Here is a 144,179-nt window from a genome sequence, read left to right on the forward strand (position 1 = left end):
CATGGGTCATATAACTGCATTTCTTTCCATTTCTACTTATCAAAAGAAGCACAAATGGAGAATATCAATCACATCAAGATAGATGCTCATTCTCTACTTGAAATCTTACTATAGTATTGTTCTCCTTGGTTTAAGAGATCCTTGCTTTTCTGGCTAATTAGAAAAAGGAACAAATGATGAATTCCAAAAAGGACAAGGGATAGGGATTAAACTTGTGATTTCACTGATACAGGAAATTCTCAGATGAGGAAATTCCCTTTATGATACAGGATAATATTTCCTCTGAAAATTAAAGTCTTAAGAGACGTGCTTAGAGCATTTAGAAATTAAGTAAATTGCCCAGAGTTTAACATGTGTCTCATTTGAGAGATGGCGTTGGAACCAGAAAAATCAGGATTCAATTAAACCTCATGACACATGGTACAGTATCTGTAACATAGTAGATGCTTAATAAATGTGTGTGCTCTTCCCTTCCCTTCCCTTCCTCTGTCAACTGCCTAAGTAGTTCTCAAAGTGTGGTTCAAGACCTCCCATTTCCTCCCACCCCTCAGTCCCAAGGCAAAACAACATAGTAATAGATTGTTTACAGAAGCCAATAAGAGAATCCAACTGACTTTTATCAAAAGTTAGACACTAAAGAAATAACAAAATACACATGTAAATCAATGTCACTACTCCCCAAATTTTTGTTTTTGAAAATATAGTTACTTATCACCAAAAATATTTATGTTAACATTTAATGGATTTGCTATATTTTTAATTGAGTGGACAAATTACAAAGTGAATAGAATGCCAGGCTCCATGTCAGAAAAATTTAAGTTCAAATTAGACTTTATTTGGATATTTGCTAGCTGTGTGACTTTGGGCAAATCTCTGTTTGCCTCCCAATTTGCCTCATTTATAAAATGGGTAATAGCACAATGCCAGGAACATATGTAGGTGCCAAAAATGCCAGATATTATCACTGTTTTTAAAAATGATCAGTTTAAATTTAAATAGTAAATATCAATCAGTATAATCCATATTTAGATAAATATATGTCAAAAGATATAATCCTATTTAAAAAAACTCTTTGGGGAATCTTAAGTAATTTTTTAAATTGTAAAGATATATTGAGACCAAAAAATTTGAAAATCACTGTACAACAGCATGATGAAGTCTCTCAAAATTTTGATATTTGTTTTTTAAAATTTCTGTGGCTTAGGTGTGTAACTCATCAAGGCATGTACTATGCAAGTTTGCCTACCCTATCTCAACCATTACTTAAATGGATTCTTTCTTAATATTAGTTCTCTATCACCCATTCTAGGCTCCAGGGTAGTTTGGGTGTATCTGTGTAATTTCAGTAACTAAATTTGCCATGGGAGTCTCCTAATATTACAGATAAAATATTTTTACTTTCCTCTTATTAGGAATTTGCTTAGTTTTGTTTATATGTACTATTTAAAAGTGATCCATAGAAGCAGGTCAATATCTAAATGAATTTACTTCTGGAATGTCTGTTGGAGAATTCTGCACTCACACAAAAACTGACAATTTCAGATATAGTATGACTAGAGCAGTATTTATTTCCTAGAGGACTTGAAGGAACAAAGTTTCATTTAGTGACACACTGACATCTAGTGGAGATTTACTGTGTACTAAAGATACCTGTAGTATGTTAATAAAAAAAATACACTTTATTAGTGGCAGGACCTCAAAAGCAACAAAAATCATAATCTAATATCCACATAAAGAATGGGGGGGGAGGGGGAAGCAAAGGAAGGTAGGCATATATTCCTTGCATATTAAAGTTCTTCTAGTTTTAAAACATTATGCAGCTCACAAAAGAAAAATTAGACTGAGGGGGGGTAGGGGTCAAAATACCACTTTTAGGAAACAAAACAATTCACCAAAAGAAAAGTGAATCAACAACCTTCCCCAAGTTCCATTAATCAAAAAGCCCAACTATGAGTGTGTTATGAGAGTAGCTTTTTTTGTCATCTACATTTGGTAACAATATGTTAATCTTCAATAAAAATTATAATGTCTTTTCCATATCTATCCTTAGAAATCATTGCTGGGTCTTTACAGTGAGAATTTATTGGTTCCAAAGTTTCTGTAAGTAAATATGCATGGTACAATAACTTGGCACATTGGAAAGAACTGATTCAAACCTGTTCACTTAACACTCTACATTTACTTAAGGTTTCAAAATGTAAACCAAAACAAATGTTTCTCCCATTCTGAGCTTTTCAAGCTACTAAGTTCACAAAAATTAAATTCTGGCTTCTGTTTCCTTAAAGGGCTCAATTCCAAAAGACTGGAGGGATATACTGAAGTGGCCAAGACAGAATGCCAATTTTACTCCCAAAGTTAAACTTGAACATGTATGCATGTGTGGAAACTAGGATTAAATTAAATATTCAGTAGGAATTTGTTATAATATTTTTGTCTGTGATAGAACATAAGTAGCAAATCTATTTCATGATGTATGTGAAAAATAACAATAATAGCTGACACTGACATATTTTTGTTTAGCCAAATATTTTGCATATATCATGTGAATCCAAAAGTAAAGCTTCATACAAACACGGTCTATCTACTCAAATATAGCGTTCCCTGATAGAATTTGCCAGTTAGGTTTAATGAGATTCTATTAAATATATTAAGGTACTATATTAATACCAACTAAGAGGGTGATTTTTCCCCCACCATTATTTCTATTAATTATTTCTTTGCTGTACAATCCAGAAAAACTGATTAGTATTATTACAATTATACTTATTTCAAGGATCTAGGCCTCAGTTTCCTTGTTTGTCAAATGTAAATATAAGAAATTATAAGAGGTTCTTTCTAGGTCTTTATCAATATTACTATGAAAGGCCTATCACTCTATTTTAATCCTTTCCAGCCAAGCAAGATCTATTCAAACTTATAGTCTAATCATATAGGATACAAAATTCTAGGATTATTTCCATGCCACATGAAGTATTATCAGATAAAATTAATGTCCAGAAGAAATATGGTACAATCACTTGCCAAACAAAACAATGGTTAAAAAGTTTGGAATTGTCAAGCTGTTTTGGCTTCAATGTTCAAATTATCCACTAAAGACTCGAACCAGAAACAAAATTAGTGAACTTTTTTGGTACTTCTTTAGTATCCTGCCTCAGTCACAAGGCTATTTCTTTTGCTGGCCATTCAATGATCCAAAGATCCAAAGACTTAAATATGGCAAAAGAGTCAGAAATAAAGAATTACAATGTCCAGGTCACTATCTTCCAAGGCAAAGGGCCGAGATGCTTCAGATGAATTAATGAAAGAAAAAGTATTTATTAAGCATGTTACTTATATTAGAGATGCCTTTGCTCCTATGTACATGCTGCTGAATGTAGAGAAAATCATATACCGTTTACTAATCCACTACAAATTTGAGGATAGGCCCTTGCCACAGCAAGGCAATTCTTTTATATCTTCCAAATAGTTCACTATCCCAGTCTCACAGAGACTCTTCCAAAACTTCTCATGGCTCATCCTCTTCCATCTTCTCAGCCAAGAACCTTGTTTCCTATTATATTGAAAAAAGTGAGTCTATTTGCAAAGAACTCCTTTTCCGCTCTCCATCTTATATAACCCAGTGGCCTTCTGCTACTATATCCAAAGAGGCTAGCCCCTCTTATATGCACTAATAATTCTATTCCATTCCATCTTCTCCCGCATAGCGATTCATTTATCCTTGAATTCTCAACATCTACTGGTTGGTTTTCTGCTGCCTACAACCATGTCCATGTCCCCCTCCACTCTCAAAAACCCTCACTTGATTCAATCATTCCCATTATTATCCTCTCTTCTGCCTTTTGTAGCTAAATTCCTTGAGAAGACTGCTCCAATAGGATCTCTCATTTTTCCTCTCCTAGTCTTAAATCTCTACTTAGCTCTCTAAAAAAGCCTGGCTTCTAACTTCATCATTCAATTGAAGCTATTCCCTAAAGTTACAATCATTTCTTAATTGCCACAACTAATTGTCATTTTCTAGGAACCTCATCTTTTAGGACCTCTCTGAAGCTTTCACTATTGATCACCTCTTCTCTATGATCCTTTTTCTAGATTTTTTGTTAAACAACTCTTTTTTTAGTTCTTCTGGGTGCTAGGTGGCACATTGGATAGAAATCTGGGTGTGGACTCAGAAAATTCTGATTTCAAATGTAGCCTTGCTATTTGCTAGCTGTGTGTGTACCCAAGGGCAAGTTACTTAACCTTTGTCTGAGTTTCTTTGTAAAATGGGGAGGATAACAGGTCCTGCCTCTTAGGATTGTAGGGAAGGCCAAATCAAACATTCGATATTTATTAAGCATCTACTATGTGCCAAACACTGTGCTAAGTGCTGGGAATTTAAAAAGACAAGGCTCTGCTCTCAAGAAGCACACAAAGTAACTGAGACATGTAAACAAATATATACAAAGCAAATCATTTACATAATAAATAGGAAAGAATAGAATTAAAAGGGTTAGAAAAGGCTTCCAGTAAAAGAAGGGACTTTATTTGGAATTTAAAGACAGGAAAGCCAAAAAGTGAAGTTCAGGAGGGAGAGTATTTCAGATGGGCAACAAAGAACATGCAAGGAGCAGATATTAAGTGTTTTGCTTGTGGTATATGGAGGCGGCCAGCGTCATGGTAAGAGTGAAGATAGTAAGGAATCTTTCAATGTCAAATAGCATTTTGTATTTGATATTTGCAAATGAGATAATTGTAAAGAGCTAATCATAATTTATTAGACCTATGTTAAAATGGCAACTACTCATTGCTGAACAGAAAAGTAATTAATTGTACATGGGATTTTAAAGTGTGTACATCCAGCTACTTGGGTTTCCCTCCCATCCCCCACCCCCATTTTCTTTCTTCTAATTGTAAGAATAACATTAAAATTGTGTGTGACATACACACAATTGAAAAAATTGTCAGCAATATTTAAAAATGGGCCAAAAAAAGCTTAGCACAGTAAATAAATAACTTGTTCCTTCCCCTCCTCTCTCCTTTGTTACAAAGGCAGTCTCCTTTGCTGGATCTTCCATCCAGATCATATTGGCTAACTGGATTTATTCTGAAAGGCTCCATTCTATACGTTCTTCTTTAAGCTCTTGATATTACTGCATGTGGTATTCTTCTTTATAATTCTGATGATTCTTATGTCTATTTATGTAGTCCTAACTCTGCTGAGCCCAAATGTTGCTTCTCAATTTGCCTACTGGATATCTTAACTGGATGTCCTATTAGGATAAACATAACCAAAAGCAAACTCATTATCTGCCTCACTACAGGTAACTGGGTGGGACGGTGAATGATGCTTAATCAGGAATATCTGAGCTCAAAATCGGACTCACATACTCTCTAGGTGGCAGAGGACTGAGCACAGGGTTTGGAATCAAGAAGATGAGTCTTTCCCAATTCAAATCTGGCCTCAGGCACTTAGTAGCAGTGGTATCCTAGCTAAATCAGTTAATACTGTTTGCTTCAATTCCTCTTCAGTAAAATGAGATGCAGAAGGAAATGGCAAATCATTCTATTATCTCTGCCAAGAAAACCCCAACGGGGATCCCAGAGTTGGACAAGAGGACCACCACCACCACCACCACCACCTCCACTACTCGTGACACTGGGCAAGTCACTTTACTTGTCTGCTTTTTCCTCAACTGTAAATGGAGATATAAATAAAGTTACCTACCTTTCAGGGTTGTTCTGAGGGTGAAACAAGATTATCTGGAAAGCTCTTAACAGGGTTATTTCCCAGGGTTCCCAATCTAGGAGACATCCTCAATTCTTTCTCAATTTCACCAGTTTTTGCAGTTACAGGGAAACACCCACCCTGGAACAATGGCAGAGTTGACTAAAGTGAGGGAAGGGGTGCGGCAAAAGCACGCATATCTGCAGCAGTGAAGGGTTTGGCAAGGGCTTATTCTTTTACAGGAGGCAATCACTAATCAGGAGAGTAGGAATCTCATCATGGAAATTCACAGATTTAGATGTGCAGTAATCTAGTCCAACCATCTCATTTTACAGATGAAAAGACTGAGGCTGAGATAGGTTAAATGACTTGTGATAAGAGAGTAATCTGCAGAGGTAGGATCTGAACTAAGATCCAGTTGGCTGAACCATGCTGCTGACCGTGCCTTATGTTGTGTGATTCTTGTTCTGTAGGAACTGCCTTTTACAGTCTCCTGGTTTATTCCATCCTCTCAACATGTTGTTCCAATGGCCTGACTACTAACTACTAGAGAAACTTTTAATAAGGTTCAGTGCTATACTGGAAGAAACTGGGTTTTCCAGGATTATGGAAACCAAATGAGGGAAATGAAATTAATGTCAGTTAGTCAATAAGCATTTAATGAAATGTTTATTATGTTAAATGCCAGCCACTGTGTTGAGACTTCAGAATACAAAGAAAAGTGAAAACTGAGTTCTAGTCTTCAATGAATGAATGAGAAAAACTTAAGGGCTTACTATGTTCAAAATACTGTTCACCAAATGGCAGGGATACAAATAGAAAAAAAAGTGCCTGCTCTCAAGGAGCTCACATTCTAAAAGGGGAGAAAACATGTGGAAAATTTCAGCTGCAAGTCAGATGAAAAAGTCTCACGATCCTTAGAATGAAACAGACAGCAGTTGGCAATGCCTCTTTAATGTCATTCTGTTGATAAAAATCCTATCAGTTTTTGATGTTGAACTATTCAACAATGCCAAGGATTTTGGCAGGAAGAACTCCATTCTGACTCTTCAACAGATGTGGTTCTAGGCTCTGCAAGAGCAGTGGGCAAGCTGTATCTAGTTAGAAGATGCTTCCTAGGATTATGGCTGGACTGCAAGCACTATTTATTTCAAAGGTTATTGGGATCAGGGTCCTGAGCTCTCCAAATGGGTCTGAAAGTAAATGGCAGTCAAGGTGGTAGTCTAGGTTTGATTGTTCTGGTACAGGCTGCCACAAAAAGCTAACAGTACAATGGGGGATGCTGTAAGATATATACAGTGTAAATGGGAAGTCATCTCATTGGGGGAGGAGAGGAGAGAGAGACAGAGAGAGAAAGAGAGAGAGAGAGAAACCTGGAAATTCTAGAAAAAGTTAAGGAGGATAGAAAAGTCCAGGAATGGGAAATAGTGTTTGCAAAGACATGGAAAAACAGCAAAGAGGACCAATGTCCCTAGATTGTAGACTCACAGGGGTCCTCAAACTACTGTCCGTGGGCCAGATGCGGCAGCTGAGGAAGATTATCCCCCTCACCCAGAGCTATGAAGTTTCTTTATTTAAAGGTTCACAAAGAACGAATCCAACCATTTTGGAGAGTAGTTTGGAACTATGCTCAAAAAGTTATCAAACTGTGCATACCCTTTGATCCAGCAGTGTTACTACTGGGATTATATCCCAAAGAGATTATAAAGAAGGGAAAGGGACCTGTATGTGCACGAATGTTTGTGGCAGCCCTTTTTGTAGTGGCTAGAAACTGGAAACTGAATGGATGTCCATCAGTTGGAGAATGGCTGAATAAATTGTGGTATATGAAAATTATGGAATATTACTGTTCTGTAAGAAATGACCAACAGGATGATTTCAGAAAGGCCTGGAGAGACTTACACGAACTGATGCTAAGTGAAATGAGCAGGACCAGGAGATCATTATATACTTCAACAACAATACTAGACGATGACTAGTCCTGATGGATCAGGCCATCCTCAGCAACGAGATCAACCAAATCATTTCTAATGGAGCAGTAATGAACTGAACTAGCTATGCCCAGAAAAAGAACTCTGGGAGATGACTAAAAACCACTACATTGAATTCCCAGTCCCTATATTTATGCACACCTGCATCTTTGATTTCCTTCACAAGCTAATTGTACAATAATTCAGAGTCTGATTCTTTTTGTACAGCAAAATAATGTTGTGGTCATGTATACTTATTGTGTATCTAAGTTATATTTTAATATATTTAACATCTACTGGTCATCCTGCCATTTAGGGGAGGGGGTGGGGGGGTGGGGTAAGAGGTGATAAATTGGAACAAGAGGTTTGGCAATTGTTAATGCTGTAAAGTTACCCATGTATATATATCCTGTAAATTAAAGGCTATTAAATTAAAAAAAAAAAAAAAAAAAAAAAAATAAAGGTTCACAAAACAAAGTTTTGTTTTTACTATAGTCTGGCTCTCCAACAATCTGAGGGTCAGTGAACTGGCCCCCTATTTAAAAAGTTTGAGGACCCCTATAAATGTAGAGTATGTAAATGGGAGTAAAACATAAGATTGAAAAGTTAGAAAGAGGTCAGATAGTAAAGGCTAAAAACCAAAGAGAATTTACATTTGATATTGAACATAAGGGAGCCACTACAATTTATTGGGTAGAGGAGTGGCAAGGTCAGAGCTACACTTTAGGAAGGTCATTTTGGCGGCTGCAGAACAGAGACCAAGCAGAGGGTCCTGCAAAAGTCTGGGCAAGCTGTGATGAGAGTTTTTCCCAAGTTATTACAAGTGGAGAGGAAGGGCATGGAGAAAAAAATGTTAAGATCCAGCAAGAATGGATATGTGGAATGAATAAGGGAGTGAGAATTTGTGGAGGATACTTAAGACTCACAAGTTTTGTGAGTCTAAATGACTAGGATAGGGGGTTTCTAGGCAGTAAGGAAGTTTGGGTTATAAAGGAACTGTCTTAGGTTGGTGAGTTTGGGATGTCTATAGGTTTTTAAAATAAAAAGCTTCAGCTTAAGTCCCACTTTCTATAAGAAGACTTTTGTGTTATGCCTTAATGCAAGTCATCTTTCCCATAGATTTTCTCCAATTTATCTTGTATTTAGTTTGTTTGGATGCTGTCTCCTTTGTTAGAATAGAAGCTCCTTGACAGTAGGAACTCTCTTTGCTTTTTTTGTAGCTCCAGTGCTTAATACAGTGCCTGTCATTTAGTAGGCACTTAATAAAAACTAGCTTACTGACTTAAGAGTTTGTAGGTTTTGACATTCTATATCTATACACAAGCACATTTTCCATGCCTAGATAACCCTCCAGTTACATTGTTGCTGACAAATTCACCACATACATGAATAGGACAGTAATCCAAATTCTGGATTTGAAACCAGACACCCTTAGTCTGCATACTGGCTAACTAGCTATATGACCAGCAAATTATTTTATAAAAATAATAGCTAATATTTATATAGTTTTATTTATAATAACAAAGTAACTTAGGCAAATAATTTTATTATAATAGCTAATATTTATGCTTTAAAATTTTTTCAATGCTTTATGTGTTAGCTCATCTGATTTCACTTAACTTCCAGGGGCTCAATTTCATTTGTAAAATGAGATAAGGATATTAAGAAATTAGGGGTCATGATGATCTCTCAGTTCCATCCATATCCCTTTCATGTAAAGTCCAAAAAGAGAATGCATAGAGGTATAATTATATATAATAATGGAAAAAACACTGGATTTGGCATCAAGAACTGGACTGAATTTCCAACTATGTGATCAAAAAATTTTAAATGTACAGACCTCAAATTTCTTCATCTGGGAAAATAGGGCATGAAGCAACAGTGGCATTGGGACTTAGGAAATGGTTTTACCCAATGCTCTTCAGTTTCCAAAGGGCTCTCAGTTGCCTGGAGAATCGCATTTGTGGCTGAGAATGGGGGTACACATCTATATTCCTTGCTATTGGAAGGCTGAAGTTGGTGGATCCCTTGAGTTCTGAAAGACTGAAGTTCTGGGAAACAGTTGTGTTAACAGAATGCCTACATTAAATCCAGCGTCAATATGGTAAGTCCTCAGGAACACCACGTTTCCTAAAGAAGAGTGAACCAATCCATTGGTCAAAATTTCCCTCTGTATTAGTAGTAAGGATTGGATCTGGGTAGCTGGAAAAGATAAAGCAGACCTAGTCTGGGGAGGGAAAAGGGGGGGTGGCGCATGGAGATGAAGAAAAAAATCTTATTTGTGAACCACTGATGAAAAGAAACGAGTTATTCACAATCTCATAGCTTTAAGACAGTCAGCAATGAACAAAAGCAATACCATACATTATAAAGCATTGTGTTTCAAAAATTTCAATCAGAGTTTGGGATTCATGTCCTGAATTGCCCTGAAAAAAGAAGATATGAATCACCACCCTGAACGGTTCAACTTTATGATAAAATTCTGGTCACTAATCCTTATTTCTACTCCTTGTAGTAGAATGACCAAGAGATATGAAGCTAGCTCAATTTACCGAGGAAGTTGTTCCTTCTGTTTAACATCTTAAAAACCAACATACAGGGGCAGCTAGGTGGCGCAGTGTATAGAACACCAGCCCTGAAGTCAGGAAGAGCTGAGTTCAAATGTGATCTTAGACACATAACACTTCCTAGCTGTGTGATCTTGGACAAATCACTTAACCTCAATTGCCTCAGCAAAAAAAAAAAAAAAAAATCATACAAAAATTCTTACTACAAAATATGAAGGAAATTTATTTAATCAACTAAGTTCTAAAATTCTATACCAAGAAAATGTTTTATAATAAATATCTTAAATATTAAAATAACTTGATTTTTTCCCAAGATAGTTTCAGTCACATGTGTAATACAGGTAAATCAGTTAAGTTCTAAAATATTAAAGCCATTGTCTTGTTGGGGGAAAGAGGTATTTGTCATAAACTAAAGTCTCTTTCACCTCTAAATCTATTAACCTAAGATCATAGAAACATTGTCAAAGCTGCTAACTTAAACATGAGGGTAAAACTTCTTAGAGCATTTGATTATAAGTTGTTATTCTATATTATCAGCTATTTGAGAGCCAAGATTCTTTTTTGCCTTTCTTTGTACCCTTAGAGCTTATCAAAGTGCCTCATATAAACTTTATATTTAATAAATGCTAACTTGAGTTAAAATTTTATAAGTTTTATTAATAAACTTAATATATTGTCATCACACATGCATACACACACAAACAAAATACTTGCACAGAGTTCTAAGTGCCAAATTATGAGTCCAAAGTTCTGCATTACAATCCTAGTTCTTCTTCATAAATAATATCTCTGAGACCTTGATTTATTTCTGCTGACCTCAGTTTCCTCAAATGTCAAATGAGGATAAGAGGGTATTGGTAATTCTAGTCCATTCTGGGTCTTTTCCAGCTCTTGTAGTGCCAATATGTGAATGTCATTTCTAAGACACTTACATATAATTTCTAAGGTGAGACAAACACTGAAATACCAAAATCTTGCAAAAGATTGTACTAAATTGCCCACTTGCCACTGAGTTATTTTGGTTTGAACAGAAGGCTCTCAATTTTAGCACTGCCAAATGTTCCTAGGCACAGAAGCAATACACCATCTGTCCTGAAGTGGGAAGTATATCAATTCATAAAATACTTTGGTGATCCTAACCAAGTATCTTAAACAACCCAATTCTCTGTTGTTTGAAAATCTAACATGGCCATTTACAAAATTAAATGGATCACAACTTTGAAAAACTAGAAACATTCATGGAGGGTGACTGAAAAGCCTTGACTTATATTCTTGTCTCACTCATTACACTACCACTACTTCTCTGAGAAAATATTCACTAGTGATGAATTGGCCAGATGTCCTCAAGTCCTACAGAAATAAGGGCTCTTGTAGGAACCAATAACATATACCCAAATACAATGTTGCCAGGAAAGATCTTAAGTGAATTTTTTGTCACCGGGAGTATTCAAGCAGAAAGGACTGTATGATCACTCATAAGAGCATTTTAGAAGGAATTCATCATGAAATAAATGTCTTCTAAGCCCCTTTCCAATTCTGAACTGCTTTGAAAAGAGTATTGAATTGTTACTTCATTCATTTGCCAAATACTTCATCACCATGTGCAAGGTGAGCATTGTAGAAGGAATTCATCATGAAATAAATGTTTTCTAAGCCCCTTTCCAACTCTGAACTGCTCTGAAAAGAATATTTTGAACTGTTATTTCATTCATTCATTTATTTGCCAAACACTTCATCACTATGTGCAAGATATGATGCTCTAGGACTGTAGGGAAATAAAAAATGAGTAAGAAACAGCCTGTTCTCAAGAGATTTATAATTTACCAAAGCAGATAAAACTACACATAAATGACTGATACAATATAGAAAATGACCAGAATTGTAGCTGTTTGTTAATAAAAGTTATAAAGAAAGTCCTTCAGGGAAAATTGAGATATACCTTAGCAGAATTTGAAATACTACAAATTAAACAACTGAGGTGACTCAGGTGATTGCATTAGTTTTCACAGCTAAGTTTAAGATCACTTTTACCATTGGAAGAATTAGTAAAGTAGCCATCTATATTTCTTTAAACATTCCTTTATGAACATCAAAGCAATTCAAACAATATAGTTTTTGATATTTGTTTCTAGCTGTTACAAAAAATAAAATCAAGGTTCTGTACCCAGGACTAATAACTGAATTATGAAGCCAATTTAATTGTACTGACTTGTCATATAATGTAAGTCAAATTAGAACATATGTATATTGCCTTTCAGTGCTTGACTGCAATAGTTTTTAATAGTCCTAGAAATGCAGTAAATTTGCCAAAATTACACCAATGATAGTTGGACTCAACATAGTTTGAAATATGTAACTTAATTTTAAAAAATTAAGATTCATCCTCCTTAATTTCAGAGTCTTTCTTACATTGCACTACACTGGTATTTTAATTAAACTAGTAGCCTTCATATTAGGAATACAACCCCGTGGTAGCCTAAAAGACTTTTGCTGTCAAACTAAAGTGTAACACAATCATACCTATAATAATCCCTGTATTACCATTAATGTTCCAGAGTATGTCCATTAAGGAAATGATGGAAGCTCTAATAAGCATAGGTAATAAAACAAGAGAATTGTGTATAATATGGTTGCATGATTCCCTTCATTTCTATTAAGAATGGCTGTGCCTACTTGTAACTTTAAAGATTCCAGCATGTTTTTGCTTGCAAAATCACATCAGGAGGCTCTTCCAGGACTGCCAATACAAAACTGGTAAATCAGTCACTTATTCCAAAATGATTTTGAAAGAAATACTGGCTACTCAGCATTTGCATCTTATTAGTTGTTGGAAAGGAAAGGGTGAACTTGGAACAATGAAGGAGGCCATATAAGTGGGTAAAGGATTTACATAATAAAAGGGAGATAAACTGCTTTAAAAATCTGCAGGATTCATTCCAGATTCCTCTCACCCATGACAATAATGTCATGAATTATTTTTTACTTTAAGAAAACGCATTAACAAAATATCCAGTAATTTGTTTAGACATTAAGTAAATGGATTTGTTTACATAATCAATGCAACTATAAAAGCACTGCTAATTGAAAAATGATAATGCATGGTATAATTATCAAAGAATTATCATGTAATTTATTTTTTAATTTGCATTGGTGTAAAAAAAAAATCAATTCATGATGTTCCAGGTCATGTCATTAAAATTCTGTCCAGGGACACAACATAAGTATAGATTAAGTAAGTCTGTATTACATGCCAGCAGCATAATAATTTACTCAGAAATCTGTTAACAGTAGGACTTGTAGTCAAAATTTGTTGTTAAGGGTAGTTATTTTACATTATGATAAACAAGTCAAACATTGACAAAATTAAAATATTAACTCAAGGCCCTATAAATACTTTTAATAACAGAAAATAAATAAAACTTTAAAGTTCCTTATTATAAAGGACAACATATTTACATCTTATTGTAAATGTTAAACTAACATTTAACACACTGATGTATTTGGTAAATATCAGTGATGATATAACACCAGAATACCCTGAAAATCCTATGAAAGAAAATGGTGTTTTTGTTATTGAATATCTTAGTCCACAATACAAAGTCTGTGGATGGATATTTAGCAGTTGGATAAACAAATTAGTGTCATTTTTCAAATATTTATAACAATCTTTACTCAAACCAACATTAATTACCATATAAATTCCATTAAAAGGCACAAAGTTAAAAAAGATAAAAAATTATGGAAATTTATAGCTACATGAGAAATCCACTGAGCTCTCAAATAATTTGCCAAATTAAAAAAAATTTTTTTTAAAAACCTGATACCTGATAACCATGATGTATTTTTATGTAGTTTTCTGATTTTCACTGGAGAAAAGTAAAGATTCTTCATAGTCACTAGAAATAAGTGAGCTTATAATTTTTTAAAAGTTTCTTTTTGAGATATTAAAATAGAACATTAAAAACAAAATGGATTTATTAAAAGAAAAATTAATATACTATAAATTAAGTTTACAGAGAAAAGAGACATATTAGGAAGAAAATTTCAAAGAGCATGTTGGATAAAAATTAGTTGATGATGCTATAAAAACAACGAATATATGGTACTAATTATACCTTTTGCTTAATCCAACCTTAAGTGATGCTTATTAACTGAACAGCTTTATGCAGAGCTATCTGATGTTTGATACCTCTTTCAAAGTTTTACTAAAATGGAAATCTTATAAGCATGTAATATAGTAATAATGTGATTTCACTCATGTTTCACTTTCCTTATAACTAAGGAAATCACAGAATGTTAAGAATTAGAAGCAGTTTAAATACTGACTATTCAATATTCATTTTACAGAGGAAGAAACTGAGGAAGAAAGGGATTAAATTATCTGCCTAAAGTTAGTAGTGGTTTAACCAGGATTAGAATCTAAATCTTTCTTGCTACACCAAGCTACCATTTTAAGGGGACATGTAGACATGAGTGCAGATTCTTCTGTGGTATAATATGAACTCATCATGCTAAGACCATTTTGAGGGATTCTTGACAACTTATAAAAACATCTTTCAAATCTGTGTTTCTAGTTAGTGTGGATAAAATTTACATGATGATAAAACATGACCCAGTTTATCTCTGCCTATATTTGCTGAATGCTAATTTAGGGAGGGCAGAATATCCAAGGAAGAATATGAAATTTTAAAAAGCTAAAGTAGTTAACCAATTAAGTACCTATGTGTTATTTGTAATCTTATCTTGAAATCATTCCTTTCTCACTGAGGGGGATTAAATCCATTATGCTTAACAAGGCTTTAAGAAAAAAATATCAAAAAATCTTTCTAACCTCAAACTTACCTTTATGTCCCATTTTAGCTTGGAAAGTTGCATATGCCAAAGGCATACATAAAATCATGAAATTTTCTATTCTCATACTTCCTGGTAAGTGGGCACATGGATGCCAGTAGTACAGTAGAAAGCAGGAATAGTTAAACATCTAATACAGTTTGGTGAGTGGGGAAAAAAACCAAGTTTTTTTGCTCATAGTGAGCAAGACTTCAAAAGTCTATATTTACCCTGCAAACTACCTAAACTCAAGGATTTTCAGAACTAACTTTGATATACAAGTACAACACAAATTATTTCTTTTTTTAACCCATTTCCTTTAGTAGAGGATTTCCATGAAAGTTAACACAAAAGTATAATTTTATCTTTACACATATTCCTCTCTCAGACTTTTCTATTTTAACAAACTTATTTTACAAGTACAATCAGAGGCACTCAATGCCAGTGTACACAACTAAGGAGCAATTGTTTTCTGACCTTGCATCAATTTTCCCATTAAGAGTTACATAATATGAACTTTATTTATATCAGAGATTTCTAATTTAGAGGTTATATTTAGAAACTAGAAGAGACCTTTATAAAATTATTCTGGGATTCCAACTATGTTATCAAATAATAATACCTCAAAAGTTATCCCAGTCACAAAAAAAGAATTTAATTTCCAATCATGAAAGTTGGATGAAAAATAAAAGATCCCTGTTTACTAATAAATATAACCACAGGATGGGTAGGACTGTGACATTTAAGTACTGATGTGGATTTATTTTTTAAAAGCAGTATTATTATATGCTTCTGCACACTAAGTCTTCAAATCCATTCATAATCATTTTGGGGGGCTTAATTTTGTCATAGGAGTTATTTCTGCTGAAATTAATATTAATAATGTGAATAAATGCACTCTATGAAAACTGGAGTTCAGCAGCAGAATTGAAATTAAAAGGAAGAAAAAGACCCATTCACAACAAACTATATTATTTACCTGAATTGACCAAGGCTGGACAGACATCAACCCAAAAGCAAAAAATCCAAAAGGCAGCAACTTATAGTGGAAAGAGCTCTGGGTTAGGACTTAGAATAAATAAGAAATACTGAATTCTAGCCCTGACTCTGCCACTAACTACTTGTTACAACCTAAGGGTGTCACTTAGAACTTTTGGAACCTCAGTTTCCTCATCTATAAAATGTTTGGACTAGATCATAGATTTCTGCCACACACTGATTTCATTGAGAAGCCTACAACATCCCAAGTAAGCCCTGAATAAGATTAAGATATAATTGGAAAATTTTAATTAAATTGAATAAAAATACAATAAAATCATCAAAAATGTTAATTTCTGGTTTTCTAAGTCAATCTGCAGCCCATGGGGATCCATATGTACAACTGAGTGGTCTGCTTTTCTATTTTGAGCTTGATATCACTGGATGAAATGCTCCCTAATATCCCTTCCAGCTCTGAAATAATGTAATTTATATTACAAGTAACCTGAGTTATCTAAAATGTTTCATTTTTTTTTTTTAGCCTTGCATTCGGGCTTTTTACATGGTCCAGGAGTGTCCAAAGAATCTCCAATAATTATAACTTAAGGTCATTATAACTCAGGGGAGCAAGTTTAAATTTTCAATTAGGTTTACTAAAAATTAAATATTTAAGGTTCTGTAATTAGCACTTAATAGTGTGCCCAGCATTTTAATCTTATCCATAAATATACCAGATATATCTACTGTTGATATATAAATCCCTTCAAACATTAACTTAGAACAGTACGACAAGGAAACTACACCTCCGGGAACATGTTTATTGTGTTCGAGATGATACATTAGGTGCTCGCTCTCTGAGCTACAAAGGGTAAAAGGAAATCCTTTCATTACAAACTGACAAAGGTAAAAGGTAAAACATTTTCCACAACAGCATGTACCACATAATTGGAAATAGATCTGGGTTTAATACAAATGACATAATTTCTAGTCATCTACAAGCTACTTTAATAACTTCATACAGATTATGAATTAGGCTAAAATGCACTATAATATTTGGTAGACTTCAGGAACAGTATCCTTAGTACATCACAAAATACATTTTGATATCCCAAAGAAGCAAGACTTGCAAGTAGGCATTTTAAACATAACTAATCTACAGCTACAAAGTTCTACTCGTGATAGCATTTACCTTTTTGGGCAGTCTCCCAGTCTTCAAAGGATAAAAGCAGAGAGTAGAATCAGTATAACATATACACAGAAGTCCGTATTGTAAAGGCTATAAAGATTTGCTGCACAGTGTAAAGAGGCCTCCTGCTTCTTCACACTGTGCCAAAAAAAAGATGCCATTTATGTTGCATATCTCTTGGTCCACTGTCTGGCTATCCTGTCATGTTCTGCTCTGTTGGTCAAATACTGAGTGGCTATGCTTCCAACCAGAGGATCAGCTGTAAAAAGGGAAGAAAAAGAGATTAGAAAACATATCATCAGGTCTTTAGTGACCAGTATATCATTTTCTCACAGAAAAGGTTATATTTTGCTACAGCTACTTGACAGAATGGCAAGACTTCCCCCCCCCCCAAGACTTATATGTAAAAAAAATAATTGAAATTGCTATATGATTGGCTGATTATTCCCCATAATCCATCCTACCCTCAGCAAGAAAGGGAAAATAACCAACCAACCAACCCAAACCAAAACAACAAAACAAAACAAAATAAAAACAAACAAACAAAAAACCCTCATTAAAAGGTTTCAGGGAGGAGGTATCATTAACATGTCTTTTTTTGTTTCTTAAAAGACTAATGCTCTGATATATATTATTAATAATTATGAGAACAGTAAACATTATTTTGTTATTGGACTTTATATTCACCTTCTAAAATAAATGATTATCAGGCATTTCCATCCTCTGAGATGACATTTATTTTTTGCAATTTTGTTTCAAGGGCCCTACATAGAACATAAGGTTATGTCCTACAGTTCATTAGGTTACCAATTTCAATCAGCTTTGACAATTATGATGCAACAAATTAAATGGCAATTAGCACAACTGAAACAAATGCTGTCTCAATAGACATATAACAATGTTTAAAAAACAACAACCAGGTGTGATAGTCAGGTACATTTATGTATGGATAAACTTTCAATCTTAACAGTGTTATCCAGAAACTCTTGATATATATAATGTGGTCTGTATTGGAATAACCAAATCATAGATTTTAGAGCATCAAAGGGCCTTACCTTAGAAACTGTTTAGTCCAATTACCTTGCTAGCAGCAATTATTTGTATGTGCTGATTCAGAATAATGTACAATTGACTATTTCTACCAAAAAAGAAATAAGAAACTTCTCCATTCATCTATAAATGGTTAATTTAAAGGAAATGAGGATAGGAGAAGAGAGACACTATTTTAGCCCTCTCACAAGAGAGGAGAATGACAGGCAATGAAGACCAAGAAATTATGGGAAAGCAGAACATTCCAGGATATCAATGGAATCGATTTTTTTAAAATGCTGGCAAACTAATAAATGAAATAAAAATGAAATTTATACTAATGTCTTCTCATTATTTCTTCTGTTCATCAGCAGCTGCTTACTTTTCATTCCACATTTAAGATGACTAGGGAAAGACACTGAGTTTGGTTGTTTGAGAGTATTACTTTATGGTTGTTAGGATTTACTTACCAGGGTTGCAATCTGTCAAGAGGGAACAAATAGACAGCAAAACCTTTGAAATAGTCAGAGCAGGGCTCCAGTTGTCTTTAAGGATATCCAGACAGATGACTCCCTGACTGTTGATGTTGCAGTGATAAATTCTGGTACGGAAAGTAACCTAAAGGTAGTTAACAGTAAAATGGAATTAAAATTCATCCTTTATAATAGAAACCTCAAACTGTAGCTTATTAGCAATAATAAAGAAAAGCATTATCACAAAGATTTCACAGAGATGTCTACAAACAGGAGAAAATTCACCTGGAGATTCCCTTCTTGATATAAAGCAATTGGTCTACATTATACTAGAAACACAGTTTCTAAATTTGGTAAATTTAGTCATAATATAAGTTGTCCCTTGTAGGGAACACTGAAACAAATAACAGAGAAAGAGGCAGAGAATTGAAACAATTTTTGTAAAGAAACACTGTTTAATGTGTCTATCCCTAACTGCCTCCTTTTAAATTTCCTCATTTTATATGAAAATCATAATGAAGAGTGCTAGAAAGGCAAAAAAATTTCCTTAATTAACAGAACCTGTCTTACCTAAGAAGTCTATTGTTAGGTTAAGTCTTTCAGTAGTAAAAAAAAAAAAAAAAGCACCATCAACTAAGGCAATTCTTGCCACAATGAAGAAACTACCATTGTGGGGTTGGGAGGAATGACTCCAGAAATGGCCACTTCTGCCTACTCCTCCACTTCCACTTCTACTTCCCCATCTACATTCTCTCAGATGACTCCCTCCCATATTAGACTGGAGAGACAGTGAAAAGTAAAGGCAGCTGCAAAAATGGGACAAAGGCAGTCTCTATAAGATGAAGTGGTATCCTTTATAAATAAAGGTGAGGAAAGAAGTGAGAGGGAGATTGCAGAGAATAAGGATTGCCCATGTGCAGAATATGAAAAGTCAACTACAAACAATGACATAAAAGGAAATAATCATTAATCTTGGTTTAAGTAAGATACTGATATACCTGATAATTTATCAATCATTCTAGCAACCAATATTCATTTAATAACTATTGACGAATGTTCTCCAGACATCCAGATGACTCAATGTTGAATGTGGAGTTAGGGAAAACCTCAGATATGGATCACTATTTATCTTAATCCACCAGAGAAGGAAATAATAGTAAACCAGTCTCATATTTTTAGCAAGAAAAACCAATGGAAAATATGCTCTATGGAATCATAAAGAGCTGGACATAACTGAATTACTAAACAACAAAAGTGTTTCTGAATGATAAAAGGGAATGATATTCATAGTTTTGAGGAAATTCCAATACCTTGCTTGAACCGAGATATGTATGGGAAATTCAGTAATGGAGAAAAATGATGTTATCAAATATACAAGAGGAATGGGAGAGTAGCAAGAATTACATTAAATTTTCATCTGCCAGATCAAACTGTTAGAAACACTCAAAATAATGAGGAATTTTACCAAGAGGATTACAGTGACTTAGTAAAAGTTTGAGGGGGAAAATATGACTGTTCTCTAAACAACAAAAAAAAGAGAGACCTTAATAAAGAGTAATAATTAGTGATGATAAGTGTAGTAGAACCAATATAAAATGCACAAAGGAAAGGACTGAAGAATTTAGAACTGGAAAGGTCCAAAGAGATTATGTTGTCCAATCTCCTCATTTCACAGATGGGGAAAATGAAGCCCAGTTACTAGCTTGTTACTAGCTACTAGCTTGTCAAAAGTTATATTGGGTAATATCAGTCAGCATTCTTTCTGCTATATAACACTGCTACCCTTATAGTCCCTTGATGTGGTACTATAATTTTTTTTTTTGGGGGGGGAGGCGAGGGGAAGGAAGTGAGAAATAATAAAGCATTTTTCAAATTCTGATTGCAAGAGTCATTCCTTTCAACAAGGTATTTTTCTTTTTCACTTGTAGGATTTTGTTTAGCAAGAAACTGTTTATTGACCTTTTAACATCAATAACTCAATTTCTACTTGAAGAAACTGAACATGTAGAAATAAATGTCAATAATCCAGTATACTCATAGCCTTATTTTCTTAAGGTCTGGCCTTTTTTATACAGTATAGTACATTTATATTGTACTAGTTTTGAAGGCTAATGGGCAGAAGAATGAAAGCAGTTACCATTTGGGGCTTTCAGTCAATTAGAGATTTTATCCTTGGTAAGACTAGGCTTACTCTCTAAGGTTCAATCTTCCAGGCACATTGTGATAGGGGCTTGTTAGGACCCCAGGAACCTTGTGAGCCGTTTTAGTACTGTTAATTGTATTTTTAAATAGCAAAGACCTATTTCTCCTCCTATACTAACTAAATCAGAGGCAAAAATAAACTTTTTTTTGAAAAATGAAGAACACATACTCTCTATACAGATGTTAAATAGGACAGAAGCAGGGTAAGGAATAAATATCTTAAAGAAATAAATGTCAAGGTAACTGCCTTTATACTATCTCTTAACAATGCTACTGACTTTAAATCATAGATCTAAACCTGGAAGAGACTATTCTCTAATCTTCCCATTCTTTGAAGGCTTGGACATTATTCACATTTAGGCATCACTCAGGAAGCTTTACGCTCTGGCTTACCTGTTTTTGAATCTGGTCTCTCTTCGTACTTTGTACATTGGTTAGATACCAACTAAACTCCATATGCTTTTCCTTTTATGTGAAAAGGGTTCAAAGTTATTCTCTAGTCTTTGTCTACTCTACTCCTAAAATTCAGATGGATATTGATTTTATAGACAACAAGGAAACATGGTTGCTTTTTCCATGAAAATATTTTGCTTAAATAAGATGGAAAACATGCTTATGACTCCACATATATATTTGTTCTGACTTTTCTCATTATGTGCTCTATTAGATTATAAAATTTTAGAAGGCAGGAAACATGTCTCATTTATCTTTGTATCTTTCTCAGTATCAGGCAGAATGACTTGATCCTAGTTTGCTAGATGGATGAATAATGAATGAAGAATGAGTGGTTTGCCAACCCCTTTGTTTCTGTCAGTCACGTCTGCTTCTTTCCTTCAATCCAACCTCAATTTCTATATTGCTCCCTTAAAATATCATTATATAAAACTCAAAATAATCAAATTATTCCATCTATGCTATTTTGAAATAACTTTTTTAAAGAGAAGTGGGCAAATACTTAAAAGACGCTTACCTTTGGTGGTTTAAATGGATAATCTGATGAAAATGTGATATCCAGGAAAAACACACCACCTTCATATACAGAACCTGGTGGTCCAAGTATAGTTGATCTCCATTCATAAATGTTATCACCTTTAGGCCCAGCACTATCAAGAGAGGGAAAAAAAAAATATCAGTACAGTGTACTTCTTAAAAGTACTCACACATTTTGGGTAAATTGGCATTTTGAAGGGTTAAAAAAACCTAGATTACTTTAAAGGAAATAAATTTGTTATCCTCTGATGCCTGTCTTCTTCAACAAATATATTTCTATTCAAAATGAATGTAACTCAGTACACAAAAAATCCAATCATATTTTTATATTGTTCACGATGCTTTAGAGATGAATACAGATTGCTAAAGAATGCTGGAGTTAATATAACTGATACTATTGACTGATATATCACCCACCCATATTTCCTAGGGATCTTTAAATCACTCATTATTTTGACTTTCTGAGTATGGCTGCATCTATGTGCATTCAGGACTTTGGAATCACAGATAACTTAAAAGCTGAAGAGATTTTAGAGACAAGCTTGTCCAACTTCTTCTCTTTCAGAAACAGGAAAACTGAGGTCGAGAAAGGTAAAGCAATTTATCTAAGTTTTAAATATATATGTTCGTATGTATGCATGCATACATGTATAGTGCTAAACACACAAACACATACACACATGATTTTAAAATAAGTGATAAATAGTTATAGTATTAAGCCATATTAATAACTACTGTCCCAAAGGCAAAATATCTGAAAAATTAGATCAATGTTAAAATCACTTGGATATATCTTGACTGATTTTTAATAAAAATGTAAAATGTAAATTATATGTAGTGGATTTATGGGAGAAAGGTGATGCTAATATTAAAATGAGATGAGCAAAGAAGGGTGCCGAATATTTTATGGCAAGTATATATATGCACACTCATGAATGAGTAACTGAATATAGGTCAGCTTGAATTATAAATATTTAAGAAAAAAGTTTTGTTTTTTTAATCTCAATGTTTACAGTAACTACTATCAACTACAAATTCTTAGCCAACTAGCACATTATAAGTTAGGTAGTAGTTCTGCATAAGCTTTCCAGATAACTGAAACTTACCCATTTAAGGTTCAAGATTTTTCTTAAAAAATCAAATCAAAAAAACTCACACTTCTATGCCTTCTTAAAAAGAGTAGCATGAACACAAATTACTTTTTTTCCCCCTTGAAAGTCTTCATAATGAACCCTAATGAATTTTTAAGCATTAAATTTATTGGAAGCAGCATTGATGAAATGGAAAGACTAACTTTTCTCATCAGAAGGCCTGGGTTTAAATCACAAGTCACTCAATAGCTACAGTTACAATATTCTGTGGCTCTATATAATTGCTTGCTATGGTTGGTATTGCTAACTTAATTGATTTTATAAAATTGTATGGTTAAGAACCCAAGTGTTGCTTCACCTTTCCTACAAAGTATTGCCTACAAGCTTTATCATTTTTGTTCACTTTTGAGTTCACAGTTGTGTTTGAATAATGAAAGTTACTTGTGGCTTGTTACAGAGTACAGCAAGCTGTTGACAAGCCTAAATTCTGCCAGGACTACTTTAATGAACAAATACCCCACATACAGATACACATACACACACAGACTTTTAATTTTAAAAAAATAATTTGCTCTCTTGGGCAATTAAACAAGTTTCCTTCAAGCTTGACTGCAATATTAATTTACTTGGTACGCTCATTCTTCAATGACAATGAAAAAACAAACTATATTAATTCAGAACATACGATAATATATATATATATATAATTTTTTTGAACTTCAAGGATCTCTAGTACATCTCTCTTTTCTCTATGTAAAGTGTTATGCCTAGGGTCTAACCTGTAATAATTAAGACTGGGATTTGAACTCGGATATGAATGAAATCCAGCAGAGCCTCCTATATACCACAATAGTGGAATGAACCCACTTTGCTTACAAAAATATCAACAGGGGCTAATGCCAACAGCAGGGAAAAATCAATGAGAAAAATTCATTAATTAGCATCCTCCTTATATTTTCATTATCTGAAATCAAGCTATTTTGTGAATGGAATCACTATTCTTTTATTTCTTTCTGCCAAATGTGTTATGGATCAATCTTAAAAGTTTTTTTGTTATTTAGTTCTTAAGCTCCTTTTAAATTCCATTCATATTTTCTACACTGATGTAACTAATAATAATAAATAAATAAATAACCATATGAGATAGGTAAATAAAGTTCAAAAACAATGACAAATTTGAACTTGGGAATTTTCAGTGAACAGCTGCTCCTACTGTTGAATAGTGACATTATTTGAAACACTAACAATAGCACAATGACTAATATCTTAGTGTAATCCATTTTCTCATTGCTTGAAAACTGATTGGGTATAATTACTCTTTGCCAGGGACCATAAACACTATTCATTTCTAACAGAGGCAACCATGGCAAAGAAATTTTAAGCATTAAATTTATTGAAAGCAGCAGTGATGAAATGGAAAAGACTAGTTTTTCTAATCAGAAAGTCTGGGTTTAAACCACAAGTCACTTACTAGCTATGGTTACAATATGGGGATAGGGTTGGTCTGATGATCAAATGAGATTAGAGCTACAAAATATTCTGTAAACCACCAAGCTATGTAAAAACTAGTTATTATTATTATTAATTTTTTCTACAAAGACACTTCATTTTCCTACCTTTAGACTTTCTATCTTACCAATTTTTTGGTCTGATGTTAAGCCAAAAACAATTTATCACTAGCAATTTTATTTTACTCCCCATGAAAAATAAACTGATTTTTTTTAAATGTGTAAATACACCTAATATGCTATGCATGGTCTTCTGAATTGATGTAGCCATTGTGCAAAGCATTTTGGGACTCTGCCCAGCATCACTAAACTTCATAACCATTTACCCAGTGTTCCACTACTAACCACATACTCCAAAATTACCAATTAGATAGACATGAAAACATATCAGTTCCTTTGTACCAGAAAAACAACTGGACACATAGGGAAACGCCCATATATTAAGAAATAGCTAAACATTATGTTATATGAATGTTATAAAATATTATTATACTATAAAAATGATGGAATAAATGATTTAGATGAAATGGATCTCGCGATAATCTAAATGAACTGATAACAATCAATGCAAGCACAATCAAGAGAACTTCTCACTGGTGTATAGTAACAACATTAAAAAACTCCCAAACTTTTGAAAAGCCTTGAAAACTCTGATCAGTACAGATAACAAATCCAGAGGATCAAAGATATCCTGAAAAAAGGTAATAGGACTCAATGTAGATGAAAGGTGCATTTTTGGACACAGTCCAATGAAAAAAGATCTTCTTTTGTTTGACTTGTTTTTGTTTAGCTGGGGATGAGGAATATAAAAAAAAAGAAAGAAAGAAAGAAAGAAAATGAAAATTCTTGCTAATTAAAATTTTAATGAGTTGGATTGAATTTTAGTAGAATGAATAAGAAAATCTTCAAATCAATAAATTCTCTCATATAATTCTTATTGATAAACGTCAGTGAATATTCCCATCTTCCTACTATACACAGGTAACATTTTGCAAACAAAAAGACATTACTATACTAATTTCATTCCACAAGGACAGTAAAAGCTTACTAACAGGAATAAACATATTACATTGACATAAATTCTTAGGTCTTACATACCTTAATTAGAATTTAATTTTAAACAGAGTTAATTTTAAAGATCAGCAACCATTGAAATAAAGACAATTTTCTCTTTCTAATAGCCCAGTATGATCCCTATTTAATCTGGATTATTCATTTTTCTCCTCCTACTTACTGAAGGTTAGTTATCCTCCCAAAACTCCTAATTCAGTATTTTCTATGCCCTTTCCTTTTCTGAAATCAAATTTTCAAATATTCGAAACTCTAGTCCCTTGTAACAGCTTCCAATTCATAGAGAATACATTATAGAACAAGTAAATGTTTCTAAAGTAAAGAAAAATCAGAGTTTTTGAAATAAAGTCAATTTACAACTAAAAATTAAGTATGTCACAAAAGTATATTTATAAGTCAAGTTCCTGCTCCCAACAGCAACAGTCTGCCCCCAAATCATAAATATGGTGAAAGATTTGAGTCATAGCTATAAATATTTACTCAACTATGAATGGAAAGAAGGAAAGTACCTTGGAATGGAGAAACACAAAGAAAGAATGAGCTAAAAACATGAAAACTGGCCAAGAGAGAATGGGATGGAGATTCTTTTGAACTTCTAGAGGAGTTAGAAGTGCTGCCCTAATATTTAAGGAAATAAAACCATGGTATGGTTTGGAAATTAGAAAAACTGGGTTCTATTTCCTTCTTTACCATTAACTTGAACAAGTCCTTTCTACTCCAGATTTTGATTAAAAAAAAAAAAAAAGGATAGACTGGACTTCCAACTCCAACTCTTGAGAAATTTCTTTAAAATGGCTTGCCATCCAGAAAGTCAAATCAAGTAGAGTTAGGAGAGGGGAGGAAAAGAGGAAGAAAGAGAGGAGAGGAGTTGAGAGAGACAAAGAGGGAGAAAGAAAGAAGATAGAAAAGCACTCCCAGAGGTAATACTAATTAAAAAGAAGGAAGGAAGAGAGGAAGAGAGAATGGATGGATGGATGGATGGAAGGAAGGAAGGAAGGAAGGAAGGAAGGAAAGAAGGAAGGAAGGAAGGAAGGAAGGGAGGGAGGGAGGGAGGGAGGGAGGGAGGAAGGGAGGAAGGAGCAAGTCCTAAGGAACGTATATAAATTAGACATTTTTATGTCTGGGAAAGTTACAATTGTCATCTTTTTGTGTTTAATGAATCCTGCCTATTCTCTAAAGAAGCTTCCATCTTTTGTTCCCTTCACTAAGACTAGGTTTTTTCCATGTCTATTAATAAATAGAGTCCTAGGTGGTATACAGAGTATAAGTGGAAGGAAGGAAAAAAGGAGGAAGAGAGGGAAAGAAGAACAATGTGGAGGAGAGGGGAGGGGAGGAAGAGAGAGACAGAGACAGAGAGACTCTGGAAAGAGAGAGACAGAGAATATATAGAGTATATGGAGTACATTAGTATACATTTAAAACTAGAAAGGATTTGAAAAGTCATTCAGGCCACTTGGGATCCAGGGTTGAAGTGATTGCCCAAAATCCCAGAAACAGTATATAGTAGAAATGGGAATTAGACTAGGTACTCTGATACCATGTTTGGCCCACTTTCCTCTATACTACCATACACTTGTCCCGTTGTTGTCCTTTCTACTACTATTTCCAAACTCTTTTTCCACCACCACTTTTGAAGAAATGGTTCCTTAAATTTAGAATAAGCAATACTAAGAAGTCCAGATTATTTGTTGCTTGAACCTGGCTAGAATTTTTCTGCTATTTCCATACTCCCTTCCTGGAAGGTTAGAAAAGGTGAAACTATTTTACTCCCCCCCCCCCCCCCCCCCAAATGTGGTAATTTCAACAAAGGAAATTCAATAACTAGAAAGATAGCTGACACAAGGGAGAAGAAAAAAAAAAACTACTTATTTAAAATACAGCATAATTGCTGTGATACTATTTAGGAGGATAAATAATCCCAGGATATTTTAGTACCCTGTCAATCTCTGGGAAGAAATGTATTTAAGAACAAAAGCAGTTGGATAAACAAGAAAAGTAAAAATCCACACCAAGCTCTGAAATACTTTAAATTCTTAACAAAGATTCTTTTTTTTTTTTTTTTTTAATTTAATAGCCTTTTATTTACAGGTTATATGCATGGGTAACCCTCTTGTTCCAATTTTTCACCTCTTACCCCCCATCCCCTCCCTCAGATGGCAGGATGACCAGTAGATGTTAAGTACATTAAAATATAAATTAGATACACAATAAGTATACATGACCAAACCGTTATTTTGCTGTACAAAAAGAATCAGACTCTGAAATATTGTACAATTAGCTTGTGAAGGAAATCAAAAATGCAGGTGTGCATAAATATAGGGATTGGGAATTCAATGTAATGGTTTTTAGTCATCACCCAGAGTTCTTTCTCTGGGCGTAGCTGGTTCAGTTCATTACTGCTCCATTGGAAATGATTTAGTTGATCTCATTGCTGAGGATGGCCTGGTCCATCAGAACTGGTCATCATATAATATTCCATAATATTAATATACCACACATATACCACATATACCACAATTTATTCAGCCATCCTCCAAGTAATGGGCATCCACTCAGTTTCCAGTTTCTAGCCACTACAAAAAGGGCTGCCACAAACATTCGTGCACATACAGGGTCCCTTTCCCTTCTTTATAATCTCTTTGGGATATAATCCCAGTAGTAACACTGCTGGATCAAAGGGTATGCACAGTTTGATAACTTTTTGAGCATAGTTCCAAACTTCTCTCCAGAATGGTTGGATTCGTTCACAACTCCACCAACAATGCATCAATGTCCCAGTTTTCCAGCATCCCCTCCAACAATCATCATTATTTTTTCCTGTCATTTTAGCCAATCTGACAGGTGTGTAGTGGTATCTTAGAGTTGTCTTAATTTGCATTTCTCTGATTAATAATGACTTGGAGCATCTTTTCATATAACTAGAAATAGTTTCAATTTCTTCATCTGAGAATCGTCTGTTCATATCCTTTGACCATTTTTTCAATTGGAGAATGGCTTGATTTTTTATGAATTAGAGTTAATTCTCTATATATTTTGGAAATGAAGCTTAACAAAGATTCTAACTAGTATTATACTGCAACCCAAATTTCTACATAGCAATTCAATTTCAGAATTACTTATATTAATGTTATTTTATTGTGTAAGCACTACATTTTTTTTTACTTCAATGTGGTTATATCAACTCTTTTCCTAAATATGTGAATGAGATTCAATCTGACTAATGAACCAACTAACTAAAACAAGTTTTTTTTCAGTACTATGAATCAGTCACAATTAAATCAGATTACATGATTTTGTCTTTGCCAAACTACAAAGAAACCCTTCAGTGACCCAGAAGACAAGAGTACTGATTAAAATAAATATAGTGAGTAGATAGTCTCTATTAAAAATGATTTTTATTCACATTAATAATACATTTTCAGCATTGACAATGATAGAGTAGCAAAAAATAAAAATTTAATTTAACTAAAATATTTTTTACAATTAAAATTTATCTGTAAACAAGACACTGGAGAAGATAACCAAAATTATTTTACAACTCATAATGCTTAACTGGGTAAAAATTAAACATAGGTCCACAATGTACTTATCTCTTATCATCCTGGATTACTGACACCTCCCTCAAGGAAGAGAATTGTTGAGAGGGAGAAAGGAGTGTGAAAGAAACAGTTTGTAAGTGAAAAAAAAAATGGATGCCTGAGCTTGAGATATATCTTATTCTGATTCAGTTTAAGATTTCTGCATTCCAAACCATTAACTTTTTGACAAGTTTATCAGTATGGGTACTCTTTAAGGAATTGAAATAAATGTCACATTCATTTTTTTTTTTCACATAACTAAACAAGCTACAAAAACAGAATTAGTCTCATGTTTGAAAAATTCAAGCAAATAAAAAAAAAATCTTAATTTAGGCACCTAAAAACTTCCCACAAAAACAGCTAAAATAAGCAACTTTGGTCAGCACTGATAGAATGTTATCAAGACCGACTTTATGAAATAGTAAAAATTCTGCTGTATTTGATTTCTCTAGAAATTGCTATTTATATATCTAACTCTTACTAGTAATTAAATTCGCTTTATCAAAAAGGTAACACAACTACAATTTTTAATGTAAATGCTTTAAAATTTTAAAAATTAAGAAAACTTACTCCAACGAGAATGATTTTTTTTAAAATTGGTTATTGAAACATCATCAACATTGTATCTCAGATTATCTAGAAATAGTTACCATGTAATTTCTTTTTAAGCTTAGAAAAGAAATTGTGCTACTTCCTGGGCACCAGTTAAACAGAAAATTATTACTATGGCAAGAAACTGGAAACTGAAAGATGCCCATAAATCGGAGAATGGCTCAATAAATTATGGTTATGGAATATTATTGTTCTGTAAGAAACGACCAGGATGATTTTAGAGAGGCCTGGAAAGACTTACATAAACTTAGGCTAAGTGAAATGAGCAGAACCAGGAGATCATTATACACACCAACAACAAGACTATACAATATCAATTCTGATGGACATGGCTCTCTTCAACAATGAGATGATTCAAACCAGTTCCACTTATTCAGTGATAAAGAAAACCAGCTACATTCATAGAGGACCATGGGAACTGAGTGTGGACCACAATATAGCATGCTCACTCTTTATGTTATTGTTTGCTTGCATTTTGTTTTCTTTCTCGGTTTTTTTTTTTTCCCAACTTGATCCAATTTTTCTTGTGTAGCAAGATAACTATAAATATGTATATATGTATATTGGATTTAACATATATTTTAACATATTTAACATGTATTGGACTACCTACCGGGTAGGGGGGAGGAGGGGAGAGAGGATAATTTGCAACAGAAGGTTTTGCAAGGGTCAAAGTTGAAAAATTACCCATGCACATGTTTTGTAAATAAAAAGCTTTAATTTAAAAAAAAAGAGTAACTACTTATATCTTTCTGTTTAGCAATGGAAAAAACGTCTGAATACTCCCACAGAGAGAGCAAAATGTTTTGGGGGGGTTGTTTTTTTTTTTTTTTTTAATATGAAAACTTCATTTACAGCAAACTTACTTTTCAAAAAACATTTTACTTCCTCAACTCAAAAGAAAATTTTAAAGTTTCACATCAAAACTTTTTTTTCCCCCTGAGGCAATTGGGGTTAAGTGACTTGCCCAGGATCTGTTAAGGAAGTTTTAAGTGTCTGAAGCCAAATTTAAACTCAGGTCTTCCTGACTTCAAGGCTAGTGCTCTAACCATTGCACCACTTAGCTGCCTCAAAACATATTTTTCTATTAACCTGAAAAGGGATTATCGCTGAAAGACCAAAGGTCAAGAAATATAAAGAAGCAAAGCAGTATTATTAACTGTGATTTCATTGGTGAAGATAATCCCCAAGGTGGAAACCACCCCAATGCCCATCCTATTAACAATTTACCAGCAAATTAAATGAGGTTAAGTGATATGTTATGCTCACTATCAAATGATGCCATTCTGCTCTTTTGTAATTTGTTTTTAATATTGCACAAACTATAGTGCTAACAAAATATTAACAGATTCCCTTGGGAAAAAAAAAAATCTTGTTTGATGTCATTCAGAAATCCTATCAGTTGATCTACAAAATCTTCTAATTTTTCTATAAAATGCTTAGTAGTCTTTTGTGATTTAATAGTTATTTTACAGATCATTGTCCCAAGAGACATGTCGACTGACTAATTCATATAGTTAGTTGTCTATTTAAATTTTTTCCCTATCCAAATATGCATTATTTTTAATGCATCCTTGATCCAGGAATCAGTCTTTAAAATAATTACTATATAACTTGTGTTTTGTCTATCTTAAGGCATGTTATGACATTTGCTGAAATGTAGCTAAGATAAGACTACTGTATAAATTCATAAGACAGTAACAGCAAATGCTTAATTGCAAACTGCAGTTTTGTAAATACAGGTGGAAAATTTTTGTAATAACATTATCTGACACCAGCTGACATGATAAACAGGATCAAGTTCAAGAATACTCACAATTTTTTTGAGTTTTAACATTCAAAGCTGTAGGCACAATTCAATCAGACTGTTTTTAGGACTGAAGTTGCAGTGTCTTGTTATTTATGGATACATCCATATACAGTACTCAAACTAAAATACTCAACCACTTCAACTTAAATACAGTCTTTACAAAAATCTGTCTCAACGAATAAAGATTTATCTTTCATAAGAGCAATGGAGGTATTCCCTTAACTTAGCTCTTACCCACAGATATTTATCCTGGTCTGAAATTCTCTTCCCTAGTACAGCAGGGGATGCTTGCTGGGTTGGCAAGGTGGGAAGGATGCATTCAGAAATGCAGGTGGTGAAAAGCAAAAGATACTAATAAAAATTGACTCAAATATTTAAAAGGAAAAAAAAAGGGCACAAATAGTGGAGCTGAATGGGATAAACATAGGGAAGACTTCTCATGGGAATGTGGCCTTGAACTATGACTTGAGATTTTGCAAAAAACAAGTTGAGCTACAGCTAAAAAGGTGCAGGTATTCGAGTGTCTTGGATGAACACTTCCCCTTCTGTTTTTCCCCCACCTCTTAATTAGCATTTAAGTACTTATAAAGGTGATGATGATGGTTTAGGGAATTAAGGTAACAGAATTCTCTCATCCAAGAACATCTGCTTGTATAGCAGTTCTCTAGAGAAATTTGAATTAAGAGTTTGTTATTTATTCTTTTGTTTCTGGATTACCGCAAACAATAAAAGAAAAGGTGGAAGCGAGGGGAAGAGCTTTTGCATTTAGGATCTATTTAATCTTTTATTTTGCAGTTTGTGCTTTGTACTCCCCTCCTCTACTGACACCTTGTCTGTTGGAAGTTGCCCTTTCTAGAAAGAAGGTTTCTATATGGAAAATGTGCTGAGTGTTAATTTGCCAACTTAAAAAACAAAAACCAAAAAACTTTGGAATGCAAACTATTTATTTGCATTAAAAAAATTCCAAAGTACAATTTATACAAAAACTGCAATTTATGCAAAAACTAATGCAATGTTGATTGTGTTTTTTACAACTAAATTTTTGCCACTTTAGTAAGTTCTCTTAACTCTCTTCTAGATATGTTCTTTGAGGTTCTAGAACTCCTGAATATTGTTTTGCAGGCTTCAAGACTATAACCTCTGGTACAATCAATGTTAGAGTAGAATGCAAAGGCATACTAGGAATATGTACATTCTCTTTAGGGAGCTCCTCATAGAACAGAGAAACTAACATTCGAATTCTAATAAGAAATTAAAATTATTATTATAAATCAGGAGAATGAGGAAAGAAAATTATATACTTCCTAAGCTGTTAATTTCAAATGACCAAAAGGATTTTCTCACTTAACTGTTATTAACAGTCCTACAAGAAAATAAGCAGGGGAGCACATATACATCCACTACAAAGTGAGCTCCTGGGGGGAGGGAGAAGAGAGAGAGAGGCTGCCTTTGAATTCCCAGCACCAACTACATAATAAGGGCTTTAAAAAATGCTTGCAGATAGACTCAGAAGCCATAGCTAGTCAGTGAGGAAAAAATAGATTTAAGACCAGATTTCAAGTCCAGCTATGTGACCTATCATTTAACCTTCCCTCAGTTTCCAGGCACCTCCCTAGCCACAGTAAACCAAAGAACAAAATGAAGAGTAAATCTGCACTGTGAAGAGATTTCATCAAACTCTCCAACACAGACAGAAAAAAACCAAATTGTTTTAAGACATCATTCACCAAAGGATTACTATGCATCTCCCTAGGTTTAAGGTACAGTCTTTCAAAATAAGAAATAACGAGACAAATCAATTAACTGGTGGACCTACCCTCAGATAACATTAATTGCTACTATAGCTCTTCCATACTATACACATTACAGGCTCCTCAAATGATTTTTCCTATAATTTGAAAACTAAGAAGTAGAAGGTAGAAAAGGTTATTAGGACCCAATGAAAAAATTCTGGTTATATCCAGCATGGACTGCCAACGAAAAATGAATGAATGAAACAGCATTTATATCAAGAACTTAGTTTGTGTCAGAAGAACTATAATACCTTAATTTATATACATGGAATGTTTCTGGAAAGTGTATAAAATGAATTTTTCAATTTGATTCATTTTAAATGCCTTAATAGGATTGAAAAAAAAATTAAGAATCCTTTTGCAAAATGTACAAATAACTAGTAATGCTTTATAAATTCAGATATTCATATCCTGGACTTTTTCCCCCCTGGCGAAAAGAGAAGGGATAGGCATATTTCTAGCAAATTCCCTCAACACATGCACACCATTTCTTCAAATAGATTTTCAAAAAGCAAATATCTATAGTGATAACTTGAGTATTTGATCCTTAATTTGGTTTCTAATTCCCTCCCCTTTCCTATCCGTTCTATCAGAAGTCTCTTGCTGGATCCCAATTTAACATTTTATTCCACTATGACACTATCAGACCCTGTAAGATAAATATTAAAGATGCTTATTTTACAGATGGAAAATATTATAGTCAGCAAATAAAGATATTCTTAAGCACCTATTATGTGCTGAGCACTAGGTATACTCATACAAAAAAAGCAAAAAGTGACATTCCCATTTTCACACAATTAGTTAGTAAAGGTTCCCCCCCAAAAAAGGCATCTAAACTCAAATCTTCCTGACTCTGAGTCAAACACTAGAGCTCCCAAAGTGTTTATTGGATTTAATTAATTCGGAAATTCTGTGGCACATGACAGAAAAGAAAATTCTCTTGTTGCTGACAGGTCAAGGATTAATGAGCGTTTTTAGGAACTCTAGAATAGGACCAGGACATTTACTTTGGTTAATCTTGTTTCCCTGCTATTCTTCTATCATGGTTAAATTACATTTTTGTTTAAAATTCAAGAGATACGCAATACATGAACTTAAAATCCTTTTTTGACAAGGTCACTAAATTGGTTAACCAGGGAATTGTCATAAAAATATTTAAACATGGATTTCAGCAAAGTTTCTGATAAAACATCTCTTGATATCATTGTGGACAAGATGGAGATACAAGAGTTAGATGGCAGTAAAGATATATGCATTAAGAACTGGTTGAATGCCTCCAAAGAGCAGTCACTAATGGATTTATGTCAAATTTGGAGGAAATATAATTTAGTGCCCCAGGGATCTGTCCATGGCCCTATTTTTGTATAACTTACTTAGATGAAGAAATAGATGGCATATTCTTACCTTAACAGATGATAAAACTGAAATGAATCTCTAATTCAATATCAAATTCAGCACAACTACCTTGTACAGGCAGAACCAAATTAAAATGTAATTTTTTAACAAAATAATAAAAACAAAGTAAAAGATAACGTCAATTTGTGTTTTTCTGCACCAATATAGACAGAAATCTGTTTCTATTTCAGCCTGACACCAGAGAGCTAGCCTATTTCATAAAAGAATCAAGATTCTTTGATCCAGTCGTGTCCCCAAAGAGATCGAGACGCGTATGTGCAAAAATGTTTTTAGCAGCCCTTTTTGTAGTGGCTAGAAACTGGAAATTGAATGGATGCCCATCAATTAGAGAATGGTTAAATAAATTGTGGTATATGAATGTTGTGGAATATTATTGTTATGTAAGACATGACCAGCAGGATGATTTCAGAAAGGCCTGAAGAAATTTACATGAACTGATGGTAAGTGTGAAATGAGCAGAACCAGAAGATCATCTTACACTTCAACAACATTATATGAGGATCAATTCTGATGGAAGTGGCTATCTTCAACAATGAGATGATCCAAACCAGGTTCAATTCAGTTCAGTAATGAAGAGAATCCAGGAAGAGAACTATGGGAAAAGAGTGTGGACCACAACATAGCATTTCTGCTCTTTCTGTTATTATATGCTTGCATTTTTGTTTTCCTTCTCAGGTTTTTTTAACCTTCTTTCTAGATCCAATCTTTCCTGAGCAGCAAGGTAATTGTATAAATATGTATACATATATTGTATTTAACATATACGTTAACATATTTAACATGTATTAGACTATCTGTTATCTAGGTGAGGGGGTGGGGGAAAGGAGGGGAAAAGTTGGAACAGAAGGTTTTGCAAGAGTGAATGTTGAAAAACTACCCATGTATGTTTTGTAAATAAAAAGCTATAATAAAATAAATAAAAGAATCAAGATTCTAAAAGTAAATTTATACCTTCGTGCGCCCTCTCCCCCCCAAAAAAGTCACTACATGAAGGACTTCCATAAACTCCTTGGTCATTGGCCATTTGACATCCAAAACAAACACCTACCTCCCTCTCTACACACATAGACACATACATACTCTACCTGAATGCTACCATCTTTTGCTCTCTTGTTACCCTGTATTTCATGCCCTTCTCAATCTATCAGGCTCTTCAAGCACGGTGTCAATGAGGCAATTGGGAAAACTCATTGTACTTTAGGCTCACTATATTAAAGTGTAAAACTGTATGAGGAACTTGGACTCTTCCCTCCTATTTCAAAGTACCTTCTGGAGACCATAATACTCATTTTGTCTTCCTGGTATAAATTTTATTAACTTTTATAACCAAAAAGGGATATCCTACACTCTCTCACTCACTCACATACATGCACAAGAACTCATACAAATATTTTTATGTGTGTGCACAGTTCTGACATGGAAATAAGTCAAAATTTCAAACAAACACAAACAAAATAAAACTCACAGCTTCATAGACTCCTAATTTACTCAAATTCTCACATTTTTAAATAAAAAAAACTGGCCCAGAGGGATGAACTGGCTTAATTATCCTTAATACCAAAGGATACCAAAATAGAAAGTAGCAGATGATGGATTCATTCCCAAATTCAGCTTTTTCCACATCAAGATTATTGGACACACTACATAATAAATTTATTATTATGATATTATCATTTTACATAGAATTCCAATCAATTGCTACCACTTTCATACAACTTCTTATAAAGGCTTAGCACAGAGCTAGACACTTGGTAACTTGTTGACTGACAAGCCAAGATGCATTTGTTATAGTACTTATGTATCACAGGCCCATTGACCTTGCACATTAATGTTTCTGTTTTCTAGTATGGTCATAGAACTATAGAGTTACATCACTAACTGAATGATAAATGAGTTTCCTCTGCCACAAAATGGAACAGCATTCCCAACTCTAAAATCCTCTGTCTGCTGAGTGAAATATACACTTTACTTAGAAAGCTATGATTTAAAAATTTTTCAATTTATATAATATTAACCTGCCTCTTTAAATCAATAATTTTAAAAATAAAGACTTGAAATGGAAAACCACTGATGAGGGAAGAGCTGGAAATTAGCACCCAGTGGGATGAGGGAAGACATAGGAAGTGACAGACCATATAACTGAGGGATTGGTATTCTTACTCTTATTTTACATTGATTGTTTCTGAGACTGACTGACTTGCTGGCTCTGTAGGAAGCAGAACTGGACTAAGAATGGCAATCTTCTGCCTTACCATCCAATGCTCTTCCAAACAGCTCCTTCCTAAAGCAGATTATGACTTAGAACAGATAACAAGTAAAGGCATTAGCTAGAGGTGTGAGTGTTTGACAAAACCTTATTTGGATTCCCACTAATGGGAATCCTTGTTCCATACAGTTACCATAGAGACAAGTAAGGTTAGGGTTAGGCAGGTTGTTACAATCACCTTTTCTGACACTTTCAAGTCCTTTCTAAGCATCAGTGTTGAGTTATATTGATCATCTATGAAAAATTTCAGTTCTAAGGCTTAAACTATTGTGCTCCTTATGTGGATAAATAAAGGACTCAAGCTCAAGTACAGTCTGTTTGACACTCTTTATGAGCCCTAAATCTACTTTAAAAAGAAAAGAAGCCAGCTGAAATCTCTGAAGCATGACTTTTTTCTACAGAGAAAAGGAAATATGCTGAAGCTTGGGCAGGGAGAGGGAGAGTTACTACCTTAAAAAAACATCCAAGCTCTTTATTTTCCTAAGGCAGAAAGAAGGTATTTCTTTTACCACTTGGTTCAAATCTTTTTACTCAATTTTATAATATGAAAGTAAAGAAGAGGAACTGAATGAAGCAGGATTGTTATAATTACTGTTTTGAGATGGTCCTTTCTAGATCATATACTATGATCCTACCATCCTAGGTCATATCACTTGAGAAAATTTAAGAAAAATCTTTAGTCTAAAAAGGAACTCGCTAACATATTTCCAAAAGAAAAATATTTGTATTATATATTAGCTTTTAAAATATTTTCTAAAATATCCCAATTTTTAAATTTTCAGTGATTTCAGAAATGTTTGGTTGGTAAGTTCATAAAAACAAAGTTAATGAATATTAATGCAAAATAATTCAATACTTTAAGGATCTATAACTTCACTACTATTAAAATTTTTATTTACCAACCCATCTAAAAGTTAATAGTAAAATCTCAAAGAGTGATCAAATGCTCAAAGATTCCTCAATGGTCATATAGTATCAGAGACTCAAATATGAACTCAGCTCTTCCACATATTGAATCCAGTGCTTTATTCAATATTTCATTGTTCCTCTAGAGATCTAATGATAAGTGAATTAAGTTTGTACTCTGAAAAGTATGCTTAAGCACACTGCACTTCTTAAATGTCTTTAAAATCTAAAATGAGTTCTATTCAAAGTAAAAAGTTTCATATTCTAATGATCAAAAAAGGCAATATTTGTACCACTGAATTTCTGGACATTTTCTCCACTTCACAGATGGAAAGGAAAATCTGAAAACAGTTTTTTTTTCCTTATATAAAAAAGGTGAAATTAAATTCACCTTAAAAATGTCGATTCCTGTTCAAAGGAAGTGAATGATTAATTTACAGAAACATATACAATCAACTTTACTATACTTTTCTACTATGCAACTTCAAAAGTTCACTCCTAACAATGGACTAGTTCTCACACTAGAAGTATCCTCACACCACATGGCCTCACCTTTTGAATAACTGATTCCTTCCAAAACCTCCTATTTAGGGAAACTCAAGTTTCTCTTCATCTCCAAACAGCACTGTCTATTAATCTCTATAAGACTTTCTATCTCTAGCATCCCTTCTCTCTTTTCTACTCCCCACTTTTTTTTAAGGCTCTCTTTTAAATGTAATCTCTCCCTATTAGAATGTGAACTCCTTATAAAGGCTTAGCAAAGAGCTAGACACTTAACAATTTGGTGAGAGCAAATGCTTGATTGATAAGCCAACATGCATTTGTTATGAGTACTTATTATATTGTGTATCACTGGTGCAGTGACCTTGCACATTAATACTTCAGGTTTTCTAGAAAGAGGTCAAAGAGGAAAGTCATCATAGAATCACCGGAGTATAGATTTAGAGGTGAATGGAATCACAAAGGTTAACTCCTGAAACTTTAAAATAAATAAAAGGATCATCCAAGGTCAGAAATCAGGTAGTGAGTGGCAGGGCCAGAAATTAAATACAGATCCCAGTACCTGTGTCCAAACTGAGAGTTCTCTGAGGAACCAGTTAGGCTTCCAATTTGTGAATTTTCTTGAAATTGGAGGCATACTTGCCCCATTAAGGGGCAAGTTAAAATATTTAACAAGTTTAATCCTTCTAAATATACCATACATTTTTCTGTGATCCAAAAGAGCTAATAAGGAATATGATTTTGATAATTATGTTGGACCATAGCATGGGAATGTCCTTAGAAACTGCCATGGTGCATAGAGCTGTTTTTCCCCTATGCTAATAAATCCAAGCGGCTGTATTTTCAAATTTTTATCTATCTTTAAATTAAAAAAAAAAAAAAAGTTTTTTTGATTTCTCCCTGTTAGTAGGCAGGACTGATTTCTAATTACTCCCTCATTCATCCTCTAATTTGTGCTTTTAATTTATAAGGAATGAGGAAACTAGATAAATAAGTTTGTTAGAATATCCAAAAGGTAATAAAATGAGGGTGGACTTGAAGGGGTCTCCTGCAATAAAATCTAAGATGAGCTTTGGTACTGAGACCAGAAGCTTTCTCTTTCTATTTCTCAGGTCTTTATAACTTATTCTTATAAGTTATAGAACTTATGTAACATAATTAAGCTCTGAAAGAAAGATAATGAAAGAGCAAGAAGAGATATGTATACTAGGATATGCTTATTTGGGAATACAGCATTTAGAGGAATGCCTATATTTTTATATTTCCTATTAGTTGCTCTGTTTGGTTTCATTTCCATAAAATATCATGCCTGTGCAGGGGAACCTTATGACACTGTGCCTTTTTCATTTTCCTTTTGAGTATTATTTTAGATCATAAGTTCTTTGAGAGCAGGGACTGTATTATCCGGCTTACAGTGTTTAATAAACGTTTATTGACTACCAATAACCTTGTGATATATAACATAACAAAAATAATAATTAGCATACACATAGTACCTTAGAAGTTACAATGTACTTTACAAAAAATAGCTCATTTTATCTTCACAATAACTCCTGGGAGATTAAGTGCTATTATTACCCCCATTTTACAGATGAGGAAACTGAGGCACTCAGATCTATTCAAGGACTTGCCTGGAGTTACAGAGCTAATAAATTATGAAGTCACATTTGAACTCACTTAGATCTTCCTGATTCCAGGTCCAAGGCTCTATCCCTTGCACTTCATCTTAAATAAAAATAAAAATAACTTTTACAATAAACAACTATTGTTTCACTGTCAAAATAGCAGCAATCTGGAATCCAGGAAATTTGGGCCAGAGCAGTATTTAGCAAAGCCCATGGGAAATAGCATTAAAATTCACAAGTAGCTAACAATTAAAAAAAACAAACTTTAATATACACCAACAAATTCTGATTTATTTTTCTTGAAAACAGGCAAGTATGTATTATCCTATTCTAACTATGTAATATATGCAGAGTTATCTTATTTTCTGTTTTACTTGTTAAAAAACCTACGCATCTACCCCTTTATATTCTAAATGAGAAAAAGAAGGCAAGAGACTATAGTCCTCAGTCTCCTGAAAGACTGTTAGAAGAGACTAAGCTCCAAAGTCCATTTCTAAATATATTAGAACTAGAAATACACATTTTAAAGGAACAAATTTATATACGCTGATTAAATTCTCATCGTATCCTGGAGAAATCAATGTGTCAAAAGGGACAAGAGTGTCAGAGGGGGTTCCAGCTTGTAGTTTTCTCATGATCTAGGAGAGACTCCAGAAGTCAGTGTGGGAGGTGTAGTTGATTGGAGGGCTAAGAATGAGGTTTCTGGGGTCAGGGTGAAGAAACTATAGGAGGTGGGGCCTGGGCCAATATAACACCCAGACAAACCATCAGTCAGTTTCCCAGTAACTCCCTTTCTTTTCTCCTTGTGCCCCAGGGATTGAACTTGCCGGCCTATAACTATACTTTTACCTCCTGCAGCTTGCCAGTCTACAACTGCACTTTGAGTACCTGTAGAGTATGACCAGGGTTTTCCTCCTATTCGGCCCATTACAGAACAGAATACTGTATAGCCTCTCACCACTTTGGTCCTTGAACCAATTACCCTGCTCTTTTGACTTTTCTAAGGCATGTTCATTCATTTAAGGGCTAGCAAGGTCAATAATATCACACTCTTTCCCTTGCCCCTAAACTCATACACACTCTCCCTCTCCCCCCCCCCCCATACACATACACACATATGCATACACACACACACACACACATATATACACTTCAGCAATTGTTCCTCCCCCCCATATAACTCATTTCTTTCATTTATACATAGCTATATGGATAGCTGAGGTCCCCTTTTCCTATAGTAGCATCCTAGTGTATTTGAAAAGTTTTTCCTCACAAAAAAAAAAAAAAAAAATTCCACTTTCTCCAGAATCTAGGCTAACATTCATATGTAGAATCCAAAAGGAAAGCTCTAAGACCCTAGATCAAAGAACCTTTGTCCCCTCACACCAAAGGGTATCCTGAGGCCATTTTCCAGATAATAGCCAAACAATAACTTAAGAGTTAGAATTACCAGGGGATACTTAGGCCTATATTAATGATTATTCTGCACACCAATGTAATTTTAATTGCTTTCCACTTTTTTTTTTTTTTTGGCTCTTTCCCCCTAAAAATGCAAGAAAATACCCATTCAATTGATTTCAAAATCTGAACTTCATTAAAAAAGTATACACCCAAGACCCCAGAAAAGTATTTTGTAATCTCTTCGTGACAGACCATAATGCCTACCATAATGTAGGCATAAAGAGATGAGAATGAGAATAAGAAGTCTAATATACATAAATGTGTGTGTATATATGTACACACACATCATAATAATATATAATACAATAATATATTAATAATAATATAATATTAATATATTTTAAATCCCATTTATGGCCAATTAAAATCTTAAGGACCCTCAAATACAAATTTATGAGTAGAAACATCAAATATCTTGCTTCTCACCCTACAGCTCTCCCCACCTTGTTACAGAACCCTAGATACAATTACAAGGTGGGATTTTGTATATAAAAATAGAACCCAGGATATCATCTTTGGAACTACTGCTCTATTCTTTCTTCCCCCCTTCCCCAAACTCGGGGTGATCTGACTAAAACCTGGAGGTTTATACAATTTCTCCATCCCCACTACTAGCAGTAAAAAAAAAGAAAATCAAATATTTAATAAGAAAACATTTACTAAGGTGCTACATGCTAAACATTGATAATACAAAATCAAAAATGAAACAGTTTCCAACTTAAATACAACAGAGAAAACAATACACATACAAAATAAATACAAGTTAATTTTGGAGGCGAGTTGAGTCACCAGCTAAGGAAAGGCCCCAAGTAGAAGTTAGTCAATAGCATTGAGAATTAAGAATTTACAACATACCAGACACTATGCCAAGCAGAATTATCTGGGGGGGGGGGGGGGGGGGGAGAAGCAAGATCAGAAGATCACAAACCTACTGGAGGGATTGGGGTAAAGAGAGAGAAAATATGCATACAAATAAGCTAAAACTACAAGGAAATAACAAGAAGATGGACACTAGAATTAAGATAAACTGGGAAAGACTTCTTGTAAAAGCAGACTTCTATTGGCATCTTAAAAGAAATCAAAAAACACAAGAGGAGAGAGAAACAAGAGGAAGCCGCTGGAGTTTATTGAAGGGAAAGGAAGATGTGTGCGACATAATTGAATCTAAACGTTAGGAAAAAAAAATTAGTTACTGGCTTAATAGAGAATGGCTCGGATTGGGGAGAGATGGAGGCAGGCAGCTCCACCAGCAAGTTTTAGTAGTCACTGCAGCATTGAGAGCCTGTGTCTATGTGAGATATTGCAAAGTTGACATGGACAAACCCTGACAGCAAGGATGATATGGGGGGGATGAGATGCAGTGAGGAATCTGGGATCACTTCTAAGTTTTGAGCCTGAGGAATTGCTTCCCTCTACAAAAGGTCAAGTAGAATGGAAAGAGGACTTATGGGGAAAGATAATATCACTTAGGTAATTTTTGGAGGTAAGATTGGAAGAGGGAGAGAGGCTTTTCCATTAGCCTACATGAGAGGTGATAGAGATTTTAACTTGGTGACAGTTTAGTAGACTTAATGAAGCGTGACAAAGGCTGGATGTAGATGGATGGCAAAGAAAAAGTGAAGATTCAAGATTGAAAAGCTTGGGTAGCTGAGGATGGTGGTGAGGAACATCATCCGTACAGTTCTATTTTGTACTTTTTTTGAGCCACCTATTTTGAAATACCCAAGTTGAAATGCACTATCGGCAGCTGTGGATGCCTGTTTAGAAGGGAGATGATGGAATGTTATGTGTGGGGAGATGGCAGGGTATCATGTGTTAGGCTGAATCACAGAATTTGTAGGGGAGTGCAAGTAATATCCAATGAGTCTGAATATATAGGTCAGGGCCTGGCTGTTAAGAATGTAAAAGCTAAGCAGAGGAAGAAAGACTTCAATTTTTAGGCTCTTCTGAAGTCTTCTGAATAGAGGGATGGTCAGATTTGTTCTTAAGGTGAAATACTTTTGGCTTCAGTGTACAGGGATAGGGAAAGACTTAAAGAAGGGAAACCAATTAAGAGATTGTTGCAACAATAGAGATCAGAAGTAGTCCAGAAGAGAATGTAATTTAAAAAACATGGTGAAGATAGGAGCAACAAGATTTAGTAGCTTTTTAGAAAAAGAATGATGAGGGATTAGATAAAGAGAACATTGAGAGTTTGGTTTCATTAAAAACATGAAAAGGTTTCTGAAGGAGAGATCGGTCAATTGTGTCAAATGCTTATAGAGAGGTAAAGAAGCATGAGGAATAACTTTATTAGCTTACATTTTGTTCCTGGGTTCTATTCTTTTCCTAAAATACACATTGCTTTACCACTAAAAAAAAAAATAATAATAATTTGTTGATGCATTTGCTACTAAATATAGGAATATGAATAGGAGAGAATGATCCTCTACATTTTAAGAAAAAAAAAATCCTGTCAGGAATCAAACTGATTTAAATACTTTATATTATAACTTTATTGCTAATCTTATGTCACTGCCTTTACTGGATTCATATTTCTTCACCTTGTAGTGCTTATCACCTAGCGCAAAGCCCTACAGACAGTAAGTGCCTAATATTGATGCTGTATAAATTTTTATGTATATTTTTTAAAATATCCCCTTTTAGAATGACAGTTTCTTTCCAAAAAAGACTGTTTTATTCTTCCTATTTGCAAACCCCACTAACTAGTACAGTGTTGGGCATATAGTAGGAGTTAAATATATACTTGTTGATTAAATAACAAATGAACATTGCATTTACTGTATTATAACAGGAGGAATACAACAATGAATTAAAAGACTACTTCACACCCTTTGCCCTCTTCAACACCTTATATCAAGTTTTTTCACTTATGATCTAGCTGGGGAAAGTAAGTTGTATTCAAGTGCTAATGAACAGGCACATAAAGGATAGAAACAAGATACATGTGCATTTTAGAGGAAAATAAAACAAACCACAACTGTGAAACATTGTTGTGAAATTTTTGCCTCCACAGCAACAGTCACTCCTAGGGACACTTTAGACACTGCTATGAAACTAAAATAAGAATTAAGATGGAAGACAACTCAGTTAAAGTCAAATACCTAGAGTCTATAAGTTGTTAGTGTCTAACTCTTCCTGAGACTATTTAGGGTTTCCTTGGTATAGATACTGGAATGGTTTTGTCATTTCCTTCTCCAACTCATTTTACTGAGGAGGAAACTAAGGCAAAAGAGGGTGAAGAAAGTTGCTTAGGTTACAGTTAGAAAGTACATGAGGTCAAATTTCAAAAAAGTTTAGAAAACCTATTCAGATTCAACTCCTTCCCATAAAGCTAGTAAAGAAGAGATTGTGGAACCAGTCTGGAAAGACAACTATTATTAGCATCAGGTACATCTATAACAGAGTCCATCAGGCACATAAATGAATCAATAAATTCTTATTTATCTTTTCATTGGTACTATAGAACTTGCAGTCTTAACTACCTCGATTTAAATAGATCACTTGCTGAAAAAGTAGGTAGGTAAGAAATTAAGAACTTGGCACACACACAAAAATTTATTGGAAGTCTTCAATATCCTTTAAAGCATCTGAGATATGTGGTAAGGTGATGTACTCTATGAGCAAAGCAGAATTGCAGTAGCTCAAAAGAAAGGGGAGATGCACAAATTTAGAGACATCTGCCTTCCAACTATTCATATAGACTTATTTTGTTCCAATTTGTGGTAGAGTTTTCTGAGCTCATAATGGTCTAATCACTCAGTCGAACACACTCTTACCTTGATCCCAACATAATGATGTCATTTTGGTCCTCCTAAAGTATCATGGACAATAATCAACCAAAGCATGAGGGAGTCAATCAATGACTGAATGAAAATGGTTAATGTAACTATAATATTTAAACCTTTACTTAAATGCATACTGTATCTTAGCATTGTACAAGCCCTTAGACTACAAAGACAAAAAAAAAAAAAAAAAAAAAAGCAACCCCTATTAAAAGAAATATCTCAGAAAACCAGATTTAAAAGAGTGTATATATTAGTACAGTTATTATTGGATAATAGCTTTAATATTATGTGATCTGTTCTCCTGTGTATTTAATTTAGTAATTAGTGTCATTGATTTAGAAATAGTATGTCTCTTCTTTATAAATATTATTTCAAATTTATATTATGGTACATGTGGCTTCAGAGAATTCAATCTCAAAGTCAAAGTCAACAGGAATTTCTTAACAATTTAAATATCTTAGGTGGATCTCATTCAGCCTCTACTTGAAGACTGACAATGTAAAGTTGATTCTTCTAAAACAGTCCAATTCTGGATGGATCAATGAAAGGCAAAGCTTTCTTTAATTTCATCTTCGAGGGGTTGACTGCTCCAGACACAGGGACCAAAACCTCCATTACTCTCCTGGTGGACTTGGCAAAACTTCTAGTCAGAGGGAAAGACCAACAACTAATATTCAATGAATTCCTTGTGGAGGATACAAAAAAGGCTAGAGTATGATTTCAGATATCAAGAAGTCTGCAATTGTCTGAGACATTAAGTTAAAACCGGAATTAAGTTCTAGAAACAATAAGATTCATATTTTATTTTCAAAAATAAAAGTTTGTGGTGGTCACAAGTGACAAGCATCATCAAAATAATTTTTCAAAACACCTATTTTTTTTCCTAAAAGTTAGCTTTTTTTCAATTTATAAGTTTTGTTTTTAAATTTAAGTTTCAAATACATCTCCTTCTCCTTCCTCACCAAACAAGCCATCCCTAGGAACAATAAAAATTAAGTTTTTTTTTTTTTTTTTAAAGATCACTCAGCAAAACCAAAACAACCTCAACAAATCTGATAGAATCAATCTAGACTCTTTCTCTCATTAGATTGCAAATTTTTTAAGAATGGAAGGCTATTTTTGTTTTCCTCTGTATCCCCAATTCTTAGCACAGTGTCTGGCACAGAGGAGGAGCCTGAGGAATAGTTGTTGGCCTGATCCCCATCTTTGAAGTAAAGCAAAGGAAGTGAATTCCCTCATCTCTATTCCAGGTCCAAACTTTTTTTTTTTTTTTTTTTTTTTTTTTAATTTAATAGCCTTTTATTTACAGGATATACGCATGGGTAACATTACAGCATTAACAACTGCCAAACCTCTTGTTCCAATTTTTCACCTCTTACCCCCCCACCCCCTCCCCTAGATGGCAGGATGACCAGTAGATGTTAAATATATTAAAATATAAATTAGATACACAATAAGTATACATGCAGGTCCAAACTTGATGACACTGCACATAGTGTTGGCTTTGACTCAGGAGGACCCAGATTTGACACTCACTTCAAATGTTCTAGCTTGAGTAAGCCACTTAAACTCTGAACTGAAGTTTCTTCATTTATAAAATGGTGATAAAAATAGCACTACCATCCACCTCTCAGGGAGATTATGAGAAAAAAGTAAACAGCAAAAGTAGCATTATATACAAGCTAGCTGTTATAATTATGCAACATTTAGTTTCCTTTTTTGTTCATTTTCTTTATACTGTGGTCAGTGTGTAAACCTTCCCAAGAATCCATGAATTCTTCACGTGTAGTTTAAGGCACAATAACATTAATACAAATATAACCACAAAACACAATTTAGTTTACTATCCCCTAATCAATGGACACACCTATTTTGCTTCAAATTTTTTACTGCCATCTAAAATGTTGCTATGACTATATGCATATGACATGGACCTTCCTTCTATCTTTAATTCCTTGTAAATATGTGCTGATTAGTGAGATCTTTGGATCAAAAATGGAATTATAGTCACGTTGCAGTATTAATTCTTAATAGTTTTCCAGAACAAGTGAACCAAATGAAGGCTACACAACCAGTGCATTAGTGTATCTCTCTTTATGCAATCCTTCTATTATTGACTATTTCTGCATTTTTTTCATTTTTTGGCAATTTCCTAGCTTGAAAAAAAATCTTATTGTTATTAGGAACCCCTTCTCAGATTAATATAAATAGCAATTATTAGTAATTTGTCTTCAGGATTTCCCCAAGTCCTTATTCTAAATCTGGAGGGTTCAAGAAAATTATGATTGTCCTGAAGCAATTCTTTTTATTAAAGTGGTGATTTTTGAAATGTTTTAATTCATCAAATCTCCTTAAAAAAAGCATCCCTCAATAAAAATTTATTTTGTACTAACTTTAATATTCAACAAATTCATTTTGCCAGAATTTACCAAATTTCTACTATGTAAAATCAATATGCTAATAATAATAAGCACAAGAATACAGAAATGACTAAGACATGATATCTGCCCTTAGGTCTTTTTATACTGGTTTAGGAATTGACAAATATATGCAAAATAGCAATAAAACAAATCAGAATGTGATTCATGTATAAAGCTCCAAGTAGAAAAAGCTTCATGCAGGAGATTGTGGCTGAGTCAGGCCTTGAAGGAGAAAGATTTCAAGTGTGGGAGAGAAGTCCAGGAATGTGTGATACAGAGACTGGAAAGAGCAAGAAAAGTTCAAGGTCCAATATGACTGAGCCATGGAATGTATGAAGGCAAGTAATATGAGACAAACCTAGAAAGGAGGTTGACCAGATAGTGAAGGGTTTTTAATGCCAGACTGAGAAGGCTGGGGGATGGAAAGGGGGAGAAACATTTATATACCACCTACTATGTGTCAGACATTGTGCTAAGCACTTTAAAAATACTTCATTTGAACTTCACAAAGGTATTCATTATCCTCATTTTACAAGTGAGGAATATGAGGCTGACAAGATTGGTCCAGCATTACACAACTATTGCATGTGAGGTCAAACTGGAACTCTAGCCTCACCAATGAACCACCAATTGCTTACAAAGCAAGTGAGAAGTCTTTAACAGATTTTTTTTTTTTTTTGAGTAAGGGAAAATTAGAAGACAGCTATATCACCCGTGATGTATAGGATGATAAAATGGAGAAAGATAAGAAGAATATCAGGGAGACTGAGAGGAAGCTAGTCCAACAGCATTTGAACTAATGGGTAAAGAGAATGGAGTAAAGAAATAAATGAATGGACTCCTTACTAGGTAGGAAATGTCAGGATTCAAATAAGCATTGAAGAAGATTGAAGGAAAAAACAGAAGTTATTTTTTTTTAAGGATACTATGGTACTTATTTAAGCACTTTTCCTTCATATTCCATACCAACTATTTTAGACCTAGAATGGAAATATTCTCTTAAAGGTTTTTATGAGTTCATTTAATTATAAAAACAAAACAAAACCCACAAACAACTCTGATCCTAAAAAACTGTGCATTTGTGGCAGTTTGTTACCATCAATATTGTAAATTACCAAGCCTTCACAACTAATATTCCTTCCAATTGAGAGCTAAAATCATAATTATCCAAAAATAACCCTAAAACATTGTTAATTCCACCAAACCCATTCTTTTCATTGATACTTTAGATTCTCTTAAAATATTTATTGGGCATAAGTAAGCTTCTCTACAAGCGAAAATACTGAAGAATAGACAGCATCAATTTTAAACATACAAATGACAAGATGAAATTGTTCAAAATGGATTAGGAATGAACCTAAAATCTGGCAAATGTCAAGATTTGCAAGTTCATTTTAGCACTAGGCAAAAGGAATTTTGATTGTTAAACTTTCAGAATACAGAAATCATAAATAAGTATGCTCACTGATTCACTGAGTAGGAAACAGTCACAGACCTAAAGGATTTAAGGTACTGTTATTAATATTACAAAATGCTAAACTGTTATTAGGTATGTCTCCATAATTCAATAACCTTCCCACTTTACTTTGGCAAGATCTAACATTTATTGTGATATAAACTGGGTAAATAAGGTGGTAGAGTTTTTGTGGTGATCTTTTCTCCTATAAAGTCATATTATCCCCTGCCCCCATCCTCTCAGATAAAGATTTCTCCTTACCCTTCAATTAAGAAGCAGAACCTGTTCTCCATAAGTTCCTTCTCCCCAATTTTCCATCTCAAAACATCATGATTCACCATTTTCTCTTCTTTAATATCTGAAGAGATAGTTACCTTCCCTTCTTAAACCTATGCAATCTGGTTTCCAACCTCAGTTAAAACTACTTTAGCCTAATAAAGATGACAATACTCCCTAAACTAATCTATTTATTTAGTGCTATACCAATCAGACTTCCAAGAAAATATTTTAATGACCTAGAAAAAATAACAACAAAATTCATATGGAATAATAAAAAGTCGAGAATCTCAAAAGAATTAATGAAAAAAAATCAAATAAAGGTGGCCTAGCTGTACCTGATCTAAAACTATATTATAAAACAGCAGTCACCAAAACCATTTGGTATTGGCTAAGAAATAGATTAGATGATCAGTGGAACAGGTTAGGTTCACAAGACAGAACAGTCAACTATAGTAATCTAGTGTTTGACAAACCCAAAGATCCTAACTTTTGGGATAAGACTTCATTATTTGACAAAAACTGCTGGGATAACTGGAAATTAGTATGGCAGAAATTAGGCATAGACCCACACTTAACACCGTATACCAAGATAAGATGAAAATGGGTCCATGATTTAGACATAAAGAACGAGATTATAAATAAATTGGAGGAACATAGGATAGTTTATCTCTCAGACTTGTGGAGGAGGAAGAAATTTGTGACTAAAGACGAACTAGAGACCATTATTGATCACAAAATAGAAAATTTTGATTACATCAAATTAAAAAGCTTCTGTACAAACAAAACTAATGCAAACAAGATTAGAAGGGAAGCAACAAACTGGGAAAACATCTTCACAGTTAAGGTTCTGATAAAGGCCTCATTTCCAAAATATACAGAGAACTGACTCTTAATTTATAAGAAACCAAGCCATTCTCCAATTGATAAATGGTCAAAGGATATGAACAGATAATTTTCAGATGATGAAATTGAAATTATTACCACTCATATGAAAGTGTTCCAAATCATTATTAATTAGAGAAATGCAAATTAAGACAACTCTGAGATACCACTACACACCTGTCAGATTGGCTAAGATGACAGTAAAAAATAATAATGATTGTTGGAGGGGATGCGGGAAAACTGGGACACTGATACATTGTTGGTGGAGTTGTGAACGAATCCAACCATTCTGGAGAGCAATCTGGAATTATGCCCAAAAAGTTATCAAACTGTTTATACCCTTTGATCCAGCAGTGTTTCTACTGGGCTTATATCCCAAAGAGATACTAAAGAAGGGAAAGGGACCTGTATGTGCCAAAATGTTTGTGGAAGCTCTGTTTGTAGTGGCTAGAAACTGGAAAATGAATGGATGCCCATCAATTGGAGAATGGCTGGGTAAATTGTGGTATATGAATGTTATGGAATATTATTGTTCTGTAAGAAATGACCACAGGATGAATACAGAAAGGCTTGGAGAGAATTACAAGAACTGATGCTAAGTGAAATGAGCAGAACCAAGAGATCATTATATACGTCAACAACAATACTGTATGAAGATGTAATCTGATGGAAGTGGATTTCTTTGACAAAGAGACCTAATTCAGTTTCAATTGATCAATGATTGAACAGAAGCAGCTACACCCAAAGAAAAAACACTGGGAAATGAATGTAAACTGTTTGCATTTTTGTTTTTCTTCCCAGGTTATTTTTACCTTCTGAAGCCAATTCTCCCTGTGCAACAAGAAAACTGTTTGGATCTGCACACATACATTGTATCTAGGATATACTACGACATATTCAACATATATAGGACTGCTTGCCATCTGGGGAGGGGGTAAAGGGTGGGAGGGAAAAATCGGAACAGAGTGAGTGCAAGGGATAATGTAAAAAAAATTACCCTGGCATGGGTTCTGTCAATAAAAAGTTATAATAATAATAATAATAAAAAAACTACTTTAGCCAAAGTTATCCATTTAATTACCAAATTTGATCGCTACTTCTCCTTCCTCTTCTTCCTCATCAGCTTCTGAGTTGAATGATCATCTCTATGCCCAACACTCCTGTATTTGTATATCAAACCCTGGTCTGTCAGTCTCCCAAGATAAATTAGGGCAGTAAGTAAGTATTCATGTGCTAGACACTGTGCTAATCACTGAAGATACCAATGCAAGCAAGCAAAACTGACCTTGTCCTTAAGGAACTTACATTCTAATAGGGGAATCCAAAACAAACTGGGGATAGAAGAAAAGCATCAGCAGTGTTACTTGGCTGGGAAGTGAAATGTAAGCCTGGATCCAAGCAAAACAAAAGCTCAGCAATCACAACCTAAGTTACCAATCCAAGATGAAAATTCAAGGTTCTGGTCATATATATTACCAACTGCCTACTGAGACATCTCAGATTTGATGAATGAATTATAAAGCATTTAAATGTTATGTGTCACACAGTATGGATACAAATGGAATAGAAAACAAGACTATTTAGAAGCTAGACAATCTCTGCTCTCCAAGAGCAAACATTTTTAAAAGAGAAAGAATTCCTCAGCAGAATCTAAAAGGTACTAAAAGGTCTGGTGGCAGATCTAGGAATTTGAAGGGATTAAGAAAATTGAATGTTGCTTTTTCTCCCACATGGAAGCGGAGGGATGGCAGGGAGATTGCAGTGTTCCAAAGGTTTTTCAAGCTCAGCATACTCAAAACAGAACTGATTCTTTATTCCCTAATACACCACAACTAAATCTCTTAATTTTTCTGATCAAAGGTCATCATGTTTCTAGTCATGCAGTCTCAATTTTCTACTATTCCTCAATCCACATAGAAAATCAGTTGCTAAATCTTGTCACTTCTACCTCCAAACTCCATCCAGTTAAAAATAGGTTAGAGCCTCATCACTTCTCTCACCTTCTTAATCTCAGCCTTGAATTCTCCACTTCTCACCTTCTTAATTTCAGCCTTAAACTCTCCCCTTTCTAATCTACCATATTCTATACATATTCCTAAAGAACAGGTCTAACATTACTTCTTGCTCAAACATCTTCAGTGGCTCATCATTACCAACACTCTCTATATTTAGCAAACAATCCTTTACAAATTAAAAAAAAAGTTTAAAAAAGTCAACATTAACCAATATGTTACAACCATGTATCTCAAAAAGCCTTGGTTGTCCATCAAGGGTTTTTGTAATCATATTGAACCTTTAGCACTATCTGTGTGACTCTGGGCAAAATTATTTAATTCATCTGGCACTCAATGTCTTCAACTATAAATGAATTAAAGAGATTGGATTAAATACCTCTGAGCTCTTGATTTCTGACACTTAATTAGCTGTATGATCTTTCAAAGGTTACTAAACCTCAGTTTGTCTCAGTTTCCTCAACCACAAAATAGGGTCAAGAGCATCTACCTTCCAGGGTTCTTAAGAAAACCAAGTAAGATAATTTTTGTAAAACATTTAACAGCACCTGGCATAGGGAGATAGACACTTCTTAATTTAAAAAATAATAATGTTCCTTGCTATGAGCAACAGAGTCAAATAGTGTATGTAACGTTTCATAACTATCTTTTTCCATCTCTGAAAGTAAAGGAAAAAGGTACATATTTGCATTTTCCCCCCTCCAGAGATAAACCTGGTCATTACAGTAACAACACAGTCCACTGCTGCTCCAAGAACCCCATTATTCTACTACTGCCTTCATTCCCAGCCATAGTTTTCCAAAGGGATATATGTGTATGTATAAACCTCCCCTCCTGGATCCATAGAGTCCCCATCTGTGTAACAGAGGTCTGTTTCTTCAGTCCAGTTTTCATTCTTTCTTTCCTTACAGTCTTCTTTTTAAAGGCTAAACCTAAAGATACATAGTGCAGGTATTTGAACAGCTTTGTCTTTATTATAGGGATGTTAGTCACTTTAATTAACAACTCACTGCTACTTTAGTTCATCTGGGGTATTAGGCCACAATCACACATTCATTTTCAAAGAGGTGATACTGTATAGAGATAATTTCATAGGCCAAGCTTTTCATCTCATTACAGGTCGTACTAGGCTCCTCCAGGAGTTAAATTCATTTTAGAAAAGAATTCTGTAATCTATAAAGCTTTCCTTTTTTTTACATTTGTCCCATATTTATACTCAGTTTTTATATCACTGGTACCAGAATTTGGTACTTAGAGGTACTCCAACTTCACCATTTTTTTGGAGATTTGAGATACAAATTGATTAAATAGTATTGAGACTAGGGGGTTAAAATAGCTAAAGCCTAAGGGTGACAGAGTATGGGCAAGAAGTTTCTCATGGTTACAAAGTATACAAAGTATAAAGTATAATAATACACCGGGGAAGCTTTAACTGGGAGGTGGGAACCCAGGAAGAAGGATCTTTTATTTCTTCCTAAATCCTTGTGGGCAGGGTATATATTTATACCTCAAAGACTGATTGATGATTGGCTGAAAGAAAAAATAAGGGGAAAGGTAATCAGAATTATACCTACTATAAGAGAAAAAGCTCAACATCATCTTGACAATAAGGTCCCTTGCTGGAATTAACTGTGGCCCAGAGACAGGGACAGGAGCTATACAGCTACATTTTAATGACTAAACAACGGGACTAAAGATTAAGTAGCATTTGGAGAACACAGTTAAGAGATGGGTTTAACAAATATCTATTTTGATGCTTAAGAGGGTAGGGGAATTAACATGTTCAAACAGGGCTATTCCTCACAGCCTCTGGCTTGAGTTATGTAGGCCGAGAAAAATAGTTAAATTATTACAGATTTCCTTTAGTTTAGATCATCTTGCAACTCTGGAGGTCACAAGAGAGGGAAATAGTGTGGGAGCAAAAATATTAACTGTATAGGATGGTGGGCCTGCCAGGTAACACCAAGTTCATATATGGGTCAAATCATATAATTTATCTTCCTCAGTTTCTTCAAATCTAAAATGGAGATCATAATAGCTGTTAAGATCAAATAAGATAATATTTGTTAAATGATTAGAACAGTATCTGGCACATAATTTATTTCTTCCTCTTTTCTCTACTAATAAGTTGAAAGTTGGTGGAGAATACATGAAAGAAAGTGGATACACAGATAGCAATAATGCTATCACTTACCTAACCATGTGGACAAGAAAATGCACTCAGTATTCTGACTATGCTAATTTTTTACATACACTCATATACAAGTTTAGGTCAAGGTTTTTGTAAATGTAACTGGGTATGAGTAATTAATTCTTTAAAGATGCTCATCATAGGCCTTTTACTTCTGGTATACTTCTGAATTAGTTAAAATAGAGCAGGGACAGACCCTTTGATAAGTATCCATTTCATAAATGAGGTGCTAGGTATAGTTTAGATTTTGAGAAATAAATGACTTCTAAATACTCCTTGTACAATCTGCCTCCTTTCTTCTACTTAAGTCAAATTTCTCAAATCTGTACAAAACATAAGCTTCCAAGATTCTACCTCTCCCACTCCTGAAAACAGCTCTTCTGATCACTTGTAACCTCCTATCAAGCTCTATGGCTTTTGCTCACCCCTTATTCCCTTCATTCTCTGTAAAGATATTACTGATCATTCTCCTCTTATATCTCCCAAGGGTTCTTTTTCTGTTTCATTCAATACCTCTTCTTTTTTCACTTCAAAATGCTAGTCATTCCCTGTGGTTTTGTGTTTAGCTCTCTTTATGCTCTTTCCCCTGGAAATCTCATCTATTCCCATCTTTAAATGTTACACAGAAATGCAAACAAATCACTTATATTTCTAATCTTGGCTTTGCTCCCAAGCAACATGTCTACTGAATATTTCTACCTATATTTTTACACTGTATCACCAAAACAGTATGTCTAAAATATAATCATTATCATCCTTAAGAATTAGGTCTTTTTATTGGCTTCCCTATTTCTATTAATGATACTACCATTCTCTAAGTGCCTCAGACTAACACACTTGAGAGTTACCTTTGACTCTCCTTCCTAACTTTCCTAAATCCAGCCAATATTTTTAAGACAATTCTTCTTTCATAACTTCTCTTCCATCTGTCCCCTTTCACCCTCACAGCCACTGGGCCCTATTAATATCCAAAGTACTTCTGACCATGAATGAATTCTTTGAGAATTTAGTCTCTCCAATTTAATCTTCCTGAATTTTCACTGGGTCATTCCCCAGCTTAAAATAATTAGTTTACTAAATAAAGACCAAATCCTGCACACACACACAAAAAAAAAAAAAAGGCAAAGGAAGGGAGGAAGGAAGGGAAGGGGAAAAGGAGAAAGGCCACAGGGAGGAAAGAGTGGGAGGTAGGAAGTACTAATCACTCATTGATTTCTCTTCAGTATTAGTACTGTATTAACATGTTCATCTCCCCCACCTCCTATACACCTTGACTTTTCCATATCCATAGCTTCATTTAGCTCTTTTTTCTACAACATAACTATATTCCACCTCTTCCTACCCAATGTGCTACGTAATTGTGAATGACATATCCCTAAGGATCATTTCAAAGGCCATTTCCCCAACAAACATTTCCTCATTATCCTGGGTGAAAACGGCCTTTCCTTTCTCTGATATTATGTAGAAGTTATGATAACATAGTATATTAACTTGTAGTGCAGTTTTGTGTACAAGCCATTTCTTCACTCGATCAAAAGGTACTTATATACTAGGCACTGGAGATACAAAGATAAAAATCAATCAGTCCATAAGGATGTATTAAGTACTTAGTATATGTCAAACACCAGAGAAAGGCAAAAGACAGTCCTTACACAATTTAATACACATTTTCCACTCTTCAAAGATGATATTCCATTGGAAAAGACAATCTATCTGCACATGAGAATACACAAAATAAATGCAATGTAATTTTTGGAGGGACATGTGCCTGCGTGAAGAGTCGGGTAAGACTGTGCACAGTAAACTATTTTAGCTGAATTTCAAAGGAAACCAGAGGTTCTAAAAATGAAGAGGAAGTGGATGTATATTCTAGGCAAGGGAAATAGATAGCTAGGGCAAAGGCATGAATATCGAAGAATAGAGTACTGGTGTGAGAAACAACCAGAAAATCAATTTGGCTCCACCATAAAATTCAAGTAAAGAATAATATACAATAAGACTGGAAGGATAAAATTAGGACAAGGTTATGAAGGGCTTTTAAATGGTCATTGGAGTTTACAGATTTAGGTAATAATATGATCTAAGCATAAAGAAAATCATATTGGTTGATATTGGAGGATGAATTAGACAGAATTAGGGAGGAGAGGACACTCAAAACAAATTGAGGGATTTGACTAGATAACTCGATAAATTTTCCAAATTTGCCATAGGAGTACAAAGCACAAAAATGGCTAAAAACTCTTGAACTAAAATATTCTCACCAGCTTTCTTTTATCACTGCCAATTTTAATCTTTCACCCAATAAACAATCAAGATTTATGGTTATCCTTAGATAAATACTGCTTCTTACAACAAACTATTTTTTGCATGAGTAAGTTGTCATATTATCCTTTAATCAAGGCTCAACCAAGTGCTTCCACATTGATCTGAGAAAACCTAAGACATAAAACCTAAGCGTCCTCATCTCACTCTTCCTCCATAGCAAATCTTCTGCCAACTCCTATTGATTTTACTTTTGTAAAATTTCTCCCACGCACCTCATTTCTCTGCTCTAAAACTGACTTTGCCCTAGTATGTGCTAGCCATCAAAGAAAGGCAAAAGACAGTCCTTATACAACCTAATACACATTTCCCGCTCTTCAAAAGACTACATACATGAACATACACAAAATAAATGCAAGGTGATTTCTGAATGAAGAGATATGTACTTGTGTGAAGAATTGGGCATGATTATACACAGTAAACTTTTTAGTTGAGTTTTGAAGGAAACTAGAAGTTCTAAAAAGTGAAGAGGAGTTGGGTATATATTCCAGGCAAGGGAAATAGATAGCCTTCATCACCACTTATCTACACTCCTGCAAAAGTCTGCTGGTTAGTCTGATGCCACAAGTCTCTCTCTCCATTTCAGTCCATTCTATACCACTCAGCTGCCAAATTCATCCATTTAGATCCCCAGGTTTCTCTTTGCATCTTATTTTGATATATCAGTGTTATATCATTAACTTTCTAATATTATGCATAATGGGTGTTTATAACAATTAGGTTACATATATTACTTGTGTATTTTGAACAATCCTTCTCCAAACCCATCCTTGAATTTTTTCTAAATTCTCTGGTAGGTGTAAAACCATCTATTTGATTTATTCACATTCTGCTAATTTGGCTTAGAATTGATTCAATATTTTTCAGCCAGTTTATTTCAGATACTCTACAAAGTACGCAAGAAGAAAATTAGAATGGAGAGCAAAAGGCTTCATGCTAACTTGAATTAGCTTGTCCAAGCTTATATTGACGTATTTAGGGAGAACTGTCTAATTAGTAGCTGAAGCAACACATGTTCTCTGGATTATTGCCACTAAAAATTATAGTAAGTAAATGACATATTTGTTTCATGATTGATGCAGAATATATACAGTGACTAGGTAAACAAAAGAACAAAATAGCTAGTCAACTAAAAAGATTAATGTTCTATGAGTCTAGGCTAAGATAACATACACCAGTAATTATTCTTCAAATGTTGAGTTAAAGAATAACACACACTGTATTTTTATGGAACATTAAGAATATTGTAGAAAATAACTAGTACAGTACGCATTGTAAGAAGCATGATAAAAGATTCAATACAATTTTGGTTTAATGAGCGGCATTCTTTTACTGTATAAAAGCAATATGCTTACTTACTGATGTAACTCTTCCACTAAAACACATTACTCCCCAAAAAAATCTACTTAGAAAAATAAGCAAGTTGGCAATTCTGTCAAGAAGGTATCCAAAGCCAAGTATCTTAGCAAAATGGAGTGGTTTTTCAAATATCAGTTAAATAAGTTATGTAATTAAAACTTTAATTTCTATTTACCAATTCACAGAAGTTACCTATTTTATAATGTAGAATAGATTTATGTTACGAAAAACAAAATCCAACACTTCATTTAGTATTTGTCATTCCAGAAGACACAACATATCAAATAATATATTTTCACATCACCTATCAAAGTAGTAGAAGCTCATCATTATGTCCTGGTTAATTGTCTCCATTGAAACATTTAAAAATATATGCTACTCAGCTTCATACAAAAAGGTGATAAGCAAAAGTGCAGATTGAAGCATAAATTACACAATATGTGCATGAATGTAGGTGTCTACACATACATAGGATATGGCCAATATGGGGATTTGTTTTATTTTACTTGGTTATACAGGTTTGCAATTTTTTTTCCCTTTTGCTTTCGTTAGAGGAATGAGATAAGAAAAGAAATTGCAAATCTGAAAATAAAATGGAATTTTTTTCCTTAAAAATAGAAAACACCCTGCCTGATTCTAGAATTAAGTCTGAATCACTGTATATATTTCTGCATCTTTGAAGTCTTTTCTGATCCAATCCCCACTCAATTGTAATGCCTTCTCTGTTAATTATTCCCCAATTTATCTTGTCAGCTCATTTTACAGATGAGGAATTTGAGGCAAAGGGGGTAAATGACTTGACCAGGGTCACACAGCTATTTAAGTGTCAGATTTGAACTCACAAGGAAGAATCTTTCATGACTCCAGGTTTGGCATTCTATTCACTGTATTGCATAGATGCTATTTTGCCTAGCACATAGAAAATGCTTAGTTTAATACCTGCTGATCTGAACAAACCTTTTTTAATGAGGAAAAAAGGATGTAAAGTGAAAAATTACATAAATGTGTATACACAGACACAGATACACAATCTAACCTACATTCAGGACCTGCAGCTCTTTCCTGCATTAATGCTCTCCAACTGTACAATCATCCTCTTTAACCAATCAAAAGCTTTTTTACAGCTACATAAGAATTTGGAGAGGTAGCTCTTCAATGAAGTGGAAATTTTTAAAATAGACATTTTAAAAGGAAGAGATCAACAATAAGTTAGCATTTTATGACTTCTGCCATTCATAAAGATCTCAACTGATAAAAATAGAAGTGAGATCACTTCAACCAGAAGATGGCATGCTTGTCCAGTCAAAAAAATGAAAGAAAACAAAAAATTATTCTTCACAGCTCCCTCTAATACTTGACGTTCCAAATGACCTTACTCGGACTTCTCAATGGAATACAAATAATGGATATGATAGCACTGTAGCAGCAGTTTTTCCTCCCTCCCCTATATCCTCTTAGCAATGGCGCCCAAACCTGGCAAAGAGCATTCCTAAGAGGTGGCATCAGGAAGAGGAAAGAGCTCTCGATTTGGAAGAGAGACCTAGATTCAAATCAAAACTCAACAACTAAAAAGATTCTGGGAAACAGGGAAACAATCTCTCAAAGTATTAGTTTCCTTATCCACAAAAATAAGGGTAATCATATTTGTACTATCACAAAGCTGCAAGAAAAGCACTTTAATTATTAAGATATAACATAACTACTACAGAAATAGTACCTAAAATTCTGGCATTTCAAAAATATCTTCTTTTACTCATATTTTGTTCTCAAAGCTTTTTGAAGTTCAAAAAATGATAGTCTTTTAGTATACACTAAAAAGAATAAATTTAAGAGCATGGCAGGATTTTATTTGTTATTTATATAATTCACTGAACTAGAGCCTAAATAGTCTTCCACCCTCCATAACATAAAATTGTGGATAAAATAAATCTTTAATTCCTTCCACCAAAAAAAAAAAAATTTGCTAAGGCCATCATAGTGAAACTCTAGCATATTTATAAAACAATTCAACAAAATGATCACTTTAAATCTTTCACAAAGGAAAAAAAAGACTCAGAAATGATACTTTCCCTTAAGGAAAAGAATTGCAATCTTGGTATATTCCAAAATTGTTAAGTATAAAGCTATAATGGACATTTTTGATACCTCGATGGTTACTTTGCTTAAATAAAAATATTACTGATTCTTAAATACAAAGTACAGAAAACACAGAAACAAAGTATTTTTCTGATGAAAGATTTTTTAAAAGTAGCCTCAAGTCAAATCATCACTCCTGAATGACAAAAAGAGGATATACATTATTTCCAAACAAATGTCTGTAAATCTGTCATTAAAAGAATTAAGTCAGAAAAAAATCCTATAGACATTTTTAATGAAAATGTACCTCAATTTATACATCTATGGAGGCTCTCCCAAGTACTTCTCTCCTGGAATAACTTTCCCATGGGGAAATAAACTTCAAAAATAAGTTGATGGCGACTATCAACATTGTTGCTTGTCCCAACCCACTATCAGTATATAAAATTCAGAAATATTCATATCATTAAGAAATGTTTATAATTTGAAAATGTTTTTGCTAAACACAATCTAATAACCATTGAGAGGAACATTTCACCATTCTCAATACATCTTTGAAACCATAAAATAAATTAGAATGTACACTATATGCTGGCTTTTCAGAGTGATGTGGAACAATACATTATATAAAAGTATCTTTGGTTAAAATAGTGTTCAATAGTCCTAACATCTAATTGGAATGTCTTCTAGAGACAAGACTGAAGGATTATTAAAATCAGCATTCCTGAATTAGAACAGAATAAAGTGACAACTGTGAAATCTAATTCTTAAAAACTTTGTTTATTTTCTTTGCACATGGTAATAATGATCATGTTACCTTAAAGAATTTCTCCTCAATCTTCTTAGATAATTTCATAGATTAGGAAAGTTTCTTTTATCACAGGGGTTCCCCCCCCAAGACAAGCTTCCTGAAATAACTGAGCAATTCTGAGGGACATACTGAAATACTCCTTTGGAAAAGAAGTCAGAAGAGAGAATGACCACTTTTTGGGAGGGTTTATTATTTGGTTTTGCAGTAGCAAAGTTTCCTATTTCAGGAAATCATCCTTTAACAAGAATTAGCATTTCTAACAATTAGGCATTAATTTCATTGCTGAGAGAAGCCAGGATTACTTCTAGTAGTCCCTTTTGGTAATGTACAATATAATCCATTTTTTAAAAAGCTGCTACTTTTAAAAGAAAATTCTCCTTTGAACTGGCCACAGTCAAATCAAGTCTATCTTGGACAATGCCAAGTATCTGACCTTCTCTGGGTCTACCTGATTCACTCTCTTGTCTTTGTCTCTGTCTCTTCTTATTAATTAGGTGGTTTCTTCTATCCAAGTTATTTTATGAAAATGGCTCTAGTTCTGAGGAGATGGCCCAAATACAGTGGTTGCAAATCAGTCTAGGCTAATGAGAGCAGGCATATTGACATATAGTAGTAATAGGGCTCCTTTTTTTCCTTTGGTGGGAGAAGGGGGGAAGAGAGGAAATAAATTCTTTGAGCTAATGCAGGAATAATATATACTCTTTTCAGGGTAGGAAAACAACTGATCTGAAAGATGAAGAGTAGGACACCAGAAAAATGATCAATCAATGTGACCAAAAAATTAAATTTGGCTTGAGTATTCTCATCAGCAAATCCCAAGAGTGCAACCTGTGAAGAGTGATGAACTAGTGAGCTCTAAGTTATAGATAATAAAAAGATGAAAGAATTAGCCTAAGACAACATTCTGCTTGTCCAATTAGACATTTTTCCTAACATTCTCTCCAAAGAAAGATCTTGAAAAATCAGGAAAGAATTTTTTTGGGGGGAGGGAGGAGGAGTGTAGGTGTCATATCTGGGGAATGAGATTACAAGTAATGGTTCAGAGAGAGTAAAACTCGATGGAAATTAAAGCATTAAAGGAAAGAAGCAAATTTTGGCGTTGGATATTGAAGAAAAAACTTTAAAAGAGGTAGTAAGAGTAGTAAATGTCTTTCTACACTTTTGCTTTCACAAAAAAGAGCTATTATAAACTTAAAAGAGGATGAAAAATTCTCTATATATCTCCTATCCCACTACCAAGAACTTATAAATAATAATAATAATAAAACTCAACTTTCAAAGTTGTTTTAAAGTTATGTTTTTGCATTTAGGAATTTCTGGCAAAATCTTTCCATTTAATTCAAATAATTTAATTCAAATTTCCAAATAATTCTCCCACAAGAGCACCTTCAAATTTAATAGGAGTTTTGGTTCCCATTAACCATTCCTCTTACTTCAAATGAAACATTCAGTTTACCACAAAGCAGTAACTAAATTCCATATAGAAAATCAAGGAAGGATTTTTGTAACAGATTTTGCTGTATGGGGGGTAGGGGGGAAAGAAGGAAGAATCCACATAGCATTTTACCTAATTCTAATTTGAATTCAATTTTATTTCTCTCAAATTATATTAAATGTTTAAAATTCTTTATAGGATATATGTATATAAATGTACTTATTACAATAATAAAATATTAATTAAAATTTACATGTTATAAAAGGGAACAATTCAAAAAAGATCTAAGTTCAGAGTTTTTATTGGGCCTTGAATAAAGTTTTAAATAAAAATATTAAGAATTATATTTTCAAACCAAGATAAGGATGAGAAAAACTCATAATACCATGTCTAGAGTCTATGTTTATTGGTTATTTTCAATGACAGCTCCTCATTTCTCTCACTTTCATTTGTAGTTCAGTTGTTTCAGGAATGTCCAACTCTTCATGATCCTATTTGGAGTTTTCTCAGCAAATATATTGAAGTAGTTTGCCATTTTCTTCTGCAGCTCATTTTACAGATGGAAAAACTGAGATAAAGACAATTAAGTGATTTGCTCAGGGTCATCACCCAGATAGTAAATGTTTGAGGCCATATTTGAACTCAGGTCTTCTTGACTGCAGGTCTGGTATTCTATCTACTATACCACCTATCAGCATTGGTTATTTTAATTACCAATTAAATAATTGGACCTTTAGATATTAGATATCTTTGATTAATTAGGAAACTTCCAATCAACCAATTTCCTGAAAGTAGCATTCACTGCATGTAATAAATTTTCTCTTTTAAATTTTAGATCAATCATGTTTGCATGAATTATACAACTCTATTTAGCAGTTCTTCAAAATACTTAATTCAAAGCTCTATCTGATGTCAAATTACTAAAAGTTTACTACACATACAAGCAATATCATTCATATATCTTTTAGGAAAAATCATAATCTCAAGTAAAACTAACATTTCACACAAGTACTCTAAAACTAGATGATACTATCTGAAAATTAAACAACTTGTGACTGGCCAAAAGAAGATTTAAAGGCACCATAAGAATCATTGCCCAGAGTCATACTACTAGACACACAAATATGCCAAGTTCAGATAGCCACCTTCACTTAGTTTTAGTTTGTTGAAGGTACTGCTGGTTCAATAGATATGCCTTTTTTCTTGACACCACCCTCCCAAAAAAACCTACAACCTTCCACTACCTTTCCCTTTTTGAATTAGTTTTGCTGTCATTAATAATGGTTGAAATAATCGATGTCTTAAGGCAATATCAGTCACAAACTCAAATACAACAGAGACCACTAAACCAAACATAAGGATCCCCACAGGCTACATATTGACTTAGAAACCATATATTAACATGGTCATATTAGCATGTAATATCTAGATTTTGTTGTATTTTTATTTTTTTTTGTTAAATATTTCTCAATTACATTTTAGCCTGATTCATACCTGGGAGTATTGGCTCATTACCTGTCTTGAGATAAAAGTTTGGATATGAGAAACAAGTAAACTAGTTGTGTGAATAAGTCAATTAATACCACAGTGCTCATTTCATACCAATTTCATTAAGATCAAATGATACATAACATACAGCATTCTGAAAATTTTGTGCTGTATACTGGAAAGGGTTAAAATATACAAGCATCTTTGGCCTTGCTACATTGCTTTTGGATAGAAAGGTTATACAGAACAGAGAATGAGTGGTGATTTTTATAATTTCTTCAAAAAAATTACTATGGAATTTAGAGATAGGGCACTGAACCTGTAGTCAGAAAGACAAGATCAAATTCAACACAGATTCTTAATAGCTTTGTGACCCTAGAGAATTTACTTAACTACTTTGTTTTCTCATTGAAAATGAGGATAATAATATTACCTACATCCTAGTGTTGTTAAGGATCCAATGAAATAATATTTGTAAAACTTTTAAAACTAAAAGTACTATGTAAAAGCTAGCTATTATTATTCAAACTTTATCGATTATAAGACTCCCTGTTTACACTCAAAAATTACTCTGAATTTATAAAAATTAAACTTTCAGCAGTAATAAGGATCTTAAAATATTTAACCCAAATCTTCCAAAAGCTGACTCACTTAATTTTTCTTGCTGCCTAAAATTAAATCCAATGAAAACATTTCAGTTCATTTTTGACACACTTGATCCTCAATTAAAATTCTTTTTTACTTTTCTTAGTGTCAGTTTATTCTTATTTGTGTGAAGAAAAAGCTGAAACTCCTTTGGTGCTATTTAAATTAAATCTTAGCATCATTTTTTGAAGAACTGTTCAAGGCAATACCATTCATATACCTTTTAGGAAAAACCATAATCCCAGGTAAAACTAACACTTTGCAAAAGCATCTTCCTGTGATCTTCTGAAAATTACCTGAATATCAATTTTATCAGTCCTGGGAGACTATCACTTACTTTTTGAAATCATAAATAAAACTTGCATATCAGAATTGATCCCAAAAAAAAAGCTAAGAAGTCAAATACTGTTTCTTACCTAATGAAATCCAATAAAATCTCACTAAAATGATTCATTATTGCTCATAAATTTAGGATTGTTTCAGCCAGATTATTAATAGGCAATAATGTGATTCAAATACAGTTTTAATTTAGTATAATGACCTCATATTTCAACCATCCCAATGACAAGTTCAATAACACAGAACAGCAGCAACTTAACTCGTGAACAAAAAGACATCTCATTTTAACAAGTGGGATTTGGAGTTAAAGGTTTAAGAGACCATCTTTTTGAAAAGGTTTGCATTCAACTGCTCCTGATTTCATAAGAAATGCTTCATAAAAATTCCACCAAGTGTGGATTATAAAACCAAATTCATATATTAAGACACTTAAATCACTTCTCAAAAGAAAAAAAAAACCTACTAATGATATTTAAGTGATATTTACCACAAAATTGATCATAATACTAAAAAAACATTTCAGGAAAAACAAAAACTACAAGATGATTTTTAAAGAGGTAGGGTAGTTCTGGTTTTCCATAATCAAGAAACCTTATGGAAATCAGGATGAGTTCTGAGAAAATATCTGAAAGACTTTAATTCCAATTGGCTTGGTACAGTGCTAGATATGCAGGTGCACTCTATGGAGTAGTCCTGAAAGGCACTTAACCAATCTGACCAAATAAAGCTACACTACAGGTAAATCTCTGCATTAGCCTTGAGAAGAACTTATCTTCTAGGCTATAGAAAGAGAATATATTCATTTCATGCCATGTGTCATTGATTTTCTCTCACTGGACTGATTAAACTTAAGAAACAATCAATTTTCCCTAGATCCTCCCCAACCAGTTACTACCCCCCATCTCTCTTCTCTCTGACATCACAATTCAATGTTCTAAAGAAGTTTTCTATAATAAATGCCTTCATTTCCTCAATACTTTTCATGACTACAATTCCTAGAAATTTAGTTCTGTCCCCAGAACACTGATACTTGTTGTCTTATGGGTAATCACTATCATCATTAGTACCACCATCGGGTTATATGTTCTGGACACTGAGTTCCAAAAACTGAGGTCCAAATTCCTACTCTGGAATCTACTAATCACACTCAAACCTTAACCTTCAAGCCTCAGTTCCATCATCTGCAAAATGGTAGAACCATCCCAGAAATTCCTACTTCATATAGTTACTATGAGGTTCAAGTGAGATGAAATATGTAAAATGTTTTGTAAAACTGAAAGTACTATATAAATATCAATTATACTTCAAGTGAAGAATATGAAAGACAAAACCAAAATCACTCTTATCCCTAAGAAGTTGAGTCCAGCACAGTAAATGATCAGTAAATGTTTTCTCTGTCTTGAAGAAAGGTAAGAAATCTGAAATGAGGAAGTATATTTCAGAGGATAGATTTAATGTTGAGTTCAAAAACATCTGCCACTACAGCCTAGCTAAGATACAGAGTGAATAAAGGGGAACAGTACAAAATAAATGCTGCAAAAAAAAAAATAGACGAGAGTCAGTCTGTGAAGGTTCTTGAATTTGATGTCAAGCTAGGGAGGAGTGTGTGTTTTATCTAATAAGTTTTAAGGAGCTACTCTAAAGAATTTTGATCAGGGGCATTAACACAAATGATTATAAGTTCTTTTCCTCTGGCAGTCATACAGAGAACTGATTAGAGAAGGAAGGAGCAGTCAAATTAGGTAGTTGTGTAAGTGGAAAGGAGTGGATCTGAATTACTGAAGCACATGTATGATGTAGTTGTTTAGAATTGACAAGACATGACAACTGACTAGATATAGGGGTGAAGTAGAGATAAGAGTATTGTATAACACTAGGAACAATGATACCTCCACAAAAATGGAGAAGCTTGAAGCAGGGGAAAGATAAGCAGAGTTCCCATGACTTGGAAGACCAGCTCTAAGCAAAAGACTTCCAAAATAACATATTAATTCTGGACTCAGGGTCTAGCTCTACAGCTGCGTACGGAATAATTCAAGCAGGATACCTCAGCAGCACCTTAAACTCAACATGTCCAAAAATGAACGCACTATAAAAAACTATACACTGCTGCCCTTCCTAAAATAAAACAGTCTTTGAGTGGTCCAAAGCTGTCCTTGGTCACCCAGATAAAAAATCCTGGCTCAGAAGTCAGAGCGGTCTCTGGTATCTAACCAAAAATACTATCATGGCAAAAGCAAAAGCAGAGTAGCAATACCCAAATGAATCAATAATTGTTGTCATGTAAATCTCTTATGGGATATTACCTTATTCCCTGAAACACTTTTTCCTTCTGTCTGTAGCAGTACCCTTTATTATGCTTTCTACATCTGAAACTTTTGTATTTGATTTTTTTTTCTTTTGCTACCTAACCCCTCCCATCAAGTCATCAAGTCTTGTAGATTTTATTTCTATGATACATCTTACATCAGCCCCCTCCTCTTTAGTTCTACTGCCACCTTCCTGTATCATAGGCAGCCCCTACTGGACTACTGAAAAAGGCTCCTACCTCTATCTTCACAGAATTTCCAAAACAATCATTTCTGACATTTAAGGCAGAACACAGTTTGGTGCCTTATTCACTTTGTAGTCTCATATCTTGCTTTCCCCTCTATACACTTCCTGCTTCAGGCAAACTGGTCTTGACTTTGCTTTCTGAACATGTCCCATGTTTCTGACTCATACTTGTGACATATACCTTGTACTGGGAATGTATTCCTTTTTCCTCATCACCTTTTGATTTCACTATCGATTTCCTATTCATCCTTTAAAGTTCAATCTGAATGTCACTTATTTGATGAAGTCTTCTGTGATCTCCTTTTTTGCTTCAAACCCCCTTCAGAACTCACATAAAACTTTTGCTTTGTATCCCTCTCTTCAAGATATCTATAATAATTTGATTTATTACAACTAGCCATGTTATATCTTATTCCAAGCTAAATTGTAAGCTTCATGAAGGTTAAAGACTATGATTTATCTAAACTTTCCATTTCCTACAGTGGAATGCACATAGCAAGTACTTAAATATTAATTTAAAATTGCTGCTCTCGTATTTGTTTTATTAATAGGATTTTTAATTGAGAATTCTATATCTACTAACAACTGTTTATAGATTATTAATGTTAAATGCAACTCCTTTTAGAACCTACATTATCTAATTTGCATATGCTACCAGATCAGAATGAAATTAAAGAGGTTTATTTTATTTTTATCAAAAGCTGAGGTTACATTTCTTATTTCTTACATCTGGGTTCACATTTGTAAAACTTTTAAACAAATCACTTTCACAAAAGTAAATCTCATAGACTGATTCATCTTTGTAGCAGAATATCACTATCATTTTGTCTTTATAATATCATCATATATATTACACAATCAATTTTACATTGAAATTCCAATACAATTTATATTCCTACAATTCTCTTTAGTTAGAGTAGCACTAAATGGCCAGAGAAGACACTAAATGATGTTTTTTGTCTTTGGATATGATAACAAGAAACATGAAAAAAAGAAAAGCATATAATACCTCAGTTCCTAGGATTCCCTCTCTACTCCTACAGTGGCAGTGAACAAAGAAAAGGAAACAGAAGATGCCAAGATTCACATAGCTTTTATTGATATATTAGTATGAGGACTGGTTCAGAAAATTTATCAGAGACCTAGAAAGATTAGCCCCATACCCACCCAACTCCTGCATACTGGACAGATTTCCTAAATCACAAAACCATTAAGAAATGAAGTATAAGAAATTTCTTTTTTAAACAAAACCACTAATTTTGATACTTTTAAGTCAGTATGGTTTAGTGGAAAAAACCCTAGATTTAAATTCAGGAAAGCTAAGTTAAAATCCCAATTGCCCTGGGCTGGTCACTTTTCCAGGTCTCAGTTCCCTCATCTGGAAAATGATGAGGTTAGCCCATCTCTCCCAACTCTAAAACATATGAAATAAGTTAAGTTCATGAAAAGCTTTATTTTTTTTCCTCCATACAATTACTAGATGAATCTGTCTTCCAGGGTAAGTATACAAAGTGAGCTTTAAAACACTTGAAATATATAAAATCATATATCTACTAATTTCATATTCAACAGTTTCTGATGATCAGAATTGTGAATTATTCATATATCTTGGGAAAGATGCCAGTCTTCCAACTGAGATATGTTCACTAAATTGAACTGGTACATGTTTATGGATCAATAAACCTTTTCCTAACCATAAGAGCAGAATATAAGCTCTTTGGGAACAGGGACACTCATTTTCATCTTCATATTCCTTGCCTGTGCAATACTTTGGTACATGGTAAGAACTGATAAATCAAATCGACAACTGTTGCTATTCTTTCTCAGAAACTAACTTCTTGCTCTAACTTCCAACTTTCTGATCTAGTTATAGTTTAATATGGGGCATGCAACAATAGTGTCCCATCATAGATCACCCTTTCTATTATCTATCTCTCTGGAAGAAAACTCATAGATTCTCCTCCCTCCATCCCCCAATAGCTATACTGCTGTCTGAAGAGTAGATAACGCAAAAGAGGCGAACTTCCTCAAAATCTTTTGAAGACACAAGTCAAGTGATACTGGCTAGCTATCTTAAGACCACAGAAATAACAAGACTTCTATCTATTAAAGGAATAAAATAAGACACCCTCAAGGCAACTTCACTTTTTCTATCTGAGAGGATAAAGAAAAATGAAAAGGACATTTAAGTCCCTAAATATGGCAAGGCTTCTATGACAACAATATTTACACTTGACTTTCTGGTCTTTTGGCAGCTTTGCCTATCAGATATATTCTGAAACAAATAAATTTAAGGAAAAGGAGAAATTAAGCTCCAACTTCACATATTTAGCCTTTTTAATTTCCATACAATACAAATACTAAAGGATGGTAAAGAAAGCCAAAGATCATGTAGCTTCTATTGATGACTGTTGCTAAGAGAACTTGGTATGAAAATTTCCAGTAATATGAGCAACTGGAATCCAGATGAAAACCTCTTCTCACTAAGTGATCAAATGAAAATGCAATATGAAAGGATTTTCAAGAAAATTATACATAAATTGTGGAAATATATATAGAAGAATTGTATGTTTAACATTTTTCAAGAGTGAATATTGAAAACTATGCACGTTTTGAAAATTTTTATTTTAGCTTTAAAAAAGAAAAAGAAAATTATACCAGCTAATGTATAATTTAATAAAAGCCACTGAAGGGAATAGTGATAACTAAGGAAGGAGAGGCCTAGATAAGAACAATCATGCTGCTAGAGATGCTCCTTTACCCCAGTTGACTCAGAGCTAACTCGCCATCCCCTGGAGCAAATTCCCTGTCAGCACATATGACCAAAGTACCAAACTATTTAAATAAATAATGCAGAGATTTAATGACATAACTATGTATCCATAGGAAAAAGAAGAGGAAAAGGAAAGATAGATGATGTCTCCTGTTTGCATTCTATTCTATTCACTCTAAAACAACCAATTCCCCATATTAAAAAGTAAGTTACATGTACCTGTTAAAATTTAGAATAGATTCTTGTCCAGCTCATGTCCTCTAACGTTAGGTTAATCAGGGCTGTGTCCTGGGCCATCTTCTCTGTTTACCCCTTTTCTTTTCGCTACATATTATTTAACTTGGTGACTCATCAAGATGCATGGATTTCATTATCATCCCTGTTGATGATTCTCAGATCTACCTTTGCTTCCCCAACTTGTCTGCTGACCCCCAGTCTTCATACCTCCAACTAACTGTCTTTCAGACATCTCAAACTGAATGTCCAGAAGACATCTGAAATTCACCAAGTCCAAAATAAAACTTATTAGCTTGTACCCTAAACCCTCTCCCCCACCCCACCAGTCCCCACCTCCATCTTCCCTATTACTGTGGTGAGCAAATAATGCCATCTTCCCAGGTCCCTCAGGCTCACAATCTAAGTGTCATCCTCAATTCCTCAAGACCTGCTGATTTTACCTTTGCAACATCTCTGGAATATTCTCCCTTCTCTCCTTTGATCTACTGCAGATCCTCTTCACCTCAAGCTTATGCTACTGCAATAGCCTGCTGGTGGACCTCCTGCTTCTTTCTCCAATCCACCTTCCACTCTGTTACTATATTATTTTTTTTAAAATGCAGGTCCAATTATGTTCCCTATTCAATAAACTACAAGTCCTTCATAACCTCGCTGCTTTCTACATTTCCAATCTTCTTATACCTTAATCCTTTGTCCCATAACCTTAAATCCACTGATAATTATTCCTGGCTATTGCATGAACAAGACATTCCATCTGCTGGCTCAAGAATTTTCTCTGGCTATCTTGAAGCCCAATCATCTTCCACAGGAAGCTTTATTCAACCAAGCTTAATTCAAAAGTCCCTGCCCTCTGTCAATTATTTACTAAACACAGCTTGTTTGTACACATTTGTTTCCTCCCCCATTAGATTGTGGTCTCCCTGAAGGCAAAGACTATATTTTGTCCCTTTTTTGTAACCCAGATCATAACTTAGTGCCCGGAACACAGGGTATGAGTCTGGAATCAGTAACTTCAGGAAGACATCTTTCTGAGTTCAATTCTGGCTTCAGGCACTTACTAGTTATGTGATCCGAAGTAGGTCACTTACTCATTTACCTCAGTTTCTTCATGTATAAAATTAATGGGAAGAGGAAAAGGGAAAATAGTCCAGTATCTCTGCCAAGAAACCTCCAAATGGGGTCCCAAAGAATCAGACACAATTGAAAAATGACTGAACAACAACAAATGCCTGTATTCAGCAGAATAAGTTATATCTCAGTATTAATAGAATATCAATCCTATATTTATTAAATTCCAAAATTTTTAATACTCCTGCCTTGTATAGAACTTGTCAGTTTCCAGTATTTACATTGACTTATATTTACATTTACATTGACTTCCTATTTGATTCTCACAGTCAGTCAGTAAAGACAGCAAGAAGAGTACTATTATGTCTAAATAGATAGGCAAGACAGCACAGTGGATAGACTCTGGATTTAAGTCACCTCTGACAATTACTATTTTTAGGTTATGACTAAATAACTGCTTTCCCCTCATCTAGAAAATGGAATTAATAATATCTGTACTCTACAGAATAGGTCTTATAAGTGAAATGCTTTAAAACTTTAAAAAGTGCCATAGTCATTAAATATCCTCAAATAAGAAAAATGTCATTTCCTCTCTTTGGCTTAAATACTCATTTTATTTTTTTTAAAAATGGGAGATTATGCATATTCAAATCTTCTGGTTATTTAAGCCATCAAAAATAAGAATAAGAATCTTTAGATTAATTGCTAAAATTATAGACAGATTTCCCTTTGATTCTTCAGATTATGACTATTTCAGTGAAATCAAATGAATAGTTAAACATTTAAGTAACAATCTTGTCATGAATTCTGACAATGTTACTATGCTTCAGGGAGGGGAAAAAAGATTTTAATAATGTCTTTTATTTTTTTTTTTAACATCACCATAATTTCCTCAGTATCCTTCCTCTCCCAGAAACATTTTATATAACTAATAGTGCCATTAAGACAAAGATGGGAGAGGAAGAGTAAAAAAGGGGGAGAAGAAATCATCATAATGGATCAATATATTGATAAAGTCTGAAAAATGTACACTATATAACACTCGTGGATATCCCTATAAAAGAGTGAGGTTATCTTTTCATATCTCATTTGAACTAAGCGTCTATATAACTTTCTATATAATTTTATGATGTTCATTTTTGATTTTTTTTTTTTGGTGGTTCTATTTACATTGCTGTCATAATAATAAATATTGTTTTCCTGGCTCTGCTCACTTCACTTTGCATCAATTCATGTAGGTCTTTCCATGTTTCTCTTTATTCATCATATCTATCTGTTTTGTAGTACAATAATATGACACTCACAGAATTAGTCTAACCATTCCCCAATCAATGAGCATCTACTACTTTGTTTCCAAGTCTTTCCTAATTATCATATTAGAAATATTTTGGTAAACATAGGAACCTTTTTCCTTTCAATGGTTTTCTTAGAGTATAAAGCTAGTAATGGTATGTCTAAGTATGGCCATTTTGTTGTTTATTTGCTAATTCCAAGTTGCTTTCTAAAATGATTATATACATTATCAGCTCCAACCAAGAATGAATTAGTGTCTATCTTTCCACAACCCCACCAATGCTGACTATTCCTATTGTCAACTTTGGTATTTTACAAGGCATTAAATTTTTCAATAAATAAATATCAAGCAGAAACAATTGCTTAATTCACTTGGCTAGAGCAGCAAAATTCTTTTAGTATGTTCCTTTAAGGTAAAAATTTTGAGTGTGAATGCCTGAAGTGTTTATTTACTTATTTATAAATTATGCATGTACTATTATGTAAATTATAAAACAAATATAAATGTAAATATTCTAAAAGAATAAGAGAAATAATACATTTAAGCTCAAAGCTTACTAACTAGATGCACGTTTTAGAAAAATCATTTTGGTTATCCTATAGAGGATAGATTAAGGAAGCTTAAAACAGAAAGACAAACAAGCAGGCTAATGGAAAAAAAATACAATTGAAAAGAGGTTTTGAGAACTAGGGCACAGACTGTCTAAGTGGACAGCAAGGGGTCATATGTGGACAGAGTTTGAAATGTAGAAATTTCAAGATTTGGCAAATGATTAGATCACATACTCCTTAAAGTCAGGTCTTAGTTTCCACTTTGGAAACCACTAGACTATACTAAAAAGCCAGACAATTCATTTGATAGAGCAGTTAGACTTAATGTCTTTCAGACAATAAGTACTTATTTGCCAGCATTAACCAACAAGCATTTATTAAACACATACAATGTGCCAAAAACTGTGCTAAGAACTGGTGATACAAGCACAAAATGAAGCAGCTTTTGGGGAAAAAAAAAAAAAAAAAAAAAAAAGGCAGAAAAACAGAAATAGATTTAAAGCTTCTTTATTCCATGTCTACGTACTTGACCCTGGCCAACTGTGTACAAGAATTGGTTTAAAGGTATCAGGAGACATCAAAGTATGCAGACTTTATATACTTGCATCTTTGTTAAAAAAAAAAAAAAAAAAAAAATACAACCTCTACTAGTAATCAATCATTTGTAAAACAAAACCAGTTAATTACAAAAAACAGCATATAACCACCATCCCTTAAGAAAAACTAATTCATAATAATTTGGATGGAAAAGTCCCAAACTTTGTTCTAACTTCAAATTATTAAAAAATTGCTTAATTCTAAAATATATTATTTCTAGGGGGAAAAAAGTCCCACTTAATTAACCTGCTATTTATCTATAAGAAAACCACAATCTTGAATGACCTCCATAAAAAGATAATAGATTCCACTCCAATGTAACATATGCAAGTCCGCAAGGGCTGGCATATTGCTTTAGCAATGATCTCACACACATTTCTTCCCCAGTAAAACCACCTTTCCAGAAATAAGTACAGCTTTTCAGATATAGCAGGCTATAAAACAGTTCAAGAGGCCTCCAATAACCCTTTCATTAGTTTCAGATGCAAACGCATTCAAAATATTGAAACATTTCCAAATAAATTCTTATGAGACAAGAAGGGTAAAAATTCCTCTTTCTTTCCCATCCTCCACACTTCTCTGAATCAAAAAATTTAGTAAATATTTTAAACTGTATTGTCAACTACTACTATATCTTTGGATTTTAAATCCACACTATGGAAAATCATGATATTTTTATTGGACTTTAGAGTTTTCTAATTCTTATCACAGCATGCTAGATTTTTTCCATCTCACACAGAGTTTAATCTTCCTCTTACTTACACATCTAGGGCTCTTTCAGAACCTTTGTAACCTACACACTATCCTTTTGACCACATTCTCAATTGACCTCTCTCAGAGTCAGAGGGTGTTCAATACATCTGGCAAGCAGATGGATAGGGGGGTGTGCTGATACTACAAAATCAAGGGCTAAGATGACAGCAATGCAAGTTCTAATATATTACTAGTACTTTAACTTGCCTGAAAATAGGAAAATTACACACACACACACACACACACACACACACACACACACACACACACACACATTTACTTCTCATCTCCCTAACTGAAGATGCATTCATTCATTTTCTTTCCCTTTGTCCCTTACTTCTACCCCCACCGGATCTATATACATATTCTGGTGCTAAAATTACCATTCACACCTCAATTTCTGAGAGGTTCTCAACTGCTATTATTCCTTCAAAATTCAGGGTAAAAAACAAAATAGATAATATGAAAGCACATTATAAACTTCAAAGTTTTTATAAATGCTAGCCATAAGTTACTGCTACAGATAATATCCACGAAAGAGTAAAATACACTGTTACTTTATCCACAATTTATGCTCAACTTTTCAAACTCAACATGTTATGTAAATGTAAATGAGTACCTCGAAATCAGTGACTGCCTTGCATTTTTCTGAGGTGTTTTCCTTTGATTCACTGTTGATCACTGATGCACACTATTTGGATATGCTGCAGCAATTTGTTTTACCCCAATTATAAATTTGAAGGCCCAGTTCATCTTCTATCAAGACACAGTTTTGCCTTTTTATAGAATGGAAAAGGCAGCATTTTTGGACCTCATTTTTTTTTTGAGAAATAAATCAAACTTCTTAATCAATATAGGTCCAATATTTTAAAACTTTCTTTTTTTGGGAGAGGAGGAGAAAAAGGACAGTGCTGGAAATTAGTATAGGAATATACAGATTAATAAACTTCTACCAAGGCACATTAGAAGCTGAACTGCCATTAAGTCTTAAGAGTTGCCTGGGGTACAAAGAAATTAAGCCTCTTACTCAAAGTCACTTATTTATTATGTGTCAAAATCTGACCTTGAAGGAAGTTTTTCCAGACAAGTCCAGCTCTTTCTTTATTCACTTAGATACCTAGCCTTTCTTTACAGTGTTACCTATTCCTCCATTTAGTGTTAGACCTGTGCAGAAGATGCCTTAAGAAAAAATTTAAAAACAAAACATAACAAAAAAAAAAAAAAAAAAATTTTCCCCACATAAAAAGCCCAAAAATGTCATTTTTCCCCCATACTCCTAACTTCTTAACTAGTGAAGTAAATGACTACTGAAAAATGGCATGCACCATAAATTTAAGCAGTTTTTGTGACCAATAGCAACTGGGAAGTATGTAAACAAATGCTTTAACTAAATACTCCAAGATGAGCCCAGTGGCAGAAAGTTTTGAGGAAAAATTATTAAATTTTCGATGTAAGCATTTATACCAGAGATTGGCAAACTCTACCAAAACAGTTTGATTTCTCATTTTGTTATCCATCTAGACTCAAGAAAATGTTAATAAATGCAGATTAAAACTAAATTGTATAGTGCCTACATTTCAAAGGACTGGTTGTCAAACATTTACCAGCTCATCATTCACTGCAAAAGCTATTTAGATAAGAGTAAAAGAAACAGGACAGACAGGATCTGCGCATAGGAAAATGAGCATAATAATTAGGAAGTAAGAACATCATCAGATATTTCATTCTCCAAGTGACCAAGGACAGATATAATCTCAATACAAGGAGGAAAATAGAGAGGCAAGCAAAAGAAGTTGAGAGAATAAGTAATTCCCTGCCTTACCCTACCCCAAAGTAAATACAGTATAAGAACTGCTTTTCGTTGGTAGAAATAGCAGCATTCCCATCTCTGAAGATTGAAGAGTTAATTGCTTCTCCCTCTTCTTGCATACCTCAACCTCATTTAATCCCACAACTCAAATCCAGAATGGGACGTTTAAAAAAACAGAAAATCCTACTCTAAAAACTCTTCCCCACCCTCCAAACTCTAGACTACATCAGTCACCTCAGCCTAAAGTTTGAGACTTGAATAATCCTCCAAAATCATTATAGCACTTCACAAAAGCACTAGACAGACAGAAGTAGGCATCTAGCCAGAAAAGTATTTTGAATTTAAATACAATTTAAATTTTAAATGTTTCCAAACACAAAAGAGGACTCAGGTGGGACTAAAGTAAGTACTACACAAAGCCAAAGATCAAGTAATCTTTTTTATAAGAGGGCAAGTTAAAAATCAGATCTTAAGAGAATAATTAAACCCTTCAGTTCACACAGGGGGAGATAATAAGGACTAGAGGAGATCAAAGGGCTAGCTTTTGAGTAGAAAGAGCCTAGAATTGTTCCCCTCCCTCAAGAAAGCATCTATCATTTTTTTAATGTGTAGATGAAAAAGAATGTAAGATTCAGCACTTTTGTTATCAATTTGTTAAATTTTATACATATTTTCTTTTTTAAAAATCACAGATGATAGTTATAGGTGAAGAAGCTATCTAATCTAACCTCATTTTACAAACGAAAAAACTGAGGCAGACTAAGTGACTTGCCTACAAGCACACAGGCAGAAAGCAGATCAGAAAATGAAGGCTAATCTTCATGCCAGTGAATCATTTCATTATATGACAATGTGTATATCAGAAGTTCAATTTCTTATACAAGTTTCTTTTTGGGTCTGTGCAAACTGAAATGTTTATATTCATTAATAACTAAGGTCACAAAAAAAAGAAAAGTAAGAAAGAAAAAGCATTTACTAACTGCCACTATGTGCCACACACTGTGGATACAAAATCAACAAAATAAAGTCAACAAAAATGAAAGATTACCTGTCTTCAGGAAGCTTACATTTAATTGAGGAAAACATAAATATAAACATTTATGAAATATATAAATGATATTATGAAGAGGGTGTCAGAAAAAGCTCCATGTAGAAGACTGAACAAATCTATCCATTTGTCTAAACCTTAGTTTCCTCCTCTGTAAATTGAGAGGAATGGACTAAATATGAATAATAACAATAATAATAAACATTTATATAATGTGTACTAAGTGCTTTGCAATTTTTATCTCATTTGATCTTTACAACAGCCCTGTGAAATAAGTGATATTATTATCATCCCCATTTTACCAATGAGGAAAGAAAATTTAATAGTGACTTGCTTAATAAGTGTTTGAAGCTGAATTTGAAATTGATCACCCTGAATCCAGGTTTTGCAAAATCTATCACTGTGCTATCTATATAATCCCAGCGGTTCCATCAGTTCTTCCTGTTACCAAAAATTCTCAAATAGGGAAAAAAGATTGGAGGCAATACACATGTAAATATTTTCTTCTCCATTCCATTCATCCCCTTTTCCCCCACTCCCCCACCCCCTTGATTTCTAGCCTATGGGGACAAGAGCATTCCTCTTGCAAGCACTACTTATGGAGTATGCAGCCTGATGATTACAATAGAAAATTGTGGAAACAGCTCTAGTCGAACAACAGTCACTCATCTCATTTAATATGAAAGTTGCATCACCCCATTGAGTGAAGATTCATTGAAGTGGGATTCACTGAGATGGGGAACAGATGGGAGAAGCTCTGCTCTGCCGGGTTTTGTACACATTTTGTGACAACTGGCTTCTGCTTGGGTGTGATACAGCAGCCCAGGTGGTATTATCTGGGCACTCAGGTGAATGAAGAGAAGAATTTTTTCCCCCTTTGTTCTAAACAAAACACCTCAAAAATCCCATATCAAGCCTGCAAACTTGTTTTCAGAGCCTTTCATTCTGCCTCAAAAGGATCAGTACCAAGATTAAAAAAAAAATCTTCTCTCTCCTTTTAAAATTCTTATAACCCTAATAATTTCATTCAGGTAAATTACACATTTTCAGAATTCATCATTGATATCTGATGAAAAGTAACTTGATATACTGGATGAAAAAATGGCCATGGTGACCCTGGGCAAATTAAACTCTCAATAATCAAAGCATTTAAAAGTAGCAGAAAAGGTGAGAACCTCCATGGGTTAAAAATAGTTTCTTATACCAACAAAATTATAGGTTCAGTTTCTATTCTCTCCTTCTGACTGAAAACTTATCACAAAATGACTCTTGATGGTAGTCATCTATTACTGTGGTTCAGCAAATAACAAGTCAGCCTGTTAATATGGAAGAACTAAGTTCAAATAAGCCTCTACCAGGTACTACCTGTGTGTTCTAAGTCACAGTCTCTTACTGCAAAGCCCTCAATTGTCTTTTTGCACTGTTTTTCCCCCTGGGAGTTCACTATTCTGATGAAATCAGTCTTGAACAATAACTAAATGAATAAAAACACCACTACCACCACCAAGAAAACTGATTACGACTCTAGCATGGCTAAGTCATCTAAGGATCCCAAATAATTCTTCACATTCCTATGGTGCTTTCAGATTTACAAAGCTCTTTTCCACACAACAATGCTGTGAGGAACCAAGTTTAAATATAATCATTTTTATAGGTGAGCAAACTAAGTCTCAAAAGTGAAGAAAATTTCCAAAGAGAGTTAGTGTCACAACCAGCCTCAAAGCCAGAACTCAACAAGGTCTCCTGGACATCTGTACTTTTTCTACATTACCAGATATTAATAGTCATTAAAATCAGTACTCTGTCACCACTATAATAAAAATTAATTCAGAAAAAATGCTAAATTTATAGGCAGAGGATTTGAATTTGAATCCCAGTTTTTCCACTTGGCCAAAATTACTTGACCTTATAATGATACAATCAATGAACTTAAGGCAATCCTTCAGAAACAATAATTTAGGAGGAAGTCCAAAGGAGTGAGGGTTAAGAGGCCATAAAAATTTTAAAGAATTCAGATTCTGATTGACCAAAAGACCTAGGAACTAAGAAAAAACAGGAGAAAAGGGTATCATTCCAGGAAATAATAGCAATTATCTTTATCTCTCTCCTTCATCCCTCCTCTTCTTTCTCCCTCCTCCCTCTTCTCCTTCTCTCTCCTTTTTCTCTTCTTTCCTTCCCTCCCTCCTGCCCTCTCTCTCACTTCTCACTACGAGCTGCCTTTTGGATATCTGAACTGGATGTCATGGTGGCGTCTCCAATTCAATGTGTCTAAAATAGAGAACTCATTTTTCCCCATTACACCTGTTCCCAAATGTCCCATTAATGTTGAGTACAATACAATCCTACCAGTCACCCCAGTTCACAAATGTCAATGTCATTACACTCATCACCATCTTTTGCAAAATCTTGTTTTAAATTTGTTTCTATCATCACATATCTCTCATGTACATTCCCTTTTTTTCTCCCCACTCATGTAGAAACCCACATCATCTCTCTGCTGGACTATTACAAAGAACCTTCTAAGTGGTCTCTTCACCTCAACTCTCCCTATTCCAATCCAACTCCCACTTATTGCTAAACACAGGTCTGGCCATGCTACACTCGCCCTTCCTTAAGCTCCTTCAGTTACCAATGGTCTCCAAGTTCAAATAAAGTTTGTTGCTTAGTATTTAAATTCTTTATAACCCATTCCCTTTCTACACTCTAATACTCATGAACTCTATGATCCAGTTGCATGGCTGTTCCTCACACCTAGAATGATCTCCTCCCACCTCACACAGCCTCTTGGAAATCCTGGCCTCCTTGAAGACTGCTCAAATGTCACTTCTTCAGAAGAATCAGGAAAAGTATAATCAGAATTTTCTTTCCCTCTAAAATATTCTCTCTTTTAATTCAGGGATAAGTATTTTCTTTGCATCCCAAAGTTTAGCACAGTGCCCGGCACATAGAAAATACTTAATATATGCTTCCTAATTGAATAGGAGAAGGGGAAGAGGAGAGAGAGAAAGAGAGGGAAAATTGTTCAAGTTATTGAAAAACACATATGTTCTTGCGCTCTCACCAAAAGGGACCTCAGACCATCTAGTGTTAGCCTGTCATTTTACAGATGAATCAATTAATCCATAAATATTTATTAAGCCTACTATCTGCTAGGTAGATGAGAAAGAATGGCTTTGCCCAAAGTCAGAATTAAGGCAGGCTAAAAATAGAATACATAAAAATATAGTGCTTTACAAAGATCTTCACATGTATCATCTCAACTCATCACCAACCTTTTGAAGATGACAGTTCAATAGTTTATAAATGAAGAAAATTAAATTCCAAAAAGGTAAAGGGATAATAAAATGTGGCTAGGCCAGGACTTGAACCTGAGTCTTTTGTTCCCAAAAGAGAAATTTCCATCATTATATATTGCCTCATCCTAAATTAGTTAATTATGATGCACCCACAAATTGACTGCATTTAAGTTCCAGCATCTTTTTAGTCGGTGAACCCAGAAGACAGACACTCTTCAACCAATTACATATGGACCACTACAAAGCTCCAACAACTTTATTATTGTTGTTTCTAAGGTTACTATCCATCAGTACTGACTGAAATGATAGCATCTGTCCCACTTTTTACAATTCTATTCAAAATTTAAATACCCGTTATTTCTTAACTTCAGAAACATCTCTCTTCCTACTTATCATGTTTTAGACATTTCCTAATCCACAGAGATTCAAAGTTGGAGGGTAAGGTTAGCCCTAACTCCTTTTATAACTCCCACTCTCAATTTTTCTGGCAACTCCAAACCCATATTTATTACTACTGTAAGTTTTAAGTATCTCTCTATTGTTCCTTCCTAGATCTTCTAGGGTATAATTTATTTTAGTCTCGGAGATTTTCCTCCCTCCATTCCCTTCCCCCATAAAATCCTATATTTTGCTCTGCTTGGGATTTGAATTTAATGCAAAACTTAAAATACTGAATTGCAACAGCATTAATGTTAACTGTCGGACTATCCTTACATTCTCCCCCAATAAATTCTGAATTTACAAGCAACCTTTAAAAACAATTACCAAAGAAATTACCAAGTCATCAATTCTATTTAAAAGGTACACACAAAAGCTAAATGATACAAAGCCATGCAGACTGTGAGGCCCCCACACCCTTCAAATATAAGTTAATGAGACTGCACATAAGGGTCACACTATTTGGTTGGTATGCCATAAATGTTTTGATAGTGTGGCAGTTTCCAGTTCCACTGAGCCTCTTTAGCTATGTACCCCATGTGCATGGCACCCTTAGGACTCTGCCCTAGGTTCTCTCTTAATAGGTATAGAAATACATATATTGAATAAGCATTTCAACAATTCTCATTATCAGCTCTAAGTATATTCTGATTAAAAACACTGCCCCATGATAACATTTCACTTTTATGCTAATATGCAATGCCATCTAGTGACTAAAGAAAGATTTAATGTATTAATCTATTACCTAGCTCTCAAATAAATAAACACGCATTATTGCTCATATATTAAATTCATATGAAAAGACAAATCTTCCACACAATGCTGCTGAATAATAAAACATAATTACTTTGTGAGCATTACATATAAAATAGCTTACATTTATACAGTCCTTAATAGTTTATGAAGTGTTTTTCTTTACAATGGTTCTATGAGGTAAGTAGTGGAAGTATTTTTATTTCCATTTTACACATGAGGAAACTTGGATTCAGATTAAAGTGACCTGCCAAATTCCCTAAACTAAGGGAAAACTAGGCCACTAATCACTAAATTTGCTATTCTTTAACTATGTTTCATTGAGTACTTATGTATAATTGTCATACAAATCACTTAAGTTCATCTGCACTAAAGAAAAAAAAAGCCTGATCTCATTTAAAAAAAGGTTATTAAACTTTTAACACATGACAATTAACTCACAAATCTCTTAAGTACAGTTACAACCATAACTTTTGTAAATGACAGCTGGGAAATAACTAGCAAATCATTCTAAGACAACTGCATATGAAAATAATAGTATATTTACATTAAGAATAAAATAAAAGAATATTTGCATAAGCTGGAATTAAAATGTGTGCTGGCCATTTCCATTAGATTTGCTGCTAAAACATTGCACTGGTAAAATGACCCCCCCCCCCAATTTGTCATCAGAGAAAAAAATGTAAATAGCTCTTTGTAAAAGGAGTCAATAACAATTTTTCCCCATCAATTGAACAAACCTGGAGTTGAAGCCCTGTAAGCTTGACATCTCCATGCAGGAGGTTTAAAAACAATAGATAGAAAATATATTTTTCTCTCATTCACTTGGTCAATAAATAATTCAAGAACAAGATATATTAAAACATTTTAGATATCATCTTGATCCTAGGTTCTTAAAAACAGGGATGTATGAACTTTAAAAAAATGTTTTGCTAACTATTTGAATATAATTGGTTTCAACATGCCAAAAAAAGTCATCAAACCCTAGGCTTCATCAGTGAAGTAGAGGTTTTGGTAGATTCTATTACGCTGAAAAGTTTCTAAGTTTGGCCTTTCTTATGAAGCCCAATCTAACTAACTACAGGGAAACATCATTCTGCAAAATCATACCTGAAATTCATACCTCCTCTGCACTTTGCTGCCCAGAACCCCTTCTTTCTTCTGATTTAGAGATCTCTTCCTGTATCCTCCATTTAAAGGGTGCTCCCAGAGCAGTCATATGAGGATTTTCCAACAGGCAATGTGTACTTCATGATTCCCTGCCCATCCCCCCAGCAAGGGGTCTCAAAACAGATCCTATGGCATCTGCAGTCATAGATAAGATGCTCTCAGTATTCCCACTTGGGTAAATCAGGTACCATTCCACTCAATCAATTACTGTAGTCTGGAAGCAGAGGTAACTGATATATTGTGAGTTTTTTGAGGACAAGGACTTAGGACTTATCTTCTGCCTTTCTTTGTACCCTCAATCCTTAGCATAGTGACCGACACACAGTAGGACCTAAAAATTTTTATTAAGTGACTTGACAATAAGGATGAGCACCTGGTGATAATTGAGGGATGACCATGGAAACCCATGAAATAAAAAATTAAAAACCAAATAAAACTCAATCCATAAAACAAAAAAATCATATCACTGGAATAAATGTTAAGTTTTTTCCCCTCATTGCTTGCTTTTTTCTAAAAACCATTAAAGAAAAAGAAGAAATAACATGATTCTTTCATTCATTTTTAATTTGAGCCAAGGGTCTATTTTATATCTATCTTTGCATCTCTGAAGCCTAAAACAATGCCTTCCATATGACTGGCACTTAATAAATGTTTAATTCACTTCAAAAAAGTTATTATTAAAAACAATAATAGAACAAAATGTTCTCAGCATAAAATAAGTCTCAATCACCCTCTGCAAGCATTATAGATACCTCTAAAGAAAGGGAAAAGTAAAAGTGCTCAAGCTTTAAATCAAGTAACCATTATAAGAGCTAATAAGTACTTTTTCTTCTTCTTTTTTTTTGGGGGGGGTTAGGTTATAGGATATAAAAAGAGAAGTAGAGTAGATACATTTAAAATCCTTCATAATCCTGCTCCAATCAACCTTTTCAGGCTTTTTAAAACACTATGCCTCTTTACATAGCCTGCATTTCAGTCAAACCATCCTCCTGATGATTCTGTTGAGATAGGACCAACAAAATTAACTTCTGCAGTTTTCCATGTCTGGCTTCAACATTCTCTTTTCCCCCTTCTAATTATGTGCATGAGGATATGTTTTCCTTCCTAAAAGGCTTTTTTTTTTTTTAATTATGAGTATATTATTCTATACTTTGAGGAGTATTTGTAATTAAAATTACTTTCAACAGTATATGTGTATGTGTATAGACACATTTTTGTAACTATACATGATTATTGGATTTCTGTGTATGAATAGTTTATTTTATTTCCACCATGTAATTTAAGTAACAATCCAAAAGAAAAAAGCCCCTTGCCCCCTCTCATTTGCAAGAGTAACTTCTGGTGCTTTCTAGCTGTCATTTAAATACTGACTGTCCCTTGGTTTTTTGCATTTATTTTTATAATCCAAAACCTCCATCTCTTTTCTTACTGACTTCACGGATAAAGTATCCACCTAGACCTCAAACAGTCCCATGACACTTGTAGTCATAGAAAAGATCCTCCCAGTATTCCCCCTTAGGTGAATTAGGTAACATTTCACTCAGCCAGTTACAATACTCAAAGAAACCAAAGATTACATATGGAAGCAGAAATAACTGATTATACTTTGGAATCACCATTTTGGAAACTCTCTAGCATTATCAGAGATGTGTTTTTACTGATATACAGAAAAAAGAAAACTGAGAAGCTATTTAAGAAGCTGTCATAGGAAGACTGCAGTACCCTGCTTTGATCCCCAGTCTTCTTGTTGTCTTGACTGTATAAACTATCCTTTAATAAATCTTTTTTTGGATACACAAGTCCGGTGTCAAAGTTTCCTTTTCCTCTTCCCAGGGTTACTACACAGTCATTCACTGGAAGAGGCATTTGTTGTACAATGATTGAAGGAACTGAAATGAGTACTAGAAACTGAGTCTCACCCTCATTTTTAAATTTCTCTAGCTCAAGGAAGTTCCATTCCAAATGCTATAGGGAGAGGCACCACATTACCTACATACAAGATTTCAACTCCCATCTCTGCACAGGCTACATTCTCCCCCGTGACAGGAATGTTCCCAATAGAGAACATTTTCTTAGGATTAGAATCCCTACCTAGCTTCCTTCCAAGACTCAGCTTTAGTACCTTCTATCTGGATGTCCTAAGTGGTTGGTGTTCTCTTCACTCCCCTCTCCTAAAAGATTTGTACATACTTTATATTTACATATCTATGTTCCTTGCTTCCCTTTCACCCCCACACATCCCAGTGCCCAATCTAAGTTTCTAGAGGATAAGACTAATTTTTTGTTTGTGTACTGCAGCCATTTTAAAATGAATAAAGGGCTCTGTCACTGGCTCCACTATGTAACAACATTGAAAATTTAACCCCCTTAGGCCTGAATTTGTAAAATTAGGTAACTCAGTTCATGATGTCACTTCTCAATATTTTGATGACTTGGCAACAACTAAGAATGAGTTGAGGAACCCATTAATTGATAATTTGATGAACCCAGTAACAATTTAAAGAAGGCTCATTATTTCCAAAGTAGAAGTTTTCAGAGCACACTACTACATTTCATAAAAAGATGCAAAACTTGAGCATAAGCCTAGCAAAGGCAGGTTGGAGCGCTGCTTTGTACATGGAGGTAAAGTAAAGGCCAAAGAGGAAAAATAATTTAATGAAGATAGATGGCAGGAGAGGTGTATACAGGTTATAAAAATTATACCTCTTTTTGCCAAAAAAGCATTTTTTTCCTAAGCTATGCACACACCAGCCAAATGATGTTTTAATAATTAAAGGTTGATAGCTTGAAACACTTTGTTTAACTACATCTAAGGAAAACTTTATGCATTTAGCTACTGTGGTTTGGGGAGCTATATAGAAAATGGAAAAAAAAAAAAAACTTATAGGAAGTCACTACAGAATTATAAAGATCCAGCATGCATACTACAAATGTTGACTCCCATCAAGAAAACTTTCTTCTCTGATTGCTGCTGTGGGAAACACCTGCATTACTTTTTCTAGTAGTTGTGGGGTCTGAAGAGAAACTAAAAGTAACTATACCAGAGCATCCAAACTAAATCAGAAGTACTTAGGGAAGGATCCATTATTCAATAGACAGAACCAGCTTTGTAGAAAAAAAATAGAAAAATAAAAGTTGCCCTTAAAAATAACCTAGCCAGGAGAGAAACCAAAAACCTATACACTAGAGAAGAACAAATGCCTATGAGCATACATAGTTTATTGATAATCTTACTTAACTACTATTTTTGGATATTTTTTTCCCTTCTGCCTTAAGAGATCAGATGGAAGTTTAAATGATAGGAAGAACTACAATATATAACATACTGTATGTGTAATTTTCAAATATCTCCCTTTTAAAGTTGAAATAATTCTTTAGAAGACTTAATCCCAGTAGTTTTTTTTTCCTTTTTTAAAAATCCAGCAGATTCTAACTTCTACTGAAAAGAAAGAGGGAGAGAAGGGGACAGAAAAGAAGGAAAATACTGATATATCTACAAGTTTATCACTTCTAACTAATCTTGTGTCAGATACTTTGTAAATATTCACCAAAGAATAAAACACTTAAAAAAAAATTATAACGTGAAAAAAATAAGCCAAGGAATAATTTTAATGACGAACATTAAACATGCATTAAGAGGTTAGCTGCTTTAAGAGCTATTTTAAACTTCTGAAAAGGCTCAGTGAGAAGGCAGTGTGACACAATAATATAGACTGGCCAACTTGAAGTCAGATATACCCAGGGTATAAACTGCCCCTCTTACTTGCCCTTAGTACTTTGGGGTCACAGATAAATCGCTTAATCTCTGAGATGATGAATGAAACATGATTGTTCTATGTGGTGTTCTTTTTCCAAAACACAGCCAGGTGATAAAAGTTCGGATCTTTTATTGTGTCCTTCAATATAGCCCGGTTAGCTCAGGCCTATTTCTCTGCTTGAGCTCTTGCAGCTTTGTCCTTGGCTTCTGCCTCTGCTTTCTTCAGCCTCCAGCCAGCACCAAGTTGGAAGATGCAATGAATCTCTTGCCTCGAAGATAGGGCTTGTGGGCTTCCTCCCAAAGTGCTCCTCTCCGACCCCAGTCAACGTTCCCAAGAAAACTCTCTCAAGCTCTAAGAGCTTCCTGTATATATATGATCTTCCAAAGGTTAACTCCTCCTTCTAGAGAGAGAGGGATTCTGGGTTATCTCCCAGAGTGCTCTCTGGCCCTAAGGGAGGTGTGAATTCGGATATCTCATACTAAGCCATACTAAACCCTGAAATCTCCCAAACGTGTGAACTCCATTAAGTACTTAGATACTTATGAGCTCTCTAAAGGTGTGAACACAAGCATCATTTCCTATCAGTTGTACTTAGTACCTTGTTTCAAGTTCTGGCCCAAAATATCTCTTTCTAAGATCAAATCAATCATATTGAACCATGCCAAATTAGATAATTATTGTCTCTATCAACTCCAATGGCTTAACACTTTGTAAAGATTCCAACAGTTGTATAAATAATTAATTCAAAATAACAAGAAACCTACCAATTTTCTTGTCATAAGAGAGAAAGAGGAAGCCCATTCAATGTCTATATCAGTTTCAGGAGAATGAGGACTTTATCTTGGATAAATAAAGAGGTAGAGGGGAGACAGTTTGGGAAAACAAAGACTGAAAAAGAACAAAATCCAAGTCTATAAATTCTGAAAGATATGAACAGGCTAAATGCTGTATTATTCGCTAAATCTAAACTATTTAGTAGATACTTTAAAAAGAAATTTTACAGTAAACATATGAATTGAAATGATATTCTATTCTTTTCAGTGTAAATTTATGGAATTCATCCCACAGAGAGGTGACATAGGCACAATAACATTTTTTAATATTTTACAGTAAAAAAAAAATTTTTTTAAGTTTAAATTCATGGATAATCATATCCCAGGAGATCTCAGTACTAATCACTTATCAATGAATATTTGGAGGTACTTCTCTGGATCTGGCAGAAGTCAAGGAAAACAAGCATAAAAGAGAGTACAGAATAGGCTAAATGGAATTTGATACAATGTGTTAATCCTGGATTCAAGCTTCCTTGAGACAATACAGTAAAGTTTTAATCAATAAAACTAGAACTCATCTTAGTGAACTATTTAAAAGTATATTTAACCTACTATACCAAAGCTAACTGAATGGGAACATTCCAGGTGTATTAAAAAAAAAAAAATGTAAATGCAGAACTTAAGACTGAAGGGGGGGGGGGGGGGGGGGAGAGAAATATCTCTTTTAACAGATCTATTAACAGGAAAGATAAACTCTTAGTTTAGATCTGAAGTATTTCAAAATCATTTTCTTAGTAAGATTTGATAGTCTGCTTTAAAATATGACATATAATCACTGGCCTTCAATTATATAATTGGCAAAAGGCCAAGAAGAGATAGATCACGACTGTCACTTGTTACAGAATATATAGATGGTTATTTTGGCAGGCAAAACTGAATTCAATAACAATGGTATGTGTTTCGTTTTGTTTTGTTGTTTTTTTCCCTTAAGCACCAGAAAGAATTTTTAGCACTGAAAGCTTTAAAGAGGCCTAAAATACCAAGTTGAGTTTGGAACCAATTATTTAATTTACTTAATTTAATACTAGCATTATATTGTTTCCCTCCAAAGAAACTCTGTCGCATGGCAGTTGATTAAATCTAATCAATTAAAATTTGGAAAGAAAGATTCAAAGACAGTACTTTAATTAATATAAGCATGACCTACCTTGGAATCAGGAAGAACTGGTTCTAGCTCTGCTTGACATATATTAGCCTGGACTACAACTTCACAGGGTTGTTGTGAGAATCAAATAATGTTCTGAACTGGAGTGTCCCCTGGTCAATGTGTTTAATCCAAGCTCATTATCTTTTCCCCAAAACTTTCCTTTCTTCCTAAACTTCCCTATTTCAACAGAAGGAACCATTCTCCCAGTCTCTCAAGCTCACAATTTGGAAGGCTTCCTGAACTTCATTGTTATAACCCAGATTCAATCAGTTGCAAAGATCTATTGTTTCAAACTTTATAAAATTGCTCACATATATTCCTCTCTCCTCTGATAACTCCAACCTCCCTGATAGAGGCAATCATCACCTCACACCTGAACTGATGCAATAGCCTGTTGATTGATCTCCCTGCCTCTAATCTCTGTCCTCTCCAGTCCATTCTCCACTCAGCTGTCAAATTGCCTTCTTAAAGCACAGACTGACTACATCAGTTCCCTAATTCAATAAACTCCAGTGACTATTACTTACCTCAAGGATCAAATGCAAAATCCTGTTTGGCTTTTAAAGCCCTTCATAACTTAAGACCTTACGACTTTTCCAGTTTTCTTACATCTTATCTCTCTTTCCAAGTGCAAGTGAGCCAGTGCCACAGGCCCCCTCACATATATTATTACATCCATCTGCAAGCATTTTTTAATGACTATGCTCCAGGCTTCAAAAACTCTCTGCCTCCTAGCTTCCCAGCTTCCTTCAAGTCTCAGCTGAAAAATCTACCTTGTGTAAGAAGCTTTTTCTAGCTCTTAATGCTAGTGCCTTCTCTCTGAGACTATCCACGTTCCTATATTCATACATATATATACATATATATATATATATATATATATATGTATAGATAGATAGATATCCCCTATTTATACATAGATGTTTGCATTAGGGGGTGGGCTCCAAAGAGGGGCTCCCTCTTTTGCCTTTCTTTGCAACCTCTGCATTTTGCATAGTGCCTAGCAAATAGTACTACACACCTGCAGGGCACATAGTAGGTGCTGAACAAAAGCTACATGAGATAACATATGCAAAAATACTTTAACAGTATGTTAATGCTATTTATCATTGGTTATAATACTAGCAATATGACCAAGGACAAGTCTGACCTCTCAGTGCCTAGGGCCAAAATCTGTTCATTAATTAATTAAAGAATGGTTGATCTACATTTGAAAAGTGCATTTTGACCTCCTACTAAGGAATTAGGGGTCTGGACCTTATAAAAATAAAATATCTTTTTAAAAAAGTTTAATTAGGTCATTCAAGCTTGTTAAAATATTAGCATCCTATTTCATTAAATAAAACAAACTGTATTTTTAAATTGAAGACCTCAGGGTAAAATATTAGAAACTAATGCTATTCTCAGAGAAAAAAAAAATTTAAGTTCAAGCTTTCTATTTTGATATAGTGGAAAGGACAGCTGATTTGGAGTCAAAGAACCTGGGTTCAAATCTGATTCAGCTACTGATTACCTTGCAACTTAAGATATACAATTTCAGTTATTTGGTCATTTTCCTCATCTGTAAAATGAGAAGATTAAAATGACATTTATGCAGCACAGGATTTTTTGCACTTCCAAGATTTTGCTCTCATTACAACTGTAAAGTACAAAAGCAAACACTCTTGTGATTAGGTCATTTTCCTGCCATGTGGAAGCCTTTGCAAACCCAATTTGGATTTTCTTGGCAAAGATAGTAGAGTAGTTCACTTCCAGCTCATTTTTACAGATGAGGAACTGAAGAAAACAGAATTAAGTAACTTGCTCAGGACCACACATTTAATAATTTTCTGAGGCCAGATTTGAAGCTGGGAGGATGATTCTTCCTGGTTCCAGGCCCGGCACTCTATCCACTGCATCACTAGTACTCAACAATTAATTTTTATGTATCAGTAAGAGATATTTGGCATAATTCGCCACAAGTCTGCAACTGAAAATAAATGACTATGGAAAAGTGTAATGTTATAAATAATCTTAAAAAATATTGATCAACTCATGCTAGTAAATGCGAAGAAAAAAAGTAATTTTTATAAATCTTTATAATGGTCAAATTTGGTGCTTGAAAATAACACTAATTATATGGTATTAGTAAACAATTCAGGCACAAGAAAAATGGCAAATAAACATACCTAAAAGATAGTGAATAAAATACTATGGTAATTCATGCCACATTTACATCTAAAACAATGATGCAATTCCTTCTGAAATTAAGTTACTGAAAAGAAGACAGTTTGATGCAAATTATTCATGAGGCATACCTAGAAATGGATGTTAAGAACATTATTGTAAGGTTACAATAGATTCCAGTACAATCCAATGAATTATAATTAAGAATATTACCTCCTCAACTGTACATACACTCTTTGATCCAGCAGTGCAACTATTGGGTCAATATCTCAAAGAAATTATAAAAAAGAGAAAAGGACCTGTATGTACATAAATGTTTATAGTAGTTCTTTTTCTAGTGGCAAAAAGTTGGAAAATGAGTGGATACTATCAATTGAAGAATGGCTCATTAAGTTATGATATATGAAGATAATGAAATATTATTGTTCTATAAGAAATGATGAACAGGCTGACTTTAGGAAAGCCTGGAAAGATTTACATGAACTGATACTGAGTGAAGCATCAACAGGAACAGCAGGCCTTTAAATAAACATTGTACATAGCAACATATCAAGATTGTAGGATGATCAACTATGATAGACTTGGTTCTTCTCAGCAATTCAATAATCCAAGGCAATTCCAATAAACTTTGGATGGAATATGCCATCCAGATTGAAGCATCCCATTTTCACTTTTTTTTTCCTTTCATGGCTTTTTTCCCTTTAGTTCTGATTTTTCTCTCCCAACATGATTCCTATGTAAATATGTTAAAAAAAAAAAAGGATGTTCAAAAATAACAAAAAATATATTTAAAAAGCCAAACAGACAAAAAAAAAAAAAAAAAGGAATATTACTTTTCTTTATTTAACTAAAACAATTTCACTAAATAAGAAAATAATTTTGATACAGTTGATAAGAAGCAGTCCAAGGGAATAAATAGCTAGCTTGGCTTTAAAGCCAAGATGACCATTTCTCTCACCTACTAGGTGTGTAACTGGGCTAATTACAACCTCTCAATGCTCAAGGAAGAGTGAATTTCCTCATCAGAGAGGTTCTGTACCAGTGAAATAAATCACTAATCTGGTCACCTATCACCCTCATACAAGTAAATATATAACCTTTAAAGGTTTTATCTAAATCTAAAAGAAAATCTATTGGCTCATTATTAAAATATTGAAGAAGATATTTTATTTTGAAAATGAGATTCCGAAAGTTATTACTTTTGGGAAACAAACACTCAAGTACACTTCCTGTCACAAGAAAAGTTAGTGATATAATAAAAAGATATCCATCTCCCTTCTCTAGGGATATGACCTAGCTATAGAAAGCTGCAAATCCTATATGGTATGAATCTATAGGCAAAGAAGAATTTATTCATAATAAAGACTTATGAATAAAGAGGCATTTTTTTCCTTACACAAAATGTGTCTACAGCTGCCCATGGTTCATTTTTCTTTTAATTCTTCTGATTCAAAAATATAAAGAGTACTTCCAATGTCAGAGTACCCCATTTTTAGATAAAAAGCTCTCTTTAACACATCTCTCAAGCCTCACAGATCCTGACAGGTCTCCAACTGAGAACTAGTAATCTGCCTTTTAACAGGGAGGGTGTGCCTCAGCTAACTGCCTATCAACAGACTGCAAGCAATAACATAAGAATTTTAATAGGGGTGGGAGGGAGAGGGGGATTTAGTCTTAGGGATATTAGAAGCAGCTTTACCCATGCATAAATGGACTGGCAAGAAACAACATAAACATTCACAACTTTTCAATCTAGAATCCAAAAGTTTTTTTTTTTTAATTAAATGTCTCTTGTTCTAAAGCGAGGCCCAATATCTTTCTGTAGTGCATAAAAAGCATTTTTATGAATTTTTAAAGTGCAATATTTGCTACATCAGTTTAATTTTCCCAATCATTACACCAATAGCAGATAATTAAATAAGCTTATAGAGTAATAAATAGAAGAAAAGAGAAAGGGGAGTTGCTAACAAACACAAGTGTTGATGATATCACAATAAAGGCATCCAGGGCTACACACGTTCTCATCTTGCTAAAATAGAAACTCATTGAAAGATTTGGAGACCGTAACTTAGGCCAAGCATGAAGTCAAGTTAATCCTTAGAATTACAGTACCCATAGAGCCTTGGGTTGCAAGGCCATCTGTGCCTCCTGTGAATACCACCACTGCTCTGCCAGTTGGGCTTTTATGACAACTTTATTGAAAGGCCTGCTGTTCCTGTTGTTTGGACACCTGTGTCTCCCCAGCTGGAGCAGCTGTAAAAAGTATAGTATACTTGTAAACTTTAACCTATTAGAGATCAAGGAGGCACAAATCTTAGTAATATTTTGGGTACTAAAATGACACTAAAGCAAGGTTATATGAATAGATTTCAAGAGGTCAGTGAACCTGGATGAAGAGGGGAAATTGCATTTTTATTTCAATGTGATTGCGTTTTTATTTTTAAATCCCCAAATTTTTGGATTTAATAATATTATCCATAAAAAAAAAAAATTCTACCATACTGTCTAAAGGATCCATGATTTAAAAAAAAAAAAAAAAAGGAAAGAAGAAAGAGAAAAAAAGGTTAAGAGCCTCTGCACCAAAAGAAGACCTTTGATGACTTTTTGAGCAGTAATAAATATAAGCATTATTACCAAAATAGTCTTTTCTAAACCAGAATATAGATTACTTTTTTAAACTTCCTGTCCTAGAAAGCTGCAAGGTAATAGATTTGACAGATTGAATTTCTTCCAGATAAGTCTTTCTAATCATCAACCTCTGGCAGTTGTTATAATCAATCTAATCACAGATAACTCGGTTAAAGACTAATCTGTTTCAGCCAAATGACAATCTCTCTTCAAGACCTCAACAATGCCTTATGAATCAGGATTCTCACCTTCAGTTTCAAGAGCCCTCATCAGGCCACTCCAGACTTAACTCACTTCATTTCCTCTACTCCCCTTTCTTGCTTCACTCCAATGCACTCAGGCAAACCCACTCATCCACAGTTCCCTCATGCCACTACTTTCCAGGGCAACTAATTTCCTCTTCCAACCCACAGACACAAGCACATCAACCTCAAACCTCTTAAATCTCCTTAAACCTCATCAAATTTTTGTTTTCTCTGCAATTCAAAAACTTGTTGAAATGGCACCTTCTACAGCAGTTTCTCAATTTCCAGTTAGCAATACAGTGATTTATTCCTGGCCCAACTTTTTCTGATTAATTAATACATCTCACCTCTTCACACTCCCCCACTCTAATTTACACTAATTGTACTAATGTATATAGAATCAGAGGATTAAGAGCTAAGGAGAACCACCTGAAAGACCATCTATCTAGTTCACAGAATGAAACATTCTGCTCTGAATGTAGGAAGCAGTCAGCAAATTTGGGAAATTATAATTTTGTTCCTCAGCTTTCAAAGAAATTAAAGGGGGAAAAAAAGGGACATTGTGCCTTAGGATAGTAGTTTCCAACATCAGTCCAGGCTCAAAAACAAGCCTACTCAGAGTATTTCTTATTTCTCCAATTTACTATATTAAATTATGAAAGTAGACCAGAGGAATGAAAAACACTTTTATTATTTCTGTTAAAACTTCACTACGAACAAAACTGTTACATTACCAAGGTAATTCACTTTACTGAAGATAAAACTGAGGCAGAGAAAGACTGCTATGCCATTTGTCCAAGGTTACACTGACAGAACCAGGACTAGAAGAAGCCAGGTCTCCTGACTCCCAATATTGTGCTGCTAATGATAATAATAATGATGATGATGGTGATGATGGTGATGGTGGTGGTAGTATGCTGATAGCAAAACAACATTAACATAGTACTTTAGTATGTGCCAAGCACTTTACTAAAATTAAAAATAAATTTAAGAATTATATAAATTAAATGTTTTCTGATCATATATAGTTTTTAAAAGAAATACAAATTTATCAATAGGCATATTTTTTCAAAAGCTCCAAATCATTAGTGAGGGGAGAAATTAAAATTAAAATAATTGTAGTTTTACCATGTATCTACAAGCAAACTGGCCATTATGACCAAAAAAAAAAGGAATTAATGTTGGAAGAACTATGATAAGTTGGGAATATTAATAGACTATTAGTCAAATTATGAGATGTTCAGGAAAATAATTTTGAATAAAGTGAGAAAAATTACCAAGTTATTTATACCCTTTGATGCACCCACACTTTGTTGGTGTCTTCCAAACCCCATTTTAAGTTTTTCTGGGAAAAATACTGGAGTGGTTTACCATTTCTTTCTTCTGCTCATTTTACAGATAAGAAAACTGAGGCATGAAAAATCAAGCACCTTGCCCAGGGTCACACAGCTAATAATGTCTGAAGCCAGATGAGCACTTTCCCGATTCTGGGCTCCATGCTCTATCTACTATATCACTTAGCTAGCCAGCGCTGAATGATAAATGGTTTAAATCAACTAATTTTTATTAAGCACTTATTCCATGGCAGGTCTGGCTAAGCACTAGGATTACAAGGACAAAAGTGTCTGTCCTTTAAGAGCTGAAATTCTACTATGCACTGTAAAAAATGATGAGTAGGCAAGGAATTCAGAAAAACCTGTAAAAACTTACATGAACTGATGCTTAGTGAAGTGAGCAGAACCAGGAGAACATTGTACACAGGAACAGCAACATTGTACGATGATCAACTATGGTGGACTTAGCTCTTCTCAGCAATACAATGATCTACAACAATTTCAAAAGACTTGTGATGGAAAATATCATCCACAATCAGAGAAAGAACTATGGAGTCTGAGTGCAGATCAAAGCATACTATTTTCCTTTTTTTCTTTGTTTTTTTTCCCTTTTGTTCTGATTCTTCTTTCACAAGACTAATATGGAAATATGTTTAACATGATTGAAAGTGTATAGCCCAGCAAAATAATGTTTTGGTCATGTATACTTATTGTGTATCTAAGTTATATTTTAATATATTTAACATCTACTGGTCATCCTGCCATTTAGGGGAGGGGGTGGGGGGGGTAAGAGGTGAAAAATTGGAACAAGAGGTTTGGCAATTGTTAATGCTGTAAAGTTACCCATGTATATATCCTGTAAATAAAAGGCTATTAAATAAAAAATAAAAAAAAAAAAAGTAAGTGTATAGCCTATAGGAGATTGCTTTCTGTCTTAGGAAAGAGGGAGATGAATTTGAAACTCAAAATCTTATAAAAAATGAATTCTGAAAATTATCTTTACAAATACTATTAAGTGCAAAAAGATTAAAAATTAAAATTAAAAAAAGAGCCTAGATTTTAATGGAAGTAGGCATGGTCCTTTAAGTATATGCATATGATATGAAGTGTGAAAGACAAAGATGGGAACTTGCAAATGGAGGAGGGGGGAAACTTTATCTGTACCAGTGGGATCAAATTGAAACAGAAATGTGAGCCAATAACCCAAAAATAAGGATTATTGCAGGCTATATATTATCTTAGTTTTAAAATGAAATGTTATTTTTTATTGTATTTTTACATATTTTGTTAAATATTTCCCAATAGCATTTTAATCTGGTAGTTTGGGTAGTGTCTGACACCTCTGATCTGGAAAATTAGTATTTTAACTTAATCTGGATTGAAAAAAAGGATACCCCAAAGGTGGAGGAGATAAGGAGAAAGTACCTTCTAAGGCAGAGGAGGTAGCTAGTACCCAAGATACAAGTATGGGGATGAGTGAAACATATACCAAATAGCCAGTATGGCTATATCTCAGGGTGAATCTAGGGAAGCAATCTTTCCCATCTTCCAGAAGACTGGGTGGGGGATAAATTGTGAAGATTTCTAAATACCAAATAATTTTATTTATTTATTTAATTATATTTTATTCTAGTGGTAATAGTGAACAAAGTTTATTAAGGAAGGAAAGTTAACACGATCAGATCTGCACTTCCAGAAAAATCACAAAATTCACTGATCTATACCCCAATATAGAAGATGGGACTGGAATAGGGAAAGGCTTGACTCAACGAGGAAATATTGCAGCAGCCCAAGCCTAAAATGAAGGGGAGGCAGTGGAAGAAGAGAGCAGGGGGCATTTGCAAGAAGTGTTGTAAAGCTAGAAATAATAAACCTTTTCTAGTTGCATGATTAATATGTTCTGGCTATGTATTGACATTTGCACTCAAATATGTCCTTGATGATGTTTATCAGTAAATTATTCATTTCAGGGTTTGGGTTGCCATGGCCAAGAATTCTCTGTCAAGTAGCCAGTCTATCAACCAACTTCCCATCCGTTCCCACCCCCAGTTTTATTTAAGCTCAGAAGTGAGTATTTGTAGTCTGCATCCAAGGCTGCTGGTATATCTAATGAAGATATTAAACCTGGCAAAAGGCCTTGAATACAAAAGGGTGAATGTTGTTACTTAACACAACTCTTAGTGGGCTAAAAATGCCCCTCCCCTTCCACCTCCTCAACAAGAGCAATTATTTTATAGACGATTAGGTTAAAACTGAAAATCTAATACAGCCTGCCACTCTGCCCATAAGTGATGGATATTAGCTAGTCCAGAAGTAAAAGTCTGCACTTTTGTTAAGACCATCCCAATACAGCAACAAAGAAAATCATCAGCCTGCTTTCTCAATTTAAACTTTCATTTCCATTATTTTCAGTCCTTTCTTTGAATTACTTTTTGCCTTTATCACATTATGCCTTTATATAAAAATATTATAATATTATATGTTTTTGATCATATATAATTTTCAAAAGAAGAAATAAAAATTATCAACAGGCATTTTTATATATGCCTATATATAAAAACAAACATGTCTGATTTTTCTACTAGAGATAGTCATTAATTTTAATTGTAATTACTTATAATAAAAGATATAGACTAAAGAGCACTTTTCTATAGTCAGGGGATCAATATTGTCTGTCTATAAGAGTTGTTACCTATGGGATATAGAAAGCCCTTCATAATTTAGATTCCCTCCCCTAAAAAATGTAATTTTTTTTTCTCTGATGATTTCATTTTACCAAAATGCAAATCCTATAGGAATCCTACATAAAACTGCCATTTATTTATACAGTATGTCCCCCAAAATCTTAAGGCTGCTCTGAGATTTTCACATTTGAGGGGAAATCCACACAACAAAGAGCACAAATGACATTGACCCCCCCCATTTTCACATTTGAGGGGAAATCTACACAACAAAGAGCACAAATGACATTGAGCCCCCCCCCCCAATATCCCAGAAAAATAGGTACTACAGACATAATTACACCTGTTGTAATGAAGAAGCTAAGGCTCAGTCAGAAAGGCTAGTCCCCTTACCTATTAAATGTAGAGAGTAGGATTTCAACAAGTTTTTCTGACTCCATGACTTCATATGTAATAAATGTTAAAGAAATACAGAGATAAGGGAAATCATTCCAATCTGTGGTGGTCAGGAAAAGGAATCTGAACAAAAACCGTGAAGAATGGGCAGGGGGTGAAGGCCTAGAAGAGAAGGGGGAGGAAAAGATCTGAACAAAATCATAGAAATAGCAAAGCACACAAGGTGTTTTTGAGGTACAGTGCCTGGGCCAGTTTGGCTGGAACAAAAGATTCTTATACACTAGGAGAAATGGGAGATAAGGCTAGAAATACAGATGGGGCCAGAGGGAAGAAAGAAAAACTTGATGAAGAGTCTTCAGAGTTTTCTGAAGCAGAAAATGCCAAGATCAGTTATATTTTGGGGAGGATTATTTCGGCAACATTGATAAAAATCACAGATCTAGACCAAAAAGAAATTGGCAGCATTGTAAGGGAAAAACTGGCACTGGGACAAACCAGAAGTGGGAAGACCAGTAAGAGGACTATTTTAATAACCTAAGTTGTAAGGTAAAGAACCAGATTGACTTTGCAATGCATTACAATGAATAAATTTGGGGGAGGGGGTGTAACAATGGGATTCCCCCCCCCCCTTTTCTCCTCCTCTTCTTTGGAGGTAGCCACATAAAATAAAAAAGCAAAAAACAAACAGTTAAAGCAGGTTATCTAAGGGACAAGTGATGTTATTTAGAAAGAAACCATTATGAATACTGATAAATTAAGATGGAAAATAATTTTTTCACAGATCTTTGCTGCCTTTCCTCTAGACAAGAATTTTATGATTTTAAGCACTAACTTTATAATCTCCTACACTAAATTCAATCTTACTGTACTAACTGCAACCCCAACAATTTCCAACCCTGATTTTTTTTAAAAGTAAAAGACACAGTAAAACCTGAATATTACAGCATGATTTGATGACTCCCCCCAAAACAGGAAAGAAGCTAAACCTATATCTTGGCAATTGAAATGCTGGGCAATCATGTTTGAATAAGTTGCAAATGAGAATGGATTGAGGAAGGAAGTAGGGAGGGAGAGAAAGAGAGAGAGAGGAAGGAAGGGAAGGAGGGAGGGAAAGAAGGAAGGAAGGAAGGAAGGAAGGAAGGAAGGGAAGGAAGGAAGGAAGGAAGGAAGGAAGGAAGGAAGGAAGGAAGGAAGGAAGGGGAGGGAGGGAGGAGGAGGGAGGAAGAAGGAAGGAAGGAAGGAAGGAAGGAAGAAGGAAGGAAGGAAGGAAGGAAGGGAGGAGGGAGGGAGGAAGGAAGGAAGGAGGGAGGAAGGAAGGAAGGAAGGAAGGAGGAAGGAAGGAAGGAAGGAAGGAAGGAAGGAAGGAGGAAGGAAGAAAGGAAGGAAGGAAGGAAGGAAGGAAGGAAGGAAGGGAAGGAAGGAAGGAAGGAAGGAAGGAAGGAAGGAAGGAAGGAAGGAAGGAAGAAGAAAAAAAAGAAAACAGCAACAGACTTGGGAAAGGAAAGGAAAAAAGAGGAGACAAACTACATCAATCAGGAAATAGTAAAGTAAGAAAGGAATAGAGACAAGATAAACATTAGGGAAAGAAAACCAGAAGTCCACCTTGTAAATGAATAGTAATAGAAATGATTCTAAAGTAAATTAAAAAGCTATACAATTTTAATGTAAAGAAATCAACTTCTTAACTCACAAGCATGTCAAAAGATGGCCCTTATAGGCAAAACTTCATAATAGAAGTAGAAAATCCATATTATGATAAAGCAAAACTACAAAAGATACAAAACTAACTAGAGATAATAACTACAGAGCAAAAACTGGAGACAGTAGTTATAGAAGACTCAGTTCATCTGGAGATAAAGTCAAGAGGATACTGGATTATTAAAGTGAAGATGATAGAAATAAATTAATAAATTACAATTAATTATTAAATTTAAAATAATTTTAACACCTCTTTCAGTTACCTAGGAAGAGGTTAAAGAAAAGGACAACAGAATAAACACTTCAAAACCTGATAGTGGCAGCTTACATGAAAAAATCTTACATAACAGCAAAATAACGTTTTGGTCATGTATACTTATTGTGTATCTAATTTATATTTTAATGTACTTAACATCTACTGGTCATCCTGCCATCTGGGGGAGGGGGTGAGGGGGTAAGAGGTGAAAAATTGGAACAAGAGGTTTGGCAATTGTTAATGCTGTAAAGTTACCCATGCATATAACCTGTAAATAAAAGGCTATTAAGTAAAAAAAAAAAAAAAAGAAAAAGAAAGAAAGAAAGAAAGAAAAAAAAAAGAAAAAATCTTACATAGAGATGATTTTTTTTCTATAGTAAAAACCATTAATGAATAAATCAAATGAATCGAAACAAAAGCACATGCCTCCACATATATACATATTTTTAATTTCCTATAGGGTTCCAGAATTTAAAAGGGTATGAAAAATAAAAACCATTAGTTGGGGAAGTAAATATAAGTTACATATACACAAAAATGTGTAAAAAGCAAAATCTCTCAATTTGGGGTATGTATGATGCTATATTTTATACGCCTACAGGATTCTAACATTAATAAAATGTATTTCCAAGTTTCTTGTTGCAATCCTGGAAAAAAATTATTTTCATACAGAATTATGACTAGTATTGCATATTCTCCAGGGGTCCTCAAACTTTTTAAACAGGGGGCCAGTTCACTGTCCCTCAGACTGTTGGAGGGCCCGACTATAGTAAAAACAAAAACTTTGTTTTGTGGGCCTTTAAATAAAGAAACTTCATAGCCCTGGGTGAGGGGGATAATCGTCCTCAGCTAATGCATCTGGCCCGCGGGCCATAGTTTGAGGACCTCTGTATTAGACACAGACAAAGATCTATATTAGACTGAGATACATGAGTACTATACTGTCAAAACATTTAGACTTTTCTTTTGTCACAAATTAATTATATTTGAACAAGAGATCTTAATTTTCACTTTGATTTGTATACTAACTTTAACATAAAACAGTCCAATTGTTCAGTGATAAAATCTTATGAACAATAACCCTGACAAAAGATGAAGAAACATGTTAGATGAATATGATACCTGTAAATAGAAGCATCATGAAGTGCTTACTTTTCATGCAAGGTCTAGAGGCAATGGTAAGTTTAAAAGATGTAGTAGCTGCCAAATGTAATATTTTACTTTTTATGCATCTATTTTCCTAGGGCAAAAACATTTACATTTGAAAGTCTCCTAAGGTTTATAGTTAGAATGAACCTTAGTAGTCTAGTTCAGGATGTTAAGTGAAGCAGCTATGGGCCATGAGCCTGGAATCAGGAAGACCTAAATTCAAATTCAGCCTCAGACAAAATTACTGGCTGTGTGACCCCGGGCTAGTGACTTAACCTCTGTTAGTGTCAGTTTCTCCAATTGCAAAATGGGAATAACAATAGCATATGAGGATCCAAAGAGTTATTTATAAAAATGCTTAGTCCAATTCTTGGCAAGTGATGGTTATAAATGCTTCCTGTATTCCCCTTTCTCCTAACTTAAGATCATATTATTAAGTAGTATGATTAAGTAGTAAAGCTTGTATCATAAGTGAAATCTTTGGTCTCCAGATCCAACCTTTTCACTGCACACATATGTATCTAGGCAGAGAGATAAAAATCATTTTAGATTGGGAAAAAAATTATTTGGCATACAAATTTCCTAGCAGCTCAAGGCTTCTGAAAAATGTATTGAGGGGCATAAGGGATGAGTAAAACTAACCTCTCTTTAAAAAAATGACCATAGAACAGAATATCCTATAATTCTAGGGACCTCAATGGCTGTTTGTATAGCTTGCAAGGCCTCCCCTAAACAATTCAGTTCATAGCCAAATTTCTCACAATTGTGATTCCACACTAAATTACAAGAGGTCAGTACATTAAAAAAAAAAAAAAATGCAACAAATGAGACAATGATCCTCAAAAATAAATGTGAAGTGTAAAAAAAGTCCCAAAAAGCTCAAGTTCTACAGAGCCTTCCATTTCTTAAAAGTAAATAAATGGAGGAAGCTTTTGAAAGCAATAGAAAGCAGTTTTTCTCCATCTCTTTTACACACACACACACACACACCTCTTTTAAGATCATCTCTCTTGGATCCTGAAATAGATGGATTCCCCTAACCTACTGTAATTTAATGTGTAAGATAATCCATTTATGAAGGGCCTAGAAGATTTGTAAAATTAACTACAATTACCATCCTAAGAACAAAATATTTCTAAAAAGTCAGGGATGTTAGAGGTAAAGATAGGATCAAGATGATTTATAAGTAAAGGAAAACAAAAAATAAAAGAATTAATATTTCTCTGGACCTTTCATTCAGACCAAATGATGTGGAGTTATGATCCTAAAAATTAATTTTGGACAAGAGATATCTTTATTTTCCCCCAGACAAAGTTAAACAGGATGATAAAGTATATTTGCTCTGGGACAGTGAAAGAACAAAGAAACTTCAGAATGGCATTACTGGTACTTCTGGCCTGAAATACTTCCAAAACACAGAAGCAGACAAAATCTCAGAAAATGAATTGAGCATCACAATCCAATCCAAAGTTTTATTACTAACCATAAAATTAAAACTCTAATCCCATTTAAAGGGCCAAGTCAAAACAAGACCAGGATTAAAATAATTTCAAAACAAATAATTTATATCCAGGAAGTTACTCTGCTTCAGGCTACAAATGCTCACTGTCATCAGAGGTATCACCATCATAACACAAGTAGATATTAAAAGGAACAACTTATGAGTGTTCACCTCTTTCTATAAAGTTATGGATTATCAACATATATAATTTTAATGCTTTTTTTTTCTCTTCAATGTTCTGTTTTGGTCAGACACAAGAGATTAAAGACAACAATACCACTATTCTTGTAAATTATTTTCACCAATCTAAAAACACATCATCACATTACTCTGATAGTTCATGCTGAAGTATATTAGGAGTGTTTTGCTAAGTGAACCAATAAGCTAATGGACTAAATGTGGCTAAAGAATCAAATGCACTAAAGGAAACAACTTACCTACATTAAAATAATAACTCACATAGACCTTAGAAAACTCTCATATCAACATTTTAGAGACAGGTAAGTAGATAAGAGTAGAAGAGTAAATGTGTATTTCAAGGCATAATCTTTAAAAACTCCAGAAAATCCCAGATGATTAAGTAGTTTTTCTTAAAACACACTCTTAATCTCTAGGAGTTTCCCATTCTCAAAGCAATTTACAACTTCAAAACACCCCAGGGAGAAAAATAAAGATAGATAAAATTTTGCTAGATATTACTTGTTGAAGACTTCTCTGTTGTGTCTAATGAACTGAAGGTACCAAAGTTCTCAATACCACACCAAAATACTCCCCCAAATAAAAGACAACGTATAGCAGAATATCTGGCCTGCAAGAATCATTAGGTTAATTAAAATTCTTTCTTGAATATACCAGACAAGTGTGGTCACCCAGTTCTGGGTTGAAAGACTTCAGGAGCCTTGCTGTAATCTGCATTCTCCTTTTCAAAATTATTTTCTATTCTACAATCCAAAGCAAACTTTATTTCTACTCATGTTTTTTAAAGTACTTCATCTGTACTTATAATGGTTGCATTACTCGTGGTCTCTGTCTTACCTCACAAATTCGAAACCGTATCTGCATACTATTTTCAGCTTTTAAAAGTACATGTCATTTCATTTGAAATCCACAACCATTCTAAAAGATAGATAAGTTATGTATGTGAGTGAAAACTTGACAGAAAGGTCTACAGAAGTACAGTCAGAACTTGGTGTACTCAGTCAAGTAGTTTACTTCCAAAAGGGAGTTCCCAAATAATGCACACCAAGTTAGGGGAAAGTCAACCTCAAAATATTAAGTATTACCTTTGCTTGGTAACCAATTGGGATTCTGTCATTCACAAATTCATCTAAGTAAATTTTTCATATATTTTAAATATCACTTTGAGAAATGAGCTCCACTAAGTTTATTTCTAACTATGGTAATCATCATTTCTTTTATTGGTATCAAACTTAATCAACTTTCAAGAGTTGCTCCCCTACCCCAAGGCCCATTCCCCCCCAATACCCTAGTATTGTTAGGGATCGAATCTGATGTTCACCAAATACACTACAATCACAATGTTAAAGATTTCACTCAGGCTTTCCCAATCAGTCTTCCTTTGTAAAGTCTAGAGCAGTTAAAAGAAGCTAACTCTCAACCAAGGGGGACCCCTCCACTCCTCTAATAACCTCCCTACGAGATCACCTACCATTTACCTGGTATAGATTTGGCCTTCCTTCATATCCCCAGCCTACAATCGTATCTCAAACAAGATAAGCCCAGAATGTTTTTCGGGGTGATGGACTGAAAGTTCTTGAAAAGTGGAGATGGGGAGGGAGTGGAGACAGGGGACCCAAACGAACCACCTTTTGCTTTTCTACTGCCAATACTACAATTTCAGTCAAGAAAGAATTGAATTCCAACCCTTCCAATGTTATTTAGGAGTTCTATGACTGTAAAATACTTGAGTTACTATCTCACCAGGGCATAGCAAGGCTCTGGTAAGATTATGTATGTGCATTAAAGCATTATGTAAATGTCAATGTTATTATTTCCTTTGTCTTGCAAACCAACTTGGCATATGGCCAAGTAAGACTTACCCTGTAGCTCAGATGAAAAGCTAGGCTAACCTTTTGTATGGGTCCCTTTTCCCAAGTTAGAAGTCGTCAGTTAATATAAATATGAATACATATATTGGATTTAACATATATTTTAACATATTTAACATGTATTGGACTACCTGCCATCTAGGGGAAGGAGTGGGGAAAGGAATGAAACATTTGGAAAGAAAGTTTTGCAAAGGTCAATGTTGACAAATTACTCATGCGTATGTTTTGTAAATAAAAAGCTTTAAAAAAAAATCATCAGCTAATTTAGGGGAACTATATTAGGCTTTATTAAATCCTACAAATATCCTTTGATTTTATTAGTAAATCAAAAATACTTTGAAACACAGACAGAATGGGTTTCATCCATAAAGACCAAAGCCCTGTGCTTGATCATGAAAAAACATTTTTTCAACTATTTGAACTTAGTGTTCTAAAGCACATCCAAGGGAAAATAACAACATGCATTTGATCCCAAGATGTTATTAGTGATTAAAAAAAAAAAAACCTACTCAAGTCTGGCATTTAATGGAAAATTATAATATTCCTCAAAAACAAAAATTTATGAACTCAAAAAAGAAAAATTAAACATCTAAAATTCCATCAAAGGGGGGAAAAGGATTATTTTTGTGGTTTTGTGGTCAAATTATCAAAATAGTTAACAAATACAATTTTAAACTAATAACATGATACCAAAAAAGGTAATTTTTAAATAAAAAAACAACTAGAGTTAGTCATGAAGAGTTGGACTTAGGGGGGGAAAAAAGTACAATAAAGCAACAAAATACACTATTCCACTATTAGTTAACCATCAATGATAAACTCTATCACTCTAAAAATGGTCCACATTAATTTAGCAGTGACAAACTTCAACAGGTGCATGGGACAACTTTACTATATGAAATGAAACATACATATCTCAGATAACAACAAATGTTCTCTGGTGGGCAAGGATAAAGAGAAATACAAGTCCCTTCTGAAGAAAACAAGGGAACATATTCTCTGCTGGTAATCAGCTATAGAGATGTTAAACATAAAAGTTATATTAAAAAAAAAAAAAAACTCTTAAAATCTCAACAGGTAGTATCTAGAATAGTTTAAAGGTAAAAGAATCAAGTCAATTCCTTCCAGATTTTAATGAATTTCAAAAACATAATAAAAATCGCAAGTATTTTTTGCCACTTTTTTCATTTGTATTCAGGAGTTTTTGGTAGTAAAACAATACTAATGCCTACTGTTATCCTCACACATTTAGTAAATCAAAGTTTTAAAGCTTAATTTTATGATCATCCCTTTCTTATTTGTGAGAATAAATAAGTTTAATTTTACTTGTCAATGCCAACCAGATAGGTAAAATTCTCTTCTATTATATTTTAGGTATTTTAGTGAATATTTATGGCTCAAAGAACCTGAGAAGTGAAGAATGCTACAAATGACTAAGTAATTACTGAATAAAAGCAATATGTTCAGCATGATTATGAAGGGAAAAAAATGCCATATAATAAAGGATTTCAACAAAGCATGCAACAAGTACAATCTCACTCTTTGCATATAGTTTCTTTGTCTATGGCAGTCTGGTGAACTGAATATTCAGAGAAATGGAATTATTTGGATTTGAAAACAAATTATTTCATGTTAATCATATACTATTAAAAATTTCCAAGAAAGGGGCAAAATAGTATATTGTGAAAAAGATACAAGAGTTGAATCAGAGAGCCTGGGTTGCGATTCTGGCTCTACTACATGGCCTCAGCTTCCTCATTTACAAAGGTAAGTTAGCCTGCACAATTCATAAATCTGATGAACCTACCACCAAGTCTTCAATGAAAGTAATTCTTGCTATTATATCTTCTAAAGTGCACTCTTAAATGTACTGGTGAGCTCATCAAAAATTTCTCTTTAACCAAATTTATATCCCATTTTGAAAAAATAAAAACTAACCTGTGACTTTCAGCAAATGAATTAACTTCTCAAAATCTTAAATTTTCCCAAGAGTAAAATAAGGAATTGCATTAGATGATCACAAAGATGCCTATCAGGCAATCAACAAACATTAAAACCCTAGCCTCAGACACTTATTAGCTGTGTGACCCTGGGCAAGTCACCACCTTATTTGCCTCAGTTTTCTCAAGAAATGACAAACCCCTCAAATATCTTTGCTAAGAAAACCCCAAATGATCTGACATAACTGAAAGACTGAACAACAATAATGTATGGGGAACCTGTAACTGAGATTCCACAATTCAATGAAAGACCACACAACTTGAACCTGGTTCAAGTCATCTAACAATAGTCATGTGAATAAATATATTAGGAACTAATGGGGGAGGGAGGGAGGGAGAATGAAGAAAAATAAATCAATCAGTCCAACTAAACTGTACAGTATTGCAGCAGAGGAGGAAAAAAGGAAAGAAAATTATACACAATCACCAAAAAGGCACTTCCTTTCAAATCCCAGATAGAAGCCCCTTTTCAGAGGTTTAATCCTGAATCACTGAGAAACAGCTGACAATAACTAAGATCCTGTAGTCAAAACAGGTAGCAGATGAATGTGAAATGAAATCAATCTCTTACTAATAGGCAAGGGGAGTCAGTCACTTAGCAAGCCCATTGGAGCTTTGTTTCTTCATCAGAAGGACCAAGGCCATTTGCAAATCACATGTTACAGAAACTATTTTCAGATCTTTTAAGTATACTCACACTTAACATTATAATCAGATGCTGTGAATTAGCCATGCTGTTTTGATGTCAAGAACTACTAATAAGTATCCACATTCAAACATAGTTTGAGTTTGTACAGATTTTATGATGTCAAAAGTTCCACTGTCATATATTAATAAACACCATTTCAAATTATCCGGTATGTTACAAGACTCCCAGGCTTGGGGTACACTTTAATCCACCTTTTCCCCGAGTCTGGCCCTGTGATTTCAATGATAGGGAACTCCTTCAATCAACGTAGACTAGCACTGTGCTCAGCAACTTGTTGTGGTCTGGCCCACTGAGAGGTTATGCGATTTACTCAGGGTCACATAGCCAGTACATGACAGACATAATCTGAATCCCTATCTTCTCGACTCTGCCATCAAGGTCCCATACTAATTCAAGGTTATTTGCTAGAGCTCAGAAGTGTCTCTTCTAAAAACTGAATATTCTAAATATATTGTAAATGCTCAAGGTAAAGTATGGTCTTAACATCATCAAGAAGGCAAAATTGGATTCATACTAGGCACTTATCAAGTACCTTACAATCGACATTTCTCTGCCACAAATACCATTATTTTTGTACGAAAACCATGACAAATATAAGAAGTTAATATCATATTTGGACATTCACAGGTTAGACTTTCTAAAATAGTCATCAATGGGTTTGTCATGAATCAAAGTGCATTATAACAAACTTGGATAATATAATATAACCTTATCTAAAAAATGATAGAATCATTACTGTCAAGAATACACATAAATTCTCCTTCAGCTCATAGCTACATTAGGATATTTGTACTGTTGGTTCAAATGTGATACATATATTAGAAAGTCTCACTGACAGGAATTATTAAAATATTATATATTGAGTTATGGCAATTTTGGTCTGTTTTTTTCATTATTCAATAACTTTAATTACGAAACATAAATATTTGGAATATAGAAACTCTTTACCGTATCTTCATATCACTCAGGAAAATGAAAATAATTCAAAATATCACAGTTAATTCAATAGCAAATCTCTTGTAGAATGACATTACACAAAAGTAGTATTAACTCAATTAAGAAACTTGTTAACCATCAGGGAAGTAAGAAAATCTTTTTGGGATTTCACTGTTCAGCTTTTTTTTTTTTTTTTTTTTAATTCTATGTAATTTTCTTCTTTGATTCAAATGTTCATTTTTTGGGGGGAGAAACGTATGTAAACTCTTAAAATACAAATGACATAATACAATGCCTAGAGGGGCTTGTCTTAAAGTCAGGAAGAATTGGTTTCAATTTCTTTTTGGCATACACTGGGTATAAGACCATGCATGGGCTAAATCGTAACTCCTTCATAACCATGAGAAAACTTACTAAGCCTATAAGCTACAAGTCTGCATCAGTAGTTAAAGTTCCCATACCCAAGTTTTCCAAATTGATGAAATCACAAGCCTGGACAAAAACAAATGACACTTCACTGGCAGCACACCTTTGGATTAACTCAACACACCAAAATGTGACACAGAGGAAGGCATTTTTAAAAGGTCACTGAGCACAAATCCCTTATTTTAAAAGAGAGACACTGACTCAGAAAGATTAAGTTTCTTGCCCACACAGGTAGTAAATGGCAAATCCAAGATTTAACTGCATATCCAGTTCTCTCCACTGCACCAGGCTATCTATCCATTAGATGCAACAAGGTCAGACAAAGAAAATCTGCTAAAGCCCCCAAATCTCTCCTCTAAAAAAGAAATATTCCAACTAAACCACCCAACATCTAAATCTACTAATGGGAACCGAGGTAGTATTTCAAAAAATTATGGACTAACACAATCAAATTCTACAAATAAGAGTTTCTGCATTGAAAGTGAAGAGTCCAAGAATTTGATGTATAATTGAACATTCATATGTTAAATGCTACCTTAAAAAAGTGTTCCATTCTAAAAGTGATGACCACATGGACATATGTATGCTCTTCAATTCTCCTTCCCCAAACATATTTAGATACCTAAAAACCATCAATTGATCAATATGGGCAGTCTATGAATCCATTGTCCATACTGACTGAAAGCAGTCTACAATCCTTTCACACCTGATGATTGGTGAGTGGCTGAGTTTCTGTGGCCAAAAAAACAGTCATCACCCATTAACAAACTTTCCAGTAATGAGTCTCTCTAAACTTGGCCCTCTGACAAAAGACACAGACCAATGTCTGGCCCATAATCAAAGGCTTTCCAGCTAAAAAAAGACCTACTAGAATTTAACTTCTATTGACAAAACTTTCAAAAACCCAGGATTACAACCACTATGCTTCAGTAAGACATCTAAGTAGGAAGAGTGTACTGAGAGTATAAACCCAAATATATAAACGTGCAACATAGTTGTATTTGATATTACTTTATGTGTCACCCAGAGATTTGCCCATTAAATGAATGAGGAGAAAAGCCATGGAAATAGTTCATAGTTTGCATTATTAAATATAAGCTAGAGGTTATAAAGTGAAAGAGTTTAGGAAATCTGTTCTTTGTCACAAACACAAGCATATTAGTTCACCTCACCATTTTACTAGTCTAATAATTAAACTTGAAGTAGTAATTTCATTGTCTTGAATGAGCCTTGATGTTTAGAAAAACAGACAGTGAAAACATCAATGAACTATGCTCCTGCTCTCTAAAATAATTCTCAATGGACTTTTGAACATATTTCTGGATTTACTGAGTTGAATATATTTAACTATTTTAACACCCAACTATTGCTAAAGGGCACGTCACACTTTTAGGTCACACTCTTATACAAAGAAAACATACAGATCAATTTATATCATTAGCAGATGATAACAATTTTTTTGTGTGGAGATTTCAGATTTTCCCTGTCATATCAAAATCCTCAAGTAGTTTGAACTAACACATGTAGGTATTTTTTTTTCTTAGTAAAACTGGGAAAAAACAAATTCTAGAAACTATAATTCCTCTAACAACTCATCTATAGACACTACGGAGTATTGGTTAAAAAAGTCAAAACCATGGCTACAATTTGTCCTATATAAAGTCACATTTTAAATTCTGACATAAGGCTACCTATTCAAATTGAACCTGTAAAGTGTGTACACTTTACAGAGAAAAAAAAAAAAACCTTTTCTTTTCAATTCACCTGAAATATAAAGCTTATATGCTGAAAAAAGATAATTCATACAAAATCACCACCACATAAGCTGGGAATCAGATCACAGCAATCTTAAGATGCAGTTAATACATAAAACACAAAAGTAATTGTATTGTTCTAAGGAGTATGATTCAGATACCACAAAAAAATTTCATCTTTAATATTATAAATCTTTAGATACAGCAAAGATACATCTAAAAACATCAATACATCATGATATCATAACTAAAAGTTTCTCCCCAGGAACCCATTTTCCTTAAATACAAATACTAGATCCTGAATATTTAAGAGTAGAATATTATTTCTAAAGTTTGATCTCTAGAAATAAGTTACATTCTAAATACCAAATGTAATATATTCTGAAAGTAAGACCAGTGAAATGGAAAATACTATTACTCAATGTTATTTTTTCCGAGCTTATTCTTTCAAATTTATTCTGCTAATTTACTTCAATTTAGTTTTCTTAGGTTGTAGTAAAAGTGATTCTTTTTATTATATTCATTTACTTTTAATCCATATATTTAAATCCTCTAGTTCACCAAGAAAATATTCCTAGGTCATTCTAACTAGATCATCAAGATATTATCTTAAAAGCTCTAGCAATAACTAAACTCATTATTTTAGCACATAAAATGTGTCCTTCAAGCACACTTCCCTGATTAAATCAAATAGAATAGTGATAATCTATATTCTACATATTTCTAACTTCATAATTATATTTTCTGCTCTTATGTCAGTTAGACTAAGATTTCACAAAAGCAGGAAACTAGGAAACTTTAAATCTTAGAAATTTGTTTAAAGTTTTCACAATATACTTTTGAATTTGATACACTCAACAACATAAATACCACAATAAAAAACAGTACCATTCAAAGTAATCTCCCTTAAAAGATGCAAAATCAATGTATTCACAAATCAATACTTGCATGACATTCCATCAAACTTTTTTTCTCTCATAGTTATTTAATTTGTCTTAGAATAATCCACCTGTAAAAGCCAAAAAGAAATAGGCTTGCCTGTTTTGTTCAGCAAACATTAGACACATTCATTAATTTCTCCAGATTGTCCCTAATTTAAAAAACAAACAAACAAAAAGATTTGTTACATACCTGCAGTTCGGAGGTGGATCAAGGGTTATTTCAGCTAGCTCTTTCTGAATTCTGTTGGTGAAATGAGAACAGACACAAAGCATTGGAGATAGTCTATAGAATAATCAGGGAATTACACTGCCCTCTACCAACATGCAGTTAAATGCAAGACTGGCTTTGCCTTCAGTAATGCTAACATGGCTGCTTCCTCTTTGTTCTCAGAGGCATAACCCAAATCCCCTAACAGAAACTTTGCAGCTTTTTTCTTTCTTACTACTATAAATAAATGAGATGTGGACACCTGATTTGGATAGCAATCTTCTACTAGCACTGAGTAAAGTGAATAAAATCCATTTTAGAACACTTTTTACTTAAGAGATTCTCTTTTCAAGCTTATATGCAAATGAGACAAGAAGGGAGGAGGGAATGCACTAGAATATTTGACAATGACTTTAAACGAGTTTTACTGAGGCAGAATTAACAAGCTACAGCAGGGAGCACACAAATAGTTTTGACAATATTTTATCTGTTTCTTTGAACCTAAAAACATTTACAAATCAATTGCTGGAAATTTACAAACATTTTCACAAAAACACTTTGAAGGATTTTTACTTTTAGCATTTGAGTGATTCTCTTTCCCACACCCTAAGTACAGTACTCCAACTGAAAAGTGTATTTTAAGATTACAAACTAAGCATGTGGGGTAGCTTCCGTCAACTTCAGAAACTTGACTTTTGCATTTCATCTTTGTCTTTCAAAAATTTTTGAAGCTTTGATGATTTTATACTTGTTTAATAAGTTCTCTGACAACAGGCTACAACAAAATGAATCATTTATGTCAACATTTAACCATTTCAAGTACTGCACATGTTTAATGATAATTAAGGTAACTTAGAGAATAAGGTAAACCGGTATAAAACTATATAGACAACATCCCTGAAGCTCAGTTAAACTGATCAAGTTAAAAAATTTTTCTTCCATTTTCTACATACTTTCACAAAAATTTTAAAAAGCATTGCCTACCAATAACTTTAATGTAGCTTAATGATATGACTAATCTTCAGAGAAAAGGAATAACTGGATTAATGACTTTCTTCTCCAACTTTACCACCAACATTAATGGATTTCCATTGGGAGAATCTGTTTTTCATGTCCATCAAAATGTTTATAAATCAGCAGAAAAATAAACGCTTTCCCCCTCATCCAACATAAGAAAATGATTTTTTTTCCTACTACTGATCCACATAAATGTAGACAGTCAAGTGTGTACCTACAACTTTCCTACTGAATAGATAATAGGGTAATTTAAGTTCTGAAATAAAACAGTGACTTCTTAACTGGAAAACCTATTTTCCACAGTTTTATTTACTCTTGCATAACAAAATGCAGGCCGACTCTACTTAAATGCAAAAAAGAAATATGGAACATTTTAAAGCCTCTCATTTTCAAAGTAAAAGCTGATGATTAATTTAGCTATAATGATGCCCTTTTTTTTTTTTTATCACTTAACAGTTCTTTAGATCAAATTAATACACTTTACCTGCCATTAGGATCAGAGTTCCAAGAATTCTAAGATTACCTGAATTTCAAGATTTCCAAAACTTAAAAAGTTACTGCTGACCTGCCTCTCTGCTAATACATTAGTTGAGAAGACAAAGTGGGAAAAGCAATCTCAAAGCACCATCTACTTTGAGAATATGTAGTTTTCCTTCATGAACTATTTAGTAAAATAACAGCAATGGTAGAGTATGTGACAATACATCTCTACATAAAGACTCTTTTATTCATGTCAACGAATTAGTGAAGTTTGCTTTCAGGCATAATTTTTTAAAGGCATCTTATATACAATTTAGGGAATGACAACTTTTCATTTAACCAAAAAAAGTTTGTAACAAGATTTTGGTTTCTATCTAGAGATAATATAACAAGTCCTAATTCACTTAAAATACAGTTTATGAACTGTGCTTAAAAAATGACTTCTTATAGATATTACCTTTTAGCACTAGTGGATAACTTAGCAGTGGTTTTGCTAGAGAGTTTGGTGTTTTTCTTCTGTTGTGTGGCAGACGGTTTTCTTTCTTCTTGTTCCTCAGGTTCTGGTGCTGCTGGGTCCCTCTGATCTGCATCTGAACTACCACTGCTGGTACTTGGACTTTCATCATCTGACCTTTGCCTATCACTGGACATCTTGGTCAAATTATTTCTCTGAAAACTTTTAAGAGAAAAGAAAAAAGGGGTTAAACCTTAAGAAGAAATTTCATATCATTCCTTTCTGCAAAATGTTTCTTAAAATCTTTTTTTTTTTTTTAATGAAAAGACTTGAAAAGTGTCTGTACACTTATCTCATTATTACTGCAAGGATACATTGGGAAGTGATGTGTATACCAGAATGCCAATATTTAAAGATTTACAGAACTCAACTTGGAAAACCCACTCACAATTTTTTTCGTCCCTTGGACAATCTATCAATTGTCTACTTTCTCAGAAGTCACGAAACAGATTTGCCAGGGAACTTAGGCAATGAGCATTAATAACATATGACACACTGTAAATAACAGACCTCGCTGAAAAATGTTAAAAAGTCACTAATAACGTCTAAATATTTACACATTTACGTTGGTCAGAGCTACCAAATTCCCTCTCTGAAGGAAAAACATGTCCTGTTAATCACCCATATGCTTCCTAAACGTGGCAACAACCCCTTTCTCTTTGCATTTAAGCCTTTAAGCACTATACCTCCCCCCTCCTCCCCAAGGGAAAAAAAAAAAAAAGAGGGGGGACTAATAAGCAGCCTCCTTCGTTTACACGGCCAGCAGCAAAGATTCATTTGGCCACCACAGGGCTGCTCCATAGTGAAAAGCAAAATTCAAACTGCACCTTCTGCAAAGCTCCCAATGCCACCGTTCCTTGCTCAGTTTTTATATTACAGACCGACATTTTGGCCAAAAAAAAAAAAAAAAGGAACAAAGCCCCCCCACACCCCTCAAAAGAACTCTGAACAGAATTTGCAAAAGAGAAAAAAAGAAAAGCTTTAGATAGGAAATTGCAGCAGCAGCAGTGGCGGCGGTGGAAATGCAGCTTTGCAGCCCCCTTTGTGGGGAGGGACAGGGAGAGGGTTTGTTATGGTAGGAGGCAGCGCTCCAATATCAGCATGGTGTGTGCACCAAGTGATGCGTGAAGTCAGTCCTGGCTCCTCGGGCTCCCGGAGACCGACAGGGCGAGCGCTGAAAACAAGAACAAAGCTCCCTCTGCCCCCCCCCCTCCTACCCCCACCAACCAACCCCAGCTCGCCCCGGCGGCGGCGGCGGCGGCGGCGGCTGCTGCTGCTGCTGCTGCCGCCGCCGCCGCCGCTGCTGCTGCCTGCTCCTGCGCGCCGCCGCTGCTGCTTCTGCCGCTTGCAAACCTACCCCCCAAAAAAAAACCCTTCCAGCTTTACCTTTACCGCCGTCCTGTCCCGCTTACACGCAGCTAAGATGTGGGGGAGGGAGAGAGAAAAAAAAAAAAAAAACCCTTCCTTAAGGAAATGGAAGCAGCCGGGAGGGGAAGGGGGGGCAGGAAAAAAAAGAAGCAGAGGAGGCTCTGGCCGGGGAGTGTGGAACATTGAAAGTCGGAGGGGGTTGTGTAGTGCGGCGCTCTGGCCGGAGGGTGGCGCCGCCCAGCGCCTTTGCAAAAAAAAAAAAAAAAAAGAGAGAGAGAAAGAAACGGGGTGGGGGTGGGATGGAGGGGGGGGGGAAGGGAGGAGGAGGCGCCGCTGCTGTGAGAGGGCGCGAGCTCCCCGGGAGCCCAGATGGAACGGGGGAGATCCTAGAGTTCTACGGCCTCCCCTGTCCCCGATCGCCTCCCGATCGGTGCAGTCAGCAAGTTCCCTGCGAGCTGGGAGGGAAGGGGAGGGGTGCGCGAGGGAAGGGGAGGGGGAGGAGGAGGCGGCGCGCGTGCTCGCTTGCCTGGCTGTGGGGCGCGCGCCGGCGGCCCGGACTGGCTCCTTCCCGTCGTTCGCTCGCGCTCTCCTTCCCTCCCTCCCTCCCTCCCTCCCTTTCCTCTCCTTCCCTCTCTCCCTCTTCCTTTCTTCCCTCCCTTCTCTCTCTCGCGCGCCTCTCCTCTCTCGCCTGCTCCCCGCCTCCCTTCACCCGGGGGGCGCACGCGTCCGCCCGCCTGGGCCGGCCAAGGACAAAGAGTGCGCCGCCCGCCGGGGACAGGGGCAGACTGGCCCGAAGGAATGCGCCGGGCCGGCCAGCCGGCCAGCCAGCCCCGGGGAGGGCGGGGGCACCAGCCCGAGGGGCCAGAGGGCCGATTTTGCAGCAGGGTGGTTTCCGGCCTGCACCACTCAACTCTCCCTATCCCGCCGCCCTTCCCTGGACTACCCACTGGGCTACCCACCCCTAGGGTCCGCGCGGGGGAGGAGGAGAGAGCTCGCCGTCCGGTGCACCTCGGCAGTGCCAGCAGGGAGGGTCACCCCCAAAGGTTCTCCTCCCCCTGCCTGGCACCCTTCCCCCAGTGCAGGAGGCGGCGGCAGGCTCGGGATACTGAAGGTTGGGTGTTGGGGGAGGGTGGATCCTCAGGGCCCAGGATCTCGGCCCTGCCACCCCAGACCCTTAGTTGCCGTCAGAGGCCACCCCGCCGCCTCCCTCCTGCCCGAGAAGATTGATCGATATTTACTGAAGGGTCCAGGGACTGTGGAGAGCCATCTTCCCTGCAATCTGAGTGGGAGGGGATGAAGGGGGTGGGGGACTGGGAAGGAGGGTCCTGGAAACTGAGGTCAGGAAAGGATTTAAGGGGGTTTGGTGACCTCAGCGCCTTTTCTGCCCTTCCCCTTAACATCGTTTCCCAATGGGATGGGGTTCCGGACGCCTTGGAAACTTAAAAGGGGGAATAAAAAATTTTAAATGTCCCGCTCACGCTTGAAAGGGGCGCGACCACAAGCACATTTTCTGCGGCGCGATTCTGACATGCAAGTAAGACCCCAGCCCTGGACAGATGCACCTTGCTAGCAGCTTTGGTTTACATTGATTGTCCAAACTCAAGATAAAGTCCTTTCTCTTTCTTCTCTCCCCTCCATCCCTTAACTAGTTTTGATGAACCGTTCCTTTTAGGTCTCCTGGCTGTCAGCCCCAAGTCCAATCACAAGGTGGTCAGAAATACAAAAACTTCCTGTTTACAGCCCAGACCTTCCCCTGCTACTGAGCAGCCCCGATTCCAGTGATGGAGCCTGAGAGGAATTTGTGGATTCCACTCTTACAGATGTTGGCAAAAGAAAAAGAGAGGAGAGATCAGAGTACTGGAAGTATGGGAAGTTCAAAGGAAAGAACATCAAAAAGGAAAATGAGTCCCCCCCACTGGGCTGATTTTATTTTCTCCCCAAATAGAAAGGTTTTGTGAGAGGTTGTCCCCAAGTAGATCTGATCAGTAAATAACATTCATCTTGGGTCAAGGACACAAATTGGGGTGATATTTCTGGGAAAATAGACTTTGACCCTACCTAGGAGTTTGGACTTTGTTCTGTCAGCATCGGGGAGCCATGGAAGGTTTTTGTGCAGGGGAGCTGAGTGATAGTGTGTTTTATTTAGCAAGACGAATGGGGAAGGGATAGGGGAAAAGACCACTGGCAAGGAGACCAGTTAGGTGTTATCTAGCTGGGAATTGTTAAAGCCCCGGAGTTAGGTGGTAATAGTCAAAATGGAAAAATAGAAAGTTGTGAAGAAAGAATCGATAGGACATGGTGACTGGTTATAGGAAAGGGTCAGGGAAAGAAAAGAGCGAAAGATGATTCAATTGTTGTGCTTTGGAGATGGAGATAGAAATAGGGCAGTCAAGTAAAAGACTTGGTTTCAGAGGAAAAGATAAATTCAAGAAATTTAAAGCACAGAGATTAGAGGTCTTGCAATACCATAATTTAGATCCATCAAGATTTGCTTAGGCCGGAACAATTTTGCCATTTTCTGTACTAGCTCTGTGACCTTGAACAAGTCATTTAACTTGTGAATCTTAAGTTTTCTCCTCTATCTGTGAATTTTTTAAAAATTTATATGTACTTTAAATCAATGATTCCTGTTCTGTTTAATAGAGCTATTGTGGGAATTAAATTAGTTTACCAATTCTTGTTGTCCTTCATTCTAGAAGATATCCTTGACCTCAGGGAGGTGATGCCCAGATATATTAGTGAACTGAATTTAAGTTGGGGCAGGGCTGTGCCAAATCACCAGCTTCACTTTCTTCTCCAGAATCATTTGGGCCCAGTAGTAAAATAGAGATCAAGACAACTGGAGATGGTCCTGGATGCAGTGGGGAGGTGGTGGCCTTTTTAAACTAGGGTCTTTTTTTTTAAAAAGATGACAGTTTGACTGAGGCAACACCTAATCAGTGAAGAAGGCTAGGTAAAAAATGAGACAGAGAATAATCTCTTTTACCTAGTCCAAAAAAAAAAAAAAAGATAATGTGAAAATAAGAAAATGCTTCATAAATTCTAAAGGCACATAACTCCCTATAAGGTGGTGGTCTGATTATTATCCCTCACTTTACAGAGTCAGACCTAGAGCCAGTGATAAAGTGAAAAGAATAATAAACCATTAAGTTAGGTGACCCAAATTCTAGCCCTTGTTCTCTCTCTGCCACTAAGTAAATGACAAGCAAATCATCCTTTCAGAGTCCCAACTCTTTGGTCTGCAAAATCAAGGACTTAGACTAACACGTTTAAAGTCACTTCCAGTTCAAAATCTATGATTCAATTCTAAATCTTGTGTTAAATCTGGAACTTTATCCTTTTCTGTTAAAATGTAAGCTCCTTGAGGGCAGGAACTTTTATGTTTATCTTTGAAGCTCCCTTTATCAATGAATTCACATCCATAGACCCAATCCCTAACCTAAACAGGACAGGCACTTAATAAGTGAATGTCTATTATTATACTTTTTGTTTCTACTATAATTCCTTTTTCAAGAAATATCCCCTTTCATTCTTTAAGACCCAATCAAAATCTCTTGTTTTTTAAAACTTACATCTGTGATGTTCTCCTCTGAATTCCTAGAACACTTAATCTCCATCCCATTCACCCATAAATTACTCAGGTAGTGCCTTTTTGATGATTTTAAAATATTTTTCATATGGAACTTTTTTTCTTCCTACTATTTAACATTTCAAATATCTGTAGTATATATCCCTAACCAGACAGTTAACTCCAGGAGAGCAATTACCTCTCATACCAGATATCCCCAAGAAGGGTTAGTATAGTGCTCAATAAATGTTGATTGATATCTTTTGTTGTTTTAAGCTGTTTTCTTTCTTTTCAGGTGTCCCCTCAAGCTCTCTCAGTGTTCCTTCTACTCTGCTTGCCCTTTTTCTTTTTTTTTTCTTTCTCTTTTCTCCTTCTTTCTTTGCTTCATTGCTCCCTTTTTTCTTCCCTGCCTCCTTTCCTTCTTTTCTTTTTTCCTTTTTTTCTTCTTTCCTAAAGGAAGCAGTATAATGCAATGTAGATAGTACTAGACTAGGAATTAGGTTACTGAATTCTGGTTAGTAGCAGAGCTAGAACTGTGTGATCTTAGACAAGAAACTTCATTTTTCTGGGTCTCAATTTTCTTATTTGCAGAATAAAAACATTGAATAATTAACTAAAGTCCTTGTCAGCTCCAAAATCCTGTGATACAGGTATCCATTTACCTATACCCATTTTTCTTTATACCATCAGGGCTTTACCAATAAAATGTGAAAATAGAAATTTTTCATCCATCAATAGAATTAGACTGGTTCACCAGGAAGGCATTTTATTGTAGTTGTTTTGCTTCAGTTTAAAAAAATGGACAAACTCATGTTTATCCATTTTTACCTGAAGTAGTAGGCAGCTCATTTCAGCTTTTCTCCAAAACAGGAAACTTAAAAGACGTTTTCTGGAGAAACAATTTCTCTCCTTTTTTTTCACATAGTTTTGAAAAAAAGTTTATGAAGTTGATACAGTCTCTTAATTCCCTCCTTCCAAGTCCTGGGATCCCTTCTGTCTTAGAAGATTTTGATACAAATTGAAAAAGTTTCTTTTTTCTTAAACCAGTAATGCTAATAAGCACTGTTAACTGAAGTTGTTGGAGGTATAGTTCCAGATTAAACATTTTAATACACAGTTTTGATCATATCACTGCCAACTGAATAGTCTCTTCTTGGCATTTAAAGTCTTCCATAATCTGGCACTAACCTACCCCTCCAAGTTTGTCTTACATTAGTTTTTCACATATTTCCCCTCCAACTTAATGTGATTATTTTCCATTTCCTGAAAACATATTCTGTTCTTTTCATCTGTGCTGTTGTTTATATTTCCTAATATCAATCAGAATGGTGAAGAACCTATAAAATTCTTGTCATGAAGAACAGTTGAAGGAATTGGGGATATTTAGCCTAGAAAACAAAATGCTCATCCTTTCTTCCTCCTCTGCTAATTTACTTGAGTATTGGTAGATTAAAATGTGTACCCTAGATAGAACATTTGTTTGAGTAGTAAAGATCTGCATTTTCCACATCAAAAAGGCACACAGTTGCATTCTTATTCAGTTGCTGGCCCTCCCCAGAATCCATCTTTTGAGGCCAGGAAAAACATCGTTAACAAAAGGACAAAATCTCTAAAGTATGGCACCTAGAGCTTTTCACAAACACACAGGAAAAGTGAGATTTTTACCAACCAAATAACTTTGCACGTATACATTTTGGACATTAGCTTTTTCTTCTGTATTCATTCAAACATTTGTCTAATTTTTTGTGAATAGAAAATTTAATTTTCAACTATAATATTCTTTTTTAATTATAGCTTTTTATATATAAAACATATGCATGGGTAATTTTTTAACATTGACCCTTGCAAAAACTTCTGTTTCAACTTTTCCCCTCCTTCCCTCCACCCCCTCCCCTAGACGGCAGGTAGTCCCATACATGTTAAATATGCTAAAGTATAACATATTTGTCTAAATTGAGGCAACCGGATAAGAAACAATAGGTGTGTATCCAAGGTTTTGAATTAATTTGATTTGCATTCAGAAAGATTATAGACCTAAAATCATTAAAGAAAAAGAAAGAAATTGAATTAATATAAGATGAGTTGGAGAGTTTTATCATAGCTAAAAAACTATATGAGAGAAAACAAAGGTTAAAAATAAATAGGTTTTTCTTAGATAGACAAATGTTAAAAGTGCTTCCTTTAGGCCCCACTAGGAAGTCTTTTTTAACCTTTTTTCATATAAGGTTCTAGAAGAGAAGAGAAGAGAAATTTTACATGGAGTAAAATTTCAAAGTACAAATTATATTAGTCCTTCCTGGTAGCAAAATCCCAGGTGGCCTGGGATAAAGTAAAGAGGTTATCAACTTATGCAAGCCAGAAGAGAAATGGCAAATGAGCTTCATCTTGGGTAAATGAATACCGAAAAATAAATCTAACCTGCATTTAAGTGATAGCCTTGGGGCTAGGTGATCTACCCTTGAATTCAAAAGAACTGGATTCAAGTTCTGACTCAGACATTAACTATTAATTGTATAACTTGGGACAACTCAACTAATCAGAGCCATTTTTCTTATCTACAGGTACTTCATAAGATTGTTGTCTCAATGTAAAATTTGTGAGTGTGTGAAATATATATATATATATATATATATATATATATATAATATTTTAAAAGTGTTATATAAATGTAAACTTTATTTGTAAAAAGTAATTATGATCTAGAAAAAGGTTCTGAAAAGTCCAAAGTGATCTCTATGCAATTTGTTGCATGGGAACAATAACTTAAGGCCCAGAATCCCAACTCTGGATTTATGTGGACTAAGTTGAGTCTTGGTTTTTCTCTTGGGCTCATTTCCCTACCAACTTTTCCTGGGACTATAAGAATATGGTTCTTACCTAGATCTCTACAGAGAAATTAAAGGGTCATTAGCTCCCATGCCAGGACTCAGGTTAACAATACCTTGAATGTAGGATAGACTACATCCTAGGGAATGTAAAGTCATAAAAACTCACCTTTCCTTTCAAACTAAATTGTCCTACAGACTGGCATTATTTCTTTGAGCAGGATCTTCCTTGGAAAAAAAGAAAAAAGAAAAGGTATTTTGTAGCCTTTAAATTCAAATACTTTCTCTCCAAACACTTTCATCTTTCTCACTACCTTGTAGTTTCCCTATATAAAGTTCTGTTCTCACTCACCTCCAGTGAGGGAAAGTATGAAGAGTTATTAGAATGCTATTGTCATCCCCATTTTCCAGATGAATAAACTGAGACACAGAATGGTTAAGTGATTTGCTCAAGGTTTCAAATGTAGTGTTTGAGACAAGACTCAAACTAACTCAGGTCTTCCTAATTCTATAAGAAAAGTGGGGAGAGCAGGTTATAGAGGGCTTTGAATATCAAACAATTTTTTTTTACCCTTCCTTCCATTGAGTCCTTCCCCCACCAACACACACACCTTCAAATTTAGAGAATTAATCTGTTTGGAGCCTACCCTTCAGTGGCACCATATCACTTGTAAGATCAAATAAAAAATCTTTAAAATCCTTCATAACCTGGATCATACCCTACCCTTACTCCCTTTCCCCTTCTCTTCTTTCTCTGTCCCTGTCTTTTTTTTATCTCTGTTTCTGTGTCTCCCTCTCTCTCAACTTCTCTGGGCAAGTCCCTTAATCATTGTGTCTCAGTTTCCACATTTGGAAAATGGGAGGTCATAGTAGTGTTTACCTCCCAGAGTTTCTGTAAATTAATATGTAAAGTTCCTTGTAAATCTTAAGGATTACATGAATGCTAGCCTTTATTATTCTTTATTCTCCTTATTAAAGGACACGTAAAAAGGTGTGGTTCAGCAGACCACCTAATACTGACTCAGTTCTTCCTCCATAGTATTAATGGGACAGTGACATCTTAAAATAGTCTCCTTTCAGTTCTGGAATTCATCACATCAGTAAATAGCTAAGTCTGTACGACAACAATGCTTAAACAGATACACCATAGCTGCAGATAAGGAAACTGAAACCTTATAAGAGATTGATATACCCATTACATCTAGTGATTCATATACTTAACCAGAGGAAGACCAAGATTGGAATCCAGTTTGCACATCCCCTGATTTCCATGGCCTTGTTCTTTTCATTACATTACAATGCCTCCTAGTCCTTTATATTCCTTATAGATTTCAGATTACACTATTGTCAAAAAGAGTAACAAAATGCTGAGTATCATCAGAAAATTCTGGGAAACAAAAGAGGGAAAACATGCTCATTCTTGCATGAAAATATAGTGCATTCTTACCTGGAGTACTTCAAGCACTTCAGTAGCTCCAACTTAAGATAAACTTAAATAAGGCTAACTAAAATGATCTAGGTGTAGATGGAATTCTGGGTAAGTATAGACTGAAATATTTAGAACTCTCCAGCATACTTTATTCACCAAGCCTTCCTAATGCTCCTGCCAGCATCAGCCCCTTGAACCTTGAAGAAAGTAGTTTTGTGACTTTATATACTAGACAGTAAATCTTTCCAAGTTCTCTAAGAGGTATAGTACTTCTGGGGTTACAGGATACAGTCAGGCTCTCTCTGTATCAGGTCACCAAAATGATGAAGTTTAGCCACCAAATGATGAAGTTTGGGAATGATACCCAAAATAGTGGTTACTGGTGACTGTCACAGGTCACCTCAAAAGAATTTGTAGGCTTACAAATCTTCCAAATCAAGGGGCAAAGATTTTATTATGCTGCAAATGGAGGCAAAGTTCATGGAGAAGTTAGCAAGGAAAGGAGTTTTAAAGCAGTTAACAAGGGGAAAGACAAGTTCCCTAGTGGAACTTAAAATTAACTAGGAGGAAGGGGAAGATGCCAATTGACTGGTGGGTTAAATTCTTAGAGAAGTGTAGCAAGGATCTATAGTATAAGGACATCTTTATAGGGGAAACATAACCTTGATGGTTTGACATCATAACTTGACTTTCTGGTTGGATATAATAAAAGGGGGATTTCTAGAAACCTCCATCTGGAGTGGTACTGTAATCAAAAATCCATTTTGGACTTAAGGTTGAGAAGATCCCATCTGTGTCCTTTCCTGTCTGTCTCAGGGGGTATTATAATTTTATTAGTTTTCCTGGTTTTCTCTGCTAAAGCCTACCCAGATGCCCAGGACCTCATCAGTACAATAGGAAGATGAAGGTAAAAATAGATATAAATGTGTAAGCAAAATCCCAGGTGATAAACCTATAACATCTATATTCTTAAGTGAATTAGATGGGGTTAGAATCCTGACTTTGCTCATCTTGTTGAGTTAATGTCATAGAAAGATCCATTGCTAAAGACCTACTCTAGTGCCTTACTGTATTCTGAAGGTAATCCTTTGCCAAGGTAGTACTTAACCAAATTGGAAAACTTTGGAATACAAGATCCAAGGAAGGAGTCTAAATTTGTTGTCCAAAGACCAATCTCATTTCAAAGAAACTCAATATCAGTGACCATTTTTTTCAGGCATAGCAAGTCTTAAAACTATTTACTAAGTCATAGACAGATGATAGTCTGATAGAGTAGAGAAAATATCTACAATGACAAAATAATATACCTTAAAGAATGAGTCTTAGAGGATAGCTAATCTGCTCTTCTATAACATCTTTGATCAGTTGCTATCAAAGCATAATTGGACTGATACAATTTTGGTCTGGTCTAGGATGTTTTTTCTTATGGGCAACTAGGTAGCACAGTAGATAGAGAGATAGGCCAGGAATCAGAAAGACCTGAGTTCAAATTTGACCTCAGATATAGTAGATATGTCACTTGGGCCTGTCTCAGATGTCTCAACAGATAATATAGCATCTATCTCCCAGGTTTTAAGGATCAAATGAAGTAATATTTGTAAAGTGCACTATGCTTTTTTTCTTTCCAGTGTTTCTTGTTTATTCTTGAAGTACTGATTTAGGAGAACAGACACTTCTTCCTATGGTTATTTTTAAAAGTCTACATTAAAAATAATCATGTTATAAATTGGTAAAGTCAAATGAAAGAGAAAGTTAGGGGTAAGAACCCTAGAGAAAGGAAGATTAGGTAGGCAAGAAAAATACTGTATACAATTCACAATTGAGCTGTCCTCATACATTAATTACTACAGCTCCCCACCTTGTATTAAAAAAGCATCAAGATATTCTTCTGATGCTAGCAATTGGTGGAGTAGTCATGTTAGGAAATGATTCTGGTAGTCTGTGATAAAATGTAAAATAGAGTTTAAGTGTGCAGAAAATGAAGAGTTGGTGTTCATATATATATATATGTATATAAATATTGTTTTACTTTCTTTAAATATACTTTTATATACTGTGGAAAAGAAAGGTCTGAGGTAAAGGGTATGAGAGAATAGATTATGTTATGAGTGACTAGATAAGAGCTAGTACAGACTCTGGGCAATTTGAAATTACATTTTGGGCCATTGGAGATGGTTCCTGAAGTATTTCAGGTTGGCCATTGGGACTTACCTATCTCTAGATACTGAAAACTCAGTGTAGGGCACCAAGTTCCCAACCTACACCATCTAGACCCCCTAGTTGTGTCTCATCAGAAAAAGAAAGGTGGAGTAAGACAAACTCAACCAGAACCCAGAATACCAGCTATCATGTTATTATAAATGTTAATCAATAAATCTTGTCAGAAAATACTAATTTGGGCAGCTAAGTAGTGCAAAGGATAAAGCACTGACCTTGGAGTCAGGAAATTGTTAAGTCAGTTAGTTATTCAGTTGTGTCCAATTCTTCATTACCCCACTTAGAAATTTCTTGGCAAAAAAACTGCAGTAATTTGCCATTTCCTTCTCCAGCTCATTTTACAGATGAGAAAACTTAGGCAGTGTTAAGTGACTTGCCCAGCGTCACACAGTTATATGGGGCTGTATTTGAATTAGGTCCTCCTGACTCCAGGATTATTCTTTTGTCTATTGCACTATCTAGCTCCCTAGACATGAGGTCAAATGGTCACAAAGAATTGACTGAAAATAACTCAACAATAATCAATTAATAAAATGCTAATTGTTAACAGGCTAAGTCAACTGGTAGCTGATACTCATCTTCAGTGAAAGCAAATCCTTTGAGGCTACCTGATCTAAAATTAACCAAAGTCAATCAACTGAAACCCTCAAAATACCAGGCAGAATTTCAGTTCATAAGTACTAACTGAAAAGAAAACAGCTATAGTATATAATGGTTTCAATTTTATCAAAGTAAGGGTAGGAGAAAGGAGCACTGTGTAAAAGTTCCTTTCAGAAAGACTTGCTTTCCCTTTTTCCTCCTTGAACATTAAATAATTATTACTTTCTTGTCTGCTCCCATTCATGGGCAGCTCCTTATCCTTTTCTGATCCTGCTACTATGAATAATCACTTAGCCTGAATATCAACATTAAAGTAATGTTACCAAGAAAGTACATCTTTCATTGGCATTCTCCACTCCTCTTTCCCCAAGTTAACAACCTTATCTCTTTCTCCCACTCCAAGGATGGAAGGTCGTAGATCCATCCTGTTCTCAGCCCCAGTTCAAAGGTCATTTTAAGGAAGTTTTAAACATTGGGACAATAACTATTGTATAACTAATGACCAAATGAAATCTGGCCACAGCTTTCAGGAGGTGAGATCCGCTTTTCTAGTAAAACTCTGAGTGGGATTGCAGTTGCTTCATTTCTTACAAGGGATTTGGGAGACTTCTGAGTCAGAGTTGAGAGCATTCTCAAATTTGACAGCTGGAACAGGGGGACTTTCTGCTGAGATTTGCCCCAGAAATAGAGGACATTAAGAGTTATCCTCTGGAATCAGCAAGTACTGTCTTCAGATTAAATTTTTGGCATGAACCTTTATACTTTGGAAATCTGCAAGTGCTACAAACTTAAGAAAATGATAGGGGGAAATGCTAGTAACACAGATTCAAAATAAGAATGAGTCCTAGGGCTCTGGAGAGCTGGTTGTTATGCATTTTCCAGCACACAATTTCCATACTTTCTCTAGCTGTCTAGTGCAAAAGTTCACACCAGCATATGGGCATAGCAATTTTTGCTCCTCACTTTATTGTTCTCCAACCCTTTCTCTTAATTAATTTCAAAAGTTCTTCCTCAAAATGTCATCACTTTAAGTCCCAATACCTTGTCCTTGTCAACCCAAACAGGGATCTGCTTTAAAGCCTTTTGGGGTGATATTAGTTCTTTTTATCAAGTGTGTGTAATAAAATATAGGTTATCTATCAGTCTATCAGATCAAGTTCATGCTAGTGATACAGAAATTTTCAGAGAATATGAACATCATTTTTGTCTTACTAAGAAGAGAGACAGCCTAATACAGTGGACAGAGAACAGCCTCCAATATAAAACAACCTCACTTCACGTTCCATCTCTGAACTATCCTGATTATAACCTGGGCTCACAGGTCACTCATTCTCACAATGTTCTAGACAACTTTCTAAGGCTTTAAGTTGCCAAGAAGGAGCCAGATCAAGTTAATAGAGGTAATTTTCTAAGTGGGATACTGTATCCATGAAATAACAGGACCATTACCTATCATTGGCACTAAACATTTACCAGCCATGTCAATTAACTTTTCAGCCTCATTTTCCCATTTTAAAAATGGAGATAAAAACTTATCTCCCAGAGTTGTTGTGAGAATCAAATAAAAGACCCTTCACAAATCTTAAAGTGATTTATATACATACACTATATAAATATTATGAAAAAACATTAACTACATTTTGGTTTTGAATTCTTTTCAGGAGTTTGACTTTATGACTATATTTGGGGTTTTCTTGGAAGAGATACTGAAGTGGTTTGCCATTTCCTTCTCAATTTCTCATTTTACAGATGAGGAAACTGAGGAAAAGGGTAAACTCACATGCCTAGAATAACACAACTAATAAGTATGTTAGGCCATATTTGAACTCAGAGAGAAGAGAATTCTAGACTCCTGTCTCAGCACTGTCCATTATGCCACCTAATTGTCCAATTAAATACATAGTTGTTATTAAATAAATTAAATTGAAATATTGTGTTTTCTTCTTAGAAGTTTATGATGTAAAAGGGGAAAAGCTAACAAATTAGAGTATGCTATTGTGTATTTTATCAGTGTTCACATTTTTTCACTTTGTTTTTCCTCTAATCATTTTCTCCCTGTTTAATGAAGTGAAATGAATCCCAAAGGACTCTTGCTTCTGATACCCCGCACCAATAGCATGAAAATATATTCTCCTCCTCTTTGGCCCCTTAGAATCTTTTAATTTCCTCAGGTACCATAGGTTAGTGCATATTGTGAGATACCTTTATTTCTCCCCACCCTTCTACCTCACCTTACTTCCTTTTTAAACTTCATTTTAGATGTAGTCTTCTCTTATTAGAATGAACAGACAGTATCTTTTTGCTTGGATATTTTTCCTAGGCTTTTAGCACAGTCCCTAGTGCCTAGTGAGCACTAACAAATGCTTCTTAACTTGGTTTTTGTGTACTCTAGTTTGTATGCCACAGTATATATAAGTTTCTTGAGCACAAGGACTTTGGGGTTTGTTTTTTCCTTTGTTTTCTATTACCTAGTGACATCATTTTTCATATAACTGAAATAAATGTTGAATTAAATTATGGATCAAATATGGGGTAATGGAGTACTGAACTTGCAGTCAGGAAGATTTAGATTTCAGATTCTATCTCTGAGATTAAGTAATCACAGACAAGTCATTTAGCTAGAATTTATATAGTTCTTTAAAGTTTCCAAAACACTTAAAGATATTTTATATATATATATATATACATATATATTATATATTCTTATTATTATATTCTTATTCTTATATATATATATATATATTCTTCTCACAACAAACTTGGCAGTGGGAGATAGGTATTATCATTATTGTGCCCATTTTACAGATAAGGAGGTTAAGTGACCTGCACTTTGTACCCAGCTAGTACATGTCTGAGGCTCAGTTTCTTCACCTGTAGAGTTAGAATACTAGTGTTTGTCCTTACTTCAGAAAGTAATGAGGATCAAATAAGATGTTATGTATAAAATTCTTGAAAGTGCTACCTAGGTAATTATTTGCTATTATTTTGAACTAAGAAGAAAGAAGTTTCACTTTCTCTATAAGAGTTATAGGCCTCTGACTTTGAGGAAGAAGTCAGTGTTGAGCAAAGCATGGGCTGCTCATATGTGAAATAATAATAATAATTATAGTGTAAAACAGCTAACAATAATATAACTCTTTAAGATTTACAATGTTTGTATATATTCTCTTATTTGATTCTCATCCCAATCCTGTAAAGTGGTGTTTTGAATATTTAATTTTCAAGATAAAGAAATTGAAAGGTTCAGACTCTTGTCTAGGCAGTTTTTAGAAGAAACAAAAGCTATCCATAATCATTTGAAAAAACGGCTCTAAATCAGTATTGAAAACAATTCTGAGATACAACCTTTCATATTAGCTAATATGACAGAAAAGGAAAATGACAAATGGTGGAGTTGTTGAAAAATTGATGAACTGTTAGTGGAATGGTGATCTAGTTCAACCATTTTAGAGAGTACTTTGAAACTATGCCCAAAAGCTATAAAATGTTCTCTTCTAACCAGCAACACCACTACTAGATCTATATTTCAAAGAGATCAAAGAAAAAGTATAAGGACCTCTATGCACAAAAATATTGGGAGCAACTTTTTTATAGTGACAAAGAATTGGAAACTGAGAGGGTGCTTATTAATTGGGGAATGAATGACAGAACAAATTGTGATATATGATTGTGATGGAATACTGTTAAGAAATGAGAACTGGATGGTTTTAGTAAAACATGGGAAGACATATATATATATGTGTGTGTGTGTGTGTACTGATATAAAATGAAGTAAACATAACTAGGATAACATTATAAATAGTAATAGCAATATTGTAGTGTCATGATCACCTGGAATGATATTATTATTCTGACCACTGTAGTGATCCAAGACAATATTGAAGGACTTTTAATGAAAAATTCTGTCTACTTCCAAAGAGAGAACTGATAAAATCAGAGTATAGAATAAAGCATAATTTTTCACTTTATTATTCTTTGCTACATAGCTAATATTGAAACATTTTACATGATTTCACATGTATAATTGATATCACATTTCTTGCTTACTCAATGGGTATGAGGAGGTGAGAGAAAGGAGAGAACCAAGAACTTAAAATTAAAAATATATATATTAAAAATAAATATATTGGGTTTTGTTTTGTTTTGTTATTATAAAAAGACTCTTGCCCAGAAACACATAAGTGTTCTGAGATTGGACTTGAATTCAGTATTTCCTGACTCCACATCCATCTTGGATGTCATAGCCTTCAAAGAAGAGGGACTAGCTCAGCAGGAAAAAACATTATTTGAAAGGAGTAGGAAGCTGTCTGACTATATGGTAAAAATCAATCCTTTTGTTTCAGACCTGAAAATACCCACAATCCTTAACTTTATGAGTTAAGATAAATCAACTTACTTGTAGGACCTCTTCATGCCTAAGTTAAAAGCCCAAACAGGGAACTATCAACACTAATACCATTTGAAACTGGTGATGATTGGGCTCAAATTGCCTGAGGTTAGGGGAAAAGACTCTGAAAATAAGTGAGGATTCAAAATATATGCTAACACAAACCTCCCAGTCAGTTGAAGAGGAAAAAGTTTGGTAGAAAGCAAGAGCTGGCTAGCCCTGAGGAATTCTGATTCCAGTGTAAGAGCTGAAAGGCTGAGGACTAAAATACAATATTTTCATGTTTGATGTGGGTCAGATATTATCTTAGAGGAAGTGAAGAAGTGGGTAGTGGAAGGAGGAGGTGGAAAACGTTGCACAGCATCCCTCTATTTCTAACTCATCTCCTCATGCTTTTCCCCTCTCTTTTTATGTTATCGAGCTTACATGGCTATACTATGAACTGAATGTATTGGAAAATTATTTGTTATATTTATTGAAACAAGCTTTTGTTCCCTTACCTAAATTTTAAAAGAAGAATGAATGAAAAGGCCTTTGTTCTGTTTACATTATGTACTGTGTGCTAAACCCTGCGGAGATAAATACAAAAGCATTTAGCATTTAACCTGGTACTTAGTAGGTGTTAAATCAATGTTTGTGGACTTAACTAAGATAATACCTGTCCTTAAAGAGCCTATATTCTAAAATGGAAAAACTACCTAATGGAGAGTGGTAGCCCAAGCAAGGGGTATTTTGGTTTTAAAAATTATAAGTATGGTGTATGGAACCATAGGCAAGCCTTTTGATACTTCTTTCTAGTAGCCATAGCAGAATTTATTTGATTATGCTTCCAGCTTGGGAAAGGTGGGCTCTTCTAAAATGATATGTGTGGGAGTGAAGTGAAAGAGGAGACACTCATCAAACTTTAAAAGAGGGAAAGAAACACAAAGTGAAAATTTTAGAGGAAAAAGAGTTGTCATCCAAGATGTGGCCTCAGATACATTTAATATAGTGCATTCTAAGCTTTATAAAAACCTGCTTTCTTAAATTAGTCAATTGATTTTTACTTAAGGATGGCCCTTCATTTTATTTTTTGTGAATCAGTACCCTTTAAAAGGCACTCCTACCCAATGGTGCTATAAAGTAATAGTGTGTAAATGTGAATCTTGAAAATACTACTAAAATATTTTGGAGAGAGTTAATAAATTCCTGCATGAAAATCCTTCGTTAACAATTACTGCCTTACAAAATATTGGAAATTGAGGAGATGCCTATCAATTGGGGAACAAGTTGTGGTATATGAATGCAATGGAATATTATTGTTCAATAACAAATGTTGAACAGGCAGATTTCAGAAAAAACTAGCAAGACTTGTACAAACTGATGCAAACTGAGATGAAGCAGGAAAACAATGTATACAGTATCAACAACCTTGTGTGGTGATCAACTATGAATGACTCAGTTCTTCTCAACCACACTATGATCCAACATGAGTATAAGGTACTCACAAAGGAAAATACTATCCATATCCAGATAAAGAACTGATGGACTCTGATTGCAGAACAAAGCATAGTTTTTTCACTTTATTTTTTCTTATTTTTTTTCCTCTTTTTGTCTGTTTCTTTCAGAACTGTGACTAATATGGAATATGTTTTATATGATAGCACATGTATAAACTATATCTTTGGAAGAGGAGAGGCATAAGAGAGAGTGAGAAAATACTGGAACTCAGCATCTTGTAAAAATGAATGCTAATTTTTTTGATATGTAATTGAGGGAAAAAATAAAATATTTTTTTAAATTGCCTTAAAATTTTAAAACATTTAGAAGTAATACTTTTTTTTGAAGAAATGAGGTAGCACAGTAGTCAAATAAAAAAAAAATGTATTAAAGGCTTATTATGGACCAGGCATTGGGTAAGTATAGAATATACAAATACAAGAGGAAAAGACAGACAACCCTAATCCTTAAGGAACTTAATTATTATTTTTCCTGTGAAATAGTTTCTATTTATTTATTTTCCTTTTTTAATGGTATTTTATTTTTTCCAATTACATATAAGAACAATTTTACCATTCATTTTAAAATAAAATTTTGAGTTCTGAATTTTCTCCCATCTCTCTTTACTCTTTTCCTTCCTAAGACCATAAACAATTTGATATAGATTATATGTGTGCAATCATGTAAAATCTATTTCCATGTTAATCATATTGTGAAAAAAAGAAATAGTTTGCTATTTAGCAAATTTTTGCCTTGCAAAAGGAAAAAAATGAAAAAAAAATAAAGAACATGAAAATAGAATGCTTTCGATTGCATTCAGACTTCACCAATTCTTTCTCTGGATGTGAATAGCATTATACATCATGAGTCCTTTAGAATTGATGTGGGTAATTATATTGCTGAGAAGAGCTAAGTCAATCATAACTGATCAACAAAAGTTCCTGTTACTCTGTATAATGTTTAAGGAGCTATTTTCTAATGGGGAGGACAACATATTATATAGAAATATACAAGATAAATTTGAAGTAGATGGAAAGTAACCCTAGAAGGTTTGGTACTAGTTTCTGGGAGAAAATCAGATGACTCTTGAGCTGAATCTTAGAGTCAACTGGGATTCTGAAGTTGGAAGTTGGGAAATGAAGTATCCCATATGTTAAAAACAGCAAGCAGGACAATATATTTGAATTGTAATAGTTGGAGAGGAGTAGAATGTAAAACGATTAGAAAGGCAAACGGGGTTTGGGATTAGGAAGAGTTTTAAATGCTAAATATCTCCCTACTCCAATCTAGCTTTCACTCAGCTGCCAAAATGATTCTTCTAAAACTAGGTCTGATTACATCAACTCCCTGCCGTCCTCTACTCAACAAACTCCACTGCCTCCCAATTGCCTCTAGAATCAAATATAGAATTTGTTGTGGGAATCATAATTTAAGTAATTATGTATGGTATGATGCTAGATTCTGGGGATGAAGATGAAAAATAGCTTTTGCTCGGAAGGAACTTAAATTCTAATAGGTTAGTAGTCTAAAAGCTTAAGAGGGAGTGAGAGGGAAGGTCACAAAATGCAAAAAATAAATAAATAAATAGAGTATGTAAAAATTGAGGAGAAAGAATATTTTATTTTTTTTTTAATAAGAGAAAATCTTCACAAAAAAATGGCACTTAAATGGAGGTTCAAGGGAAAACAAGGATACTCAAAGAGAATATTATGGAGGTAGTACATCTGAGCATGTAGAATGGCTTATAATAATACAACAAAGGTATAGAATATAGAATTTGGGGGATAGTTAGAAAGCAGTCCAATTTGGTTGGAAAGTAGTCTGTGAAGGGGAATATTATGACACAAGTCTGAAAGGGTAGATGAGAATTTGATTGTAGAGGACCTTAAGTTCTAGACCAAGGAAATCTTATTCTACCCTATGGGGTACCATTCAAAAAATTTTTTAACAGAAAAATGATATGGTCATACTTAGATATTGGAAATTTGGCCAATTAAGAGATTCTTATGGTTATAATCCAGGTAAAAGGTGATTTACAGCCAGCCTGAACTAGAAAGATATTTGGATAAGTGGAAAAAAAGTATAGATAAGCAAATTTTGGAGATATGATTAATTAAATTTTGATTGGATATTGGGGGAATTATAGAGAGGAAAAGTAAAGGAAGACTTTGAGGTTACAAACTAGGGTGTTGGAGGATGGAAGTAACATCCACAGAAATGGAAGATTGGAGTAGTTCTGTTGAGTTTGAGGTGCCTAAGAAACATATAGAAGTAGATTTTTGAAAGACAATTAATAATGAGAAACAGGTTTAGGAGAGAGTTTAAGGTTGGATAGCATTTGGAATTATCTGCACAGAGATAATATATGAATTTGTAAGAGCCAAAGACATTGCTAAGATAGTGTTTCAAGAGAACAGGACTCATGACAGAAACCTGGGAAACATCCATGATGTTGTAGCAGCATAGGTGATAAATGAAGACCTAGAAGAAGAGCTTTCAAAAAATTGTTTAAATAGGTAGAAATCCTAGGAGGGCACAGTATTACAATGTTACTCTTAGAGAATGGAAAGAGGGTATGCTTAGACAACTGTATTAAAAATGCCCTATGAGACAAATTACATAGAAGGTAAAGATACTAGAAAGCTATTTTCAAAGGCAATCTGGGACCATTTCCTACCATCTGAGCCAATCTGCTTAGTATAAACAGTAAATAGATTGATTTGAGCCCACTTTTAATTAGTACAAATCAAAATGAAATAAAAACAAGGAAATTTTAAAATAAGCAACCCTCTTTGTATAGGTAAGCCTAAAACATGTAAGATAATACTTGTTTGTGTTGTTTGTTATTTTAGTCCTTCATTCTCTAAGAGTCCCTATGACTTCATAAAAATGATATATTAACTGAAATCCAATAGAATTGGATTTAAGTGAGACAGAGCTGTGCAAAGTCATCAGCTTCACTCTCTCCTCCAGAGTCATCAGAGTCCTGTGGCAAGACATAGGTGAAGATGATCCTGGATATAGTGGGAGATCATGTCCTTTTTAAACTAAGGTCTTTCCCAGTTCTCAGTTTGCCTGTGCTTGTTAGTGTAAAGACTTTAAAGAATAAAGAGCAAACATGCAACATGTTTCAAAAATAATTAACAATACCTATAATATTATAAATAAACAAGAATGAAAAGATCAGTAAATCTGAATATGACAGTCCAGGAAGGAATAGATTCCTAGGAACTTTGGTGTCCAAACTCAATACCTATTCTTTGATATTTCTGTTATGATTTCAATGTAAAAGTTTTTTAAATCTGTTTTTAAAAGTTTTAGGGAGAAACCATGAGATAATATTCAGGTTTTTTAGTATCTTCTTGAAGCAAGCATTTCAGAAACTTGCCCTTGTAACAGATATTTATTTAAATGAATATTCTTCATTAACCTGAAATCTCAATGATGATACTTCTCTCGTAAGAGGTTATGCTTTCCTCTTACATATTGTTTTTTTTTATTGCTCTGCCAATTCTCTGTTTCAAAGATATGATATTAAAGAGGTATATAAAGTATTAATGTATAATGACACAGAGTCTAAATATGAGGTTAAAAAAAACTAATCAGAAACAACAGGAACACTAGATTTAACTAGTGTTATAGATAGAACTAGATATAACATAATAAAATAAATATAAAAGAACTAGATATAACATAATAGAAGTGGTAGAGATATAGATAGAACTAGATAAAAAAATAATAATTCTTCTTGAGAGTATTTTAGTAGGTATTCATCAACTAATTATGTATTTTCTTTTCAATGACCTCATCACATCACTTGGGTTCTGAAAATATTTATTTAAGAAAGAACATTTTTAAAGAAGTGGGCTGACCAAGTTCCTAGAGGACTCAGGGTAAAGAATCAAAGGATCATTGATTTGGAGCTGAAGGAATCTTAGAATCTAGTCCATCCCCTTCATTTAACAGATGAGGTTATATGACTTATGGAATGGTTTAATTGATTTGCCTAAGGATACAGAGGCAGTAAATGGATGATCCAGGATTTGTATATTGGTTCTCTAATTTGCTGTACCATGCTGCCCTGGTGTAGGAACTGCTTCCACTCCTAATCATTTAGTTTACCAAATCTTGCTCTCCTCCACATCTATTTTTTCACAGGAAATACAATAGTATCAGAAGTAGATAGCCTGTTGCAGTTATCACTTACATAAGTTCATGCTCTCTGGATTGCATGGCCTTCCTAAAGTTACTTTGGCTGTGTAGAAAGTTATTTTGGCAGTAGTGCTATCAGTAGGTCTGATTGTCTTTGAAGCAACTTGGCGAGAATTACTGTCCAATATCATGTTATAAATTCATCTTTAGAACAAAAGTAGACACATTGCCCACACTAAATTTATTTCCAAGCAGTAGAATCACTGAAATTGTTTCTGGTGTGGTAACTCCAAATGCACTTTGTTACAGAACTCCAGAAGCAAGCAAGATAATATTATGAGTATTGCTACAATGGGATAGCAATCTGATTACAGGTCATGCTCCATAATGAGTCAGGAGAATTATCACATATCAACATAGCCAAGTCTCAATTTTGTATGGTACTGGGGTGGGGATGACGGACAAGGCAGAAATAATATATACATTGGAATCTGTAGTTAATCCAAAAATCTCAGTGTTAAGCCATTTGTTTCAGCATCCATCAAACTCACTGCTTTGAATTTTTCCCATTCTCCCTTCCTACTCACCCTCTGGTAAGGATGCCAAAAGGCAGCAAAATAAGGGAACAGTAGGAAAAAGGAAAAAAATATTTATATATATATATATGTGTGTGTGTGTGTGTGTGCATATATATATATATATATATATATATATATATATATAAATCTTTTTAAATACTTGATATTTCAAACATCATTTTGGTTGCATTTATTGAATGGTGATACAATTAACCCCCAATCACAATTTCATTTTAACACAGATTACTTTTGATTGGTTGGAATTTTTAAAAAGATAATTTTTAAAAATTTTGCTTTGAATTTGATAATCAAAAAAGATTTAGTATAGTTTTTCAGCACATTATAACACACAAAGTTAAGATGTAACTATCATTCAAAGTGGATAACTTTCAAATGGCAGTAGTTTGGGGAAATGTCTTTGGACAGGAGAAATTTTGAATCTTACAGAAGAAAAAGTTTCAGATAGATATTTTGAAATGTTTCTGAGTTTTTATTTATTTATTTTTGTAAATACGCATTATCATTTAGATTGTTCCAGAAGCTAGTAAATTCTTCAAGTCTGATTTAACTTTAATTTGTATCTTCCAGTTTGTATTATGTATATTTTTATATAATTGTTAGTACATGCATTTTGGTAACTTAAACAGTATCAACATGAAATCATATTTCATTTGTATAATGAATGATACCTTAGGCAGATTTTAAAATAAAGTATACTTGGTAATGGCATAATATATGCTATTATACTTTCAAAATTAATAGATATACTAATTTATACTAACTTTTGGTGGTTAAAGATGGTAATCTTAGAGTCAAAGAAGGATTTGGTATTTCAGCAATATTATTTAATCTGCATATTATTGAGGCAAGAATCCACAAAGTCCCTTGTAATTTTTATATGAACAGGACTATGGCACATGTAAATGCAAAAGGGCAAGAAAACCAAATATCTCAAATTAAAGCTTCATTTTAAAAAGTGTAGTAAACAAGTGAATATTTGAAGAATTTTTTTGGTTAATGATTATTTGAAAAAAAATTCATTTCCTCCTCATTAAAACCAAAAGTCTTAATTCTGAAAGTAAAGCCTTACTTAAAGGATAAGAATTATCCCAGTTTCAATCATCATTTAAGTGACCTTAAGTACAGACATTTCTCCACAGATGGTAACATTATTGGTACAGTTATCTTTAGAGGAGGAATTATCCCTTACAATATACACGTCTTATGTTCAGCTACACTTCTCATTGTGTTATCCTAAAACCTCCTGCCTCGAGGCACTGAAGGTTATTGCTATTCTCCCTAAAGATGACTGTTTGACACCATAATTCATTGACAGTGACACTAGATGATAGTCATAATCCACTCCCTCTTTTAGGATTAGACCATTTTCTATAGCTTGTCAATTAGAGAAGTCATTTTACCTTATTTACAGAGTTGAGCATATACACTGTTGCATTTTATGACTTGTAATAATGTGCTTTGCATTAAAAGAGGTTAGAATAAGCTAAGAGAGAAGTAATTCCCAAGCCTTTCTGAGTTATAACATGCTCTTCTTTCTTGTAAGACTTTTTGATACCTTTCTTGTCTGCCATTCTTTGAATCTCACTCTCATATGTCAAATGTAATGGGAGATTGAAGAAGTGAATTGCAAGGACTAATTCCTAAAATGAAGAATCCAATAATACTGATAATACATCTGTGTTCTCTTTAATGTTGGGATACAAATCATAATCCCATGTGATTTTTTGACATGTCCTGGAAAACTTACCACAGAGAGCCCACCCAAGCTCACTGCGGGGCTTCTTCACATTCTTTGGGCATTGTGAGAATAGCAGTAGAGCATATGGGGCTGTCAACTCAATTCAGCCAACATTTATTGAGCGATTACTATGTACAGTGCAATGTGTTAGAAGCTGTGTATTCAAAGATAAAGACCAAACAATCCATCTCTGAGCTTAAAATGAACTTGTATACACAAGAAGGTAAATATAATACTCATTTTTGTTTTGTTTTGAATAGAGAGAGATATTGAGAGCTTCCCAGAGAGGAAGCTCCCAGAGAGGAAGATTGGCATCTATTCTACAAATTATAATCTTAGAGCTTTGCTTGAGGGCTGAGAAACTGAGAGATTGAATAACTTGACCAGGGTTTTATAGTGTGTTAAGTGGAACTAGAACCCAGGCTTTCCTTATCACTTCATATATGTACTAATATAATGCAAAGAAATTTCAAGAGGAATAGGGGAGGGGAATGCTTAGAATTCAGAAATGCTTCAATGTAAGAGAGAGCACTTCAACCATGCCTAGAAGAAATCTTACTCTAAGAATTAGAGTAAGAACAGTTTATATTCTGGACATGAGCAACCATGTGTACAAAAACATAAGAGATATAAATGGGGAATAATTACCAGTTAAACTCTAATCAAGAGTTTTTGAAGAAGAAGAATATGAAGTAAAAATGAAATTGTAGCTAGGAACCAATCTGAGGCCTGGGCTTTAAAAAATGCCAGGCTAAAGGATTTGTAATTTATCTTAGAGAGCATAGAAAACAATTGAAGATTTTTGAGAGGAGAACAGAGACAGTGACATGATCAGTTCTGTTATTAGGAATATCAATTTGGTGACTGGGTAAAGAATGGCTAGGATAGGGGAGGGAATTAGAGGCAAAGAGAACAATTAGAAAGCTATTGATAAAATCCATTCAAGAGGTGATAAAGGGGACAGCTAGGTGGTGTAGTAGATAAAGCACTAGACCTGAGTTCAAATCTAGTCTCAGACACTTAACACTTCCTCATTGGGTGACCCTGGGCAAGTCACTTAATCCCAACTGTCTCAACAACAACAACAACAACAACAACAACAAAAAAAAAAAAAAAAAAAAAAAAAAAGGTGATGAAGGCCTGAACTATGGTGGTAGCTATTTGAGTAGAGAGAAGAGGATAGATGTAAATCTTTTGGAGTTAGAATAGACAAAACTTTGTAACTGATCAGCAGAAAGAGCAAGATTACATTTATGACTGTGTAAACCCTTTGATTCAGCAATGTTACTACTGGGCTTATATCCTAAAGAGGTTTTAAAGAAGGGCAAGAGACCTGTATATGCAAGAATGTTTGTGGCAGCCCTTTTTGTAGTGGCCAGAAACTGGAAACTGAGTGGATGCCCATCAATTAGAGAATGGCTGAATAAATTGTGGTATATGAACATTATGGAATATTATTGTTCTGTAAGAAATGACCAACAGGATGATTTCAGAAAGGCCTGGAGAGATTTACATGAACTGATGTTGAGTGCAATGAGCAGGACCAGGAGATCATTATATACTTCAACAATACTATATGATGATCAATTCTGATGGACGTGGCTCCCTTCAACAATGAGATAAATCAAATCAGTTCCAATAGAGAAGTAATGAATTGAACCAGCTACACCCAGCTACATCTGGGAGATGATTATGAACCACTACATAGAATTCTCAATCCCTCTATTTTTGTCCTCCTGCATTTTTGATTTCCTTCACAGGTTAATTGTACACTATTTCAAAGTCTGATTCTTTTTGTATAGCAAAATAACTGTTTGGACATGTATACTAAAATGTATTTAATTTATACTTTAACATATTTAACATGTATTGGTCAACCTGTCATCTGGGGGGGAAGGAGGGGAAAAATTGGAACAAAAGATTTGGCAATTGTCAGCTGTAAAATTACCCATGCATATAACTTGTAAATAAAAAGCTATAATAATTTTAAAAAAAGATTACATTTATATGTTTGATAGTCACATACAAAGAAATGATCATTGAACCCATGGGGCTGAAATAAACAATGGAGATTTATCTCCATGGGGTTTCCAATTGTCCCTCATTTTTGCCACATAACTAATCTATCTTTCTTTTTTTATTTAATTTTATATTTCTTTAATGATATCCTTTACTTTACTTACCCCATGTAATTCCTTGTTCATAATCTATTACTACCTCATCATGCCTACTTTACTTCTCTTCATTGCCCTTTATGTGATTTGCAACTTCACTTTTTCAAAAATTGTAATCTTCCATGACTAAAAATCATACATCACCAGAAGAATATTATTAAAAGAGATGATGGACCTTTGTTTCAGAGAAAGAATTTTGCAGTTTCACAAAGGTAAGTTACATTGTTTTCTCTATATTCAATTCTGAGCTCACCTAAATGTTTATTTGCAATATCTAAGATATGCCATACATACACACATAATACAGATATTATCTGTATATAATACAGATATATCTATCTATATACATATAGGCATATTTTATATTCATGGGGGGGGGTATACTGATTCTAGATTTGTGTTGACTAACTTATCCTGGACCATTATAAAGCCTCCCAAATGAAACCATCATCACTCAAAAGAATTTGACCACAATAGCAAAGATATAAATGAATTTAATAAGTTGTCCTTTCAACATCATTGTCTAAATAAGCATTCTTTGTCCACTAAGTTTTTCTTGTGGTCAATTTTTTTTTTAATTTAGTAAGTTCATTTATTTCTAATATACATTGCTTTATGAATCATGTCAGGAGAGAAAAATCAGAGCAAAAGGAAAAAAACATGGGAGAAATTAAAAAAAAAAGTGAACATAGTATGTGTTGATTTACATTCAGTCTCCTTAGTTCTTTTTTTTTGGATACAGATGGCATTTTCTGTCCAAACTCTATTTGGGATTGCTTTGAATCATTGAACTACAAAGAAGAACCAAGCCATTCATAGCTGATAATTACACATTCTTGCTGCTGTTGTATACAATGTAGTCCTGGTTTTGCTTGTTTTGCTCAGCATCAGCTCATATAATTCTTTCCAGGCCTTTCTATAATCAGCTAGTTCATCATCTTTTATAGAACAATAATGTTCCATTACTTTTATGTACCACAACTTGTTCAACCATTCCTCAAGAATTTTTCCCCACTCCTTTTTCAAATCTTTGCTATTGTGGTTAAATTCTTTTGAGTGATGATGGATTTCATTTGAAAGGCTTTACAATGGTCCAGGATAAGTCACTCAAAAAGTCATCCACAAATAGGAGTATCTAATCAGTAAGAAATCTTCTCCAATTTGGACTCTGTTATATTTCCTCCATTATAGTAGCAAATACCTATGAGAATAACACATCTTCTTGTTTTGTGCCTTGATTGGTGCTGATAATAAATGTCATCAAACCAGATCATCTCATTACCTCTTCAAATAATCTTATATAACTTTTATATATTCATCAAAGATACCTTTTTGAGGAAAAATTTTGAGGTTGAGTTTTACTCTATTATATCAAATGCTTATTTTAAAAATTAGTTAACAAACAATAGGCATCATGGGATTTTATGTACTTTATATTTTTTAGTACATAATAGTACTATTTTTAGTATTATTTTTATAGTACTAAAATAGTACATTTTAAATACATTTTTTAAAATCAATTTGTGATGGCAAAGATTTGTTCTGCTCTGGAGTATCATATGCAAAAAGCATGTTCTCTTCCAACTATTATATGGATGGGGAAATTGGCTTGAGAATTGGTAATTAGTGATGTTTTCTCTCAGTAACTTTCTTTAATAATGTCAGAGATTTTTTTTTTTGAACCCTTGATATCTTATCTTCTTTCAGATACCTTGGGGATTGATAGCCTAGTGTCCTCAAATGTTTCACCACCAGTACAGACCTCCTCTGTGCATTCCTGGGCTGAGCCCAACTGCTTTTGTCAATCTTGGTTTTCTTCATTGTCATTCCTGTTTCCTCAAGAAGCTCCTGCTGTGGGCTCTGCTCTGAACTGGGTATGATCCTTAAGGAAGATAAAGACAGCTATTTTAAATTTCAAAATTTATTTGTTCTTCTGAGAATTCTTAGATACTCTTTAAGAAGAATGAATAAATCCTTAGTTAGGAATAATCCTCCTAGAGGACAAGGAACAGATCTATAACAATTCACTCTGTACTGTGCTTATCACTGCACGAAGGACAGACAGCCCCACATGACCTTAAATGCTTTTGATGATAAAGATGTTTGTCACTTTTGCAGAATGTTCTCCAAAGAATGTTCTCTTTTCCTCTCCTTAAAACAAACAAAACATGTTACCTTTGAGTTTTACATCTCATCTTTCAAGTTGTGGTGCAAAACAAAACAAAACAAAACAAACAAACAAAAAAACCAAATTGTTAGTACAGAGCAACATTAGGGCCATTAGAAGATTCCCTAATAGTTTGACTCTGCTTTTCTTTTCAGCAGCTTATCCCTGACACAAATGTGATTTAAGGGAACTCTGTAGACGTGACTAGAGTGCTTGCTAGATTTGGAGTGAGAAATATTTCAGTTAAAATCCTGTTTGACACTTGCTAGCCATGTGTTCCTGGGCAAGTCACTTGCCTCAGGCTCAGTGCCTTCTTCTATAAAATGGGGATGACAATAGCATCTATCTCACAGAGTTGTTAAAAAGATAAAGTGAAATATAAATTCTAGTTATTGTTATTATTGAATAGATTTTTCCAACAGTGTGAAGAGTTGTTTTGGAAGAAGTGCAGGAGAGCAAAATCCTGAGGGATGACATTTAATCCATTATTTCTAGAAAGCACTAAATGACACCTTAATGAAACAGTTAATATCCCTTCAAAAACACCAAACTCATTATTGGGACCGATTTGGGTACTAGAGACATGTGAGTCAGTAAATGTTAGTTGATAATATAGGGGTTAAATACCTAACTATATGCCATAGTGGATTTTTTTAATGTTCTAAAAATTATAATCAATTTCCCTTTTTTTTTACATCATAGATATTTCCTTTTTAATGTTAGAGTTTCATTTGAAATTTTTAATAATGTTTGGAATACCATGAGATGGAATCCATTTACATGAAATAAACATTATAAGGAAATGTTTCTTGAAACACCCATTGAAATAATCAGTGACTATTAGTGTTGGTGTTCTTTTCTATCGATACTGATCATAGTCCCTCCACAATTTTGTAGAGTCTTCATGAGAAACTGTGACCAAAAATATTCATCCCTGGTTGATGAGTTAGGCTGATCCTAGAGCCATTTGTGTGGGCCTTGAGTGGTGGTCCATACCCAAATACAATAATAACTTCATACCATATATGATCACAATCATGTAACATATCCTTTGAAGTTATATTTGTGGATCTATTCTTTGTTCTGTTCTAAAGCTTATAGATAACATTTTGATCTGGCATATGTAAACCTATTAATAGGTATGTAAAAATCTAAAATCTACATTTAGGTTAAATTTTCATACCACATTTATTTCTAAAATCTTTTTTTTTTTTTT

General features: G+C 34.4%; 1 protein-coding gene across 5 annotated transcripts; it reads right to left on the reverse strand.

Annotated features, from left to right (window-relative positions):
- Positions 1-16,847: 16,847 nt before the first annotated feature.
- Positions 16,848-116,661, reverse strand: UBE2E3 (ubiquitin conjugating enzyme E2 E3). Of its 5 annotated transcripts, none has more exons than XM_031960377.1 (6): positions 116,588-116,661; positions 114,204-114,422; positions 112,232-112,282; positions 21,910-22,042; positions 18,735-18,882; positions 16,848-17,494 (listed from the first exon to the last, which is right to left on the reverse strand). In XM_031960377.1, exons 2-6 carry the CDS (start codon positions 114,395-114,397, stop codon positions 17,397-17,399), a joined length of 624 nt encoding a protein of 207 aa, XP_031816237.1. In that variant the 5' UTR covers positions 114,398-114,422; positions 116,588-116,661; the 3' UTR covers positions 16,848-17,396. The 5 variants fall into 5 exon arrangements, with proteins under 5 accessions (XP_031816237.1, XP_031816238.1, XP_031816234.1 ...); XM_031960378.1 differs by lacking the exon at positions 116,588-116,661 and adding an exon at positions 116,155-116,225; XM_031960374.1 differs by lacking the exon at positions 116,588-116,661 and adding an exon at positions 115,647-116,055.
- Positions 116,662-144,179: the final 27,518 nt, after the last annotated feature.

The sequence above is a fragment of the Sarcophilus harrisii genome, chromosome 3 (assembly GCF_902635505.1).
Source record: "Sarcophilus harrisii chromosome 3, mSarHar1.11, whole genome shotgun sequence".
Lineage (NCBI taxonomy): Eukaryota > Metazoa > Chordata > Mammalia > Dasyuromorphia > Dasyuridae > Sarcophilus > Sarcophilus harrisii.

Excerpts from the sequence above, each read along its gene's own strand:
- UBE2E3 (XM_031960377.1), bottom strand. The coding sequence starts at position 114,397 with ATGTCCAGTGATAGGCAAAGGTCAGATGATGAAAGTCCAAGTACCAGC. Across the intron at positions 22,043-112,231 it reads GATCCACCTCCGAACTGCAG|TGCTGGGCCTAAAGGTGATA; the intron begins GTATGTAACAAA and ends CTCTCTTGATAG. Across the intron at positions 18,883-21,909 it reads ATCCATTTAAACCACCAAAG|GTTACTTTCCGTACCAGAAT; the intron begins GTAAGCGTCTTT and ends AACTACCTTTAG.